The sequence below is a fragment of the Aptenodytes patagonicus genome, chromosome 2 (genome assembly GCF_965638725.1).
Source record: "Aptenodytes patagonicus chromosome 2, bAptPat1.pri.cur, whole genome shotgun sequence".
In the NCBI taxonomy this organism is placed as follows: Eukaryota; Metazoa; Chordata; class Aves; order Sphenisciformes; family Spheniscidae; genus Aptenodytes; species Aptenodytes patagonicus.
The window spans coordinates 138,830,718-138,952,613 of NC_134950.1; the positions used below are offsets into that span (position 1 = coordinate 138,830,718).

General features: G+C 39.9%; 3 protein-coding genes across 6 annotated transcripts; 1 reads left to right on the top strand and 2 right to left on the bottom strand.

The window, feature by feature from the left end:
• Positions 1 to 5,305: 5,305 nt before the first annotated feature.
• Positions 5,306 to 67,415, bottom strand: BZW2 (basic leucine zipper and W2 domains 2). The gene is made up of 12 exons (XM_076331390.1): positions 67,342 to 67,415; positions 43,616 to 43,680; positions 36,839 to 37,015; positions 35,556 to 35,659; positions 32,720 to 32,785; positions 25,621 to 25,756; positions 22,005 to 22,114; positions 19,150 to 19,320; positions 18,515 to 18,661; positions 14,073 to 14,211; positions 7,436 to 7,558; positions 5,306 to 5,762 (listed from the first exon to the last, which is right to left on the bottom strand). Exons 2-12 carry the CDS (start codon positions 43,671 to 43,673, stop codon positions 5,734 to 5,736), a joined length of 1,260 nt encoding a protein of 419 aa, XP_076187505.1. The 5' UTR covers positions 43,674 to 43,680; positions 67,342 to 67,415; the 3' UTR covers positions 5,306 to 5,733.
• A 374-nt stretch (positions 67,416 to 67,789) lies between these two features.
• On the top strand, positions 67,790 to 96,243 carry ANKMY2 (ankyrin repeat and MYND domain containing 2). 2 transcript variants are annotated; one of them, XM_076331392.1, is made up of 10 exons: positions 67,790 to 67,952; positions 72,144 to 72,208; positions 80,495 to 80,633; positions 82,511 to 82,609; positions 85,326 to 85,486; positions 86,611 to 86,825; positions 87,975 to 88,110; positions 89,953 to 90,081; positions 90,514 to 90,655; positions 92,883 to 96,243. In XM_076331392.1, the coding sequence occupies exons 1-10, from the start codon at positions 67,886 to 67,888 to the stop codon at positions 93,104 to 93,106; spliced, it is 1,377 nt and encodes a 458-aa protein (XP_076187507.1). In that variant the 5' UTR covers positions 67,790 to 67,885; the 3' UTR covers positions 93,107 to 96,243. The 2 variants fall into 2 exon arrangements, with proteins under 2 accessions (XP_076187507.1, XP_076187506.1); XM_076331391.1 differs by lacking the exon at positions 72,144 to 72,208 and having other exon boundaries at positions 67,883 to 67,952.
• A 1,923-nt stretch (positions 96,244 to 98,166) lies between these two features.
• LRRC72 (leucine rich repeat containing 72) lies at positions 98,167 to 118,226 on the bottom strand. Of its 3 annotated transcripts, none has more exons than XM_076331394.1 (8): positions 118,139 to 118,226; positions 116,263 to 116,336; positions 112,786 to 112,855; positions 109,760 to 109,841; positions 103,717 to 103,806; positions 101,555 to 101,716; positions 100,281 to 100,308; positions 98,167 to 98,687 (listed from the first exon to the last, which is right to left on the bottom strand). In XM_076331394.1, exons 1-8 carry the CDS (start codon positions 118,166 to 118,168, stop codon positions 98,585 to 98,587), a joined length of 639 nt encoding a protein of 212 aa, XP_076187509.1. In that variant the 5' UTR covers positions 118,169 to 118,226; the 3' UTR covers positions 98,167 to 98,584. The 3 variants fall into 3 exon arrangements, with proteins under 3 accessions (XP_076187509.1, XP_076187508.1, XP_076187511.1); XM_076331393.1 differs by having other exon boundaries at positions 101,555 to 101,719; XM_076331396.1 differs by having other exon boundaries at positions 98,580 to 98,687; positions 101,541 to 101,719.
• Positions 118,227 to 121,896: the final 3,670 nt, after the last annotated feature.

The following is a 121,896-nucleotide window of genomic DNA, read 5'->3' on the forward strand; positions in this document are numbered from 1 at the left end:
GACAATTCAAGAGACAGAAGGATTTTGGCGTTTTCAGCAATAATTTTTCATAACTGCACAGGACTTAAGAAAAACCAAAACCTAGCTTTTGTGAAAATGATGAAAATCATGGGAGCTAGCTAATACGAACCCAGGGAGAGTGGGAGAAGCTGAACTCTACTATTGCCAAGGAGTGTGTTTGGCTTAAAGATGCTATAGCGAGCGCTGGTGTGGGTAGTACTGCGAGCTTGGAGAGGTTATGTTGTAGCACTGTTTAGCATAGTGTATGCTTTTCATGTTTTACCACTTCCCTGTATTTGTACTTAAGCTTGCTAACCCCTTTTGGCCTGCTATCAGGAGTTGGAAAACGATGACGCAAGTTGCTCACTTGTTTATGTGCCCAGCTCTCCATTACATGCCAAACAACAGGCACAAAGAAAAGTCCTACCCAGGAGCGTGGCTAGGTAGGTCATAGGAGACCCCACTACCTCGTATCTCGTAATGAAGAATAGGAGCCCTTCTGGAAGGTGTTTCTCAAGTCCCAAAAAGCAGTGGTAAGAGTAGAAGCTTCTCCTGCACATATGTGCATCCATATGGCACAGTTTGCCCTGGGCCATGACTAGGCTTCCAAGGCGTTCCTATGTTACAAAGTTTTTAAGAAATAGCATGTCTTGAATTATGCTGGAGATAAGAATTGATCTTTTCAGAGATTTTTAATAGACTTCGAATCCCTTAATTTGAAAAGCTGCAGAGGTAAAATAATGCATAGCTTAGAGGTATTAAAAGGAATCTAAAATCAATTTTCATAGCTAGATGATCAATTGTGTGTGTTTTCTTAAAGTAGTTGCCCAGCCATTTCTTACAGCACAGGAAGGGAGAAGGCTGAATCGCTTGTTTGTCTGGTTGTCACCTCCGTTACTAGTACAGAGTAGGGTAAATTCCAAGCAGCAAGTGATTGCATTCAGGCTAAAAACATTACGTATGAACAATGCTTCAAAATCCCAGTGTTCTGAATTTTCTGAACACTTTTATTAAAAATAACCTTTCTGAGTAAAGCTACTAAACCGCTCAACAAAACTAAAATATATTCCAAAAGTTTTGAAGTTACAAACTAGTTTATTTGCTTAGAAAGAACTCTTATGGACTGAAACTGAGTTGTAGTCAAAATACTCTGTGTCTAATTATCTTCCCTTTAGTATTGCACACATATCTTTTACTAGTGCAGTGACTTTCTCACATAGGTACATTTTAAATAGTTTTCTTCAAAAATAATTTTACATTTTATAAAATTTTATTTATATATTTAAAGATATTTTAATATTTAAGTATAATACATGTCACATGAATTCTAAGTATATATAATATTTAGCAATATTATATATTATTTCCATTGGACATACTATAGTAAGCATTTTAGTATATTATTTATAATTAAAAATAATGTTCAAAAATAGTTTTCATTTTTAAATCTGTTTTGACAACAGCATCAATGGACAGGGCCCTAATTAGAAAGAAGTCATTACTAGAGCTCAGGGTTCTTTGTTGAATGAACATAGGCATCAGTTCACCAGTATCTCCTATGTTCTGAAATTTTTAAATATTAAAAGAGTAACTGGCCATTATCTTAATACATGTAACTAGTGGATGTGTGGTTAGTTTGTTAGAAAACTACTTAAACCTGTAAGACTGAACAAAAGAGCTAAATCCTTAATTTTCCAATTGGTTAATAAATTGCTGGAATTCTCAAGAACCACTTTTGTGTATAAATCTTAATTGTCCCCTCTCCCCCCCCCCCCCGCCGATGCGTCCCTCCCTCTCCCAAGCGTGGTAATAGACTGGACGCTGGGACCCTGCAGAGGGTCTCGCCTGGCAGCAGCTGGTTTCTCCAGGCAGTAAGCCCCAGCCCCCGGCTGTCGCAGGGACGATCCCGGGGACTTTTCCACCACACCTTTTGGCACAGGTCTGGCCACTGGGTTTGGGATGTGCTGGCCGAGCAGATAAGAGGGATGCTGGCGCAGAAGGTCATCACCACGTGTCCTGGGGGTAAATCTCTACCGGCCAAAACGTGGTAAGGGTGAAAGCAGGATTGCTGCTGAAAATGCTGAAGGGAATGTCTGTTTGGTGATGGTTTGTGATCTGTAGGATTACTAACCGCTGTGGGGTTGGAGCCCCCTTTGTATAGGGACCTACACAGTTAGACACACCTGCAATGCAGTTAGGCAGTAGAAGCAGCAAGAAACTATATCACCACCTTTCAGATTTCTAACCAGTGCTTTAACTGAGGAGCCCGTAAAACCTAACTCGCTGTTGCATCCTCAGGAAGATGTGGTCCCTCTCCTGGAGAGCACCAGCATGCCAGAAGAATGTTTTAAAGCAATATAAATGGGTCTCAGTTAAAACCTCCACATGATTTCAGAAGGGAGAGGCAAGGAGGGAGGAATCACCTTCAAATTCAATAATCCCCATTTTAAAGTGCATCCTATTGCAATTTATTGTTGAGTAAGAGAGGTACGTACAGTTCTGACATTTAGATTCCACTGATGTTTCAAAATTAAATGCAATATATTATGTGAAGCACATTTTCTATGAAGTATCTTTATTTTTATAAGATTTGAAGAATATATTTAGCATTGACTGTAACTTTCATTTCTCTAGCAGAGAAATACTAATTCAAGGGTTGTGTTAAAGAAATGCTTCGGGTTGGGGACATTTTTAACTGAAATGCAGACTCTTTGAAGGCTTCCAGGGAAGGGTACTTTGCCTGAAGAGTTGCATCAAAAGCTCTGCCCAGCTTCTAAACCACAAGTTTACTGCAAAGCCTAATCATTACATGTTTGTACTGAAATTCAGTCTGATGCAAACCAGGTCTATTTGTATTCGTGCCCCTACCTAGTTCAGTTTCTGGCATGTATTTAAAATGCCGGATGAAAATACACATGTGCATGAAAGTCCCCATCTGAACCGATCTCAAAGATTAAGTGGGGAAAATTCCTGAAAACTAGAATCAGAAGCTCTTACTGCCGCAGCAAAATAACAAATCATTTTGCTGGGGGAGGGCAAGCTGAGAGGGGCTCCCAGGAGCTAAACTTTAGACACGATACGAACACAGAAGACATTGGGTTTTGGGAGTTGTGTGACTGAAAATTGGACAACTACTGCCAGTCCCGAATGCAACTCCTCACCCCGCTTGAAATCACAAGTCTCTGCTTGGCCAGTGGCCCTGTCCTAAAAACAGCCATTTCTCTCCAGCACAACAACTATAAAGGGAGCCTGGGACAACTGTGTCAGCAAGCTTAGAATATCTCAAGTTGGAAGGGACCCATAAGGATCATCGAGTCCAACTTGTTGATCAGGTACCAACTAGGTACCTGAACTTCATCATGGTGGTCATCCCACCGAGCATGAGAGAGAACTTTGCTTATATCCGTTGTACGCTGAGGGCCCAGACGCAGCAGGCATCCACGACTTGCTGCCTTTTGCCAGAAAGTGCCTCCTGCCGACGATGATTTTTCTCTCCAGCAGATGGCCCAGCCAGCCCGCAGCCAGCCTTCTCTCACCATCCTGGCAGTCTCACCGCAGGTACATTTCATGGTGTCCTCTGCACGTTATGCTAGATCGGCACCTTTGAAATCAGTCTGAGTTTTAGATTATACAGAAAAGTAGTTTTATTTACACCCAACTGAATATTCATTAGTACCTTAGGAAACTGCAATTTTGAATTTGAAATGTTTCCAGCAATAGCGGCTCCATAGCAATGACGATTCAATACTACCACTTCACAGCTGCAGTTTGTGAACAGAGGGTCCCAGGTCAGTAGTGCCTGGCAAATTTATTTTCTGTAGTAACAAAGACTGAAATGGAAAGCATGCAGCTAATGCATCAATTCTGCTTTGTAAGTATGACTGTCTTACTGTCTCCTCTAAGTTACTAGAAATACCCACGTGACGTATTTCCCCTTCCAACGATCAATACCTGTTACAAAAATAAATGCTGTTCTAGATGGAAAGCTGCCATTCAACAGCACTTGATTTCCACTTGCTGTTTCCAGTAAAGCTAGATACATATTGAGACAAGACATTTACAACCATATGATCTGTGGTTTGCATGAAGTGTTGACTTTTCCACAGAAAAATCTGTACTATCTGTTAGCTTATTGGTTTCTAATGACAAAATACACCACTTCATTAATTATGCTCTTTCATGCTTTTCCTCCGTAAGAATACAAGCCTGTCTTTTCTAAACCTTACTAATCCAATCGCTCATATGTCACGTGGATTTAACTCTATGTTTGAAGGGAAGGATGCAGATTGTTTTAAGTAACATATTCTTAAAGAGAAGATGAACTGGAGTGGTGCGAGGTATCAGCAGGCTGACTCGCTGCCCTAATCATTCCGGGCCACCAGCATGGTTAGAGGCATGGACGGCAAAGGGGGGAGTGGGGCAGGAGAAGACTACTTCCAAAGTAACTGGACCTGTGAGAAATAAAATGGCAGCAACTGTTACCTGATCAACTGCCGTGTGAAAAAAAAGCGCAAGTCGGGAGATGGTGCTGCACTGGACCTTTGCTGTTGAGTTCACATCCACGAGGCACAACACAGGATTCCAGGAACCCTGATCCCGAGTGCTGGCTGAGTATTCCCACAACGTCAGACCTCTAGCTCCGGGCTTGGGTTTTGAGACTTGCATGCATGTACAAACCTGCACGTTGGCTCTATTTATGCAACATCCTAACCAGGTCCCAGGCACTGGAATTGTAAATGGCATCACATCAAGGCACAAGGGGAATATTAAGGAAAGTAGGATGGGTCTTGAGAAGTTTATACATTCATTCATGTATTTCAGTCAAATATCTAATTGTAACACCACGCTGATGTAAATAAATTTCAGATTTCACATGTAATGACTTCCACTCATGCATATTTTTAAGCTAATGCTTCTAAAATGAGACGGTTTTTCTTGCAAAATTTAGCCATCACCAATAACCGAGTGTAGTCTGAACTGAGAACAGCATATTATGCTACTCATCATTTGCATCGATTTTGTACATGCAAAATTGGGACTCTGCAGATTTGTTCCTGTACATTTTCTTTGCATTAATAAATTGAATGAATCAACATTTGCTATGGAATCCAGTTAATCTGTCCAAAGTTTTATGGAAATATGGGAATAAAGATTAGACAGTGATCCCAATTAGCTACAGATGCTGATTTTGTGATTAAGAAGTATGAAAAGAGTCTCTTGACATTCTTGTGTAATTTTCATTTGAAGAATCATAAGAACTTTGGCAAACCAAATTTAGAAAACATACACACTAGCACCACGAAACTAAGATATAAAAGCCATTTATTCAAAAAAATGTGGTGGTGTCAAATCACATACACAAGCCAATATTGAGCTACAAACACAGACCAAACAGTTCTATAAACAGAAATTGGAGTGTTCATATACGATAGTACCTGAAAAAGACCGTTAATAAAAAGGAGTCCATAAGTATTTCATTTCACTTTCTCTATATGGCTCCTTGCTGAATGTCTTTGTCTAAGTTAGTGTACAATGAGCCAGAGGTAGAGTCCCAAGTAAAGCATCTAATGCCTCAGGGCTCCATTAAAAACCTTTATTCTTCTAAACAAAAGGAAAGCCTAGCCTATAGTTTTCTGTATGACACTGAAGTAAAGCCTCTTTGCTTGAACAGTACGGCATTCCCAAGCGCATTTGGCATTAACCTAGATTGAGACTGTGCTTTGTTGAACCGTCTCAGTTCTCCTCCCCTTCAGACTCCGACTCTAGAAGAGAAGTAGAACACTTCATGTAGGTTGCACAAGGACAGTGATGTGAATAATTCTATAAAAATAACAAGATATCCTTCCAAAATTCAAATGAAAATTTTCACCACGCCTAGTACTTTCTAGGAAAGGTTGGCAGATTAAACAGAGTAAGCCAGAAAGAAACACACAGCTTAGAAGACTAAGATCTACTCTGCTACCCTCCACTGTGGAGCTCTTCATTTACAGATCTGTCACTAGAATTTTAACCAGATCACTATGAATTATGCTGGTCCTCATCTGCAGAGCCATGCCATGCGTATCTGAGCTGAGTTTAATAAAGGATCAGCATTGTTTGCTCGCTCTTCTAACCTCTATGAGTAGGCTGTAGTGCTATCATCCAGGAAGCACCCTTTAAACTATTTACTCTGCAAATATCAATCATCATCATACAGCCTATCCAGAAAGGCATATGAGGTGTAACCCTACAGCAGGTATGAAATCTGTACAAACAAATTTTTTTATGATTTGTATAGCATAAAAGTAATTTAGAAGTAGAAGGAGGAGAAGTAGAAGTAAGAAAAGTAGAAGTAATTTAGAAGTAGGAATGTACACGGTGTTTTTGTCACCTAAAGCTATTTTGCATCATACTATATTTCTGTCTGTGTTCACCTGACAGGAAAGGGCTTGCTGCCAACAAATATTACACATTAGATCAGATTTCTGAGAGCAAACACATTCTACATGTTCTTACAGTAACATTTTGTCTCCATTTGTACTGGACTTTGTAATTAAGGACATCTGGCAGAGGGGACATGCAGGAAAGGATAAAAATAAAGAGCAACAGAAAGGCATACAAGCAGAAGATTAAAAGGGGAAAAAAATGCTTAATTAGACCAAGATTGCTAGTCCAAAGTCTCAAGTGTGAAAGGAGCTACCATTTTTATACTGCTACCCGCACATGTGAATTGCTGCAGTCTTATCTGCTCCCTGGCATTACTACATATTCCCTCCAAGTTTCTAAAACCAATGGCAATAAATGGATGCAAAAGAACACTAATAATTATATCCCTATCTATTACACATGGATTGCTCTTCCCAATTGAGGTAGAATTGCTCTTCCATGCAAAAAAGATAGCTTATTTATTCAGTACAAATCGAAGTATTTTCCTATACAGAACACGAGAAAAACAAAGTTAGGGACTAAAGAAACTAGTTCCCCTCCCCAATAACTGTTTTAAAGCAGTAAATACAGACCACGTGTCTTAGCCTGACCATTCACCTAAAAGCAATTTCAACTGCAGTGGCACAGGCAGGCTTATGCTATGTTCATGTCGCCAGCGCAGATGATAATAGCAGAAAAGGCACTGATACAGAAAACTGTTAGGTTGCGCATGCTAACACCGAGGTACTTCATGCTGTCATCAGTGCAGCGTTCCTCCCTGCAGAAGCTTAAAGAATTTATCTACAGACAAGTGGTACCTGATGACTTAAGGACTTCACAAGGACACCACAAACATTAAAAAGCAGCAAGTGGTGTTAGGCTCGGGCAGGACTGGAAACAATTTGGAGCAGTCACGCCTGCTATTTTCTATTCTAAGTCTGTATACCTCTCGTGCCTGGTACAACTAAAATCTGGAAAAATAAATTTGATTTGCCAAGAGACTACCATATTTCTTTAAATGAATCCATACCTTCTTCAGCGTTTTGCAGCCACTCCACAAATTTCTTCATCTGGTCAAGAAAAACACTTTTGCCTTTAGCAACATGCGCTTCTTTATACCACTTGAGGATAGCTTCTTCACTCAGAACATCAGCTGAAATACAGATCGGTGTTTGTAAAAAATCAGTGTATTTTTTGGAGGTTAGAAGATTTTGAACATGAAGGAAGACAGATTTTTTTTTTTAAAGCAGCATAGAAGAAGTTAATACAATCACAGTGGAACAAGCTTTGCATGAACTATATTAGGCTGCAACTACAGAGTATCTGATACATATAAGGCATTCCAGATGCAATAAAACGTGTAACATATCAGGCTTAAAATAAAGTACCAAATATTGTGCTTCTGTAAAGCACAGTTCTTTATTCATCTGTTTTAAATACACCATGTAAGATGGTTGGATTAAAAAAAAAAAAAAAAAAAAAAAAAAATCAGTCTGCACATCTTAGAAGTTCCCACAATAAGAAATACCATGCTTTTTCTTGCTGTTGGATCACAGAACTGTGCATGGTTCTAGAAATCTGAAGTGACAGACACCTCCCGATTGAACAGTTAAAAGACAGCCAGTAGGGATTTTTTGCAATCGTTTTTCCCTAAAGGTTTTATATTGGTTTCAGCTAATAAGTTTTAAGGCCACTATTCAGACCACCCATTTTAAGGGACCGGCTCAGATGGACAACACAGCTGACATTTTTCTGTCAAGCATCAAGAACAAAATAGCTGTCAGTGAGGGAATGTGAGGCTGAGTGAGATTCAGAATAAAGAAATCCTAATAAACAGCACGGACACTTATTGTTTCCAACAGATGCAAATTTAGGTCTAGCAACAGACCTCTAGCCCCAGGAACAAAGCTCCTGCGATCGAGCCAAGCCAACTATCCAAGTAATTGATGGCTGTGGAGGCAAAATCTGGGATCCACAATGGCATTTTGGCAGTTACGTAATGCAAGAGGCAAGAACAAAAAAATCCAACTGTATTTGTTCTATAAAAAGACTAAAGACAGCTTTCTACATCTCATTAAAATTTCCATTCTTTTTGTCTTCGAACAAACTACCCTCACTTGCTCTGCAAAATCCACACATTCGTGTTGAGTTCTTTACTGTTTCCTTAAGCTCCTTGGTGCCGCCCCACCCATTGGGTATTTGCCTGCCAAAGTGCCAACCCTGAGCATCACCTTCTGCTTCAGCCTAAAGGTTATAGCAGATGTAGCAGGGAAGGGAGGAAGGCAAACTGAAATAAATGACACCAAAACCCCAAAGCATCTGATCAAATGAGACAGAGGGGACACATTTCACATATGCTGCTGAACAATAAACAGATGGAAGCAACCAGGGATATGTTTGAACTTAATCAAAACTACCCCAAGACATCCAACAGTAACTGAATATGAAGTCTCCCTGAAAATTAGGAATTTAGTGAGTGTGTGTGACTGGATGTTACTTTGTCTCTCAGATGCTTTTCCAAAATAAAACCTCTTCTGCACTTTGCTGCAACTGACAGTAAGCTGAAAACACAGGGAAAACTGGACTGCGCTGGCTTTGGGCTTTTTTCAGTACATATAAAGTTGCGTTTAGTGAACCCTACAAGTGGCACGTAAAGCTGTATCTTCCTGAAATCACAACCCACCACAATGAACTTTTTCTCCAATGTAACAGAAACAACTGGAGCTAAGAAAGAGGTTTCAAACATGTTGCATTAAATACTTGCCAGTAGTCGTTAGCAGCAGCTCAAAGGCATTACAGCATTTAACAAATCAGGATTTTCATTTAGCAGACCTGAAAATATTTCACATGGACTCTCGTGAAACTGCAGTTTAATCCTTGCATGTAAAAAGCTTACGTTCACCACAGAGTCCTGAAGTTCACACAACTACAGCTGCAGAATTACTCAGGGTGTGACACCTATTATGATCCTTAGGGACAGGCAAAGAAAATCAGGAGAGATTTCAGGAAAAAAGAGTAGAGCAACCTCCTCCCCAGCTCAAGCTAGCTCTTGGGTGTGGTGGACATTTAAAACCACAAAGTTGCTGTATAGAAGAAGCTGCAGAAGCCCGTTGCTGCATTACAGTCCATGTTACGACACTGCACAAGGAAGCGCTTCCAGGTAGGCACATCTCTCAGTCCAACAGTAATAGGATTTAGGTTTTGTTTTTTGATTTGCAGGCTGTAAGCTCAATGGGTTTGCTGCCAGAGAGGGAGGGGGAACTTCCCTCTCCCTCCCCAAAACACCAAACCTGGTAATAGCAGCATGCAATCTCACTATGTGCCTCGAAGATTAAAACATTTTTAAGTCAGGTGGATGAAAAATTTGCCTGTATATAACTCCATAGCAATAAGCCTCCTACACTAACAGAGAAGAACAAAACGCATTCAACTACAAAAAGGACAACCGCAACTCTCCTTTTATTTCTGAGCAGTATTATTTGTAATACAGTCATGCCTCCAGTGCTCATAAGAGATGATATTCTCCTGTCAGCACAGAGATGCTCAATTAAACAATCATGCAGGACAGGGTGTAGTTAATCATACCTGTAGGTTGCTTTGAAGCAATGGGAACACTGGGGGGGACAGGAGGAGGAAGGCAATGATTCATTTTGTATATATATAGTTATTCCTCATTAAAGTTGATTATGGATACATTTTAACAGCTGAAGCTGAACACTGTGGTTTGTGGGTGTGTACACATCATTTTCACTGCAGTCCCAGGTGATGTCAGCCCAAGAGCTGGTTTTCCTGCAGGTGCAGCCAACTGCCACTCAAACCACCCACGGCCAGAGCCTCCAGGGACATCCCTCATCAAAGGGAGAAGCTGCAGAGCAGAGAGACTGAAGAGCCCGGTGTCTTTACTGCAGGGCTAACTGGAAAGTTACTTGAAGTTCAGGTCTCAACTTTGTACTAAATCATCCACTTCGAATGAATTTCTGCTTTCAACTCAAACTGCGTAGCCATCGGCAGTAGAGGGAAAAGCACACCCTGTCAGCTGCCACCACAGTCAATCAATCTGCAAAATTCAACTCCACTGCAGCTAACTCAGTTGGGAGGACAAAGCCTTAAGGCAAGGGCTCTTTCAGTGCAAGGAATGCCACCCACAGTACAGTTATGGTCTTTACGGTATTTTTTTTTTTGGCTGGGAAAATTTTGCATTCAGTACCAAAAGAAAGTACTTGAATAATGGAGATATTTAAAGATAATTGTGTTCCATCAAAAAACAAAACCCGTGTATCGAGTGAGACTTGAAGATTCAGTTCTTGTAAGCACAGGATTCCTGCAGCGTTTGAAAAGACAGTCTGCATCGTTTGGTTACAACATCTCCGTCCTGCAGAGGAGTATCCCTGATGCCTAATTGTGCTGCCGCAAACCAGAGTACTGCTTCACATGTACTTGTGATTTATTTTTTTCGGTATGTTGTAAACGTTGTCTTGAATTCTAATACAAAAGTACACAGAGGCTTTGTGCCTGCTAAGGGTGTTTGCTGTTCAAAGGGTGAAATTCTGATCCTCATGAAAGGAATGGTTATTAATTTCAATAGCGTCATGATTTCACATTTCAAATTTCCAGGTTGGACACAAACTAAAAGAAAGGAGATTCTGCAAGTGAATATGATATATAGCATGAAATGCAGTAACAACAATGCCTATTTTACCCATAGTTAAGGGACACACTGCAACATGGAATGGACTAAAAAACAACATACATCTTAGTGCAAGCGTAACTAGCAAGAAGGCTGGCAAACTTATTAGGTGTCACTCAGGAGAATTCTGTAATTCTTATTCTGCAACTGGCTTTTAGATTATTGGTCAAAATGCAGCTGGCAGATTTACAATTGCACTGGCTTTAAGTGATAACCAGAGAAGCAACATCATAGCCAGGGATCAGTACAGAACTGGACAGCTTATTTTTCTCTATACTGTACCAGTAACACAGAGATAAATAATAATAATAATAATAATAATAATAATAATAATAATGTCAACAAGCTTTAACTGACTACAGAACTGCTCTTTCAGATTATACCTACAAGCTGGTAAGAAGCTGCTGCCACGTAAGGGAAAACAGGGCTTGGGCTTTCACTGGGGGCAAAGTGGATATTCCTCCTTGTTTAGAGACAGAATAAAAAAAAAAAAAAAAAAACAACACAGGCTTTCAAGACCTTCTAGGTGCTAATGAGCCCCACTGTTCCTGTTAATATGTTTAGGTATTTCCAGGTAATTCCTAGGAAAGTAATCCAAGGGCTATTTTATGATGGACATGTGGGAAGGATTTAAATACAAGATGTTGGACATGATGAGAATAGTCATACAACTAAATTTGTCAAAGCATGAGTGGCATTTGGTGCCTATCATCACTGATGACTATCTTCATGCCCAGGAAGTACTCCCTCGTAATGAGTAATAAGCAATAAACTGTCCACATTCATGCAGATAGATAGCTGCATTTCTGTCTGCCCATCCAGAGATACTTCAGATGCCTTTATTTGTCACTAGAAAGAGTTCATTAGGTACCCTGAAACCTCTCCAGATCCTGTGCAGGTTACACTTGAAGCACAACAGAAAAGGGAAACATGGGCATCTGCTGTTCGCTCACCGCCAACATAGCCAGTAATAGCTTTTGGGGGCTGTTTTCCTTGACTGTGAGGAAACAGAAGATATGCTGTCATCAGCAACTTATCTACAATAAAGTGTATGTCTCTAAAAAGACTTGATGGCTTGCTTCTAGTGGATAGGTATGAACTGGGGAGAAGGAGAGGGTGAGATCTACCAGTACTGAAACGAAGTAGAGGCAGGCAGCATGGCTCTGGACAAGCCAAAGCCATGAGCCGTTAAAGCTCGATAACATCATGTAAGAGAAACGGGAATTGGAGGACTAGCGCTCCCAGAATCTTCCCTGGTTAACGCAGTAGCATGTCCTCACCTAATGGACACTGTTTAACTCCAAATCTGCCTTAAATAGATGGAGCTGATGACTTCCTTACTGCGCCCAGCGCTCAGAAGGGCCCTGCGGCTAGTGGCTGCAAAGTCAGGCAAGCAGTTGCTAGTAGGCAGCAGTTAATCTGCCAAACAGAGCAGATCCAGCTTCAGCCTAAATGAGGCCAGGAAGGGCTGGCAGCTGTGCTGCCACTTGACTGCATCAGATGGCAGAGAGGCAGGTGCTCCGACACGCCTGCCCAAGATATTCCAGGCAGAAATACTGGCATGGCGAGTATTGCACATGCTGGACACGCTTAGCTCACGGCTTCCACCGACAGGCCACACAGTAGCTCCAAACACTCTTCTAGACATCATGCAAATCCTAAACAATATCATGGCACCTGTAGTGCTGAGGCTAAAGTCTTCTCACCCTTCCTAACAAGCCTGCCCAAGCACATCTCCAGAGTCAGAACAAGAGCATGCGGGGTGAGCGGAGTAGATGGGAACTGGTTCTTGGAGCATGTTAAGTTTAATGTACAATTTAGTGATTTATTTTCTTTTTCTTAAATACTTTGGAACGTCAGGGTTGCTCTTGCAGGCTAACGCAGTAAAGAATTTACAAAAATTTTGAACAGAATCCTACACAAGACCACGGTTTAACCATCACTTATAGTCTGAGTGCACAGCAACTACGACGCTCATTCACCACATCCAAAGTGAATTTTCTTTTCCAAAGAAAACTGAATAAAGTGCTTGCTGCAGGTTGCAGTTTCAAGTTTGTCCTCAGTCATTAACAGTGTTTACAAACTGTAGAATTTAAGGGCAGAGGGACAAGGTGTATTGCTTTTTCATCTGATCATTGAGGCCACGCTGTATTGACACAAGGATGGAAATAAATCCACATGATTCACTTACTTCTGCCTTCTGAAGCCATGAAATTATTTTAACAGTTTGAACTTGTTTGCCTTGCACATGTACCTGCACACAACAGGGTGAATAAAGATCAACACCGGGTTTCTACTCCTGCTGATTTTTCTCATTCAACTATTTATAGCAAGAATGTCAGAACAAACTGTTTGGCACCCACCCATCACATGCAGTTCAAGACCATCAGTCTCTATGACAACCCAATCAGAATAAACTTGCAAAGAAGTCAGCTTCACAATAAAAAATAAATTCTTCAAACTATGGCACCTGCAAGAAATTGGCAGGGAAAGGAAAAGGGAAAGAAGAATAAGGAAAGCTTCTTCTGGCACGGAGGGAGTAATAAAAAAAAAAAACACCAAAAAAAACCCACAACCCTGAAAAATCTTCCTGCCAAGAGGGTTTGCACTTTCAAGGTTTCTTAAAACCAAGCTCTAATCTACTTTTTAAATCTGCCAGGAATTTATAGAAATGTCTTCCTAGAACCGGTTTTATACAAGAACTAAACTGCACTTGAACAGACTGTGGACAGTGCTTGGATCCTGCTCATGCTTCTTGACTATGGGATAAACACAACAGAGAGAGAAGGGTGTGTTTTGGCTTTTCCTGCTGCCACGTGCTCCTTTGAACTATCAAAGCATGAGGTATTTCAGAGTTCAACTCCAACGCAACCTTCTCATATGCAATACCTGGAGAATGTCTGTTTCCTATTACATCGTAGGTGAGTAGTTGGCATAAAGAATCCACACAGAGCGTGCAACAGTGGATATAGACTTTTACCTTTATAAAAGAGTACCACTATCTTCTGAAAGGCTTTCATGAAGTGGATGTTGTCATAACAGTACTCCTGCACCTTCTGGAGAAGAATCAACTCTGACTGGCCTTGAGTGCTGAACACAGCAAGCAGGGGGGCATATTGCTGAAAGGAAGAGAGAGTAAAAACAAAATGCATGTCAGTATACTGAACATAAAAATAAACAATTTTTTTTAATGTATGCATCACGAACTTCATCCCTGAAAATCTGTTTTACTGAAACCTCAGATTTACTTGCCAATTGCATTTACTTAAACACATACAATGTATATACATAAATATCCATGAGCTTCTGTAACATGTGCTGCATGCTATGAGCTAAAATTCAGTACCACTTATGGATACTGAGTTTTGTAAAATCAATTTATAAAGTCCGCATCTTGGAGTACTGCTGTTCGTATGTTTCACAAGGTAGCATGCTGCTGATTCAGGAGTGATGTTTTATTGATGTCCGTAATGAAAGACATCCAAAGACGAAGCACATAAAAATACAAATCTGTAGTTTCACAGGGATTTCAGAAGTCCCAGGAAATTGAATTAAATTATTCCAGGTTAACTGTGATCAAATGTCATTATTTTTTCTCATTATCACCATCAGAGTATCATGACAACCTTTGCTTTGATAAACAGCAATGTTTTCAAAGCACAGCATTAACTGCTAACTTTATTCTGACAACACAATAGCATTTCATTGTCTTTTCCTGGAGTTTATTAATATAATAAAAGATAAAGCAAAAACTTTTTTGTTATGAATCTTTTTTCTCTGATTTCAGATCTTAAAATAAAAAAAATACATCAAAGGACCATATCCTGTTCACTCTTTCCTTAAAAACTACAGTGTTTATATCCATACCTCTCCAATTTCCTTTCCTCTTAGCTTGTAGTGAGTCTAGCTAAGACTGCAATCTTAAATCTAAGGTAATATTGATAGCATTTTTCAGAGCTTAAGGAAGATTAATTACCCTTAATCTTCAGAGCCCCTGGACAAATATACATCAAGGTTACTATTTAAATTGTTCTTGCACTGCTCAGCTCAGCCTTTCTTCATCGTTTTCAGTAGCACTGTCAGTTCAGCATTTTTCAGCTGGATTTGCAGTGGCCTGATATCGCAGAGTTCTGGTCTATGCGAGCAGGGCTGCTGCTGGATGCGGTCAGGTAACAAACCACCTATCACTAGCAGCACGGATGGACACGTTCGGAAGTACATACACTTCAGGACTTATTTACAAGGGGCTAAATCCTGAGGGTTTTACTCAACATGATCCACAGGAAAAAAAAAACAACTATTAAAACACATGAAAATTGACTAAAATATGAAAAGTTGGTCCAGAATGTCTTTTGCAAAATAATTATCAGCTATTAATTTAAAGACAGAGAAAGCAAGAAATCACACAGCAACTGTAACAAGAGCAGCTAGGCAGGCAGGCAGTATTACTACTCTTGAAAGAAACTTCCTTACAAAGTAACTATGAGAAATTACTAGATGTAGCTAACACCAGAGGTTGAGTTTTTCCACTTCTGGCAGGTATAGCCACATCTTTAGAAACAACGTTACTGTTTTGGTAAAAGCAGTGCAAAACTTGTGCAGGCTTTGGGTAACAAGACTCCCTCTTTTTACCCTTTTGCCCCTTGAAGCATCCAGCTGATATCTAGGCACGTTGCAGGGAGGCAGGGCAATATACATTGCAGTTCATTTATTTAACAGCATCCGCAGAATACACTCCCATCCCCAGATTTGTGAAGTGCTGCTGTCTATAAATGTTAAGTAATTTATAAAATAAATCCTATTTTTTCACTTTAGAAGTAAGATACCTTCATTTTGCCACGTCTGACTGACTCCCTTCACATTCCTCTCTCACTCCTCAACTGGTACAGACTTGCAATTGTAAGTTTCACAAGTGTCTAACTGACTAAGCAACCATAAAATTAGCTTCCTCTCACTGCCGGCTGAGCTCAGTGGCATTATTTTCCATTTGCCTCAGGTTAGGTAGCAGTGGATCAGCAGCTGCAGTGTCATGAAGCTCACACCACAGCCTCGCCTGCAGTGCGAATTCTCTGGAAGACTCTCCCCACCCACGGGGAATGTCTCTTCTCTGCACTGGAGGTGGCCTAGGGGCCAAGCCCCAGTGTCATAGTGAGGTTACTGGGATGATGAAGAGCTTATCCTATAAGATTCAGGGTTTAACAGCTTGCCCTGTCTCCTCCTGAGTTCAGCTCCTGCCGGTCCTGCCATGCGGATGGCACATGTAGCATTTACTGGTCCATGGCTGCCCACCACCTCCATTAGGAAGCCACCCATCCAGTAAAGCTTGTTAAGAACTGTAAACTAGGTCAATATTCTGTGCCTTGACACGTCTTTTCAGGGGTCCCTTGTATATGGCTTACTAAAAGAAATCCAATAAATTCAAGAGACTGGTACCCAGATGTGAAAGCTTTGGGAACTGTGCTTTGTGAAAGTTATCTGTCAGGTACAGCCATACAAGAATAAATCCCACCACCTGGCATGTCCCATGTCAAGTATGTATTTATACGCACCCTGACTCACGCCACCAGGGCAAAACTACTCCATGACTGTTTCAGGGCATGTCGACACACAGGAGGGCACAGGAACTAGGCTCTGTGTCACGCTAACAGCGTTAATCTGATTTCTGCAGTTGGCTCACACATTGCATCAGCTAAAAGCCCAAAGAGAGGAATCCAAGATCTGTCTCTACCTATCCATAGAGGAAGAATGTGAAACAAATGCTGTTCATTTTTGAACACTGAAAAGTAAAGAAGCAGCTAGGAAAGTCTAAATTTCTATTTCTATTGCTTCTGTTAAAATCTTTCCTGCAAGTGCAAATAGTAAATACCCCATACAAATTTGTCCTCTGTTTTTAGACAGTGGATGTGGCTAGAAAGATGCCTATCTTATATAGGCAAGATGCCTTACCTGATTTAGTGGGGTGGCATACATAGCTGATGGCTTGGGTCAGTGAGATGCACAGGACTAAGCATCCAGTCAACAATATTTGTACAAAGCCAGCTATGTTTCTCTTTTCCCAATGTTCAAATATTCCAAAAAGTGTTTGTTAATTTGCCCTGCAGTACTAGACAATAAATTTCAATGGATACTCTGTTACAACTCAAAGAGATATGATCAATTTTTACATCAAAAGAACAAGAAAAACTGTCTCTCCTCCTTCTGGAAACTATCTCGTCTTCCTACTGCTATTTGGGTCACTTGAGAAGACTTCAAGGCATTCAATTTTACCATCAAAGACTACACTAGATCCCAAGCGACTACATTTCTAGGATGACTGATTGGGAAACCAAATTCAGATGAAAGGACAGAAGCAGTAGGAGCTAAACCAGCGTGGGAACTCCCAAGTATGGAGAGGCATCCAATATGAAGAAGAAAGGAATTCAGATCAAGCTTAAGATCTATTTTACCATCAAGAATACAGTACAGATTACTTCTGTCCTAGGACAAATCTTCGCAGCCCTGGCTATGACTGAGTATTCTTTTGCTCATGGTTTACCAGCTTAAAAGGACTAATTCTGCTGAAAAGCCTCTCTGCCTCTGTTCTCAGTTCAAGTGTCTTGCACTGCACAATTCCTTCATACTTAGATGAGGAATACCAACCATAGCAATGACTCTGACACCTCTGCATTGTTTTTAGGTTTTGAGTTTTTCTTCCACTCCAAGGTCGTAAGAGTTTTTGTACCAACATGCAATTGTGATACTGCAATCTGTCATCACTTAGCAAATTACACCCCGTCTTTCTATGCATTCAGTTCTCTCATCCACCAGGACAGTACCTGAATCAGAGAGTAAACACACTATACAGTGCACGTGCTCTCAAGCCAGCTCCTGGCTTATTAGCTGACAAGTCGCTGAGTATGCAGCTCCCACAGTCAACATCGGCGACAACCTTTTCACAGATTCTGAGCTCAGCAGTCCTGCTTGGATCTAACCAGCTCTGTGCAAAGCCAGCACAGGTGCCACCTCACTATGGTCCCAAAACTTCTTTGCTTCTGGCAAAGACATTGCAAAGGCAGTTCCTGCAGGCCTACTAGTCACGTCTGAGCAGAGCTGAGTCTCAGCATTTGCTTAGCATTGTCTCCAAGGCAAGAAGCCTCTCAGGATCCAGCGCACTGAGAAAGCACAACGCAGAGGTGCTCGGGCTATGACCACCTCCGTTTGCCCTGGTTCTCTGCACTGTATGCCTCAGGGCATTCAATAATCTGAACTACCTCAATTTTGCATTCGACTAAAGAAGAAGGGACTATACACAATGCTTGGTGTGCTCAGTGTCAGCCCTCAAAACTCTAAATCTCCTGGATTTAAACAGGTAAAAACTTGACAGCTGTAGAATGTATGCTGTTAATTCACAGCAGCCCTTCCCCCCTTCACCCATGCACGCACCTTTAGATGTTTGAGGGCTTGCTCTGCAACCAGCTCTTCTTTCTTGTTCCATTCCACAGCATTCATGACACAGGTCCACAGGAGACCGATCACTGCTGGCTCTGGCAGCTCATTTCTTTTCATTTCCTCTTTTACATAAAGCACTACCTGGAGCAGGAAATAAACTGCTGTCTTAAGTAACATTTCCAATCAACCAGAAACGATGCTGACTTACCAAATACTTGCAGTCATTTACAAATAACACCACGGTATAGAAGTAATAAGAAACAAAATTACAACAAGAATAATAAAAAGGAAGCATTTAGCATGTTTTTATTTAGCAACATTACTATTACTTGACAAGTTTTGTCCCTCCCCTCCAACCTAACAGTTAATGCGATTAAATGAAATACATTCTCATCAAGTATAACTGAACAAAAAACCCCAAACCCCGTAGTCAGCTGCACTTGCAAATCCAGAGGATGTTTTGTTGCTTTAGTCTTAAGCACAGAGTGAACTGATGAATAAATTAAAATAATTTGAAAAAAGACAGATGAAATCTATGAGGTGCTCCTATCTGCTCCTCTGTACCTACTGTTGATTTACGTCTTTGACTATTATTATATAAACAGAAGTTGTAAAAAACCACTCTTTACCTCTTTAATTGGGCATTCCTGAGAGAGACGTTCTTGTAGCTCTTTTTGAAGTTCTTTACGAGTCCCCAGTGACTGCTGAACTCTAAGGAAATCTGAGAGCTCTTTTAGACCTGCTTCAGTAAAATACTTGGCAAAATGGTCCACATTCTGCCGGTTGGCTGGAAATAGTTCCTAAAAAGACAGGAATGCTCTCCGTTAAATAAATAACCAACTATGACCCTTGACAGAATGGAAGGAACATTTTTTAAGAATGAACAGTGGGAATCACCTGGTACTGCACTTAAAAAAAAGTCAGTGTTTGTATTAACACTGGAAAAGTCAACACTTCATTCATGATGTTGTGTTTTGTTATAGCGGAGGGAAAAATGATGGTCAGTTACGCAAAAAACCTAAGACCCTCTCCACACGAAGTGCATGTACTTATGAATAGCTGTGAGCTTAAGATGTCGCTCAAAACAGTCCTCAGAGAAACTATACCTTTTCCAGACTCTAAAGAGTCTTGTAGGGAAAGTACAAAGGAATAGACGGTAAAGCCGTTATATGCAAAGCACATTTACCATGCCCTCCCAGTGCGTCCACACATTTACCTCTTAAGAAAAATACACTTAGCAATACATATATGGCCCAGGCACCCTGGCCTGATGTCGCTACTCTGCTGAGCAATGATTACCACTAATGCATCATTTAACAAAAATCACAAAATCCACTTTGTACTGTTAACATTAACTCCTGTAGGCATTTCTAATTGAAAGAAACTGTCAATCTATGATTTATGAAAGTCCAGCTACTTAGAAAAGTTAAAATTATTCTTAAAAATTGCTACAGCAAATGACCCATCTTGGCAAGGATTCAATGGCATTTGCTTACCATCCAGTTCTTGGTGTCTAACAACCATTTGCGGGATGGATAGCACTTTTTTTTTTCCACAAAAAAGCTAGAGACCCTCAATCTGTTTACTTACTGAAAATGAGACTAAGAAGAAACTATCATGAAGGCATCTATTACAACCCCATGCAGCGCTACAGGCTTGGGGAAGAGTGGCTGGAAAGCTGCCTGGCGGAAAAGGACCTGGGGGTGCTGTTTGACAGCCGGCTGAACATGAGCCGGCAGTGTGCCCAGGTGGCCAAGAAGGCCAATGGCATCCTGGCCTGTATCAGAAATAGTGTGGCCAGCAGGAGTAGGGAAGTGATCGTGCCCCTGTACTCGGCCCTGGTGAGGCCGCACCTCGAATACTGTGTTCAGTTTTGGGCCCCTCACTACAAGAAGGACGTCGAGGTGCTGGAGCGTGTCCAGAGAAGGGCAACGAGGCTGGTGAGGGGTCTGGAGAACAAGTCTTATGAGGAGCGGCTGAGGGAACTGGGGTTGTTTAGCCTGGAGAAAAGGAGGCTCAGGGGAGACCTCATCGCTCTCTACAACTACCTGAAAGGAGGTTGTAGCGAGGTGGGTGTCGGTCTCTTCTCCCAAGTAACAAGCGATAGGACAAGAGGAAATGGCCTCAAGTTGCGGCAGGGGAGGTTTAGATTGGACATGAGGAAAAATTTCTTTACTGAAAGACTGGTTAAACATTGGACCAGGCTGCCCAGGGAAGCGGTTGAGTCACCACCCCTGGAGGTATTTAAAAGACAAGTAGATGTGGCACTTAGGGACATGGTTTAGTGGGTGGTGGTGTTGGGTCGACAGTTGGACTTGATGATCTTAGAGGTCTTTTCCAACTTCAGTGATTCTATGATTCTTTTCTATGATTCTATGCTAGGCAACATCATCTGATACTTTATAGTTCTTTAATATAGCAGCATAATGAGAGCCAATAGCCAAAAGCTTAAGTCAGTCAAGTTTGAAATCGAAGTAAGATGCAGTTTGCTTTTCTCCCCATCTCTAATAAAAAGTGTAATTAGCCCATTTCCCATCTTTATGGCAAACTATTTATGACTTGGACTCTTAAAATCAAATACAAATTGAAGATATGAAGGGGTGTGGGAGGTTGCTTCACTTCTGAAAGATTCTTGCCTAATCATAAATTATTGAGGTAGAAACAGGAAATACTGCTGAAATTCTTCAGGCAGTGCTACACAGGATGTAGTGCATTTGATTGGATTATCACAGCAGCAATCTTCTTGAGGATTAAAAAAACCCCTATCGATCTTCAGAAAGACACTGGGAGAGAAAGGCACATGACATTGCTGCATATTCATACATACTCTGAGGTATTCCTCAGGCCATTGCTGCAAATCCAGAACACAGGTTTTGATTCCAAAGGCTGAAAGCCTTCCTGCATTGCTCTTACTAGGTCTGCTGTCATCACTGCAGGACCATTTATGCTACCCAGATGGCTACTGCTGCAGAAAATGAGTTTACTCATTAAATAGTATAGCTTTCGCTATACTGGGAAATATACTGCGAAATATATAGCTTTCGCTATACTATTTAAACACTGTTGCTTTGGAAACTTGTATTCTAATCATAACCCTTTATACTTTATTTATTATTTACAAAAGTAAAACATATTTCAGAAAAATAAAAATCCTCACGCACAGTTGCTGGTGGTGTCTGTTTTGTTAGCAGCAGTTAGAAAAAAACCCGTTTAATTAATTCCCAAGCCCCATATATACAGTCTTTCAGACGGCATTTAACTACAGGAAAAATAGAGACAGAATGTAAAAACATGTGATATTTAATATTCCTGAACCTGTATCAATGCTACAGCCATAACAATATTGCTGCGATTCAAAATATTTAAAAAATGCTAAGAGAGTCTGAGGGGGAGTTAACATGCTTAAAGCAAACTACCATCTGCGTTTTATTTCCTTCTCTTTCCCAAGGAGAGATAAGGATTATTGAAAATATGTTGTACTTACTAGCAATCTCTTATCAAGGTTGGCTTTTCTTAAAGCAGAGGTAACAGAATTGGCATCTTTCTCTGCCATCCATGCTTTAAAAAGCTTTACAGCGAAAGAGGCTGCAATCCCTGTTTGAGAAAAAACACAAAACATGCTTCAGGAATTTTCAACATTAATTAGAGATGGCTCTAAGAATTACAAGGTTACAAAATGGTTACAAAAATGTGGAATGAAAATACATTTATGACAAGGGGACCAAACATGTAGAGCTGAAATGCTCATATTTTTCTTTAACGCAGTATTAATTTTCTGAATTATGCTAGATTGTTTGAAAATCTTTTCATTCTCTATCACCCAGCTCCATTCAATTGTTCAAAGATTTTCTTTCCAATTATTTTTCCTACCTCCCCAATTTACAGACCAAGTCCAATATAAAAGGAAAAATTATGCGTTAAATCAGTTAGGAAATGAAGGCACAAAATAATAAAGGATAGTCAGGAATAAGAACTGAAAAAACACATCTTCAAAGGGCTTTTTAGCAAGTCCTGGAATAGGGTTAAATAACTTTGCAACTTCAAGGTAACCGATTGTACCCTGTCCTCCTAGGAGGCATTTAGTAGCTGGTAGGACGAGGCACAAACACTATTTTAAGTAGAAAAATTCCTTCCTCGAGGCACAACTTAGTATTTTGTGCATTAAATCAAACAAACTCTACCTCCGCTAGCTGTAGCTTTCCCAGGGCAGCTGAGAAACCATTAGCTCCACACCTCCTATTTCCCTATTTCCTAGAGCAGCACCACCAGGGCTCTGCTCCAGCTTCTCGGCTGCAAGCAGCAAGTACAGGGAGCTGAAGGAAGCTGAAAGGTCTCAGAGATGGAGACCCAGCTCATCCTGGAGGAAGGTGCCCTGTAGGCCAGTTACGCTTCTCCATACTACACTCATATCAACATTTACAGTGCTATTGAGGGTGGTGATAATGATAACGGTATACTATGCTACAGCCAGTCATTATAATTTTCTGTTTCACTTCCAGTCCTGAAGCTCTGAGAGCTAGATGGGACCTACCGGTAGGAAGTAGCTTTGTCATTCTTAGCCACTTTCTAGATAGATATCCATTCTTTTTATTTCTAGGACACATTGACTAAATGAGTCATCAAACAAGAACAGAAGAGATTATTCCCAGAGCAGTGTAAACTTCATTAACATTCATTACAGATCTTGACTGTTATGATAGTTTTGGCAACCTTATATCAAGAGTTTAGTCGTAAGGCACGATCCTTAGAGAAGTACTATATGGAGCCATGGATGCACAATGCCATGCCAAAAGAGGCCTACAGATGCTACTTTGGGCTTGTTTTACATGTTGTACAGCAGGTTCCAAGTGAAACCAGCATGATGCGGCGATCATAAGTTCTGTGGGCTGACTAGTCAAGACTGCCAAAGCCTGGTCAACCAACAGGGGACCTAGGTGTAACATCCACCCGTAATTTCTGAACCTGCACACACAGTTCAGCATATCTGATGTACTTATGAGTTCAATACCAACATTGAATGGAACTCTCTGGTGTCTGTCACCAAGCACTGGCCCCAGTACCCATGTCCTAAACCCTTTTTCAAGTTTTAGCTTAAAATAAAACAAGTTTTATGCCAGTACAAACATTAAAGGGAGGTTGTTCTAGGGCTTCACTACCCACATATGTTTTCAAACCTACTTCTAATTTACAGTCCAAATTTATCATTGGCCAGTTCCTCTACTCTATTCGTGTGCTGCCACTGTCTTTTCCTTTAAATAGCTCTTATCTTTTTCTGTTTTTTTTCCCTATTTGCAGAAAACAACTTCAGCCATTCATTTTATTGATTCACCCCGTTAGCTGCTCTTTGCATTTGCGCTGTTTTTTCAGCATGGGTGACAATAAGGGTACACTTAACCCTGATGAGGTTTCACATCACTGCCTACCTAGACCTTTCTCTGTCTCTGCTAGAAATACGTCAGCCATCCCCAGAAGACATTTTTTCCCACCTATACCTCACAGTAAAAGTAATGACAACACTGAAAAAAGGGTAATCCTAAAATGAATTAGGTATTTATCCTCAAACTTGATAGATCTCCTATTAGCATAATCTATCCTCTCTCCCTTTCAGCCAATTCTTTGCCCATGTTACAATTGCCATGCTGATCAACAACTCCCTCAGGTAATTTTTTCCTCATGTATTTTAACCTCACTTGCCTGCAGCATTGTTTTTTGTAAATCTAAGAAAGTACCAAGTTTATTTTTGTATGATCTACCTAGTTTAAGCCTTGATCTTTTCCCTGTTTTTCATTTATTTTTGTATCTTTAATTATTCTTCCATGAAAGTTCTATTCCAGAACACCGATTGAACAATCTTTTCCTCAAATGCTGACACAGGTACATTTTTAGTATATATAAACCAAGAACCAAAAGTATATGTAAGCCCCTGACAAAAGTTTAGGGCTCCTAGAAACATAAGTTCATAATGCAAATGGAATTTGTTCTAGGATTTGTACATAACAATTGTATTCCTAAAATGTTGAATTTAAAATATAACAAATTACTTGAGTTTTAAAAATTTGAGTTTTCAGATGCCTCTTGTCTTCCCATAACTAGGAACAGATTTTGATTTAAAAACATTGCAGGCCATCACCCTAAGACATGGACTTTTGTTTGAATTTTCTCCTAGTTTAATTCCGATTCCGAAAGCTGTGGGTGATGACAGAGCAAAGCTGCAGCTGTGGCTTTTCTTTCTGCAGCATTTAGAAAACAAATGTAACGGTTAGCATGCTGCAAATGAGAAGAAAGTTAGAACACTTTTTTTTTTTTTTAAAATGAAAGTTAGAATACATTTTAGCTAATATATAGCTCTTTAACAAAACAAAAAAGATTTCATGAAAACTCTTCAACACTGACAGTGCATTTGCAATTATTCCAGGTAGTCAGTAACTGGAAGAGAAAGACATTGTTGAGCAAGCATTTGGAAAATCAGGACTCCAAAGTAGATGGCTATAAATAAATAACTAAATAAAAACCCTCAAAAAAAAAAAAAAGAAAAAAGTAGTCTCAAAAAGGCATTATACCCTAAGACTGAAAGAAGAGTTACTCATCATATGGTAAATACAAGTCCATGGGAAAGTGTGTCAAACACTGATCATTACTGGCATGAAGGCAAAATGAGGGTTTGAATATGTTTTTTTCTTCTGCAATATCCAGTTGGCCTGCATGTGCTCTCTGTCCCACTTCACACTCACATGCACAAGATATTGGCAACACTTGAAAAAATGCTAGTAGGCATATCTCAGGAATAGACATTATACTTCACACTTTTATAGTATCACAATAATAGATTTATTCTACAATTTTGCACACACATGTATAACTTCCAAAAAACATAAATCCTTTGGGGTTTGTTTTTGCTCCTTGTTGCTTTTTTCTTATGTTTGACTGCCCTCTTATTAGGTTTCATGAAGTACGTTGGCCATTGCTGTCTGTATATGCTTCTGCTTTAAAATACTGATTTCTGGTGTACAGTTACAGGCTTCCAACATATAAAATATGTTGCAATAAAATACATCTCCAATTAAAACTAATGTAAGAAAAAAGATCATAGAGAAAATTACCTTCTTTGACTATATTGTCAGTGAAGAGGCTTGTTAAAATTGTAGCAGGAAGAGTCCCGTTGGCTAACAGGATGCCAGAAAGCATTGCCAGCTTTGTCTGTTCTGTCTCAGTAAAGGCTTTAAGAAACAGCAGAAGCTGTGGGTCAGACAAGAAAAAAAAAAAAAAAAAAAGAAAAAAAAGACATATTTGAGCCATTGGCAATGATACAGGTAGAGATGAGTATTAGCAGACAGTTTAATTTCTTATGTCTCAAGAAGTCCCACTATAATTAATACCAGTGATGTCAAAATCTGTCCTGAAGCATGGCAGTGCCATTTCACTGATCGCTTACAATTTCACTTCCCGTAAGGACGCAAGCATGTGGAATACAGCCTTACTCATGGAGACGAGGCCGGTCTTCTCCAAATATACGTATATACGTGTAAAAATAAAAGTGCTTGTTAAAGGCTGGAGACCCACAGAAATTACAGGATCACAGACTTGCTGATTTCAACAGGCTGACAGGAGCCTGCCCGTTCACGTCTTCAGACTTCGGACTAAGCCCCACACAGTTGCAGTTCCTTTTCTAGCTTACAAAAACTATCACACATGCGAACAATAAAAGGATGAGAAAGTTTCCTGTTTTCCTTTTGGGGAAGGGAACACAGCACAATTACAACAGGTTTTCTATTGGCTAAAATAAGAAATATATTTCAAGTTCAGACATTCTTGATAAAGCTGACAAAGGACAGACAGGAACAAAAGCTGTTTTAAGACCTCGCCATTCCCACTAATTACAAGAGGAAACAACTAGCTTGAGAAAAAAATTACAAACCTCACTGTCTTACGCGCTAGAAGATCTGAACTACTTATTTACCTCTTAAAGTCTAAAATGGCAATTAAGTCTATTTTAAATATCTTAATTTCATATGTTAAAATGACTGACTTGAAAGCGTATTGATGAAGTACATTACACCTCTTTTCCTTTACATCAGGAAAAAAAGTTGTGCTAAATGAGATTTTTGCCAATAGCATTACCGTTAACAATAATGTTTTCTTAACATGTTGTTAGCAATCACAATATGGGTGATGGGAAAAAGGAGGCTAGACAGCAAAGGGCAGCTTCATTCATTGCAAAAAGCTGCTGACCCCATCGGAAGCTAGCTTACAAATTTACCATCACCACAAAAAAAGGAAAAAAGCAAAAAGGAAAAAAAAGACTGCAGACATCCATTTCTGGAGTTAAAAAGGAATTCTCTTTTTCTTCTTCAGCCACCAGCACTTTATTCAGCTACCTTCTGCTGTCACGACTCTCTTTTTCCTTCTCCAAATGAGCAACAGATGCAATCAAAGCAGAACAGCTCATTCTGATGGAAAATTCCCACCCAGTTTCCAATTTAAGGGTATTTCCTAACTACCAAAACCTACCCATATGAAGGGACAGAATATCAGTCACGTCCCTGCGCTTGTTTGTTACCATGGACAGGGAGAGCTCCTCTCCAAGACATCTAAGCAGCTTATCTGAATGCAGTGGTATTTTAAAAAGCCAGATAACTAATGAAGTAATTTATTAAAACTCATGCAGTGTTTTATGAACAGCTCTGCTCTGTATCAGTGAACAAAACCGAAAAAACCCTCATTCATACGGTAGTACTTACATAATAGCATCAGCTTTAAATTACAGCTTACCCAGGCCTGAATGATTCAACCACAGACAAATCATTTGGGTTTTTTAGTGGGCTTCAGCCAAATGATTGCAACATGCAGTTTTAGCTTAAAAGAAAAATTATGAAACTGTAAAATCTCAAGGTGTAATTTTATTTCAACAAACTGTGACTCACAATCAAAAAAAGTAAGGAAATTTGGGATGCAGATGAATGGAATTATTATTTCTAAATATATGGATGAGAAACAAGTGGTGTGCTGTATTTTCAAATGCAGCAATTAACTGGTATATATAATGGTGCAGGTAAAGGAACTCCAGGGCCACATTTAACGGGAAGACTGAAAACATTTTAACAGAATTTCAATATAAGTCTAGTGTAAAATGGAGGCCTGGGGATTTCAAGTTTTCTTTATGCAAGCTTTATCAACAATACTGTACCAAAATGAGATCTGCATAAGACAAAATCTGAATTAGACCTTTTGCTCTTTACTGTAAGTACTGAGACTGTTAACAAAGAGGAAACTGCTTTAGATTTTTGTGTAGGCTACTTAACTCTAACACCTTCTGCTCCCATATAAGCAACAGATGAGGATTTTGATTAGAATGTGGTCACACTGACTACTTTAACATGACAGACCAGGTTTTGACATATTTCTGAGCTGTAACCTGCATTGGGTTTTGTCAGTAATGAGTAAGTAGACCATGAACAGTTATACCCATTCATGTTAGATTTGAGTCACGAAAGCAACAACGGCAGTAAATCCAGCTGCAAAGCCAGAGTTATGCAGTCCAAGGTGGAGAAGGATTCTAAGAGAAGAACATCCAAACATTTATCAACTCTAGTTTTGAGAAATCTGTATTTCTTCAAATGTTTTGGAAGGTCTGAAATCATGTATCTATGAAGTTCACAGCCTCATCCTCTTCCTTTTCCTTTGAAACATGCTTCTTGCAAATCTCTTAGCATGAATCTAAACTATGGTGTTCTTGAACTGTACCCCACTGCAGTATGTTTTGAGCAGGAACCTCATCACCTACACGTCTCTCACAACTTAAAGTACTGTTGGTGCTACTAGCATAATTTTTGTTTTACTAATATTTTTGAAAAGCAGCTCAAATAAACATACGTGTCATTTTCTGCTGTTCCATACTATAGTTTCAAGCAGTTGTGAAACATAGCCTAATTTAGGGGGAGACTGGGTGATGGGAAGAATCAAAACCTTTAATAAACCCACTTAAAAACCATCAAAAAGAACAAAACGTTCGGTTCAAAGCTGTTGTTTCAGATTTTTATTGCTGATTACTTTAAGAGCTCTTCTTTTACCATCACGATTACAAACCTCAGCAGGGAAGTCACAAAATGTCCAAGTCACTTCAGAATAGTACCAAACCACCCACGGAAAGTTCTCCAAGCTGATGCTTCCCTGCTGTTAGCCAAGGACTGGCATTACTGCTTTTGTTACAGATACAGACTGATTCCAGGCATAAAATGCGCAGTTCTGGCTCACAATTTAGTATTTTTATCATAGCTATACGAACTCCCACCTATTTAAGTGGGAGTTCAGAATGCCTAATAAGCACAAGACCAGACCTAATGTGCTGTTCCATGCTATTTTTGTCTTTAAAGACAAAGTCTTTTAAGCACAAATTCTGGGCACAAAAGATATGCACAAGTAAAGACACGCACACAACATTAAAAAGCACACAAGAAAAACAAGTGCTTCTGCTCTCCTCTTGTGATCTGGAAACCTTAACAGTGAAAATTAAGGAATTTTATCCACACAGGGAGTGTGGTGTCTTTTTATATCTTCATTATCTGAAGTGGTCTGCTGCTTTAGCATCTGACAGTTTGTCACATCTGTAGACAGCACTGAATTGTCAGCAATGGAGAAGGCAGCTAACATAACAGATACCTGCTGACTAATTCTTGTCTTTCATTTAGCTGACTTAAAGCATCTCTGTTTAATCCCCATTTGATCTCAGAATATTAGTCTCCTCTTATTTCATAATTCCCAGCTCGATTTAGGGTTCTTTCATTAGGAAAATAGCAACACGAACAAAGGACCTCATAACATCTCCCAGTACTTCAGATGTCCTCACATGACTCAGTAATATTTACCACTGTTAAGACCAAAAATATACTTATCTGTACTTTATCCCAATTTTTATAATAAAAAACCTATATAGGATGCTACTTAAACATGCAAACACACTATATAGACAGCTAACATTGCATTCTTCATCCACTGACCTGAACAGAAATACATATATAAGACAAACACAAATTTGGAACGGAGAATTTTACTGAAATTATTGCAAAATTTGTCATAGGTCTACACCAGTACACTGGGCAGTGCTCCTATGAACTTAAGCTGCCTATATCAAAAAACACTTCAACATCTTTGTCTACTGTTGAAATTGCTTGCACAAAATAATTTAGATGTAAAAATTTAGATGTATGGTATACTTATGTCACTAGAGGAAAGAATAACTGGCAATTTTGGGGGGAGAGAGTTAAGAAATAAAACACTTGAGAGCTAGAAGCAGACAAAAAAAGGGAAAGGTGCTGGGAAATAATATTGTCCTAAAGACAAAGTTACGAACTAGAAGACATAAAGCAAATACTTGTACAAATACTGCCATTTAAGAGAATCTCTCTTGAAAGAAGTCCCACTGACACCATCTGCTTCTTTAGAGTGAAATTGCTGGTATTGCCTTGGTTGTTTTAGCATTACTTTTTCTGTGAGAAGAGCTAATTTTCCTCCAAATGCTCTAGCCGCCTAATGAATCTGCCAGAAAAATCACTTTCATTGCTGGGACAGTGACCCATGAAACAACATCAAGGAGTTGCGCTCTTGCTTTTCTAACCACCGACTAACTGTAGTCTTTGAACTACTAAATCTTGCAGAAACACCTTCTAGAAATACTAAGGTATCTATCTTCTGACCCCCTATGAACAGCTACTCTCATACAAGTTACTGCACACAGTGATTAAAGCATTAAATAGCTAAAAACCCAGCAGCCTTATCAGCGAGAAGACAGTCACTTGTTGGGTTCACGCAAACAGGGGGAGGGAGGAGGTAAGCAAAAGGCATCTACAAATAGTCCTCAAGGTTTTTAAGGCAATGACAGCGCAGGTGCAACACACAGGCCCAGACCTTCACAACCACCTACCCAGTTTCTAATTCTCAGATAAACTGCATTCACTGAGGAAGAGAGCGCACCCGGCACCCACGCCGAAAGGCCAAATCCCCAGGAGCCACACCAAGATTCGCACCAGAGCACAGAGCTAAGGGTGGCAATGGAAGGGCAGATGGAAAAGTTACCCCCCAGCCTAGGGCCACTATGCAAACCTCATCTCATGATCTGTTATACATGATGTAATCTGACACTGAAAACTATACAAAAAGCATGTACATAAAATTGAGATTTGCAGCCTGCAAGGTGAGCAAGCCCACTCTGACCCCGTGCTGCCACGGCTAGGATGCTTCCAATGGCTTTAAATGAGTGTCATGACTCCAGTCACACTGTACCGCAAATTATTGCTTTCTCTCAAGCTAGCGTACGGCTAATCTTCAGATCAGAGCCACTTGTTCCTCAACTGGAGAGTCAAATTATTGTACATTAAACATAGTCTCATCTTGTTACTAAGTGCGCAAAGTCAATTCTTAGAAACTTAAAGGATTCAAACCCAAGCAAGTTAAAGAAGAGAGAGGAGGAGGCTTGAATTGACGTGGCATTTGCTTAATATGCTGAACACTCTCTAAAACTTGAATGCTATGAGTCAGCGCTTCTCATGTCAATGATTATAGTAATTAACAGCAAGAACATTAGATTTGTGTGGGGATAGAGGTAAATTTAGGTCTTTAGAATGATGTATTGAGCAATCAGCATCAGTTAATAGGCAGGCTGGCCACAAGCGCAAAAATAATTTCCTATATGAGCAAGAATGTATAAATCAGAGCCAAATTTATTCAGTCACAAGAGGTGGTGGTGAGGCATCATGCTCCAGACTTACCCTCACTCGACCCTTGCAACAACCTTTCTAACGTTTAAAAAATATGGAAACACACTTTTACTTTTAACAAACATGGTATTTTAGTCACAGGACAGGTTTTGCCATTATCAGCAAATTTGCCTGTTGAGTTACAGCACAGCACAGCATTTATTACTTATTCAGGCCATTAGAAAAATATATTCACATCTGTTACTTGGAACTCAAAATAGACAAAATAAATCCGTATTTTGCTTTTCAAAAATTTCTAGCCAGGTTTCTCCTGTCTCCTTAGAATTCAGTATCACAAAACAAAACAGTATCCACAAATATCCACTACAGTCTAACAGGCAAATCCTGAGCACTCTGCCAGTGGTGATGACTTTCTCTCGCACTTATCTATGGCCTTGAATACAAAAACTTATGGTTAGGACTCATTCCGCAATGCAGGAGTCATTTAATACTGTGCTGGTTTTGGCTGGGATAGAGTTAATTTTCTTTATAGCAGCTAGTATGGGGCTGTGTTTTGGATTTGTGCTGAAAACAGTGTTGATAACACAAGGATGTTTTAGTCACTGCTGAGCAGTGCTTACACAGGGTCAAGGCCTTTTCTGCTTCTCACCCCACCCCACCAGTGAGTAGGCTGGGGGTGCACAAGAAGCTGGGAGGGGACACAGCTGGGACAGCTGACCCCAACTGACCAAAGGGATATTCCACGCCATGTGACGTCATGCTCAGCACATAAAGCTGGAGGAAGAAGAAGGAAGGGGGGAACATTCGGAGTGATGGCGTTTGTCTTCCCAAGTAACTGTTACGCGTGATGGAGCCCTGCTTTCCTGAAGATGGCTGCACACCTGCCTGCTGATGGGAAGCAGTGAATGAATTCCTTGTTTTGCTTTGCTTGCGTGCAGCTTTTGCTTTACCTATTAAACTGCCTTTATCTTAACCCACGAGTTTTCTCACTTTTAGTCTTCCGATTCTCTCCCCCATCCCACCCGGGGGGAGTGAGCGAGTGGCTGTGTGGTGCTTAGTTGCTGGCTGGGATTAAACCACAACAAATACTCATACATCAAGTGACATTCTGCACAGCAGATTTGCATCTATTCTATGGGAAAAAACCACAGAGAGCTGTCCTATTAGCAGGATAGTAACACCACCTCTCATTAAGAACTATACTCCAAAGCATACTGAAGTTCTGCACAGAAGAGCCTGGGATAAGAAAGTGAGTTTGGTCAAAGCGACCAAGTGAAGCATTAATTCAGAATTACTCTACATCAAGTGCTGCCAGGAGTATTCCCATAGAGCTAAATTTGCAGACGAAAGTTGCCACCTGTAGATTCCACCCTCTTTTCCAGTAGAGCTAAATAAAATACATAACAGCACCGCATTTGTACATACACAATTATATTAGACATAGGGTAAAAAATATTAACGCTCAAGAGGAGACTGCCACCAACACTACCTTTTTGATTTCATCTTCAAATGCCTTCTCCAGGTATTTGTATCTCCTGATAAGTTTATTGAAGACCTAAAGATAAACACAGATTAACTTAAAAAAAATGTAACAATTGCAGCCATCCTTCTTTACAAAAAAGGCAAAGGGAAACAAGACTGCCACTACTGAATCAATAAAGGATATCTTTGACTAATCCATGATAAGACAATATTTTTTTATTATTTCCACAGCAGGAAAGAAAGAGTAGGAAGCACTGCTGACTTCTTACACCCTAATATTCCACTGCACAGCTTTCCTTTAGACATTGTTTCCAGGAAATAATCAGCCAGCAGAATGGTATTTCTGCAGACAACTGTTGCGTTGTCTGTCTCATGGCAGACCATGAAATATCCTTCTCTATTAGTTTGTTCACAAGTGGAAAAATACAATTTTTGCAATTCTTGCCTCATAGAGCAATGTTTGAATCAGAATTTACTACAGTTTAAGGGTTGTCTTTTTTGTATTTCTCAAAATTTTATTCCTACTCTACTTTTCACCCTATCCATAGATCAAAAGCAGGGGAAAGGAGGAGGAGAAGGAGGTTAACTCTGCACCCTTCCCCTGGTAATGCAGCTCTCTGGGGAAGCTGTCAGGTGTAAACCAATGGAGTGAGACAGTCAGGTAGCACTGCTGGGCATCTTCAGTAGATGCAGGATCTTTGTCAAATCCACTAACACGAATGCTTACAACAAAACACACTACTGCCAGGGAAAAGAGGAAGAACATTTGACAAAGCTTTTACAACAAGTATGTTTTTGGAAACACTTGTTCTCCGGTTTTCACCATTTGTTTCCCATCATGCGACCACAGATTATGAAAGCAGAAGCAGCACAGGCGCAGGGTGCATTCAGATGGAAGAAGGGAGAGATAAGAAATTAAATAAACAAATCACTGCTTTCACTACTGTACAAAGAGCACAAAACATATGACTCACTGTCACAGGTAAAAAGGTTTATATGGGGAACAAATGACATTATTGTCAGGCTGGATGGTGGTGGTGGGGGGAAATTAAGTTTAGAAAGTTTCAATTCACTTTTCAGAGAACGTAAAATACATCCAAACATCCTAAATGGTAGTATTTTGGCTCAGAACAAGTGAAAATCAAGTTGTGGCCATGCTGAAAGCCAGAGAGACAGAAAATTCTAATAAAATAAGGCATAAAATAAGGTGTAAGACAAAAATGTAATCTAGCATCTTGTTCATATTTCCAAACAAAATTTTATATATTTTTAAGTAAGTCCCTGTAAATGACAGAAGTACACTTCATAAGCAAATAATCTGCTAAAATATCAACGCTAGCTTTAGTCTTTTTTTCTTGAAGACTTTTCACTCTTTGAATTGTTTGCATGACTAAAACCACAAAAAATAGCCACACTACTGGTTCATTTGGGAGTCAGAGTAAGATATTACCTAGAAGATAAGGAAGCTCCACACACTATTTTAGCCTAGCTCCACTTTTTCATAATACAATAAGAGCTCTATTTCCCATTATGCATGAAAAAAACTGGCAAGGTCTATAAAAGGATATGTCTTCTCAGGATTTAACTCCAAACTGTTGACTTATTTTTGTGGCTTTTGGTTTGAAATACAGAGAATACATTGAAAAATCCACTGCTTGAAATACCGAAGCCTTCCTTTCCGTTTTCCAACATGCAACCTTTTATATTAAAGTTAAATTTCTCCTTGGAGAAATGGTACTGCCATTATTATCAAACCATTAAAATATTAAAATTCAAGAAGACAGAATCAATGCTTTTACCAATAACAGAGGTTTTCCTGAAGTAGAATAGCCTGTTTTTAAGAGACGATAAAGCTCATACACAAGATATCTTGACTCCCTTTCCAGAAATAAGTATATTTCACTTCTTCAGATTATCAAAGATGTGGTTTTAAAGGAGCTTTCTGCTATTTAGCAAACATTTGTTACCAATGCAGATTCTGATCCCAGCACCCTTTAAATCAACCATGCACCTTTTCAGCAACTTACCACCCTCAACACCTTAGCAGGGACAGTGGCTTTTATGCTTTCAATTACTGTCTCCAGCATCCCAATAATAACTAGTTATTTAAAAAGATAAATATGTTACTCAATTAACAATAGACTTTTGACATATGGGAGTTTCAATGGTACTGCATTTTTATGCAATCCTACTTGTATCCAAAATTGCATGGTGGCTTTGAACTTTCAATAGAATTCTTACTGTATTTTGTCATATAATTGTTATCTTCCATTAAGGAGTTACACAACATTAGCTTCTCTTCAATAATGTTTTAAGCTTCACTGCTTATTTGTGTTAATTTCACATAGGCCTATTTGCGCAAGCCTTATTCCTGCAGAAAGAAATTATATATCCCATATGTAGGAGAAATGAAAGCTCTTGGAATATATGCCCAATTCCTAACTAGTTATACAACTAATGGTTGGAGGCGTGAGCTTTATATTTTTTGTCATTCACATACTTCATGTGTTTCTAAAAATATGTTCATACAAATCTTTCAGGCTGCATACAGAAAAGGTCAACAAAAATAATAAGGATGGTGTCTAAAAATATACTGAACCAACAGCAGACTGAAATAAGTAGGACTGCCTTCTGTAAAAGAAAGCATTGCCAGCTGTGATCAGATTATCTTAGTCATCCTATTTTCTTACCTAAAATTCATAGGTTAGGGCAGATTACTGGTTAACTGGATTTTCAATTGCCCTGTAACTAGCCTATTGCAGCCTAGACAGTCTGCAGATGTTCCACTGTAATCCCTTTTGATACATAAATGGAAAACAGTAATCAACCACGCCTTTACTGACCTGAGCATAATTTCGGATGGCATCATGATCTTCATCTGCAAAAAATACACAGTGGTTGGTCATCTTGGTCTTGTCATTGTCATCTATGCGTGTGCCTCCAGGAGCTAAGAAAGTGGGGGAAAAAAAAAAAAAAAAAAAGGCAAGAAACAATTTCTCACTTTAGAGAATGTTCTATAATTACAAGATTTAATGGGTCTCGTAAGTCTTGTGTTAGTATCACTGAGGCAAAAAGGCAAGGGTAAGAGCTAGCAGGGGACTGGGGGGAAGAGAGAGAGACAGAACTTTGCAAGGCTGTGGTGGCACCTGACAGAAGGGACAGCAGGCCGATATGCTGCACCTTAGATCACACAGGCCTCACAAGACTGAGAGATTCAGGTCACACTAAGGAATCTTAGCTGTTTTTGAGGACTGAGTGTGATCCAATAAGTATGGGTTGGAGCACAACCCTTGCACATAACTACTACTTTAAACACCACAATAATATAAATCCTTTCCAAAGAGAAAAGTATTAGCACTCTGTTAATAATTTGAGGACTTGGAACATCTCCCTAACCCCTCTAATACTTACCAGGCCAATGTAAACATTCAAAACACTGCTGCAAAAGTTTTCTCCTAGCTTATTTTGTTGAGAGCTTTTTACCTAGATATTTCCACTGGCTTTTGTTTCCTGTGTTACCTGAAGTCTTACAGAAACGTCTTTTCTTCTTACATACCAAAGAGCAGGAAGCAGGAATCAAACCAACATGACCAGTAAAAAGAGCCAACTTATTCAAAATACAGAGGAAGGCGAAAGGCGTTTTCACCCATGCTGCCAGTCATACCTGGGAGAAATGCCCCATGAACATCCACTAAGCACTCCTCATTATCCTTCGCTTCTCCTCTTAGTTAGCCTTTGTTGCAACGTCTACAAAGCAAGCTTTACAACAGCTAATAACCTGGAGTGCTGTATTACACCTTTTCAGGCTAATAAATTCCTCTGTTTCCCCTAGTTAGCGTCTCTCATCTTCTTTGCTGTTGCATTTATATGCCGTTTCAGCTCAGACTGAAGGCTTCTCAGAGCAGTATCCATTTTGTGTGGTATTTGCAGAATGCCTCACACAATCAAGCCCCTAGGTATTACTGCACTACAAACAATAAACAATTCTATGATACGAGATACAAGAAGTATCTAGATAAGTGACATCATAATACAGTTTATAGTTTCCACTTCGTTAGGCAAGACAGCATCTTAAAAGAAGCAAGGCTGATCCTCAAAACTCTGCATCAGGTACACTGCAGTTTACCTAGCATGCTGCCAGCTACCAAAATATCAAAGAGTGTGTCAGCATAGCGGCGATAATCAAGCCGTGAGCCAGTTGCATCCAGAAACTTGGCTATAGCCTCCAGATCACTCCCAGCTTCATTGAGGCCTTGGACAATCGTATCCCTGAAGACTGTGGGTTCAAATTTCTCCTTTTCATCTGGAACAGAGATAAAGGAGAAGGAGAGAAAGTCAGTTTGAAACTTTCTGTTTAAAATCCCCTATCAGCCAGCAATTGAAACGACCATGGCACCTAAACATATTCTTCCCGTTCTGGTTAATGCACCAAAAGTTTGTTTGGTTGGCTTTTATTGCCTCTGGAAATTTTGCAGTGTTTACCCTTGCTTCCCTCTGCCCCTCATCCCCTCAAAATACCAAGACACATACAAACATATAGGAATAAATAAATAAAAGGGAGGAAAAGCAACTATTGAAATTGTTTTCAAATTTCATACTCTTGCTTCTCTTGTTGAAGGTATTATCAAATGTGCTTATCATTATGCATTGCTAAATCTAGTAACAGAATAAAGGGTATGTCAGTTATGTGTAAATAATCTCACTGTAGGAACACTCCATTTTTCATTTCTTGATATTTTTCTTTAAATAACTATGGTTGCATATCTAAAATGTTTTCAAAAAGACAAGTCTTCAGGAAAAGAGGAGATCAAGGTATTCATAAAAATACTTTTAGCGTAAATATTTAGGATCCTGCCACACGGCGTAACCAAGAGTTTATCTTTCATATTCACAGACCTAAGCAGTGCTAGGAACACAGAAATGCAGCGCTCACATCACATTTTCTACAGTTGTCCCTGGTTGAACTCAGTTAAGGTACAGTCTGACCCCCAGACAATATCCCTATGTCAAGGCCATTAGCCACAACAGATGTAACTGCAACCTCCAGATAAAGCTAGGTAGATTTACCCATACCTCCTGCTGCTTTTTCTTGCAGGTTGTTAACAGTTTACCACAGACACTTGAAGCTTTTTAGCAAAGCAAGTCCTGACTTTCTCAAGGGCACATACGAAATGTTTGTTACCGTCAAAATAACTCTGAACTTCAGAAACACAACTGCGAGCTGTTCTGTGACACTCAAAAAACAAAACTAGCTTGTTATCACCTGCTGACACAAATGTTGTTACAAGTTCTTTAAAAAACCTGCACATATTATATCCAGAAGATAAATCCAGGGATTTTAGTTACTAAGACGAACGAGGATTGGTAAAACTCCTGTCTAAACATGTGCAGTCTGAAATGTGCCAGCTGCAACCCTTGCAGGCTTTTTGGGAGAAGAGGTTCTGGACATTACACATCCTCTGGCTGCAGGTTTCCTTTCTCTGTGACTCATAGTGCAGCTTTTTATCCCAAATATTAACCAAAAGACCTTGGTTTCCAGTAGCCTTTCTTCCCCTAATCTCTTTCCTCCAGCCACATTAGCCTTACGGCAATTAAATAAGTATTTTACACACAATGCCTACTTTTATCAGCTTTATTATTTCTAATACATAAACATTTCTCTCTCTTCTTGTTCCCCTGCCTGTACCTGGGGTGTGCTCATTCTACCATCTTCAGTGCATCACTTGCACATTCTCCCCCTCTTTCAATGCATTCCCTTCCCCCATAACAATTGTACCTGGAAAACATAAGCAGTCCCTCCCACTCAGTGTCCCAGGCCATCGGGAAGCTCAGGCGTCTAGTCAACCTGTCCTTCCAAGGTGCCTGGCAGCAGCACACAGCCAACAGCAGCTCCAGGGCTGTCTGTCAAGTGCTCAGCTGCACTGGAAAAATGAGGCATCACCTTATTTTCCAGAAATCCCCTGCTACGCCTAGCTTTTAGTGGCTTGTTGACTCTATTACCTATCTCCAAGTGGGGTGCTGCCCCATCCCCCGAAGCTGACCTCCGCAGACCAAAGCTGAGGATTACTCAACTCCATGGATACCCATATACATACGACACTATGATTGTGTGCATCGCTCATGCAACCACCTGTTCCCAACCCCAGCTCGTCCTGAAGCGATGCACACAATCATAGTGTCAACCTAGCTTCTCCCCTACCACGGTCTCATCATCCAATAAACTAATCAATATGCCCCTTCCCTGAACAGCAAGCAACTTCTTCCCAGGCTTTTACTTCACCCCAGACCTTGGAGATATTCAGGCTCTCAGTTGTGTTACCTCAACTTTCAGCTGTGATGAAGACCTGGAGTCTGCCATTGGAGTAACCATCTCTCATATCTTCAGGGCATGCCCATGGTGGACAAACCAGAGAGGGTCAAGTGGGGAAACTGAAGAACCGTGGAGAAATGCCTACAGAGAAGCATACTACTGGAATCCCATCTAAGCTATCAGACCAGTTACCAAATACTCAGTTGCAACTCTCTTCTAACTTGAAGTACTAAAACAACCTAACACAAGCAACAAACCAACCAACCCACAAACAAACAAGCCTTTTACTGAAGTGTAAGTACTTCAGTATGTGTACTTCAGGCAGTTTTATTTGCACACAAGAAACCCAGATCCACCCATAAACAAATATCTGAGCATCATTATTTTCTTTCGGGTTACCAAATAAGTATGTATTATTTGCAGGGAAAAAAAAATGTTTGATGACCAGTAAAATGAGAGAGTTCTGTCTTAAGAGATGAGTTTAAAAAAAAAAAATTCTATTTTACTTTCTCAACTGTACTTTGTCTAAAAATTTAAGATGTTCATGTCTAAACTGAAAGGTGTTATATGCTTGGTATCATGGGTACACAGTGCTCAGTACAAACACAAACACCATGATTAATATTTCTTAGCTGTTTTAAAGAGATTCTTCTCGGGCCCCAGAAGTCCTCCTCTCATCTGGAGTACCCTACTATTTTCTTGTCTATCACAATCTAAAAATTTACACAGGAAGAGGAGGTAAACTCATTGCGTGAAAAATGATTTCTAATTTTATTGAAACATTTTCCTACCAAGCTAATGTACTGAAGAGGAATATGCTGATGTAGGACAACAGGGTGAGTAAGAAGCCATCATCAAGAAGTGGTAACAGTATGTTGAGCTGTCAAGTACATAATTACTAAACAAGCACAGTTTCAATCACGGGCTAGCGGAGGCAGGTGTAGCTTGCAGATGTGATGCATACAATATCCAATGCAGCGCTGCTATACACAGCTTTTCATTTTCATCATGTTCCCGGATCCTTATTTCCTTTCTTTTGCTTCTAAGGAAATCACAAAGTACACTTATACCTCCCTCCTTAAGAATTAGTATTAACTATTAAACAGAAGGCCCGCAACTATATTTCTGTAGAAAAATGAGATGCCATTTTGGTCCCCCTTCTGACTTCATGTTAACGTAAAGGTGTTAATATTGACTTTTTACTAGACGATTTTCATTCTGAAAGTAATATGCGTTGTTTAGCTTAGCTTCTTTTTATGCTGCCATTTACCTTTTTGTACCAGTTTTTTTAGCAGATATTAACTTTATGTTATCTATACCATGGGAACAAACTTGGGTCTCAGATTTGTCAGCTTACTTTAAACAATACGCACTGTTTGTTCCTGTTAATGCTGCAGGAAGCTTTTTGTCCCATAGGTATTTGTCAACTGTCTGGATACATACATTTTCCTTATTTCCTACTGGCATTTTTGCTACTCCCATTTCCTCCTCTTTCATTTCAGAAGACACAAAGACATCAATTTGCATGCATGCAAGTACAGTGCAGTCAATACAATCCACATCCCACGTATATGCACCATAAGCACAAATCCCGGCCAGATGCCAACTACTGCTGACCCTCACCAAAAAAGCAGTATTCAACAGGTACAGAGATTATACTAAGAACTAACCAAACTATTTTCTTTGCCCAGATTGCTAAAACCTTGATAGGGAACTGTGAGAGGCCTCCTTCTGTCAAAAGGTTCCTCCCTTTACAACATCATTTTTCTTTCTTCAAATCTTTTTAAAGTGATTTTAATGCCTGCCACTATATATGCTGGAAGCAAGGTTTACACCTTTTATTAGGTCAACTAATAGAACTGGAAGGAGTGGAATTTATAAGCTCCTCCTTCATAGTCCTCTCAAAAATGTTTTAGACACTAAGCACACTTTCAAACTTTAAAGAAAAAAAAAATATCGTCTTCTTCCTTTTTTGCTCTCTGAAAGCTCAAAAATTGTTTGCATTCAGAGATCAGTGGCAGTGATAGAGTTCATATGGACAATTATTTTTATTAGATGCCTGACTGCCATGTTACACCTCACTGTCTCCTCAGACGGCAGTGCTCCTGGGCGCTTCAGAAGAGGAAAGAGTATTGTGAGACACAAATCAACCAGTAAAAACTGGCAGTTCTCTCAACCAGCTCACTCCCCCCAGCATTTGTGCGTTTCAGACCCCACTGCCTGCCTGTTACACACAACAGACTAGTCTCCGACGACTGAAATGCCATGTTCAACCACAGCCACTGCACTCTCTCCTACCTGGGTGAAGTTTCACGACTCCCTGATATACTGAAAGTCAGGAGAAAAAAACCTAATCATATCTTCTTATGTCCGAGACGTAACAGTCTGCGACACTGCTATGGTACAAAAAGAAAAAGTATATACAAACAGAAGGGAATAAACATGGTAGGAAGCCATTTCTCTTCCTCGAGCCCTCTGCCTCCAGAAAGAAAACAGGTATCTACAATTTTCTAAGCAGGGTCCTCAAATATTAAGGCAACCAGGATCCCACCATATTTGAAGAAGAGATTTTATGCTTTAAGCACATAAAGAAGTGTTTGCATATTAAGATTTCTATATTAAAGCCATTTAATATCCCCAATCCCATTTAAGCAATCTCTCAAAAAACCAAAAAAAACCACCCCCCCCAATCTTCCAGACTGCCTCCCAAGTCTTCTCCTTCTTCCATGTAGTCAATGAGTATCTATTGCCACTTCCAATCACTGTAACAGAAATTCAAGAGATAGGCACAGAAATACAAATAAAAGCTCTTTATTTATTCTAATTATTACTTGTATTAAATAGGAGTCAGAAACCAAATCTGCATTAGGACCCATTATGCCAAATACATTGCAAACCAGGGACTGAAAATAAAGCCTTTAGGAGAGAGAGAACGTTTTCTAAGACAATTTTAGCAAATAACATGTGTACCATAATTGACTGACCTAGACTGAATAATACATTGGATCAATCCAGCAGTATGCATATCTGATTGCTTTTACTGGTTGATCTGACAGGTATTTCTCTGGGGACTGTTAATTCCATTCCTCTAGCTACATCTATGCTGTTGCTAGTTAATGCAGTGTACAGCTACTGCACCATGCTGATAGAAAGTTAATCCCACTAATTACTGGAGCATCGTGACATTTATTTGCAAACAATATAAGTTTCATTTTTTAATTAGTTATACCTAAAAACATTGCATGTGCATCATAGAAAGGACATTTTCCATTTAAGAGACCACACAGGTCAAACTAACTGAGAAAGTGATGTGTACAAGGGAGGAAAGACGAGAGAAAGCTGGCACTGCTTTTTAACACGACTGAAAACAAACTATTTTGCAATTCTCATCCAAGCTTCGTGATCATCCTAGATCTTAAGACACTCACCCAGCTCTTCAGACTCGTGATAGAATTTGTAATTTTCTGAGAAAGGTTACAAACTCTTTTTATTTCTCTCATCCACACTGAGAAAATGCTCTTATCTACATTTTCTGTCACAAGACGTTAAGACCAGGTGTTAGCTTTTGATCAGAAACAGGAAAGTCAAGATGGAAAAAGTCTGTTACATGACAGACAGGAACCCCACCTGTGTGTGCTATAACAAACTGCTATTGCAACAGCAAAAAATCTAAGCCTTCTTTTCACAAACCAGGCATTTTTTTTGTGAAAAAAATAAATCATTTATTACATATATTTTTGCTCTCTGCCTCAAAGTGTTGGGCATTCATCTCAGACCCTAAACCATGACAAATGAACTCTGAGTATAGTATGAGCAAGCATGTTAGGATGACACTCGCTGTACAGAATACCCGGATGATCAGTATAATTAGCACCACTTAGCTTTCCTTAAAAATTGGTGCAATATTGTACATAAGGAAAGAGAGTGTTGGTCATGTTTACAGAAAATCAGTATCACAATGAGTAAAATGGTAATTGTTTTATTTTAACAATAAAACCAAACTACACTAACACAGCAAAAATAAGTATTTGTGAAAAAGGAGGTTTGACCTCTTGTTACAGAAAGCAGGGCCAACAAAATGATCTGACCATCTCATAGAGAAGGAAGGTGAGAGAATTCCTCTTCAGGTGTGAAAGGTTCATTTATAGAGATGGCATTGATTTGAGTCAAAGAAAAAACAAAAATCAAAACAAAAAAAGCCAGATTTTCTTTACGCAACCTTTAAACAAAAGCTTGTATTTTGCCTTCTTAGTTGAAAGGCACATTTAAAGAAACACCTGAAACAAACATCTAATAAATCTTCTTCCTCGTATGTAAATACACTGTAAACTCAGTTAGAATCTAATTTTTTAACTGAGGCTTCTACAAGAATTAATCGCTAATAAACCCAAATTTTACAGGAAGTCCTAAGATATATAGAGAAAATAATAAAATTTGTAGAGTTTAGTTAAAAATAACATCTGCACTCTTAACATGGCTGAAGAGAAGGGGAGAAAAACCTTAATTGTATTGAACTTTCACTTATTCCACCTGCCCTGTTTCTAGTCCTTTTAACAAAGAGGAAAATAAAGTTAAAAATATAATGTAACCTACCCCTCTTCCTAGTTTTGAACCGCTGGCCTGTTAGCACCGGCTTCTGATTCTTATTCATAAAATTTCTGGAGGAAAAAAAAAAGAGAAAAAAGATATTTTTACTATGGCATTTACAGACAACAGCTTAACCTAAAGGCAAAATAAACATTCAGTGTAGTAAAATCCTAACATGTGAAAGGTAAAAGAAAGTTCTTGACGTATACTCAAAGAATAATTCACAGTATCTTAAAGACGAAGAGCACCATGATCCAAGAATAACTTTGATGAGGTGTGCTTCTCTCAAAACCTGGCTCTTAGCATCCCTATAAAAAAAGTGAAGGTTCAAACCCAAGCAGGAAGGTGATGGAGCCTCTGCCCTTACTGCCGGGGCAGGGGTACAGCAGCGCTGCCCACACAGCAGATGGGGATGCTCGGGGACACAGAAGCCGCTAGGACACAGGACTGGGAACGATCCCGGTGGGGCTCCGTGCCGCACAGGTCTTGCCCTCCGGCATGTTCACTGGGCAATCGGACTCCCAGGGCTACACACCGTCCTTCTGAAGAAATGACTGCGGTCTAACCACAAAGACAATGTTTTAACAATCAAATCCCTCTCAAGTGTTTCTTCCAAGCGTCACTATATCTTAGGAACTTTTAGTTCCTAAAAACCTGTATGTGTTGTAAAAATAATAAAAGATAACCAGCTCCCCCCCCATCAATTTTGTGTATAAATACCTAGTTTAGGACCTATATGGCACATCATATAGTAACAAAAACAGAAGAAAAATATTGGGCTTATATTACTTCAGACCTTAATGGCGAATCTCAACATGCAACAGTAAAAAATTTGGGAAGTGATCATATATTAATGCCATTTTATCTAAAGAAAACAAAACTATTTTTCAGCTATTTCAAAACTATTTTCACACGAGACGCAGCTTGCACAATGAGCAGCTAAACCAACAGCTGAATACAAACAGCAGTGAATACAAGGAAGCTTTGCAGCACGTGGCAATCATCATGGGTCATCCCCCTGTCCTGCCAACAAGTGCCAGCGCTGGGACTTACGGGCCACCTATTTCATATCCTCCAGGTCATTAGGTCATTGTTACGTATGATTTGCTTGTCCAGAATTAAGCCTTACCATGCAAGAAGCTTTGTCCTTTGGGAATGTTCTTCTAATAAGTTTAGTTTTACAAAAATTTCTATTATTTGTACTTTTTCATTGCGGACTGCAGGTCTAGTTTAGAAGTACATACATTTGCCAACACTTCTTCCTACCATGAGCAAAGAGAAACTCAAGCTCTGTAGCTAGAAAGATGCCATCAATCACATGTTACTATCCAGGTAATGCTCTCTCTACCCCTGAAAGTTCATTTAACAACTCTATTAACAATGCTCCAGCTATACAGTATGTTCCCATTCACCAGACTACCTCTTCTAGTTGCTGCATCACTAGCTGGCCACTTCTGCAGCATTTCAAATGTTTAACTTGGCAAACCACTGCTTTCCAGTCTAGGTCTACCATTTATCTGCAGTGAAAAACTGCCCACATGTACTGGAAATAGCCAGTAAAGTTCAGAGTCAAGACTGGTTTTGCTTCCTGCAAGTCATAAAAACTACAGAGACGCAACAAGCAGTTAAACTGAGAGGTTCACATTCATCACTGAGATTTAAAGCTATGGTTTTAACAGACCAAGGAGCATTTCAAAACAACTGCAACACTAAATAGCCTTCTGGAAAAACGATTTGCTCATCTGCAAAGGGAGTTAAAAATGGCAAAGCATGATACCACGGGATCTTTTAAAGTGCTGTAGGATCCAAGCCTCCCTTCACAACAGAGCTCAAAAGTCTCTTTCCCCACTTAGCTGTCTCAGTGGCAGAGGAACAGGAGGTGCTTTACAAGTTAATTAGGCAGATAATCTAGCAGTCAACAGGGATAAGCAACAGCCCAGCCTCTAGCCAGTGACTGGCTAGATTTGACATATTTATCTGCTTTGTCTTTGTGCCCTTCAGTTATTTGTAAGAGACTGATCTATCACATATAATATTCACCCAGGTATCTTTGATTGTTTTTATGCTTGGCCCCGATACCTTACGCCTTGTTCTGAGTCTAAAAGCGTTCATTTCAACAGATTGCAGGAGGAGCCCATGAGGTTTGGAAATAAAGTGTCGAGCAAGCCGTGCAGCAGGTATAAATTAATCCTCTTGTCACAGCTCTTTCAGAGCACAAACATGCCATCAAACTGGGATCGACACTGCCCACTTCCTTAATTAATTCCCTGGGGGCAATGAAACGAATCACACCTGACCTTCAACCCAGACATACTGGTACGGTTTCCCAGTTGCTATAAAAGATATAAATGCACATGCTAAATTTCTAGCACTAGACTTCTCCTTTCCTTTGATGCAGTGTCTTTTTAAACTGCGAGAAGAGTTGCATGCACCTGACGCTTGACTATTGGATTTTAAAACTGTTCCCTGTGAATATAAAATATGCCCTTTAAGGCAGTTGGGAACAAGATTAAAAAAACAGTTAAAGACTCCCCACTTGTGGCAACAGAAGAGACTCTTGGATAGTTAATTACTAGGAACACAGGATCTGCCTTTTGCTATATTTAGCTTTAAATGCACTGCGCTCTAATCTGCTCGAGTGAGGGTCAGGCTTCCTAAGGCGCTCCCTCAAGCCCTGGCCCAGGGAGAACACAGGCACTTTCATCAAGAAACTGCAGCACAAGCCTGAGCAAAACCAACCCAGTGATCTATACGACAGCCCAGGATTTATCTATACTACAAATGACACCAGGTACTGCAAATGAGATTTTAAAGTGCTGTTGCCACCACAACAGGTGCCTGGATGATAGTTTAAAATTTACAAAAGTGAATGCAATGCAAAAACTTTTTTTTTTTTTTTTTTAATCAAGAACACACCAACACCACCACAGAAGTGATGGCTGAAGGCTGTAAATTCAGGGTGGCAGCATACAAACTTGCACAGTACATTTGATTGCATCGCAGTGCAGCCTGCCTCCCAGGTGTCATGTAGCTATAAAGCCTTGAAATCATAAAAGACCTTGAACTATTACATATATTCTCCATTTTGAAAGGTACAGGATCTGAGCAGTTCAAAGCCAAAGGCAAATTTTGAAATGCCATCTAGAGAAGTCATAACCGTTTTCAGAGGAGTAAAGATCTTAAGGATGGGTATGGGTAGGAAGGAAATAGCCTCAAAAAGAAAACCCAAACCACCAGTCAAACTTATATCTTGCAGCCCAACATCCTCCAGGATTCGTACAAATTGCCAGCAGGAAAAAGAGCAAGAGATGTGGAAATGATAGGTCTTTAGCACAGTCCTTTCACAGACTCCACTCTTCTACAGAAGATGGGAGACGCTCAGCAACAGATGCTTTACTCTTGATTCTCCTTTTAGGATCCAGAAAACCTCTTGTAGAATACTCAAGTGTTCAAACTCCATGCCCAAACACTTTTTATTTTATAAGCAGGCAAGTCAGAAGCTGGGCTGACTCAAGCGGGAGATGTCAGACAGCAGTACTGAACCAGGCACCACACTCCAGAACGAGCTCATTTTCCATAAAAACCTCAAAATGTCTAAGCCTGCTGATAACTAACTTGCAGCTACAAAATTCTTCAGATAAATAAAAAAATGCATGACTTAAAACAGTTTCCCAAATTCCACTCCCACTCTTGTTAACAGGCTTCTACAAAACAGATTTATACTTAAAAAACATGTAAGTTGTTGAGTTGGTACATTCTCCTGAAACTGCTTGAAGCCCACAAGTTCAGCCTTCTCTACAGTTGCTTCTCATTTACATGCTAAAGACCCTAAACAGTTAAAATAAAACTGAGGGACATCTACAGTTGTAGACATCTAGACATGTATATATATAGCAGTTTCTATAATCAACCAATCCTTCTCACACAACTAATAAAAACTAACAGAATTAATAAAACCAGAATTAATAAAATTAATTTATAAAACCAGCAACAAATGAAGTAAAAGTTACTTCAGAGCTTCAGCAAGCTTGAACTTGCTTAACAAGTTAGAAAAATGCAGTCTTTTATCTGTACCATAGGGAAATTCTTATGATGATTAACTCCTAAATTATTGAAAGCCTTGATAAGGCTGAAGTTTCTACCAAGCTAAAATACTGGAAACATTTGTTCTTGGAAACATATTGCTCAAACTGAAAAAAAACCCCAAAAAACCCAAAAAAAACTGAAAACCTTTATCCAAACCAATACTATTTTTCTAAGCATCATTTTACACCTCTTTTAACTGAAATCTCAGAATCATCTGAGATTTTTCAAATGTTAACATGCTCACGATAAATTCAAGAACAGTTGCTTCACAGCAGCGAAACTTCACTGCCCTAGTTAGGGAGAGAGGGAAATCAATGCCAGACAACATCAAAAAAAGAAAAACCGTTTAATAAAACTCCCTACCAAGATAAAATGACTCTATGTACACAGGGCATTGTAACAACAGTGAGGGAGCCCACGGGGGCAGGCGGCGACCCTTTGGGCAGCCCACCGGCAGGCTCCAACAGCACTGCTCCACGGGATGCTGCTGCTGCTGCAGGGACTCACGCCGATGGCGTTTGATTGACAGGGTGCTGGAGAGAGCTGCCAGAGCACCACCAACACAGCACCACCAGCTTTCACGGGAACAGATGCTTGGCAGGAATTATTTCCATCCCCTTCCCTTGCTCAGACATCATGTAAGACAGGAGCACTCATCACAAAGTCAAATAAAATAAAAGCATAGATGGGGAGAATTTCTATGAAGGAAAAACCCCAACCCATATATCAAGGTCAATCTTTTTTCCCCCAAGAAGTGGAATATCCAGGACATTAAGAGGCTTTATTGGGTCTTTTTCATCCAGCGATGTTACTACGCGTTTTCATCCTCTCACTGTTACAGTTCCAGGCTTAGAATGAAAACCTAAAGAGGGTTTTCCTCTTCTTTCAGCAACAAGCCAAGGAGTTACATTAAAAGCAAATTACCAACTCGAGCAGCATGGAGGAAGAGCTGCCCTTGCACTTCTGCTGGAGAGGAAACATGTCAGCACACAGCCAGCAGCTGTCTCCGCTCCCCAGGAAGGCAGCAGGCAGCTAGATTACGAGCTAACAAAATTGGTAGGTGGAAAACTCATAAATCATTACCAGTACAGAGGAACAGAGTGATGTAAGGGGACAACAGGACAGAGTGGATGCAATGCAGCCGCCGGTTCTCACCAAATCCTCATCAGGCTTCCCACTTTCCACCCGGATACCGAGTCCCTGCGGGGACTCTCGCAGCTCCTCCTTTTCCACAGGCACTTCCCAACACCTGTGTGCAGCGAGAGGCGAGCGACCGCAATGCATATCGGTCACACAGCCTGCACGGCTGCTGCAGTGTTCACTGCCACAACAGCTGTGAGGCATTTTCTGCTTTAACACAGTTTTAGCACCCTCGTAAGGCTACGAAATCCACCTCGGCTGCCGACATCTCCCAGGTTCGGTCAGCGTGAAGGAAAAGCTCTTTATTTACACATCCAAGGCAGTACGATGGCTAGCCCACAACGTGAAGAGCGGCAGCAACACTCCCTACCTCCTGCTAAAGCTCATTTTGATACTGTTGAAAAATAAGGCAATAAAAAGCTCTATTTGCTGCTCCCCAGGGTCCCAAGTGCAGAGGACGGGGCCAGAGCAGCGCTAAGAAGCCACCTCTCCTCTCTCCTTCATTGCACATCTGGGGAGCCGGTAAGACCACACCCCTACACACTTAGTGAGACACGCCGGGTTTTCTTTACACAGGTTGACTCGTGCTATTTCATCACCATTTTCTGACTCTTGCCCTCTGTTCCTAAAACATATTTTTTTTAAGAAGTGACTAATAACCTGGAGGTCTGTAACTTCAACCATGGTACAAATCAGCAGGAAGGGCAGCACTGGCAGCCGGAAGGTTTATCTTGCTATTTTGCCTACAGAGGCCACCAACAGAATTACAGTGTTTAGGAAACCTTCATCCCAAAGGTCCCGCTCAGTACAAATAGTAAAGCCAGAGCCAGGCTCTCACCACGTTAAGATCCCCTCACTGATTTTATTGCACAAATGACCTCAATGGCAACATGTAGGGACTAAGCAGTCACATAACAATGTGCAGGGTAAATACAATCAACCTCATGTTTTAATATTTACATGAAAAAAAGGATACTGCTAATCCACATGTTTATTGCTGAAAAATACATCTTCTGTTATGGATTAATTTTGCTTATGACATTACAGTACATGAAGCAACTCGATACCGACCTTCGATTTCATACTTGGAAGCATGCCTTAGTCACCAGTGGCTATCAGGTGTAGTATCTTAAGATAGTGTTGTAGCAGGTTTTCAACACGCACTGAATGCCCTGTCTTTCCCAAAAGAGCTTTCCAGAAGCTCTAAAGGCACTAAATCTTTTTCGGCTATTTTTATTTTTTAAAAGTCACAGGACAGTGTTTTTCCACAGTAGAGAGTAAGTGTCCACTCCAATAAAAGTACTTGTCCTTTATCAATATGTCTAGTGGGAGAGAGAAAACAAAGAGATGAAACAAGTGGAATTGGTTTCATTCTGCAGCAAGTACAAACAAATACCAAAAGAGAATGAAACTTACCACACACTGAATAAAAAATAAAAAATTGTGCTCATGCAAGATTCTCCAGCCAAGAATTGTGCACGCAACCTGAGAGTAGTTATTCAGCTGAGAAATAAGCCAGCCCAGACAAAAATGAGAAGACAAACTCACCAAAATTTGCACTATAAATCTCATCACCTAACTGCTAAACTGGGATGCACAGGAAGATGTTTCTTGAAAAATAGTCAAAAAAACCCACGCCACCAATTAACATACAATCACACACTGCATTACTCATTAGAGATCCAGCTCATGGCACGTATTTCAGGAGACCGGGTATTTCTTAGGTCACTAACCAAGAATTCCTCCAGAAGCAGCTCAGCTGAATAACAAGGTAAAAACAAGACAGAAACCTCCCACGACCAAAGCACTCCAGATGCACTTCACAAGGTCAAGAGAACTGTAAATTGAACCACTGAGACAACGGACTTCTGTGTCTCGTATTCAGCAACCATATGAAATATGCATGAGTCATGGCACAGTCAGTGAAAAAAAAAAAAGAGACAAAAAAATTCTTAATCATTGACAGGTGAAAATACAAGTCAAGAAAATGAAATCATACACTTGGGTTGACATACGCAGAAAGTTATCTTTTGGTAACAAGGTTTCTTTCAGCAACTAAGAGGAGGAATTAGATATAATTCTTCAAGGACAAGGTATCAGCAGGAGCTTTTCTCAGACTGTTGAGAGCTCTCTTAGGCTGCTGTGCTCCTAACTGGAGTACCCTGAAATAATGGAGATGGTGTATTGCTACAGATCAGTTCATACCCAATTAACATTCATTTTAAGGTGATGGCTAGTCATCCAACTCCAAGCTTGCATGACTTATCAGCAGGAACACCTCTTAGAAAAAGAAGAGGATAAAAAGGATTGGCAGAGATCAAGGTCAGGTGAACTTAAAAAACAAGCAGAAGATGATACTCTTCCAAAGCTAATAAGGTTTTTTTCCTTATGCAAGACACCACTTTCAATGGACGGTGTAGATGTTAGAACAGGATTCTTGAATTCAGAGGCACATTGGATGTGCTGTTCATCCTGAAAAATATAACCATTTCATCAGTTGCTGTAAGAGATGATGTTGCTAAAGGAAAAACGGCGTAGCTGAAATTCTGCAAAAATTATTATAAAGGAATGGCGGCAATTTAGCTCAATCCTTCATTAATGTTTGGCAGAGAGAGTTGTACTAGCCACTGTTCACAGCACACTTGGAAGAAATCATTAATGGACCCTGAAGCAGGTCTCCAATAAACCAATAAATGCAAGTATTTGGAAGAAAACATGTTAAAAAAAATTACCAGAGAGGCTTAATTCCTAGCAACAAAGTTCGTCAGACACAAGACAACACAAGAACAGCTCAGTAATGGAGGCTAGTGCAGGAAGAGCAGCTTTCTCATGTAGTGTACCACTCCTCTGCTGAAGTCCACCCTGCTTCTCTTTTTTTAATGTATCAGCCCACTGAAAGTTATATTTTTAGTGTTGACCCTACTCATACAATTCAAATATCACCACAACAAAATCAGATGTGCTGCTTCCATTTTTCTTGCTACCTAAAGCTCTGAGCAGCAGCAAAAGCACAGGAGATCACCAGTGTCTCCAGGATACAGCGCTGCAGCAATTGAAAACCCATAAATTGTCTTCAAAATTACAAGGGCTAAGCTTAAAAATAAAAAAAATAAATACAAAGTGGGCATTCTCCAGAAAGCAATGCCTCCCAGTTGCTAAGTTTATTATTTCATGAACTAAATACAGTAATCGGAGGAAGGATGTATTAATAGCCAGCACCTCTTACACACTTGCAAGCGGTGAAGGCCTTGGCTTTAATAAACCAACAACTGCTGTAAGCAGTAAAGCAAGTTTTAACTTAGAACTCACTGATTATTTCTTCAAAGCATGTGCAAGGAAAAGGAGTTCCCCAAGTTAACACGTGGCTTTTTACCTGCAGGACAGGGAATCGGCTTCCAGATACTTGAATTCTGATATTTCTGGCTAAAAAGAGATGGCACAAAAAGCCAGCAGTGGAAACGCACAACACTTTGCACCATGTCAGCTATTCCAAACATACCAGCTAACACTGATTATGCTGTTAGCAGCATTCACTTGGACGGAAAAGAAGTCCATAACTGACTTGTATCACTCTGCATCCCAAAAGCAGTCCCATGTTCCCTGCAGCTGCTTCCTCTTCCTCAGAGCAGGTTGAACATTTTGACAGAACACACTAGTTTTGGTTGTTTTCTAGGCAGCGATGGATACAAATCCTCTCAGACCAAGCTGAGATAATTCTACGGCAATAGATACTGATTCATATCCACAAGTTGGCTGTTGAAAAAAAAAAACAAAACAAAACCAAAACCCACACCCACCCAACAGCGTATGGCATGGGGTGCCTACACAATCAACTATTATCCTCGGTGAGACAGAAAAATAGCTATTACAGACTGAACATGCAGAGAGGGGGCACACACTTGCTCTCCTACCCACTGCTTGGCAGCTGACATACCAGCGATCTCAACCCGACATCAGAAAGTAATTTCTTCACCTCTGTGAGGAAGCCTGAAAGCTTTTAAATGAATTCATGGAAGAAGATTCTATCAAGGGCTATTAAACACGGAGAAGATACAACCTTCTAAGCTGAAAATTGCTGTAAATATGACAAGAGCATGAAAGGAAGAGAAATGTAGCACTTCCATCTATCTATATTTTTACACCACCACATCCTTTCCCTCCTTCCCTCCTCTTTTTTTTACATCTACCCAACTGTACAGGCCACTTTCAGAGACCAGACTCTAGACTAAAGGCCAATTTCCCCCAGTAAGTCAAGCTTTGGTCTGAGGTCAGGTTAACTTATAGGCATCATGTATCCCACGTAGCTCCTTCTCACTCTGTATTTCAGGAAAGGCTGTCTCTTAAATCCGTGAACGCACAAGACAAGCATTACTCATCCATGACAGCATACTCCACTTCGGAGTACTATGACAACAGCACTGAGAGCTGGGTGGCAATTCAGTAAGACCAGGTGAAGAGGAGAAATAAACATAAATCCCAAGAGGACTGACCTAGGTCAGCATATTGTATTACTAATTTTGTAGGAGGACTTTAGGTTGCTTCTTTTGAGATGAGGGAAAACATTCAAACTAGTTGTCTGCAGTGATGAAAACAAAAAGCTTTGAGCCAGTCTGTACAGAAGATTGTGATTCAACCCACGTATTTCTTCCCAGTGATTGGGGATGACCAGTGTTGTGACAGAGAGCATACTGTAGAGACTGGTAATAGGAATCACATTGGTATTGTGATTGAACTGTGTATTGCAATTGCTTTATTTTGTTACATGTAACTTATGTTTGTATTGTGTTTTCAGTATATTTTGTACCATTCTGCTAAACCAGAAATCCCATGTAACATCAACTATCTTCAGATAAGTAAACTAGATACTAAAGATCACACCCTCCACGTGTGGAATATCTAAAAGAAGTTGGTCAGAGAGTATTGGACTCCGATGCTATTCACACATCAGAACAAACTGAGTGATCAGTCTTGGTTTGGTAACCACAAAGCTCAAATGTTAAGCAAACATGTATGGCAAAGTTCCCTCTATTTTGATATACCATGCACGGACATAGTGCTCAAAACACCACATATTCTCTCAATTTCAACAGTTCAGCTTCCCTTTTCTTAATCTTCTTCCATGCTGTATCTGGACATAAATTATATTAAATGCAACACCTACCTGAAAATATAAATGCATAAACCCAAGAATATGTCTTTGTTGGTAATCCAGATTCAGGAGACTTTGAAGTCCACCAAACTATCCCAAAGAATTCACAGTCTATCTATAAACATGGCATTGCAAGCAATGGCTATTATGAATGCTATGAATGCATCTCGATTGTTTTGCTCCTCAAAAAGATATATTTATAAGCAATTTTGATCGTAATTGCAATCAGATAGAAAATTCAGTTCTCAAAAATACATTTATATACACAGGTGGCCAGAATCTCGGAATTAAGAAACATTGCCATGAAAGGAAGTCAAATAAAGCAGCAATATAAATCACCCAAGCTAGAAAAAACAGAGTAATTAGCCTGTTGCTTCACTTATTTGTATCTATTTTCCAGTATTAGCGTCATGTGCTAACAGCATAATCACATTACAAAAAGCTAGTAGAAGTTATTGAGTGAGAGACATCTGCTCCACCCAGATGTAGACCAGAGCAGGTATATAATATTTTACCCCACTCCATCACAGAGGCAGCAAATCCCACCTGCAGGCAGTACCGTTTACACTGCAGCAGCTCCTGAAGCGCTTCGTGCTCACGCACTGGAAATGGAACAGCCGTCAGTCAGCTCAGTGCAAAACCTGACAATATAATTGATGCTATTAGTTGTGAGGACTACTACCTATTTCACTGTCGATCATTTTAGGAGGCAATCAGCTAAGCCAAAACCCATACCCACTATTCCTGGCCGAACAGCCAACTGTCAGAACCCAAAAATGAGGTGCATTTGACCTAACTTTAAACACGAATGACAGACACCTAAGTCTGACCCTGCGATCCTTGCTTCTTTTCACAATCAATGGAGAAAAGTAAACATTTCCAGAAAATAGCTTATCTAAAATATTCTGCTTGCCCATCTTAGGGTGACATCTTAAGGGAGTCTCTTGTGAACAGCTTCACAGCTTCAGCTTTAGGCACTTTTTAGATATTTGAAGTAGATCAAACTTCCATCAGTTTCTACAATGCTACAACAGAAATTCACAACTGCAGATTGGCAATCTGTGTGAAAATCTATAGCTCAGTGACACCTAAAAACATCTCAGGCAGAGTTAAGTGTTTAATTATGCAGCCAAAATTAACAATAGAACAATTACTAATGGTATATTATTCAGTTCTATAGACCTGCTTGTTTATCTTTCTGAAATGATTCACAGTTTCCATCGTTGGCTGAGAAGCTTCAAAATCCAGCATACCACAAATATGCTGAGAGAACAGGCTCAGCATCAGACCACAACCACCCACCCGCACCCAACCCAGTTTCTGAAACCAAGCGTTACTGCAGGAGTTATGGATTTCTAACCGGAACAGGTTTAATATCTTTTTTAATGGGCATAAAACATCACTACGCCAGCCAGCCTGGCTTCCTTCAGCAGAAAAAACCCATACATCCGCTTTGCAGTTGTTTGGGTTGTATCAATGTCAGCTCGGCACAACGATATTTGACATTATTAATAGGGAAATCTATTTTCTTGTTTACAGCATCATTGTTCATGCACTGGAAAGACCAATATCAGCAACCTACTTTTGCAGATAACCTAATAAAGGTTCCACTGGATGTCTGTAGGTGCATGCATACATATGTACATGTAAGAAAGTAAGAATGCCAATAAAAGCTACGTTAGATTTCTACAACTCACTTCCTACGAGGATGCAAGATATGAAGAATTTAAAAGGTTTATTAACGAGACAGCTAAAGGATTTTTTTTTTTTCTGGACTGAGAAAACACAATGAAAGGCTTGGCTGGTTTCTCTGAGGACTTCAGAAAGACATGCCAGTTAACCTAAGGCTCTTGAATGTGGATCTAGAAGAGGATTCTACAGAATACATTAACTTTCAGTGAAAAAGGGGCATATACCTTTCACTGCTCCACCCCCTGTTCTTTTGAAAGAAACAGAAGCTTTTCAAAAGCCAAAAAACTGCTAACAGCTACTGCATCTATCGTACAATGAGGAAAACAAACAAAAAAAAATATTTCTAAAATTAAGAAGTGAACTGATGCTAAATCCCAGAATGTAGATCTGTTCAGTCATGGATACAGTCAAACTCTCAAAGTCAATGAACTGACTGTTAAAGCCCATGCAGACCAACGCATTTGCATCCCACCTCGAATGTTGCTCCGCCTAGTTTGATATGCTCTGTAGAGTTGAAAAGCTAGAAAACCTGGCATATGTTCTTTGCTAATGGAAGATAAAATGCAAAGGTAGCAGAAGTGCCAACCTAAATTTATTTTTTAACAATCTAAAATAAAAGAAAGCAGATATTCAACATGACTCTCAATCAGGGGCTTTGCAATAGGTTGTAATTTTCCTCTAGTCTTGACAATGCTGCAAAAACAGAGTTGATATTTCAGATTAATAATATGTTGATATGAACCTTTATTAACCAACTGCTGAGAACACTAATTAAGGTAGCTAGTCAGTAATCTAATAACCTAGTTACTAACAGGGACTAAGTAATTTATACTGGGATTACAAAAAAACCCAAACTAACAAGGATGTTAAAAAGAATAAATGGGGAACATCATGGTCTACACCAGGAAGACCGTGCCCTTTTCCCCCACCACCAACATCTTGCTCTCCCTCAGCTTCAAAAGATTTTTTTGTGTTGTCTCCTCATACCATAACACCGCTTTGGCACCACTGATACCTACCAGGTCAGACTGAAAAGGTCAACAACTGTTTAAACTGCCAAGACAAGACAAAGGGAAATAGGGAAAGAATCAGGCCTTCCTGTACCCAGGAAACAAAAGCAGATCAGGGAGGGCACTAAGCTACTAAACTAATCCTAGCATCAAACAGGCTACCCATTAAATGCTTTGGCTTGACACATTTGGCTTCAGGGACCTGTGGACCACGGCTTACAGATGGACGTTCAAGAATCCCACAACTTCATCACAGGAGAGGCCTGATAGTCCGATGCCTTGATGATTTAGCAGCGTAGCTCACTAAACCACCAGTCCGCTATCATAACAAAGGATCTTGGAGGCACAACAGCAATGCAAATAAATTGATATACTGATGGCAGGGCACACTGGGAAGAAGACGCTTTTCAGCATACACCAATAAACATTTTAACAGGAATAAAACAATTGAAAATACAAAGCCCTTCCCTTGACTCCTTTGGAAAAGTATATTATGAGTATGTGTTCCTTTCTCTAATTCAAGGAAAAGTCTTATAATAAAGTTACGCAAAACAAGATAGCGAAACTCAAAACCTGGCAAAAGACCTCATCCAGGTATTTGAGCACAGGCAAAGCAGGTATTTCCCTGTGCTCAGAAGGGACCGGAGACTGATGATGGTTTTCAAGGGCAGAGCCAAGGATTCAGGCGGCCCTGTGGACATGCTGACTGGGGCCTCTTTTTGCCACAAAATGCAGGAAGAAACCGTCTCAGACAGAATATGGAATTCAACAGCACAACACCAGGCTTCCAAAGCACTGGCTGATGCTTTGGGGATCTTCAGGTCTTGGTCACAGGAAACCATGCATTAAGATAATATAGTCAAAGCAGACCCAAACTAGAAGGGAGACAACCAGCACAGGCTTCAGGAGCAATCTCAGAGAGGTGCAGAGACACGGGACAAAACCAGCAACAAGACTCTTTAACCAAACTCATCATATCAATATTGGCTCGTACAGAGAAGGTTGCAGATTGAGAAGAAACTCGCCATCCCCTCTTCTTTTTAAAGGGTTGACTTCTCGTTGAGTATTTAAACCAAATAACATACTTTGTTTTTCTAATTTCCTATTGCTTGAGGCATGAAATGGTAGTGAAAATAAATGACTAGCCCTGTATCTGCTAATGCTCAGTAACACATTCCTAAGATTTCACCTCCTGTGACTTATCAGAAGAAAAATGACTAACATATAACTTGAATGCACTGAATGAGTATTTCCTCTTAAAAAACATTTCTAGAGAAGTAGGGGATCCTAAAACGAAAGGATCACTTAAGTTTGCAAAGTACAAACTGTTGAACTGCTTAGACTTTTTTTTCTGCATGAAAAAAAAAACACATTTAAGGAAAACACATGAAATAGCGGTTATTACAATGAAGTACAACCCCAAAGCCATATTTAATTGTTCTGCTTGCAGTAGTTGAAGGAGTTGTAGAAGGGTATAACTCATTGGGATTCAAGACATCACAGGAGGTGCTTCCTTCCTGTGTCCCTGACCGAGCTCTCTGTCCCAGACTGCATCTAGCATTTTCCTTGCCTGACCTGTCTGTCCTCAATTCTAATTCTCACCAGAGGTAATCCATCCTTCTTACAGGCTGACTAAAAGCAATAATCTTTGTCCGCTACTATGAGTCTGCAATAACTGCAAGCAATCTCTGTACAAAACTTCTCCATCTGACCTAAGAATAACTCAGATTTTGCAGAGCAAATCGTTATACAGGACTCCAAAACATGCCTATTTATGAAGTTCTCAATGAATTTTAAAATTCCTAAAGAAAACTCTATGCGAATACTACTGCAAAACCACATTTCTAATTTCGAAAGCTCTTAGATGCATAGCAACAAACTGCTCTTTTAGACAAAGTCCCTATTATGGTAGGAATTACTACTTCCTGGAAATATTTTCCTGACTTCTGGGAATTTAAAAACCAAAATATATAACTCGACAAAAGATTATTTGTTTTACAGGGCACATGTGAGGAATTTTTTTTACTATATTAAAACATACTTAGTGATAAAAGTGTATCTAAAGATGGAGTGGGATCAAGTCTGAACAACAGGAAAATAAGCTCTTACCATGTGTATCAGCCATTACCCAGCTTTCAGCTTCCGTAGTGACTCATGACCAGCTTACCTCTTAACTACTTTCCCTTTGCCTAGGAAGTATGCACCAAGCATGTCCTAGTCTTGCAATCTGATCTACGTGAGCTGCCACTTGCACCTATCCAACCCCTTCGTAAAACCGTGACCCAAGTTGGAAGGTTTACCAGCAATGTGTTACAAATATATGATTTCCCTTTATTGTGCTTGCCCTATACAACCACACCTTACGGAAGACCAAAGCTGTTAAACCCTGAAGCTCAAGCGTTTCGTTCTGCTCTCAGCTTTACAGCACGTAAGGACCTTGAGGAGCACTACACTGCCATAAATATGGCCACCACACCACTGTACCCTCCCCTTTGGTCACTGGACTCTCTCTTTATTTTGCTTTTTATTTTGGAATAGCTTTTATTTTGACTTTTGCAGTCTCTTACAAGATCTACAGCTAGATTTAAGAAGCATGGTACAGCAAGTTGAAAAGGGTTTTCAGGCATGGCAGAATATTATTGCACTCCACAGACTTCTCTCTCTAGGGAGAAGCAATAGATTTTTTCCATTTGTCAATTTTCCTCTCACACACCAGCATTGCCTCTGAGTGATCCCTGAGTATCCTAGTTATCTTTGAACAGATAATTACTATTTTAAATTAACAAGTACTGCTGCAGTTGAGGGGAGTACTCATATTTAATCAACAACGGATCACATGGAAAAAGAAATCAAATCCACAGTTTAATGGGCAACCGTGGCAGTTCACAGGTGGAATTTATTGCACGCAACATATCAGAATGGAATTACTTTACCTGTAGGCTCAGGCAGTGAGACAAGGCAATAGGCTGTCACCTATATCTATGTGCAACACAGACATAAGAATTCTTGAATTTGAACAGGAGGAATGAGAACAGAAAATAAGCTGAAGAGTAAAAAACTATGTCTCTTAAAGCAACCTGAACCTAATAGCACATATCCATTCAACGCATAATCTTATTCCTCTGTCCTAAGCAATCACCTTAAGCCTGCAAACAGGTACATAAATCTGTAGATGACTGTATTACATAAGCAGAGTTTAAATAAACTTATCTTACATTAAAAAATTACTCACGGATTAGATCCAATTAGATATGTTTAACCCAACTGCCTCCACCATTCTTCACCAGATAAAAGGTTTGATTGTCACTGACTAACTGCTGCTGACACATAACGCTCCCAGGGACTTTATTTTTCCCAGTATCGCACTCACAATTCCCAAAAGGTGGATTGGGATCTACATGTGCTGTAAAGTTTTTCAATGTCCTTCTACACGGAGACGTATTTCCTTTACAGCTTTATGTAATCTTAATTACTTTACATCTCTGAAGTTTTGAATTTATTTTAGCAACACCTGTCTGAAAAGCCACTGCAATCAACTCTTGCAGAAGCCATGCTAATGCATGATTGGGTTATTGCCACCACTTGCAAAGCTTAAGTGGGAAAGAACTTAGTCTTGCAAAGGTGCTCAGCTGGGCCTCTGATACATATTGCTCTGCAGTCACTAAACACAGTCCTTTATCAGCAAAAAGCTGCTTGTTCTATTACACTTACAAAAGCATTAAAGTACCTACCTACATGGAATTCATATGCATGAAACAATTTGTTTAAAGCTTGGATTTTTCTTAATCAAAAAGAATCATAATGACTTAAAGTCTCATATGAAAAACAAACAAGATCTATTGTCTGAGCGAGTTGTTCATATCAGGACCATCTAGAACAAATAATTGAGAGACTATGAAATCAACCTGCAAAGGAGCAATTTTTTTTTTTTCTAAATTACAGATCCAATGTTGAGTATATAAATGGAACAAGGGTTACACATACCTGGTTTTGTTATGAAAGTAATGCTGATTTTTTTTTTTTTAAAGAAGCTTTTAACCAGGTAGAACAAATGCACATTTATCTAAGGCACTCACATTGCCCTCATCATCACAATACCTGAGCACGTCAAAATTCCTGCTTTGCACCGTTAAACCCTCACTATCTGTGGGAAGATTATGTGGGTTGCCCTTGCATGATTAGCAGTTAAAGATCTATACAAAAATAAAAGCATATACTCAAAAATGTAATTTGCAGCCTATACAAATAAACTTGTGAGCAGTTTTCTCTAAAGAAACCTCTATAGAGGTGGTTGCTATGCTGGCTATATTCTGGGTGCAAAAACACCAAAGCTGCCTCTGCTCAGTCGGATCAGGTCTAGGAGCAAACCACCAACGTTCATGCCAAATCAGACTAATAAACCCTGTCAGGAGGACTATACCGTTACATGAACCTTCAAGTCCCAAACTGGTACTTTCGCACTGCTCTGTCCTGTATTTCCTGCTGGCCAACACTGCTCACCTCAACCCTGCTTACCCAGTAGTCTCTACCAGACAATCTTTTGGAGGTTGTTTTTGTGGCCTTCTGTCCCATATGCTTGAGAATCCTTCAAGTCTGAAGTAATGGTACTGGCCAAGTCTGGCCTGGCTGAACGGGGAGCTCTTGCTGGGACTCAGGAAAAAAAGGAGAGTTTACTGCTTGTGGAAGAAGGGGCAGGCGACTCAAGAAGAGTACAGGGATCTCGTTAGGTCATGCAGAGAAGAAATGAGAAAGGCAAAAGCCCAGCTAGAACGCAATCTGGCCGCTGTTGTTAAAGACAACAAAAAAAGTTTTTACAAATATATTAATGACAAGAAGAGAGCCAAGGAAAATCTCCATCCTTTATTGGATGCGGGGGGGAACATTGTCACTGAGGATGAGGAAAAGGCTGAGGTACTCAATGCCTTCTTTGCCCCAGTCTTTAACAGGCACACCAGTTATCCTCAGGGTACTCGGCCCCCCAAGCTGGAAGACAGGGACGGCGAGCAGGATGAACCCCCCGTAATCCAAGAGGAAGCAGCCAATGACCTGCTACGCCACCTGGACACTCACAAGTCTATGGGGCCGGATGGGATCCGCCCGAGAGTGCTGAGGGAGCTGGCGGAGGTGCTCGCCAAGCCACTCTCCATCATTTATCAGCAGTCCTGGTTAACGGGGGAGGTCCCGGACGACTGGAGGCTTGCCAATGTGACGCCCATCTACAAGAAGGGCCGGAAGGAGGATCCGGGGAACTACAGGCCTGTCAGCCTGACCTCGGTGCCGGGGAAGATTATGGAGCGGTTCATCTTGAGGGCGTTCACAAGGCATGAGCGGGACAACCAGGGGATCAGGCCCAGCCAGCACGGATTCATGAGAGGCAGGTCCTGCTTGACCAACCTGATCGCCTTCTATGACCAGGTGACCCGCCTAGTGGACGAGGGAAAGGCTGTGGATGTGGTCTACCTGGACTTCAGTAAGGCCTTTGACACTGTCTCCCACAGCATTCTCCTAGAGAAGCTGGCGGCTCACGGCTTAGACAGGTGTACTCTGCGCTGGGTCAAAAACTGGCTGGACGGCTGGGCCCAGAGAGTTGTGGTGAATGGAGTTCAATCCAGTTGGCGGCCAGTCACGAGTGGTGTTCCCCAGGGCTCAGTACTGGGGCCGGTCTTGTTTAATATCTTTATCGATGATCTGGATGAGGGGATTGAGTGCACCCTCAGTAAGTTTGCAGACGACACCAAGTTGGGCGGGAGTGTTGATCTGCTCGAGGGTAGGAAGGCTCTGCAGAGGGACCTGGACAGGCTGGATCGATGGGCCCAGGCCAATTGTATGAGGTTCAACAAGGTCAAGTGCCGGGTCCTGCACTTCGGCCACAACAACCCCATGCAGCGCTACAGGCTTGGGGAAGAGTGGCTGGAAAGCTGCCTGGCGGAAAAGGACCTGGGGGTGTTGGTTGACAGCTGGCTGAACATGAGCCGGCAGTGTGCCCAGGTGGTCAAGAAGGCCAATGGCATCCTGGCCTGTATCAGAAATAGTGTGGCCAGCAGGAGTAGGGAAGTGATCGTGCCCCTGTACTCGGCACTGGTGAGGCCGCACCTCGAATCCTGTGTTCAGTTTTGGGCCCCTCACTACAAGAAGGACGTTGAGGTGCTGGAGCGTGTCCAAAGAAGGGCAACGAGGCTGGTAAGGGGTCTGGAGAACAAGTCTTATGAGGAGCGGCTGAGGGAACTGGGGTTGTTTAGCCTGGAGAAAAGGAGGCTGAGGGGAGACCTCATCGCTCTCTACAACTACCTGAAAGGAGGTTGTAGCGAGGTGGGTGTCGGTCTCTTCTCCGAAGTAACAAGCGATAGGACAAGAGGAAATGGCCTCAAGTTGCGCCAGGGGAGGTTTAGATTGGATGTAAGGAAAAATTTCTTTACTGAAAGAGTGGTGAGACATTGGAACAGGCTGCCCAGGGAAGTGGTTGAGTCACCATCCCTGGAGGTATTTAAAAGACGAGTAGATGAGGCACTTAGGGACATGGTTTAGTGGGCATGGTGGTGTTGGGTTGACGGTTGGACTCGATGATCTTAGAGGTCTTTTCCAACCTCAATGATTCTATGATTCTATGATTCTAAGTCAGGGTTCAAGAGAATATGAAGCGAGCACAGGTCTCGCTTTGCCAGACTTTGGATACAGCTTAGAGTCAAGTGTTGGGATTTTCTCCTAAATTTCAAAGTGTAGAGAAAGCCTAACTTTGTGCAAGGTCCCACAGGGAATTGGCAGCAGATGGAGATCTCTATCCATGTCTCAGATGAGGACCCCAGCTATAGGAATACCTTGTCATTCAAAGATATACCTATTGTGTTCGAACACATATCGTGCTCACCAGTCCCTGGCTGCTTTCATTTATTCTTTCGCCGTCTTTTTATAATCTACCTTCTGGTACAAAACAAGACTTAGCAATGTTGACAGATCATATCATAGATCCAGTGGCTGTCCTGAGATCCAAAACCAGATGAAAACTAAAAAAAAGCCCCACTTAAAATAAAAATACTTAACGAAGTCAAAGAGTTATACAATGCCAACCAACTGGGGGAAAAAAGTAACCTATCCACAGATTAGTATCTGTGAGATCTGAAAGGAAAAAACAGAGGATATTTCCAGCAATAAAAAACCCTTGAACTTGCATGACCTTAAATTGATCTAAATGAATAATCCTATTAGATACTCCTCACTTTGGCCAGGATATAACTATCAAGATTGGAGAGAGCAGGACCAAAACCCATCAAAGTTCTGTCTGAAAGGCTCAGCTTCACATGAAGGAGATTTCCCATAGCCCAGGCCATGCAGAAGACAGAACCATTTTACAAAAATGCACTTGAGAACCATATGAAATGGCTTTTATATAGGAATGATTAAATAGACTTAAGACTTCAGCTCGGCAAAAAGACAGTGGCAGGGGACAATACAGGTCCGTCGAGCCTGCATGTCAAGGGTGAACAGGGAACAAGTCTCCATCATCTCCCAAAACAGGAACTGGGGGTTGGGGGTGGGGAATCAAATGAAAGGGTGAAGTAGCAGGTTCAAAAACAAATAAAAAGAGGTCCTTTTTCAAGCAGCTGTGGAAGTTATAATCACAGGATGCTGCAGATGCAGAGTTTACCTAAATTCAAAAAACCCACCGCAGGCGATCCAATACAAAGGGAAGTCCTTAGTTGTGAACCAGTGGGATGGGAGCTAGGAGAGTAAGTCACAGGAATATCAGTACTTGTTTGACCTGTTCTTTTATTTTTCCCTAGATAAAATGTGGTGGGTCAGACCAAGTTTCTGATCATGCTAAGCCCTGGCATAGAAAGAGGCTATAGGATCTTTGACCCATACTACCACTAGCAGAGCAGCAGAGTACATGGCCATAATTCAAGCAAGCCTCCAAGATACAAGCGAAGGTTAGTAATTTGACAGAAAACAGCTTGAAACCAGTGAAACCGGTTCACCATCTCCTTTTCCTCCCTTCCACGTCCAAAGACGAGAGTTTCATGGTGCACTCTCCAAGGCATAAAGCAGTCCCTTCTCCCCTAGCTTGACCCAAGAAAAGGCATTTATTGTACTGTATACTGTATTACTAATACTCAATGAAAGAAATCGTTGTTATTTTCTTGCATGGATCTTGCTCTCGACAGTTGCAGTAAACGTCAGGTGTTTAGGATCACCTACACATGGATTACAATAGCCATCATAAATTACCAGGAGCGGAACTGCACACACTAGAACCAGCAAACCGGAGGGGAAGAAGAGTCACCACTTGCACCTGCTTCACAAATCAAAAGTATCAGATGTATATCCTGATGAGGAAGTAAGGAATGTTTTATATATAATACTTATAATTTGAAATCTAAACAATATTGAGTCGCAGTGAGGTTAACATGTCCTTTTCTCTCTGTAATACCCACAACTTAAATTATTAATTACCACCCAGTAATACCAACAACTTAAATATGTGTAACAACCGGACACAGGAGATAAAAGAAAAGACATTAAGAGGCAAGACACAAAAGTACAGGAACCTACATTTTCAGATTCCAGTTCCATGCCCTGACACAGACTCCCTACACCACCTTGGAAAAATCACTTGCTGCCTCCATGCTTCAAATTCTATAGATAAAATGGAGGCAATGCTACTTCATTACCTCATCATGATGTCGCAATGATAAACCGAAGATCATGAAATGTCCGCAAACTACCAGACTGAAGGTCATACAGAAGCCTTCCGTACGTAAGAGCAAGAAACATTTTTAACTAGTGTTAAAGTATTCTATTACCCTTACAGATGGAGCACTCCTGCAGCCTTAAGTCACCAAACGAGCTCCAGTGAGGCTGCCAAGGAAAAATTGTGTTTGCCTATTTACTTTGTGAACTAGGGTGCAGTGACAGTACTGACATTCTCACATTAAAAAAAAGGAATGCAATATGCATACTTCTGTACGTTGAACGCGTGACAGGTTTTTTCTGGCACGTGAAAGGAAGCTTGTAGGCTCTTGTTATTTAATAGTGCCACAGAGATTATCAGTGTACTATACTATCACAAAATTTGTTCACAGCGGGTAAAATTCACACCCTGCAGTGAACCAACAAAAGAGCACTTAAACCCTAATTTCAGCCTTCACGGTTGAGCCAGTGACAGACTTCTGTTACCACTACACGGGGACATCTTTCTGGACCAGAACATAAAAAGCACTTTTGTCTTGAGGACATTTCCTTCTAAGCATTTTTGGTTTCACACAAAAAAAGTCAAGGGAATCTGTTATAATCTGAAGTCCAAAGCAATCTCTCTTATTTACACTTGTTGATTCAAGTAAAACTAGATGGCGGTACATCCCTGTACTTCCGTGATTTTTAAAATCAAGAAAACATACAGAATTTGACTGCTTTGTTAAAATAAAATCGTATCACATTTTGGTTTTGTACCCAAGTAGTTTTGAAGATACACTAGATTCAGAGAGCGTGCTCTTCTATGAACCAGGAAGCAAACAACGGGACTTCACCATTTCTGGAAGTCAGTCAAGTAATCAATAAATGTGAAAACAGAGAACAAGATTAGTATTTAAGAGAGAGAGAGAGATTCCCATAAATAAGTAGCCATGAGATGACCTGCAAGTACTAAGGAAAGAAAAAAAATAGCTTGCTGATAAGGCTATGCTTTCAAAAAGTAGTTACAGGGAAAAATAGGTTCCTTAAAAGAAAGGATATAAAAATTATACATTGAAGAGTAGGACAAAGGAGGGTAAAAAGTACCACCGAATACTAGGGTTCTGCTTTTCTCTCTCGTACAAACACACGCAGAAATCAAGGATGTTAAACCCGTCTCTGTCCCTTACTGGGGATCTGCAGGATCATCCCTGTACCTACTAAGCTTCAGCTGGAGGAGTGGAAAGTTGGATCCGTAACAAAGATCATTTTTCCAACGACGGTTTAATTTTAGAAAGGCGCTAACAAAAGGCACCGCTCTAAACACCCCAAACGCGTTATTTCCCTTCCCGATTCATCAAAGTCTGCTTCCTTTTAGAGACGCGATGCCGTGACACCACCAGGGCTTTATTCGGCCGCTTTAGCCGAATAAACACCTTTTCCTGCCTAGAAAAAAACACCCCACAAACCGATGCCATAAAAAGGCAAGAAAGCAGCCCCCGCGGAAGGACGGGCCGCTGGGTACCAGGGCCGGCCAGCCGCGGGTGCCAGCCCGCACCGCCGCTCTCCCGCCAGCAGACCCAGCGCCGCCCGTTCCGGGAGCCTCGGGGCTTCCAGCGGGCTCCTCCGCGCCCGCAGCAGGCGCCCGGGCGCTTCGCCCCTCGCAGCGGCCGGGGAGGCGAGGGCAGCCGCGGCGCGCAAACCCGCGCCCGGCGGCATTTCCCCGCGCGGGTTTCCTCCGCGGGCACCCGGTCAATCCCGCCGCGGCGCACGCCCGGACCCGCGATGGCCGCCGCGCACAGGTCCCGCGCCTCGCCCGCCCGCCCGGCGCTGCCCCACCGCAGCCCTCGGACGCCGCCCGCCGCCCGCCCGGGCAGCGCCGCCACGGGGCTGAGGCGCCGCTCCCGCCCGGCGGCGGCCGCGCTCTCCGCGGGGCGTCCCGGCCGTGAGGGGCGTCCCGGCCGTGAGGGGCGCCCGCCCGCCCGCCGCACCTGTCGGGTGTTTGCGCGGTCCGGGGAGGGGAGGGCAGGCGCGGCGGCAGCGGCGGCGGCAGACAATGGAGGAGTGAAGGACAGACACATTGACACACGGGCGCCTCTGCGGCCACCCCCTCCGCCCGGCCGCACCACTCCCGGCACCTCCCCGGGGGGAGAACGGAGGAGGAGCCGCAGGGAAGCCAGAAAGGTGGGCAAAAGAAAAGCAGAACCCGTTTCTCAGCTTCAAAACGAGGGCAAGAGAGGAACAATCTCCTTCTCTCCGGCAGCGCCGAGCTGGGAAGCCGGCGGAGGGGGATTGCCGGCGCCCAACTCCCCCCACGCCTCGGCGGAAATGGTTTACCCCGCGGCCGGCCCCTGGCGAGGCGGAGCTGTGGGAGGAAGTCGCCATGAGGAGCGGGGCGGGGGTGGGCGCTGCCGGGAGGGGACGGCTGGGGGGTGCCGCCGGGCCCGGGCTGTCGCCGCGACCGGGCTGAGCTCGCCTCGCCAGGCGGCACCGTCCCGAGTCCGCCTTACCGTCTGCGGGAGGCAGGGGGGCGCGATGGCTCCCCCCAGGAGAGGTGACCTGAGCCCGGAGGAGAAGGACTTGCTGGGAGTTATCGCCGCAGGTGAGCCCGGCCGGGCCCTCGCCCCTCCGCGGCGGTGGGCGGCAGTGCTGCCCCGGCGGGCCTGGCCACGGCGCCTTCACCTCCTCGTCGCGGGCTGGTGAGGCTGCCGCCGGCGCCCCTCTCGGCGGAGGCTGCGCAGCGCTGTGCCCTGCGCCCTTCCCCCTGCCCTGCCGCCGTGGGCCGGGCCGTGTCGCAGCTCCGGCGGGCCTCGTAGAGCCCGGGCGGCACCCCGCCGCACCGGCCCCGCCGGCTGTATCCGAGGAGGGTTTGGTTTCACACCCGCCGCCGGCGGCGTTAGCGGCGGCGGGCGGAGGGCAGGCCGCGGCCCCTCGGCGGGGGTGCTGGAGCCGTTACTGGCCTCGCGCGGGCCGCGGGCTCCCCTCGGCCGCGGGCACGGCAGGGCTCCTCGGATCGCCGTTCTCGGGGGCCCGTGATACGGGCCTGCCTGCCTTCCTTCCAGCCCCCGCCTTTGGGCCCCGTCCCCCTTCTCCCAAACGGGGAAAATGGCTGTTCCCCTGGAAGTCAGAGCGGACTTCTCTCTCACACTTGCCGTACGAGGGGCAGGCCTGTGTCATCCAGGGAATGCAAAGGTCTAACTCTGCCAAGGAAAGCTTACATCTTTCTTATGTGTGTTCATATTAGTAGTGTACATTGACATCAAATGACTTACATTAATGTGCTCTGCAAAAAAATGTTTTCTTGGGCATAATCCAGTTCTTTAGCCTGTTACGGGTTTCCCTATGTGCTGTTGCCAGACCAGGATGTCCCTGCAGGCAGGATGTTCTTAAGTTAACAGAACTTGAGCTTGTCCAGGGTATTTTGCACCTCTTATCCCTTAGACTGTTTTATTTTGCATTTCATGTAAGCGTTGCAGTTTCACCATATTATGTGGCACATATGCTTATTGCTGGGGGACTTTCCGTCACGCTTGCTGTAACAGTTAGGTTTCATGGTCCAGCAACATGAACTTCACAGCCCTGTCTAAACAGTTATACTCCAAATGGTATTTTGAAAATTGTGAGCATCCAGAGGGTAGTGGTCAACAGCTCAATGTCCAGATGGAGATTGGTGACGAGTGGCATCCCGCAGGGGTCCACATTGGGACCGGTACTGTTTAATATCTTCATCAGTGACATAGACAGTGGGATCAAGTGCACCCTCACCAAGTTTGCAGATGACACCAAGCTGAGTGGTGTGGTCGACACACCAGAGGGATGGGATGCCATCCAGAGGGACCTGGACAAGCTTGAGAAGTGGGCCTGTGTGAACCTCCTGAGGTTTAACAAGGCCAAGTGCAAGGTCCTGCACCTGGGTCGGGGCAACCCCCGGTATCAATACAGGCTGGGGGATGAAGGGATTGAGAGCAGGCCTGCCGAGCAGGACTTGGGGGTACTGGTGGATGAAAAGCTGGACATGAGCCAGCTCACAGCCCAGAAGGCAAATCATATCCTGGGCTGCATCAAAAGAATCATGGCCAGCAGGTCAAGGGAGGTGATTCTGCCCCTCTGCTCTGGTGAGATCCCATCTGGAGTACTGCGTCCAGCTCTGGAGCCCTCAGCATAAGAAAGACACGGACCTGCTGGAGCGGGTCCAGAGGAGGGCCACGAAAATGATCAGGGGGATGGAACACCTCTCCTATGAAGAAAGGCTGAGAGAGTTGGGGTTGTTCAGCCTGGATAAGAGAAGGCTCCAGGGAGACCTTCTTGCAGCCTATCAGTACTTAAAGGGGGCTTATAAAAAAGATGGTGGCAAACTCTTTAGCAGGGCCTGTTGCGACAGGACAAGGGGGAATGGTTTTAAACTAAAGGGGGGTAGACATAAACTAGATATAAGGAAGACATTTTTTACACTGAGGGTGGTGAAACACTGGCACAGGTTGCCCAGAGAGGTGGTGGATGCCCCATCCCTGGAAGCATTCAAGGCCAGGTTGGACGGGGCTCTGAGCAACCTGATCTAGTTGAAGATGTCCCTGCCCATGGCAGGGGGGTTGGACTAGATGACCTTTAAAGGTCCCTTCCAAGCCAAACCATTCTATGATTCTGTGATTTGTTACTTGAAGGTAAACTAAAAACACCTGATGTGCTCCATGCATTTCTATATGTAGTTTTGAGGCAATTTGAACCCATAAGAAATTTTATTTATAGTTTTGGGGCTTCACTCTCAATGACATTAAAATGTTCCTCTGTGTCAGAGACACAAGCATAGGGCAGTCAGCAATGCATTTATTGTGGATCGGAATCAGTTTGATTGACTCAGATTGACACTTAATCAGAGTTTCAGGCCTTCGTCTTGCAGACACTTCTATCTAACTTACCTGATACTTATGCTTAGGGTCATGGGATGGTTCAGGGTGGAAGGGACCTCAGGAGGTCTCTAGGCCAACCTCCTGCTCAAAACAGGTCAGCTGTGAGGTCAAACAAGATTGCTCAGGGCTTTATCATATCAGGCCTTGAAAACCTCCAAGGATGGAGACTGCACAGTGTCTCTGGGCAGCCTGTTCTCCTGCCTTACTGGCCTCATAGTGAAAATGTTTTTCCTTATATCCAGTCTGAAGCTTCTTTTACTTTTAACTTCTGCCTTTTGTCTCTCGGCCTCCTACCACGCACCACTATGAACAGCCTGGCTCCAACTTTAAGCTCTAGCCAATTCTAGAAGTCTGACTTCCGTCAGTTTAATATCTTCTTTGGAAATCCTTCAATGTTTTGTCATACAGAACCTGAACTTGTAAATGCAATTTTGCTTTGCTGTACTTGTATCAAAATTTACTTTGAAGATCACCCCTTGAAGACTTGCTCTTTCTGATGCTTGTTCTTTTGCTGGAATGTTCTTCTGAAAACTACTCCAGGTCCTAAAAAGCTTCTCACATGTTTAAAAAAATATATATATATTTGGGGGCAGTAGGCTAGTTGACAGTGCCCTGACTGTCATTCAGTGTATTTTACTGGGTCTTTATCAAGTGAGGTGACTCAGGTGACTGGCTTTTTTCCCTAAAATAATTAATTTAAAGAAAAACAGGTAAAGAAACTTGTTTAGCATGGTTAAACCACACCAAAAGCTTATGAAAAGAAATTATTTCTAGTATTTGTAATGAGCCAAAACTGAAGTTGCAAGAGCTGCTTTGCTGAAAATTTGCTGGAAGAGCACCCACCTCCTTGTGATATAGTGAAGATAAACGTGAAGCCTGTCATCAAAATCAGGGATGTAATGCTTATTTTTATTAAGCACATCACTGCTGAAAGAGCTTTGCTTATGATTGAATCAGTGATCAGAAGTTTCTGTTAATTTGCAATAAATTTCATTCCCCAAACTTAGACTCTTTGAATGTTCTTTTATTTCTATTTGTTTGAATGTCTGTTGAAGTTGCATTGACATTACTGAATAGGCCTTCGAAGGGCTTTAAATCAGGTTCTTAGATCTGTGGCTTAACTGAAAGGATTCTTGTAGCAAATTGAAAAATACAAAGTTATGGCCTATTTTTCCTTGCGCAGTTGGTTTTTTTTTTTTTTCAGACCTCAGTCTACTTATGCATTTGACAATTTTTAGAAATGTCAGTGATCAAGCTACCTCCATCCTTGCCCTTTCCACCTCTATTTTCCATTACCAAAATCAAATTCCTTCCACTTTTGTGGACCTGGGAGGTGGAATGTTGCAAGTTTCAAATTTAAACAGGAAAGGAAACGTGAGTAAATTATAAAGCATGTTTCATTCAGACCATAAAAGTCTTTGAAATGGGATAATTCCCTTTTGTGAGAATTTAGCTCTTTTAGACATAAGATGGTCCAAAAGAGGTCAAAGTGCAGAATGTGTTAAAATGCTCAGTACCATTTTACTCATTCAGAATTGTTCTGATGCACTTTATGAAGAAACATATTAGCATCCTGTTCTTGTGTGTGGAGATCAGTTACTTCACGAAAAATAGATTTTTACTTCTAGTGCATGCTCGCAGACTGCTCTTTGATGTTGTGACTTCTTGGCTTTTAGCTTCTAGAACAGAACACTGTTCATTCCTAAGCCTCTTCACTAAGTGCAATTGACTTATTGGTGGTTAATCTACATCCCAGCTGGTTAATCTACAAAGATTTTGACTCTAATCAGGAGTGGAACTGATCTTTTTCCTCTCGATTCTCAATTTATTCCCTTTCTCACCCCCCACCCCTTCTCTCTCTTTGTGTCTTTTTTTTTTAATTAAAGGAAACACCGAGGAGGCTGGAAGGCTACTGGGCAGCAAGAATGTCCGTGTCAATTGCTTGGATGAGGTACAGCGAAACTGTACAAGCATTATGCTGGGTTTAGCAAGGAAAATACTAGGTCTGAAGGCCTTCTTGTTGTTAAGTAACATTGCTATACAGACTCCTGGAAATCAGAGTTATTCTGAAGATATTTCTAGCCTGCAGCTGAATGATGAACCTTTGAAGCGCTTTTACTTTTTTTTAAGAAAGTTTAAAGATTAATGTTACTTAAAGTACTACACTGTTTGTATTTTCTCTCAAGCTCCTGCATGAACTTTGGTGTCTGTAAGGTAAGATGAACACTGCAGCAAGACACGTGGGGGGTGCTCCCTGACTTCTTGTCACCTCCACCAAACTGTAGTCCCTCTGCTTAGATAGCAGCAGATAGTGTGGATAAATAATACCTGTCCCCATCTCACGCTTGCATCTCATCGCCCAAAGCCTTATCCTTGCAGAACAATAAACGTACTCAGTGAGCGGCTAGGTCAGAAGTGGAAAACACACAGTCTTTTGCAGAGACAGATGTGATAGACATGTAGAAGGTAAAATCCTTAAGTGCTACCTGAAATGGGAGGAAGTTCGTGGAGAAAGGACCCTTGTGTGATGTTTATATGTTTCCTCTTCTTTTTCTTTTTACAATGTTTTTCTAAAGCGTGCAACATTAATATGAAGAGTAACATGGAAGCAAAACTGTAATTGGCCAGCTTGCATGTTAGATCAATGTGTAATTTATCAATTTAAATGTCAATTTGTGTTTTTTTCCCAGCTTTATCATTTCGTAGGATCACTGGGAAATTCAGGCTAGAAGGGACCTCAGAAGGTCTCTCGTTCACCCTCCCACTCAAAGCAGCTTCAGCTCCGAGGTCACATGAGATTGCTCTGAGCTTTATCCTGTCTGGCCTTGTAAACCTCCAAGGATGGAGACTGCACAATACTTCTGGGCAACTTATTCCACTGCCTTACTGTGCTTATGGTGAAAATGTTTTTTCCCTTATGTCTGAACCGCTATTTCAACTTCTCTCATTGTCTCTTGCCCTCCTGCCACCATAGCTGAAGAGTTTGGCTCTGTCTTCTCAGTGATCTTCCTGTAGGCACTGACAGGCTGCTGTTGGGTCCCACCAAAGCCATCTCTTCTCCAGGCTGAACAAGCCCAGTTCCTGCAGCCTCTCTTCACTGCACAAGTGCTCAAGTTCCCACCATGTCTTGGTGGTACTCCACTGAACTCACTGCAGTTTATCCATGTCTTTGTTCTACTGGAAGGCCCAAAATTGGACAGGGTATTGTAGATGTGGTCTCATGAATGCTGAATAGAGGAAAATTATCACTTCATCTACTGGTTATCTTCCTGGAATGTTGTTAGCCTTTTTTGTGCTGCCAACAGATCCATTTTCTGATTGTTCTTAAATACAGTTAAATATTTAAACCTTAATTTCTAATGTATGAATTTCAACAAGCTTCGGACAAACTACTCAAACTAAGCTTTACAGTAAACTTTAGGAACACAAGGTTCAATGTAAGTGTGTTTGCAAGTGTGCTTTATTGTATGGACTTTAAAAGCTTTTCTTCTAGTGTAATTGCTGAACTAGTGCTGAACGACTGCACCCTTGATGCAGTATTAGTGCAACATGCAGGATTACTGTTGAGAGGATATGGTTTATTAATAGAAAACATAACTCAGTTATGCCTCAGGCTATCGTTAAAGAAGAACAGTATTAACAATACTTGCCTAATGCTCACATCTGACTAAATACACCCAAGGCACATAAGGCTTAAAAAGTTCATGCAATGGACTTCTTGCAGTCTCCTTTTTACCCCCAAGAGTGTGTAATGATGCATATTGAACAGGAAAGGGTTCAGATTTGTTTAGGATTCTTAAACCATCAGTCATCTCATGTCAACTTTTAGAGTTTTTCTATTATAAACCATTTTCTCTCTAATGTGTTATTCTAATATCTATACATAAATAGAGTGTGTGAAACCCCTGTTAAACATTAGCTTCATCTGTTATTCAGCGTTGACACAACTGGAGGCTGCATCAGGTCTTATTTTCTTCTGCTGCTGCCTTAGCTGTTTATGCTGAAATTCACATTATTATTTATATTACTACTTATTTTATTAATGTTAAGAGGAAACAGCCCTGAAAATTGAATGCTTAGATATTGAAATGGGAGCACAATTCAGTTGGGAACTAAGAACTCATTTCCTTCCTTAAAGTCCTTTTTACATGAGAGAATCCACAGAATGAGCACAGGTTTAATGTAATTCTCTCTTCTATTTGTGGTACAGCAAACATGCAGTCACAATTTAATAATTTCCACAGGCTGGAGAATCCACAGCATCCAGAACATATTGCACTTCCTGATTTTAAAAAATAAACACATAAGATGTCCCTTTAATTTTTGGTTTGACCATATATTCTAACTGCTTAGATCTGCTTTTTTCTAGATTAAAAACTACTGACAATCAGCAATCTTTCCTCTATGTACCTTCAGACAAGGACCAAGTCACATTTTAATATCCTCCAAATGCATTCACTTTTTAAGTATCTTGCCTAAAGTTATGTTTCTTCAGTAACTGAGCTATAATCATGGCTCTTTTCCGAATCCTTTCCAGTTGTTTCAGCTTCTTCCTTCAAAAATGTAGGTATGAGCTGGACACAGTGTTTCAGCATTGCTTCTGCTGTTGTTACATGTATTTAAAAAATAAAAAAATCGCTCCTCTTAAGTCTATTTGCTTTTCCTGCCCATGTGCCAAGACTGACTCACCTTTCACCTCCTCCTATCTGCAGTGCTCTACCCAGAGCAGTAGGTCACTTGAAAGCAGAGTATTTATTCAAATTGGTTTCACAGATGCCCATCTTCCAGAAGTTTGTAGGTATCCAGCAGATACGGTCCTGGTTTTATCCAGCATCTTTTCTGACTGAATCAGGTTTTTTTGTTGTTGTTTCTTTGTGTATTTAGGTAGTCAAAGAAAGGAAAGGTATTTAAGCTTAATCACTGTCTTTATGAAAACAAAGAAATACATAACTCTTCCACAAAACTTGTCTTTAACAGTTTGACTCTGGCAAATTTAAAACTTCTGGGGCATTTAAGCTCAGGTGTGCCAAAATATTAGGACAAATAGATGGGCAATGGAAATGGATGCAAAATAAGCACAAATACATTTCATTTAAATGCACACTGCTTAGTTATTTTTTGTCCTATTTTAGTTGGAGTGGTTGCTAATTTGGAAACGTAGTATGGAAGAAAATGTTCAGGAATTTTCTTTTCCCTGGGAGTACAGAGCTTGTAAATAGTGTTGTGACTTCACGTTGGCAGTTTGCTGACTTCAACTCCACCCATTTGCAGGGTGTGGCTAAGATCTTTCCTTATTATTTCATCTTATTACGGAAAGGCAGTCTAGAGGAAGTGCATAGGATTTCTAGCCGTGGAATTTTCCTCCAGTCATGTTGGTAGTTAAGGTTGCAAAGGAGCAGTGTAGTACTACAATCCCATATTTTCTGCAGATCAAGCAGAGAGACTTGACCTGAAAAGGCTTCACGGTTTTTCTGTATTTAAAATAATATTAAGGTCGTTCATAATCTTCTTATATACAGAACTATCATAACTATCATTTGGCATTAGCAGCATTACTTTTTTCCTCTAGTTTGGTAATTCAGCTGTTCACTTCTGTAATAAAATACATCTTTTGGAAACAGTCCGCTTCCATATGCTAATTACAGAACTGAATACTTTCTGGGAATTACAGCAGCAGCCTGCTTATTAGTGTATGAGATGTGTAGCTTTACTTGTACTGATTATGTTCAATGGAGGGTTCTTCAGTTAATCTGTCTTGCTATTCCAGTATGAACTTCCTATGCTAGCAGAAAATGCCCAGATCCTTGGCCTTTATTGAGGAGAAAGAGTTCTGTCTTTTGATGTTTTTTACATAGTGTTTCAAAATACACAAACCAGAGAAAATTCAACAGCTATGAAGAATTATCTGGTTTCAGTTGAGGTCGCTGACTGATGCAGACTTCAACTTTTCATCGCTGCAGATGAATAGAAAGATCATCAGAGAAATCTAATGTGTTACATATGTGAAACCAACAGCTCAGCAGGATGACTATAAAGGAGGAGAACTATAGCTATGATCGACATCTAAACTCACTGAACAGTAGTTCATATTCTAATTAGTTCATACTTGGCTATAGCTAAAATTACTTGTGCATGTATCTGTTGACTACCTTCCAAATCCAGCTTACAGTAAGTTTAAGATAGGTAAGGGCAACCTTACTCAAAAGCTTTAAGGGTGAAATTTCTAAAGGCTTTCATCCAGTGAATATTCAAGTCGTGTTTCTAGACTAGCAGCATTCAGTACCATTTCTGTTAGAAGTCAGAGACATTTTTGCAATCCAGTTCGAAATACCTTCCTGAACTAGTCTTAATGAGTTGGTCTGATTTCAGTAGTGCTCCTCCTTTTTATTTAGGAGAGTTGATTTTGAAGACATTCCTCAACTAGTATTTCTGTGTTCCCTGTGACACCTGCTCTTGTTGCATCCTATTTTTCCTTTTTAGTAACTTCCCAAATATTGTCTCAAATAAAAGTCAAACCTCCAGTCTATGTGTTTAGTTTGTAATTTTCTGAATGAATACAACTGGTATAGTTGCCTGAATCTAAAGAATAAAATAAGGCACTTTTTCCACGTTAATGTGGGGCTGGGTTCCTCATTGCAAAATGAGCTGGGAAAGGGAGAGGTGGATGCTTTAACAGTGTCAGCACACAAGTGTCTACGACAGTTGTTCAGCTAGGGTTTTTACAGTCTTTTGGTTTTGTTTTTTCTTTTCTTTTCTGGTTCTATTTACCCAAATCACCTCTGACTTAAACTCCAGTTAGGTAGCTAGTGTTCACACATGCAGTGTCATAGTGTACCCCAATACCTGCTGAGGGAGCCGCTCCAGTGTGATCCAGCCCATGTGTGCCATCTTGGCCATGTTTCCACAGTTGAGTAGAAGGGTGAAGTGAGCATGAGAAGTGTAAAACACTGGGAATGTTAGGACCACTTGGATTCCTCTTTTCTCATGAGTAACGTGAGTCTATGTGGCTACTTCAGTAGCAAATCATCAAGTGTTATCCACAAAACAATGGCTTTTAAAAATATACATGTATCATGTCTGTGTTCTTACACAGTCAGCATGAGTGTTTAAATGCTTGCAACGTAGTCAGTTTTTCTGCCAAATGTGCACAGGTCACTGGGATGCAAGATGGTCTGTGTATTTTTTTTGTTTGTCCCAACTCTTGCTCCCTGGCCATCCCCTGCTCCCCAATTCTTCTGGTCAACGAAGGTTGAGAAACAGTGTTGTTGAAAACTTCCTCCGTAGTTCCTAGAAGGCAGAAGGTTGCTTTTCCAGTTTATTATCTTTATAAATTTGTTTTTATTCATCCTGTGGAAGCACACCACTCCCAGGTGCTGAAGAGAGAGAGACTGACCTCCTTTCTTCTTCCCCCACTTCTGGCGGTGGAGTCCAAGCCCTCCCTCGTTCTGGTACTCATCTGCCCCTCCTGCCTCCCTACACATCCTTTTCTTCCCTTGTCAGCTGATTCAGCCCACTGACCCTGCAGTAGTATTTTTTTCTTCTTCAGTTGGCTCCCCCACCATGGCAGCATTAGGTCAGCTTAGCTTTTGGAATCCCATCCCTCAGTCTGCTTCTGGTGTATTTTCAACATCAGGAACTGGGAAGGGTGGTGTGTAATGGCTGGGCTGGCTGGGCCATGAGGCATAGACCCGTTGTGCCGGGGAGTCCTTGTTGGTTGATGAGCTGAAGAACCTAGTCAAGGGAGGTGCCAAGCAATTTCTAGAGGCACTGCAAGCTCTATTCCCCATGTACAGTCAGACATACAGGGAATACTTAACAGCCCTGCAGAAGGCAGGAGATGTTAATTTTGCTCCCTGTAAACCATGTAATGTCCCTGCAAAGTAAACAGAACTGGAAAAGATTCATTTTTGTCCTAGGGAATGAGGTTAAAAGACTGGATTTTTCGTCAGAAGAATGTTACATAGTAGCTGCTAGAAAATGAATTCTTCATCCTATGTTCCATACTGGAACAGTAAATAATTTGTTTCATCTGTATGCTTAATAAACTGTCTGCTAGCTTAGTCTTTTAAGTCTGTTGTATTGACAATCCAAATGTCATCTGTCAGAAAACAAACTGTTGCTGGAGCTGTCTTTGATATTCAGCCCGAGAAGAGTATTTACAGTCATTTCAGTTTCTGCATAGGAACATAATACAGGATACCAAGCTTTTCCAGCTAAGCTTGTGTCTAGCCTGTCCCTTTTTTGTTTGCTGTGAATGTGAAAGGCTGATATTAGTGTGACTTTAAAGCCAATTTTCTAACAACTGTCCACATGTTTTCTGCTTAATATGGTTTTTTTTATCCACCCCACAGCCTGACACTTTCAAAATTTAATCAAAGGCTTTTAAAAAAAGTTTCCCAGGAGAGGGGGATGACAAAAAAACCCAACTCAACCCTTTCCTTTGTCCTAGAATCCTCAGACAGATTTTTTTAATTGAAACAACTGGCATTCAAGATATAATCAAACTTAAAGTCATTGTTTTCTTAAAAGTTCCTTCTCCAGTCAAAAACCTTATGGTGTTCATTCATATCCCCTTACAGCAGTACTTTTCTGCACTGCTAAAGGAGGCGAATCTATACTAGGACTCCAGACTGGGATTGGCCCATAAAAATTGCTGTCAATATAACATAATATAACATAATATAGCATAATATAACATTTTATATATTAGGATAGAAAGCCTTTACTTACCTTTATAGGACCACAAATGAAACCTAGCAAAAACAATCACAAATTTGTTTCATGTTTGTGAAGTGATCTCTTCAGGTCTTTTGTTTCTTTAATGGCAGTTTATATTGCAGTTTACCAAAATATTTCAGGTTACTAAAATATAGTGCATCAAGTAATAATTTTTTATTGTTTTCAGTGGAATATTTTTATTGTATTCAGGGGAATAATGAAAATATAATAACTTAAAAATTATTATAACTTTAACTTTCCCAGTTTCCCTCACTTTTAGGAATTTTTTGAAAATTATACTGATAAATTTAACTCAATTGGGTTTTATTCTATCATAAATTGAAACAAGAAATATATTAAGGCTCAAACTGACAATTACATTATTTCAGAGTATCACATTACCATGCGTTTACAGAGCTGCAGTAATGGTGTACATGAGTGTATTCAAGCACACGGCCTTAACCTGCAAAAAAAAGGAAGAAAATGCAATTTTGATTTCCTTCACAGACAGACTAAGGAACACACCCTTGTATTCAGTGTTGGAGAATGTTCTTGGGCAAGTACTATGTCTTGGCTGATAACATGATTCCTGACCTGATGTTAAGTGAAAATAAACAGCGTATTGGAAAAGGCATATAAAATTCTAAAAATGGAATGTCATGAAATTTTCTCAAACAGAACTGTGCTTCTCCCTTCCCTTTTTAGAGGGAGAGAGCCTGCACTAACAATTCACCCTAGTTCTGAAAATTTCCCCTAGGGTTTGCCCAGGTTTGCATTTATAATTACACCAGTGCAACTCTAATAAAAACTCAGTGCCTCCCTTGCTGAAGCTAATCCTTTTTGTTCTGGTGCAGTTTATCAAAAGGCAAGGTTTGAGACTGTGTGGTTGCTAAAGTCTAGCTAGAGCTGTGTATCCTTACACAGGCATTCAGAGCTCTGGCTGATGTAAGATCACAGACACAATACCAAAAGGGTGGATAAGTGGGAGAGAGGAGGATAGCACAATTACCAGTAATCGTGACTAAAAGTGAGCAAGATGGGTTTCAGAAACTGCAAATCTTTGTAATGGCGAAAACAGCAAGAGCCTATTCCTAATTTTCTTGTTGCTTATCATATAATGCAGGGGAGAAAAGAAATAACTTAGGAACCTAACAAATTTTCTCAAACAAGCTTTTCCCGCTAGCAGAAGCATTAGTTGTCTTTAACACTAATGTCTTGTACAAAAGGCCAATGACAAATCGGCAGTAAATGGTTTTCATTTATTCAACACTGGTCTGTTTTCAAATACATAGCACAGCATAATCAGAAAAGTGACATGGAAGTGGAAAATCTACTGCAAGTTGGTAACCATATTTTTTCAGGAAGATTTTGTGAACTTTGTTGTTGTTGCTAACTTAAATATTATGTGAGGCTTTGGTAGTTATACTGAGTATGTATGTACAAGTAAAAGTTATTAGTGGTATGAAGATCAAGAGATATAACTAATTCTTTGTTGTACGCTACTTCTTTCTTTTGTTAGCATGGCATGACCCCTCTAATGCATGCAGCGTACAAAGGGAAAATAGACATGTGCAGGCTGCTCTTGCGACATGGGGCTGATGTTAACTGCAATGAACATGAGCATGGATATACTGCCTTGATGTTTGCTGGACTTTCAGGTAACTTCTTACTAAACTTAGCTCACTGATTTTTATGACATCGATAGGTACGATTTGCTATAAATTAATTATTTAAAGAAAATGTCAACACCTTTCTATTACTCAGGTTTACTGTTACTTACGTGAGCCATGTGAATATGTCAAGACCAGTAGAATCATCAGGACAGTGGAACAGGATAGCTACTGTTCAGGCTCGAGATCCTTTTTCATATAAAAATTGACTTTGTTGAGTATTTTGAAGCATATAGTCTATCTGTACTTCGTCGTGTTTGTCAGATCTCAAAATTCAGTCTCCTGAGACTGTTTCCGTGTGCAGTGGGATACGTTCTGTTTAATTATACTGTGTTACACTGAAAAAGATACTGCACCAAACTGCCTTTTTTTAGGACTACAAATCAGTAGCTTTTATTAATATTTGAGGCTTGTCAAATCAATCCAGTATTTTTCAAATTTTGCCTTTCTCCTACATTATTTTTGCCATTATCTTGTGGACTTTTAAAAATGTATTTAGTAAGTTTTAAAAACATGTTTTCTCACATTAATTTTCCCTCTCACCTTACTTTTTTTTCGTGAGAGTGCTTATAGCTGTATATATCTTCCCTGTTTCAAGTGGTGGTTTGCAGCCTTCCTCTTGCTATTCTTTTTCCCCGATGAAAGGAATAATTATTTCCTTGAGTGAGAAGACGACATTACATAAAAAGCATTGTTCCTTCTGGGAAAAAGACTAGATTTGGGAATATTAGGTTATTTTAAGTATCTTCTACTAGGCCACTTACGTCTTCCCAAAAAGGAGATTCTAGGGAAGTAAGATTTCTTAGCAGGTAGAGTTTAAACTCTGCCTTCTTTCATCGTAAGTATGAAAAAAGAAAGGCATATGTGTGTATATGAACCTTAACTGGATCATTGGATTGCTTTTCTGCTAAAACTTTGGTAAAAAGATTTGGGAAATTTCAGCATTCTGTGGCACTGAGTAATGTCAGAGCTGCAGCAGATAGATGGGAACAAACTCTTAGAGGTTGTTAAATTACTGCAGCTTCATGGAAAATGCTGGATTTTTACCGTTTTCTCACAGCTGACCTTTTAAGCTGTCATCCTGGGCTTGAATGCTTCTGAATGTTGACTTTAAGGTCAGTTACCTGTGAGTGCAAAAGGTACATGAGCACTACTGACACGATGCCTTTGTTTTTAAATCAGAAACATTCATTTCCATCCACCACTCCCTTCTTTTATATTTGCTTTTCTGTACTTAGCATATGCACAAAAACTGATAAAGAAAGAATACCTTTGAAAGCAGAACCAGCATGAGTGGTGACAAGTGTCCTTATTAGTCTCTGAAGGGCACCAATTAAGTCATCTAATCTTCCCATCAAATTTTAGCTTCATTTTACTTGGGTTTTAGCCCAGTCTGAACACCCAGTTCCCACTGCGCGAAAGGAACAATCTGTTCCCTTCTCTATGCTCCTGCTACATAATAGTACTGGATTTGTTTTTCTTCTTAGAATAGCAAATGTTGTAGTTGAACTGTCAAACTAGATCAGTAGAATTTGCTTCTATACTGCTATCTAGAGGGACCAAGCTCTAGTGTAGTTATATGCATATGACTCCCATAAGCTCCACACTGTGCATTACAGACAGCAGAGCTGTACCCTGCCTGAATTTAGTTTTTACTTTGATTTGACCCTCTGGAACCATAAATAAGGAGGCAGCACTGTGCCTTTCTTTTAATCCATTCTTAAAATAATGACATTAAGAACATTCATTTCCCTCAGTGTTATTCCTGGTCCATAAGAAATTCACTCCTTGTTTTTCTACAACATAAAGAATTACAAGTTCTGGTTTGTTCTCTCTCATTCCCCATATCTTCCCCCCAACTTCAGGAAACAAAGAAATCACCTGGATGATGTTAGATGCTGGAGCAGAGACTGATGTTGTCAACTCTGTGGGAAGGACAGCAGCTCAGATGGCTGCTTTTGTGGGTAAGGTGAAAGTCTATTATCATTTCTTAAACTCCTAAAGAAGTAAAATGTTAGATTCTGCTGCTTTTTATTGGAAAAACATTATTTAATACCTGTTCTGAACGGACACAGTTGTTCAGCTTTTTTTCCACATCTCATCCTATAACAGAGTCAATTTGTGTTCTATTCCCGTGCTTTGTTTCATAAAAGCACAAATGATCTTATCTGTAAGAATAGATGCTGCTGTTCTCCAGGTGTGCAAGGTTTTGCAATATCATCTCTTTGCAAATAGTAAGAGTGTCGTGGTTTAACCTCAGCCGGCAACTAAGCACCACGCAGCCGCTCGCTCACTCCCCCCCGGTGGGATGGGGGAGAGAATCGGAAGGGCAAAAGTGAGAAAACTCATGGGTTGAGATAAAGACAGCTTAATAGGTAAAGCAAAAGCTGTGCACGCAAGCAAAGCAAAACAAGGAATTCATTCACTACTTCCCATCGGCAGGCAGGTGTTCAGCCATCTCCAGGACAGCAGGGCTCCATCACGCGTAACTGTTACTTGGGAAGACAAACGCCATCGCTCCGAACGTCCCCCCCTTCCTTCTTCTTCCCCCAGCTTTATATACTGAGCATGACGTCATATGGTATGGAATATCGCTTTGGTCATTTGGGGTCAGCTGTCCTGGCTGTGCCCCCTCCCAGCTTCTTGTGCACCTCCAGCCTTCTCAGTCAGTAGAGCATGGGAAGCTGAAAAGTCCTTGACTAGTGTAAGCACTACCTAGCAACAACTAAAACATCAGTGTGTTATCAACATTGTTCTCACCCTAAATCCAAAACACAGCACTGTACCAGCTACTAGGAAGGAAATTAACTCTATCCCTGCCGAAACCAGGACAAAGAGGAAGCTGGTAACATCTGAGGTGTCTGAAGTGCCGGTACGTGCTTCTGCAGTACAGAGTGCATAATTGGAGCTTCCTTTGTGGGAGGGAACGGACGTAGCGCTAGGAGTCAGGAACTCTCATCTGAGCTTTGCCTTGAGCATGCTGTGTGCTGGCGGTGAGTCACCTCCTGCCCTTCTCCCTCTGCATGTGGAAGAGGGAGAAGTCTTGGAACCTGTTCTGACGTAGTCAGTACTTATTGACCTGAACTTAACTAGAACAAGATAAAAGATTTGTCATTCCAGTGTGCTGTGTGATCCTGGGCAAAACATGGAACCAGGCTTTTTTCTGTCATGTTTCTTTTTCTTGTCTTTTTTTTCTAAACCCTTTCTACTTCTTTACCCATCTTGACAGTGCTGGGAGATTCCTGCATTAATATCCCCAAATATACCACTTTTTCTCTATTTCTAGCAAGGATGGGTGATAAAATATTACCAGGAAAAGTGGAGTCATTTTAATGACTCAGCTATTGCTGTCCAGATGACCTTCCCAACAACCAAAGTGAGGACCTGTATTTTCACTTCAACACAACCGTCTCGTATTGTTTAAGTGTCCGAGAACGCTCTTGCAAGTCCGTTAGGTGTTCTGGATTCAAGAGCCTACCTTGCCATTTAGATTTACTTCCTTGAATAGTGAGTTAGTGCAGTTTCAATTCAATCATACCTCATTCTGGTCTTTTAAAGAGGAAAAGATTGACATTGCTCACTTGAGGTTCAAGCAAAGCCTTAACTATTCAGTTAATATGTCAGAGAAGTCCACTCCTATTAATTATACTTTTGATTTGGAGAGTCTTTTCCAATGTGATGCTGAATTGAGTTATTAGCGAGTGGGGAATGTTATCTCCAACATAATTTTGGAGAATTCTTGTTTAAAATCTCATCACGTCACCAAGGTAGAATAAATATTTTCAGGCATACTGAGATATGCTACTCTGTAAAAGTCTGACCGTTGGAATCCATTCCTGTTCTTTTTTATTCTCTGTCCAATCACCATTAATTCATCTGTCTGTGTGTGGGAAGTAGGGATACTTCTTCCTCTGTCATTTGTCTTACACTGTGCTCTATTAGCTTAGAAGAGTCTCTTTCAAAACAGTGGAGGGTTTTAAATGCTGGAATTTGGTTGGCTGTGTCTTCTACTGATTAATAGGATTAGTGCCAAGATAAATCAGTCAATTTAAAGAATGTGATCCTGAACTAGAGAAGCTAAATTTTACTTTCCCTTTAGCCAAGTAATCCATCATTTTGTCAGATGTAGAAAACAAGAAGGGGGTGTAACTTCTCTCATCTTGTTGCTTTCATCACAGTCCTTTTTTTGGTAAATTTTAAGCATGTTCTGTTCTTGTAATTTCTCCTGCTTTAGGTTAATAAAGTACTATCTGTTTCAGGTCTGAAAACTTACAAGTCCCAGTGCAAATGTCATTAATTTTTGAAAGTACAAAGTGGAGAGAACTTTTCTTGACAAATTTTAACACCAGTGTGACACTACTAGTATAGTATAACTTTGGGGAGAAATACCTGTTCTCTTAGTTTTGGCTTACCAGGGAAGGAGGATGCGGGAAGGGGATGGAGTTCTCAACATGAAGTTTCAAGAACTCATTCCCTGCTGGGAGTCAGTAAGTTACACTTACTGAACATAAAAGTTACACTTACTGAATGTAAAAGTATGGCAAGAGTTGCCTGTTACCGGTGCAAAGCTCCTGTGTGGGTAATTCTCACCTGTATTGCTTATATTAGATTTGGTTTTAGATCTCTTTTTTTGTTATTATTTCATTTCATTGGTGATTTTTTTTTCTTGTGTGTCTCTAGGTCAACATGACTGTGTGACCGTCATCAACAACTTCTTTCCACGTGAAAGGCTGGACTACTATACTAAACCACAAGGCTTAGATAAAGAACCAAAGCTGCCAGTAAAATTAGCTGGGCCTCTACATAAAATTATTACTACTACTAACATGCATCCTGTTAAGGTGGAGTAATATGTAAATTGTATGCGTTTGTTGGCATGGGAACTGTTTCTTTATGTCAGAAAGCATTCAACTCTTCAGAGTCCGATTGCGATCAAAAGCATTATCCATTAATTTAGACACTTCTGAAAATGAGAAAGAATGGGGCTCAACGTTTAGACATGACTAAAAAATGAAGCTATTTCAGTGTTTATATACACCAGAATCTTGAGCTAAACCTTTAAGTGCAGAGATTCTTATTTTTTGCATCAATAACCATAAATAGCTTTCTTTTTTTCCTAGCCCCACTTGAAGTGGAAACATAAAACAATTTCCTATCTTAACAAAATCTCATTGTTCTCTCAATACTTGTCTCAGCATGCATCTTCCTACCTTCATCACTGGTTCACCATAGCAACATCTACTGCTGCTGCTGTTTCTGAAAGTATGGGCAAGAGATGTTTATTTTTACTTCTCAGTATATTTGCTGAAAATAGTGTCTTTTCTGGTTTGCTCTTCCAGTGTAGTTCAGAGAAATTAATACACCTAAATTCAAAGACAAGTTCCTGGGGCTTGCCGTTCAAAGTCAGGAATTTGCCAACAGTGGCCAGCCAGGTATCTGTGGTACATACAAACAGTAATGCACCAGTGGCAGCAAATTTAGTGAGTAGAATATACAGTTTCCTCTTAAAATGGTCAGTTCAGTGCTTTACTAGTCTACCTGAAGTACTCCAAGATGTGAGGTTGATGTGTTCTGTGAAACTGCTTAAATCATACAAGTCCAGTTTATTTTAGGTGTTCAAAAGGAAAGAGATTTTAGGACAGTGTATGGTAGTTTCTGTAACTGTTTCTTTTGAACTGGTTTTGATTCTTCAGGTTCTTATTCTGGAAAAATCCTTATTATTTTTAATACCGGTCTTAATTTTGAATGTTCCTTTTATGGGAACTGTGAATTACAGTATACTAAATAGTAATACTAAATAATGACTGAAAAAAGAAGGGGAAGACCACATAAGGCGGAAGTAGAGGAATATTAGAAACTCCATTGAAATTTAGCTACAATGAGCTATATAACCTTTAATGCTAATGTACAAATTTAAAAATACTAGTTCCTAATTGGATTACATTTTCGTCAATCTTTCTCATAGATTGTGTTGCTGGTAAAAGAGAACCCTCTATTGGCCGAAGTAGAAGCACTGCAGAGATGTTATAGGGTTCTGGATCTAATTTGTGAGAAATGTATGAAGCAGAAAGATATGAATGAAGTACTTGCTATGAAAATGCACTACATCAGTTGCATCTTCCAGAAATGTATTACATTCTTAAAAGAGCGAGAGGATAAACTAGATGGATTTATCAAAAGGTACGTATTTCTACAGAAAGGTCTGAAGGCATATGTATGAACCAGCTTTACAGATATCAGAAAAAGACAACTGTAATAATAGATTGGATTGTCTTGGATAAAGGCTATGCCAAGTTTTGAATTTTGAAATAATCCCAGTTGCGGTCACTTCAGGGTGGCACTGACGCCCTTTTTTCTGTCTGAAGTGGCATTGTCCTTTTCTGGGGTACAAAGGAAACATTCCTAGAGTTTCAGCTCCCTGCTGGAACTGGTTAGAGCTTGGCAATCAGACATACACTATGAAACAGCAGAGAGCAACATGTGGTGGAGAAAAAGGGGAGTGACAGGCTTGAAAAAATAATTTCTCAATGTCCAATATGGATCATCTGGGAACATTTCTCTTGCCATTTTGCTCTCCAGCAGTCATACAGGGTGAGATTTTTTTTCAAAAACACTTAAGCAACCCAGAACTGCAAATCCCACTGGCTCTGGATGAGACTTGGACTCTTAAATCACTTAGACCTTCAGAACCTGCTCAGAGTTACAAAACCAGCTGCCTGATCTTAAGTATCAAAGTAAATGGCCTGGTTTTTAGAAGGATCACATTCCCCATAGACCTCCATGGATTTCTACATGCTGCTGAAAATAAATTATGAAGTCAGCTTTCACATACTGAAATCAAATAGTTCATCAGTGATCCATATAAAAAAGTAGGAACCAACCAGATAAATATAGAAGCATCAGTACTATAACACGTTATTAAACATAAGTAAAGCAGAATTTGTATTTTAAAGTATTGTATGTTCTTCAGTGCTCTTTTTACAATGCTCATTTTTAAACACAACAAAGCATTTTGCTACTTCAGTCTGATGTAGATACTAGTCTACCTGTAGATGATTATTTTTCTCTGGGTGGCTGAATGAGTAAGTAGTGGTTTCAGAGCATACATTTAGTTATTTTCTATTTCATAATGATTGTGCATTTGAATAAAAATAATTTAATTTGCATTTTAAACACTTGCATTTGAAGTTGTTGAATTATTTTAAATTATAATTCTTCTCTATAATTTGAAAAAGGACAGTCAGGAGGACAGCGTACAGCATGCTGTGTATTTGTTCTTGAACATTTACTATGTGATTTCTTATTTTACTTTGGTTTTAAAAAATTCAGTCTCTTGAAAGGGAGAGATAAAGATGGTTTCCCTGTATATCAAGAGAAGCTAATTCGAGAAAGTATCCGAAAGTTTCCTTACTGTGAAGCTACGTTGCTCCAGCAGCTCGTGAGAAGTATTGCTCCTGTTGAAATAGTAAGTTTTTCCTGTCAAGAAAATACTTTCTAAGCAACTTGCATAGTAAATTCAGTTTAAACTAAGCCAGCCATCTTTCTGTTTCTCAGCTTCTGCAATGTATTATATTAAGCAAAGGTTTTTGAATGTCCCTGAACTCTCGGCAGACTGGAATTTTATTTTACATATTGCAGGAAAATGCTCTAAAATACATCAACTAGTAGGTTTTTTTCCTGTGCCCATAATGAATGCTTAAATACCTCAGCTTTTAAAGAAGACTGGAACAGTTTGTTTCTGTGTCAGCGCTTTCTTTTCCTACTCTGGGATGTCTATTCAGTTTTTCTTTGCCAATTTGCTTTTACAAATTGTAGATTCAGACACAGATGAAACCCATTTTGTGCTCTTTTTTCACAATGTCTAAATTCAATTTAAGATCAAATAATTTCCTAGATTTAATGCATTTCTAGTGTACACAAAAAGTTGGTAATATATGGTGGTAGAAAAAGGGAAAACATTCTGTGAAGCTCCTTTTATCACAGGGAGAGGCAAGATGATGCAATATAGAGTAAAATGTGTATCTAAAGTAGGAAATCAAAATTAGAAGAAAAAATCTAACTTCAGTTGTCCTCATACATCTTTGCTAACACACTCTTTATTATAGTACTATTAATTAGTTCATAATAAATCGTACACAAGAGTTGTTACTCTTTTTTAAGAACGTTCTCTCTGGTCTCTGAGAGCTAGATGTTATGTGCACTAACACTGGGGAAGTGGAACAATTCTGTGACACGTTTGGATTATGCTGAGTGAATTAAAAATAGCCTCCATCTTAAGTGGCTCCAGTCTACTAAAGTGTCCTGAGGCTTAATGCAATCCCTACTGTTTGTCTAAGCCAGAAAAATAAACACAGTGTGAAAACATAAGCCATCATGATGCATTAAGACTTGCTTTAGAGTAAACATTTTCCTTCCTGTCCCTTTTTTCTTAGAAGAGCTTGCAGTCTTTTCTGCCTTCTCCCTTTAAAGAAATACAGTTTGTTGCATTGGATTTCTGTCCATTATGCAGAACTGGGAAGGAGGAGATGCTATAAATTTTTAATTGTCTGGGAGGCCGTGACCTTTGGCATGCACAATTACTTGGATTCAGTCTGGGCATCTCAGCATTGCCGTAGTAGTTATGATTGTGCATATTCCATGGTAGACTAACAGTTTAAGGATTTACTCAGAGCTGGAGCAACTTGGCATGTTTTTCCTCTAGTGTTTATATCATTGCCCAAAAGAATAGTTGTAATTTATGGTTACCAGTAAAATATACTAAATCTTACTGCTTGTATTGCATGGGAAAGATACTGCAAATAATATCTAAATAATAATATGCAAATAATTGTTTTGAAGATTCCAAGTTCTGACCATTTGGTCTGTAGTATCTGAGTACACTGAGCACAACAGTATTTCAGTGACAAGCAAAATATCTTTCTGTGTGCCAGCACAGAGACTAAGCTGCAAAAACCTGCTGCATGTGATCTACAAGTGGATGACAGTGTGTAAAGAACACTGAGTTCATGAATAGTATTATTAATAATTTACAGAGTAAAAAATGATAATTTTTATCCTCTCTTCTACAGAAGCTAAAGACTAAGTTATATATAACAATTTATCTAACTGTACAAATGTTAGGTTGTGCATGTTAGTTAGTTGAAGTTCTATGATTTAGTTTTATGTTCTTGCTGCTATGGCATCTTCAGTGAGACTGCAGCTGGCCGCCTGGAAGCTTGCATTGCTTGTTTTATTTCTCTCTTGCGTGTCCCTCTTTATGATAGTGTTGTTTTTTAATCTCATTACCACCTCCTGTCTTACCTTTCAGGGTTCCGATCCTACAGCTTTTTCTGTACTTACACAAGCTATTACTGGCCAAGTGGGTTTTGTGGATGCTGAATTCTGTACAACTTGTGGGGGAAAGGGAGCAGGCAAAAGATGTTCAGTATGTAAAATGGTAAGAATCCATAAATAGTTATAATGAATCACAAAAAATAGTGCCACTGAGGTGCTGAGGATTTTGAATGCTTGACCATTTACTGTGTAGACTTACGAGGAATGGCGTGTATGCCTACACTGAAAACGTGCAAGCCATCTACTTCTGGGAGAAATGCCTGAAATTCACAAGTAGGAGTACTTGGATTTCCAAGTGTGTATGTTTAAGAATTAAGAAAGAGTAAAATTTCTGTATGTTTAGAGTTAACAAAACAAACTATTCTTTGTAGAGTTTTATATAGGTTAGAATCACTCCATATGACCTTACAAATTGCTTAAAAATACCATTAAGTAATATACATAGAGAGATTTAACTTGGTACACTAAGAAATACAAGAATATCGTGTATCTTTTTAGTATGTAAAGATGAATTGATAGCTCTGGTAATTTTCAGGTGATGTACTGCGACCAGAACTGCCAGAAAATACACTGGTTTACCCACAAAAAAGTCTGCAAGACCCTGAAGGAAATTCATGAGAAACAAGAACTAGAGGCTGCCAAAGAAAAAAGGAAACAAGAAAAAAAGCAAAAGAAAGGTTAGGATCTATAGTTTGCTTGCTGAAACTAATGCTGCATTAACTGCACCACAAGGAACAATAGTAACAGGTCTTAAAATCTGTAACAGCTGAGGTTGAAAGAAAAATCTTTTTTGTAACATAACAGCATACCTGCGTTTGTTGGAATTCTAGTCTTTCAATTTACAAATGCCATGTACTTTCTAAAATCTGGTTTTTAATGCTAGAGTTACACAGGTTTCTACAACTAAAGCATTCTGAATTACACTGCACTGTTTCAAAATCCAAATCTTTAATCAAAATCACGCAGAAATGTCATGCTACTCTACCTTTCGTTGGAGGTGTTAGGACAAGTTGGATAAAAGAAAGCAGCCCACTCCCTCCGGATGCAAAGGTTAATGTAGATGTTAATTCTCCTGTAATACTTTCTTCTTCATAACCACAGTATCAAGTTGTGTTGTGTACTTTGAATGTGAAGAAAGCATTACTCTTTAAACTGTTAATGGTGGTTTTTCCCTTCAATAAGCAAATAATTAATACAGTGTTTTTTCTGTCACTATGTATCACACACCCCCACCCTTAACTTACTCTGATACAATGTTTCTCTAAGTGAAATAATAGGAAAATCACTTTTTCTCTTTTACAACGTTAGATTCCCCTTCCCCTGTTTTAAGGATTGTAGAAATGCACTGGACAAATCACACTTTTCTTATAATGGTAGTATTCTTCACTTCAGCTGGACTGTAAAAACTATAGCAGGATATAAATTAGTAATAAATTAGTAATTATTGAAGTTTCCAACAGCTTCCTGTGATGATCCCGTTACAAGAGTTGCTGTTGCATGGGATCAAGATGACTATGGAAGTTGGAGGCAAGGGTACTAGAAATCCCTGAATATATTGCATACCAATACAGCAAAACATAATGAGCTGTGAGCAGTGTGATGCCTCACACTGGTGACAAATACACACGCTTGCAGGTTCATATTAACTGAACAAGTCCGTGGCCAGGTGCTGTCCTCTTCGGAGGCAGACAGGATCTTGGTGGATGGCTCTTCTCCCTCCCTTCCTAAAAAGGGAAGCTAACATGTTTTGACATATTACTGCTGTACTATCTACATGTTAATCTTCACTAACTTCTTCAGCTACATGGCCAACACCTATAGACCTTATCAGATTATGCATTGTTAGCAAGACAGTGAATTCATCCTAGCTTCAAGTCACCTTGTGAATGGTGTTGTATCAAAGCTCTTCTTACCAACAGCAGTTTTACTTCAAAAAGCTAATGATATGCCCTACAAATCCTATACATCGGGGCGGGGGCGGGGGAGGTGGGGGGGAATCCCACAGCTGCAACTACAAGCAAAACCAAGAGTTTAAGAGTTTCCACTGTACAAGGGTGAGTGTTAAGGAAGTCTGTGCTTCAGCCTGTGCTTAAGGCAGTTACCTCCATAGCCAAATGAGACCTTGGCAGGGCTTTGGCAGTGTTGTGGCTAGCTGTGACAGCGTTTTCAGATGGCTATCATAACAGAGAATAAGAAACCAAGATGAACTCCTGAAGGTGCCAGGGCCCCCAACTAGGCTTTCCCCTCTTTCTTTTCAGAATTGCTAGCATACAACCCCTACTTAGCAGAATCAGGGCAAAAAGTTAACAATTTTTTTCTCTGAAAACATTGCTTGAAAAGTAAAGGTGCAATAGCTGATTCCGTTCCATGCAGTCAGGTTATAAATTTTAGGATGACTCTCTTCAACTAAAGTTCGTTGTGGTCAACTGTTCATTAGCAAATAATTTCTTCAGTCTGTTATGTGCAAAAATGTTTCCTACGTAATCACATACATGCCTTTTTTTTTTTTTAAAGAAAAACAAAACCCACCTGTACTCTGTGTTTAACCAGCCTGCAGCCATTCTTTGAAAAGCTAACTGTAAGAGTAGTGTCAATAAAGCATGTTTGAATTGAAAGTTAAAACAACTGTAGTGTCCTACTCTGCTCCTCTACATATTAAAAGCAAGTATGGCAAAATTGAAGATAAATTATTGAGAGCTTTGTGTAGGGTTAGTTTCAGAGTAGTCTTACACCAACTTAAGCAGAACTCTAGTGTCTTAGGTCTTTTTTGATGAAGCTTGGTTAAATTAATCACTTTTGTAATTGATGCAAACTTTCCTACTGTTTATTACTCTTCAACAATAAAAATGTTTGCTTGCAGATGAGTTCAGTGTTTACTGATGATGCGATTTCTCTTCTGTTTAGATGAAGTGCAACTAGTAGAGGGTAGTTCTACAAGTGAAGAACAGTCAGATCCTGGTCCAGATGCTACCAAAGAAGTGGATCCAAATCATGCTACTGACCAAACGGAAGAACCTGAATGTACCAAAGAGACAGAGGCACTAGCCCTGCATCCTGAAAGTCCACTGGAAAGTGAGAATGGTTTAGCTGACATTGCTCTCCAAAAAATTCAAGATTCTGAGGAGTAAGAAGAGGGTAGAAAGGGACTAAGTGTTCTGGCTACATCCCTGTACCTCAAGGGTCCTAAAGAATTTTTTATGCTGACCATGTCTGAGTTCTTACAGCATGGGTTATGCAAGACTCCCTTTGAAAGACAGCATGTCTCTGTTCATGTTGAGATGAAATCTTGGCTAATTTGTCTATAAATACTTCAGGTTCTGTTGTAGATTGTCAAAATAGGTATTTATTATCTGATAAAAACTAGTGGCATAGATCCATCTGTACGTATACCAACAGTAAGCATAGTAAAAATCTGTGAGTATCTGTGGTTAATCAGCCACTTGGTGAAAAATAAAAAGCATTTGATTTGGATTATTCATATTTTCAGAACGTAAAATCTATTTTAATTCTAATTTAAATAATTTTTTCTGCAAGTACACAGAACTGTAGTTAAAAGCATTGGGAAGCCAACTGTTAAATTGCTTTTTTACACCACTTTATGAAGCTTTATCTGAAGGAATTCAGTAGCAGTTAAGTTTCTGAAGATACTCATCTGAACTCTCAACTTTTCATGACATTACTGTAAATATTTTTGACTAGTGAGTGCACACCAATAGTGTCTATTTTGTGGCAATTTTATTAAATGATACTGCTGTTTCAGATGTCTCAAGCTGACTGTGAAATGTGTGTTTCAACAGAATTATTTCACTGTTGGTTTAGTCAAAAATATTCCAAGTTTGTCAAAGTCTAATGAAGGGAAGAACCAGAATGATTTAAAGTATTTTGACTGACAAGAATAATGGTTTTTAAATCTCAGCTTTCAGGTAAAGATGCCTCAGAGCACACTGGGATGTTGCTTATGAATTATTTCATAAACATAAAAGATGCTTAATATTGCTCCCGCTGAATCTGGTCACAGTGAATTAAATGGGAGAATTCATGTGTGCATTGATACAACTGGGATTTCACCTAGGCTTTCAACTAAATACCATATGTAGAAAATAGTTTCCCTTAACTATGCTGTTTTCACTCAGATTTACTACTGTGTCTCATGAAATCAGTGGGAATGCCACAACTGAAAATATTGCTTGCTGCATAAGGATGGCAAAATTTGAGATTATCTAATTGTTGGATGAATAATTGGTGTTTTGAACGTGGCAATATCCCTCAACTTAGAGGAGTAAGGACCATCCTCAGAGGAAACGGAGGAAAAATGCTATTAATTTTTTACTATTTAATATATTGAAAGTTTTTGTTTAATATTCTGAAAACTGTAAGAGTGAGGACACATAAATGCACCTGTGCAGGGAATGTACCTCTGTTTTAATTTCAAGGATTAGTAAATTGTGAAGAATAAAGGGAAGTTTTTTAGAAGAAGGGAGCTGCGTGACAATTCTGTTTACTGCATCTGTAATGCCTGTTGGGACATACGGTGATGTTCCCATTTGACACGCATGGGCCTCCTGTAGCTCAGGTGTACAAGTTTAATTTCATGACAATTGGCAAGCAAGAGATGCGTGCCTGGAACTTAGATACGGAGTCACGATGTAGTCACCGTCCACTCTTGGATCTGGGAATGCAGAAGCGCTGCTGGTTCCCTATTCTACACGTAGCATTTGGGGCGCACTGAGATGTGTTGCTCTTTAAGATTTCTCTGAAAATGCGAGCCCTTTAGGACAAATGATTCAGGATTTTAGAAGTGTGGTAAAATCCACAGCACAAATCCTGCTTTCATTCTGCCAGCCAATGCTTTTTCTTGACAAAGAAGAAAAGCCCAAGCGATGATAGGAGAAAGTATGAACATTGGAAATAGGTGTGAAGTGTGGGATCTTTGACGCAGATTATGCAGTTGCGTTTGTTCTCATTCTAACTTGAAAAGGCTTCAAAGTCATTATGAGCAGAGGCTGCCACACTTCCCTCTCTTTGCAGCGAGCCTCAGAGGAGAGCAATTGCAATCCAAGTTAGGGTCCCGGTGCACGCTGGCGCTCCAGAGCTACCTCTGCCTTCCTCAGCTTGAGCTGGCGACAGCTCTTCTGGTGGAAGATCATGGTTGATAGGTCCTGCATAAACCTGGGGTAACGACTAGCTCATGCATAATCACGAATTGGAGGAAACATCTCGTGACGTTACTTATAAGGAACTTAAAGTAGGATGAAAATCCATACGCAATTTACTGATTCCTTAAGCAAGGTTTTAAGTGACAAGACAGCTGCGGAGCGCAAAGCCAACAGACACACTCTTGCACCTTCAAGGGGGTGTGATTCAAAAGACTTTTCTCCCCTCCACTAGGAAAAATGGAATTTTCACTTCAGCTGTTTTGCTGCATATAAGAGCAGAGCAGCTGTGAATCTGTCTAGCTTGCTTCATCACAGTTCTTGCTCCCTAGTTTACTTTTATGCCAAGTGTTTTTTAATATCAACTCTGTTTTCACCCTGGGAAATTTGATTGAATTAGGAATATATAAAAGCTTCTGAAACTATCTGAGCATATCTTCTAGTGAACTAAATGTTGCATGTTCAAATCACTTTAGATTTTTGATGCAGGTAGATTTTCTAGGTTTTTTGTCATCTAACTAAAGGGAATTCTCAGCAAAATTTGAAATTACCTTTGTAATTTGAGTATTTCTTTGTATATAAATAGCTAACATTCCTTTTTCACTAATGGCTCTAAAACAGACTCAAATCTTTTGACAAAGCTTAAATGGATGAGTATATGGAAAGCACTGCCTTTTAAGCAAGGTGGCCATGTTGGCAGTCGGTGATTCTACTGACTTGTGGCTTGTTGGACAGCATCCAACATTTACACACTACAAATGTGAACAGGTAGCAAACATTACAATGAAGAGCTTCTGGATGCCACAGTAGGGGTTTTTTTGTTTAATCTGTGTATTCCTGGGACACTTGCGTGCAACAGTGGGAGGGCCAAAAAATCTAAGAGGTTTTGATGGCCTTTTCACCATCAAAGATTATATATGTATAAATTAACTCATTGTCTTCTCTGAGCCCATCTATATGCTCAAAAAGATTGCAAGAAGTCATGCTAAAATTCTTTAACAGCTACTCCTGTAAAATGTATATTTTCTTTTAAAAATCTATATTGTTTGGGGAAAATGTTAGATTAGTTGTTAAAAAAGATTCTGTAATAAAATTCTTTATGTTGAAATATTGCATTGCAGCATTCTTTGAGCAGAAAATTGAAAAAAATTCATTTCACTTTAATTTTTCTTTAATCAAAAGAAGACAGGGGCAGAAAAATATTCCAGGCCAGAAATACTGTGCCTCTAATTTGATCCAAAAATTTGAAATCAATGAAATTTACTCTGAAATGACATTGCTTACTACCTTAGTCTAGCTCCAAGTTCCAGGTGGGATACAGTCTGCTTTCAGAGAAAAATCTCTTAAATTCAGCCTTTTCCGTGTCTGACGTAAAATCTACAGATTCTGGGATTGTGAAATTGCTGCTATGAAATGATTACATCATAGACTACGTCCATGAGCAGAGTCAGCTGTCAGAGTTCAAAAGACTCAAGACAAACCAGGGACTACACTTATTAAATCCTAATGGACAGTTACTTAGGGAGGACCTCTTTAAGAAAACATGTTAGCCGAAGCTTAGTTTGGTCTAACTTCCCTGTAGACTGATTCCATATGAGAAATTAAACATTCTTGAAACCTAATCGAAACCAAGGTGTTGATCTACCTTTTAAAACCACAAAGATGCGGCTAATTTAAGGGCATTTACAAAATGCATGGAACTTTAAGCAAGAAAAAATAGGGAAGCTGAAATCAAAAAGGAAGGAATCTAACACCAAAAAGGCAAAAGGAATTACGAGATTTAACAAAGATAAAGTTCTGTATCTGGGATGGAGTAATCCCACGCAGCAGTACAGGCTGGGATCTGCTGAAAAGGACCTGGGGGTCCTGGTTGGCAGCAAGCTCACCTGGAGTCAGCAGTATGCCCTGGCAGCGCCAAAGGTAAATGGTGCCATGCACCGGTGAAGACAAAAGTATAGTACAGCCGGCAGATCAAAAGTGGAATTATTCCACTTGACTTGGCAGCTGCTAGGCCACACCTGGAATAGTGTCCCATTTTCGTCAACTCAGTTCAAGAGAGACATTAAAAAACAAGAGAGGTCCAGCGAGGGTGCCATCATGACAATGAGAGGGTTGGAGGAATTCGGTTTGTTCAGCCCAGAGAAAAGAAGATTTGGGGAGATCTAATCACAGTCTTACAATACCTAGAGGTAGTTATAGAGAAGATGGGGGATGCACAGTGACAGGACAATAGCCAACAGGCCCAAGTTGTTGCAAGTGAAATTCCATCTGAATATAAGAAAAACACTCTGGAATGCAATTAAACACTGAAAGAGACAGTGGACACTGGATAACCTAATCAATAACTTGACAGGGCACTGGATAACCTAATCTCAGACCCTGCTTTCAACAGGAAGGTTGGACTAGGTAAGCTCCAGAGATCCCTGCCAACCTAGCCTGTCCTGTGACTCTGTGCTAACCTAGGAGAGCAAGAAGGAACTCAGAAGACAAGTCACAGGCTGAAGAAGGGCCTACATATGTCAGGTAGCGTTGGCTTTAAGCCTGTGGCAGAATGGAGGGAGAAAGATGTGAGGAAACGTATTATTTTCCATCTATATGCAGATCTCCCACTAGCTTCCTTAGTGCTAACTGGCTTTAGAAGCCAAAAGTGTCAGGTGTAGTGCTACAGCATTGTATGACCCACGCGGTTATGAAAGAGAGTGTGTTAAAACCAGTCAGCAGTCTTGGCGCAGTGCATCGTGTACGGCAAGTCCCGTCTCTCCAAAAGGACCAGTAAGCAGAAGCCTGCATCCTGGGAGAGTATTAGCAGCCACAGACAACAGCTAGATATCAGCATGCTTAAGAGCTCATGGTTGCACTGTATTGAGACCATATGAGTATCCTCATAAAACTAAGAGTTTTCAGCGCATTTGTGCAGCACACAAATTAGCAAATTGAAACTTTAATCCCTCTCAGAAATGAGAAAAGCTTAATGGTTGCTTTCTCATATCTTTATTTTGATGGAGGAAGACAAATTACTGCTAGTGAACACGGTAAGTCTAATTCTCCAGTAGAAACTATAAGGAATGAAATTCTTTATCCTTAGTTTCTTAAAAATTAACTGCAGTTTAGCTTTAATAATTTCTGATAACAAAAGTATGGTAAGAATTGCATTTCAAGCAACTTTCATTGAAACATTGCCACTATTTATCATTTGTTTTCTTAATTTCTTCACTCTCCATATTACATATCTGATGATAAAAGAAACGTTACACTAATACTTTTTTTGCTGGAAGTTCATTTAATTAGATGCATGTTTTAGTGTACTTGTTCTATAGAGATATTAACTTACTTAAGAGGCTTATCTCCACACTAGAGAGAGGAATAATTTTTTCTTAAGGAAGAAAGCGCTCATCTAAATTGGACTGTCAGCTTCTCACGGGGTTCTTCTACTTTGTTTTCAAGCCGTCTTTCTCAACAGGTGGCTACTTTGTTCCAGTCAACAGAGGAAAATTCCATTAGAGATCTTGTCATTGCCCGTAGTAAAACGGCATCTTCGGAGTTCTCAAATGGTATTCTGCAAAAAGAACAAAGCAAATGCGCATTATCTGGATGATTCCAAACTACTTTGGAGCTGATTTACCACACGCACTCTGTGTAGAAAGTGAAGTTAGAAGTCATGATGACACTAACAGTGAGGATTTGAAAATTTTAAATTTTCAGAAGGTTTCCTTCTTTTACCAAATTTAAGAAAGCAAAACAAAATGAGAAAAGGTCAGAATCACAGGATTCTAAGGAAAAAAAATCATGCTATAAATTTTTTAAAATACATTTATAGTAGACTTAAAAATCTTATTTTGTTTTCACTGCTTTTTTTTTCCACAAAAATTATAATTGTTGTATACTTTTAATGCTCTGATTCAATAGAAATCATAAAACTAATTTTATGATTTCATAGTGATATAATACTCATTCATGCAAATGCACATTTATTTCACCGTGGATTTTTTAACCAGCCACCATGCAAATATCCTTTCTCCAAGCTCTGAATGCAGAACACTGTGAGCTTGTGTTTTTCATGTATCCTGCCACAGCTGCAGTCTGGGAGAGAAAAATGGCAGACGCACAACGTCAATGCAGAACCGACAAGGATGTCATGTTAGACCAAAACCTTTTAACTCCGATACAATATTAAAATCTGATCCTATAAGAACTTATTTCATAAAGATGTACCTGTAGCAACACACACCTGATATAAACTATGTGACTATTTCCACTGAGATAACACACTTCGTCGCATGCTCAGGTACCTTGCAAAGCCCAAGCATCTACATAAATAAGATGGAGAGGAAGCTCTGCATCCATTGTATCAGTGAGGACAGCTAAGTCCACTGAAAGCAGTGTGAATTCATTTTTAAACATAAATTAGCTTGATTGTAAAGAGCTGTACTCAAAGTGAGTAGCTATATAAAATCAAATTGTTAAAGGATATCATCATATGTAGGCTTTTATTATTTCCTCTAATAAATCTTTGAAATATTTTCATAGGTAAAGCTAGAAAGTATAAACAAGCCTGAAATCTGAAGTTTGTAAATTTACTTTTATAAAGATAGCATCTAAAAATGTCATCACATCAAAATGCAACCTTTATACTACCTCAGTCCAGACACAGAGATAACAGAGGTAAGTTTTACATTTATTTCTGTGATTTTTAAACCAAACAGAATAAAAGTAACATGAAGTACAGACTAAAAAAGTTTCATTCTACAAGTCAGTAATATTTTCCAGAGAGTATGTGTTTTTGAACAGCCAGTGAGGAGAAAGTTGTCTGGGCCATAATATAGAACAGCTATTCTGATGCTCTAATACTTAAAGCATGCTTTTTCTAGTGATCAGTAGTTGATCTTATAAATAAATAGCATTTTTATATACCCATTTCCAAATGTGGAATACCTTTCAATATTAAATTTCAGACAGCAGCAGGTAGGTTGTCTCATCAGAATAGTATAGAGTTGCAACTATGTTAAACACAAAAGACCAGAAAATTTTTCAAAAGCTCATTTTTACTGGACGTTTTCTCTGGTTAGGGTATTTTTTAGGCACGAGAAGAGAAAATTAAGTAAATACTTCAGAGATGCAAAAGAAAAAAAAAGTCCAAAAAGTTACTTACTTATTTGTGTGCTTTCCAAATTCATAACCTATAACAAGAAGTACAAATTAAGATATTAATGGCTATACAGCATTTTGATTAGCTGAGGATTACCATCCTGATCCTAAATAACTTGTTCAAATGAACTGCAAACTAGCAGATGATTTGAAATGTTCAAGATCATCTTTTATTAAATTACTGTGGAAACAAGTATCTGTTGGGATTTTTTTTAAGTTTATGTAGTTCTTGTATTTTATTTCCTGTAGACATATATTTCCATGCATTTTTTTTTCTTTCACAGAAAAATGATGCCACTGTCTATGTATGTGAATGACTGCATGGTAGAAGTAAAGACAATTGTATGCCTACTTTGATAATTATCAGTAAAACAATTACATTATTAAGTATGATTAAATGATCTCTTTTTTCCCAACCTTTTCCAAATTGCTGTTAAACACACTTTCAGGTTTACTATTGTGATATATACATTTAAAAAAAAATTCAGTTATTTTATTACTGTTCCAAATTTCATCTACACTACTGTTTAAAATGCTACCATTTCAGTCATATATGCACAATATTGTTTTTCTTATCTTTAAAACGTCAGAAAAGCAGATCAGATTGTGTGGGATTTCAAGGTTTGTTCTGGATTGTCATATGGTACAAGTCACAAGGTTCCAGGTGGTATTCACCTGCTTTCTTGTGCCAGGATCATGCTGTCTTCCAGATCTGAATGTTGTAAGAACTCTAAAAATTACTTTAGATGCTATTATAAGACATCATTAAAATATTCTCAGCTTGGAAAGCATAAAAAGGAATCTGCTTGCAAAACTAGGCAAGGTATCTAAAATTTAAAACATTATTTAGAAGAAAATACTTTCTTCAGGAGATTATTTCATAAAAGCACTAGAGGGCATCAAAACTCTATGATGCTGATCACTGTCTGAGACAGCTTAAAAGTGTATTGAGATGTTTTTAATTAAATAAAACTAAAACTAAACACTCACAAGACACATATTGAAAAAAAATGAAATTTTGTTTGTTCAGCTATCTTTAAAGACAATTTTGTAACCAGAGGGAGTTACTAGAACTTATTTACCACAATACTCTTAGTAGATTCATTTGTTGCCTGTTGCTGCTATTACTACTTACTGCATGAAGCCATTTGGTTGAGTTCCTGATGCGTTTATACTTTATTACTAAAACCAGTAACTTTTTATCAGATGAGTGAAAAGAACTTTTTCTAATCCAAATCACTTAAAAATGTATGCTTTTCCTTACATTATTATAAATACCTGAGGGCATCATCAGTCTTCTGGCTGGTTGAGTGCATCTGCTAGATCCCACTGCAGTCCCCAGGGGTGTATTTACTCTCTTTCCAAAAGCTATTGACTGCACAACACAAGACCTTTCACGGTTATAAAGATGAAGCGCTGACTCCCTCTCTCCTTGTGTAACTGCTGTTAAAAGGGATATAAAATTTTTATTTTTCCTAGCAACTTAGAAGGCTGGTAATATCTATCTGCATGCAGAAGGTGATTCACTTTTTTTGTGCTGAGTTTTGTAACAGCAGCGGTGTAAATCTGCGTAATTTCACAACGATTCAAAATGGGAACATGGAGTGATACTTCCTAAGGCTTTAGGGTGAAGTGCTATCCAATAAGCTTTTTCTTTTGGGTGCAGTAGGATCAGAAGTTCTAAACCAAGAAACTAGAAAGCAAGGCTTTTCATACTGCTTAAATGAGATCCACTGCAGAAGTCAGTAAAGATTTGGAAGTTTCTCTGTGAATAGCAAAAACAAGTCCTAGTTCAAGGCCAGTTCAATTCCCATCGCTCAATTAGAGAGAAAACCGTATGAGTGCAATCAAAAGAAAAGCCTCAAATTTTCCTGTTTTGCACTTTAATTCAAAAATAACTTTAAGTTTTAAACAAAGAGTTTGAGGTTGTTAAGTCAAATAGGGGATGTTAACTTCAATGACATGAACTGCATACTAATCTAGTACTTCAGCTACGGAACAGAAGTGAGCTAAAGGTTTAGAACAGAAGCATTTTGAATTCAGGGAAGTTTTTAAGTCATGGTGTCTGGAGGACCAATTAGGAAGGAACTGCAGTAGTCATGCCTGGAGGTAACAGAAGTGTGAGCACATGTCTTATGTAAAGGAGACAGCCAGGACTATGCTGTGGTAATGTTCCACAGATGGTGAAGAAGCTTTGTAATGTTAGAGAAATAGTTCACCAAATAGGAAGTCCGGGGTACAGCTTGACACAAATTAATGCCTCAAGTCTTAATCCAGGACTGATTACAGTATAACTGTATTTAGGAGATTAAGTCCAGGAATTTTTATGGAAGTGTTTCTAGAGCTGTAAATGCAACACGTATTTTCCAGCACATTAAGCTTCAGTCATCACTCCCTAGTCAAAAATGATCATTAGTAAAACAGTCTGACAGACCCACCAAGCACAGGTGTAACACAAGACCAAATATTCAAGAGACTGGAGGTACCAGTGAGAAATGAATGTGTAAGCAAATGGACATGTGGTCAGATCCAGCAGCTCCTCATCGACCCCTGACACATGCTGTGGCCCATCCACCAGCTTTCCTTCATGACAGAGCTACGCAGTCTGCCAGCACCTGCAGATGTCCCATGGCTGCCTTGCTCAAGTCCTGCATCCGGGTTCTTCTAGAGGCTGGGAGCAGGTTTTCAAGATTACATTGTTTCTCCTCACTACTTTCTTACAAGGTAGAGCTGGGGTAGGAATCAACACCTTTCCCAGTGCTCTCCAGTAATTTTCAGTCCTCCTGCCAATCACATAGCTCTCCAAACACCAGAGACAAAAATCACCAAGGTTGATTTTCTGGATCCGCTGTGGCATGTTTATGGATTGACTGATTTATCATCTGGCTATTCTTACAACAATTCTTTTTTCTGTAGAATTTACAGTAGACAAGTTGTGAAAGATCTCTTGATGATTTATGAAGATTTATATCTGAAAAGTTGGTCAGCATGTACCTCATCAAGAAATGTGCATATACATATTTAAACTGTACAGAAACATGTAGATAGCTGATGTTATTATCCATATCTAAGTAAACACGCTCACCCATGTGAATATACCAGTTTGAATGCACAAATGTAGGCACATGTTTCTAAGCACAGGCTTTTATCTGTCTTACCCAAAAATATGTAGACCAAGATACAAGATGAACATACACATACACAATTTAAATAGAAAAAGAGAGAAACCAAAAGCATTTGGCAAAGTAAACTGTTTATGCCATGCAAAATCTATTTGCTTGACAAATCTTGCAAGAAATGGGTATCTGTTAATTAGATCTTTTGCTACATCAACAAGTGCAGGTAAAAGAACAGGCAAGATTAATTCACCTATTTTTCCAAACTGATTAAAATCAAAAGCAACTGTCAATGCTTTGTGAGAAGAGGAAAGCAATCCTTACACTTCCTGTCAAGGAGCTGTACTGAAGGAAGGAAGTATATCACATAAAGCCGGTAGTCTGGGTCTTGTGCCAGAGGGTTATGGAACAGGTCTGCAAAACGTATATAGAAAAAACAAACACCACCACAAAAAAACAAACCCAGCAAAACAACTAACTTAGCAAGGCAGGAAAACTAAAGATCACTAGTAGCCAAAGATTTTGTACAAAATATTATCAAATTCAAATTGTTCTTATGCAAGGTAAACAAAGCACAGTCTCTTTACACATGCAAAATTACTCAACTAAACACAGACTGCAAGAATTGGCTTATTGCAGAGTATGCAAAATACCACAGGCAAGAACTGAGTAAAGGTGCCATCATGCACTCCAAAACTTTGAAGTTTTTTTTCTATTTTTTTATGATATACAGACAAAACCACTAAGTGTTTGCCTTTGATTTTCTTACGTATTGTTAGGTGATGCCTATTTTAAATAATAGTAGTCTTTTAGGTGTGACAGCTTAAAGGTAAGACACAAAATTTGTAGGGGGAGAGAGTTATTAAAACCAGATGAGCTTTAGGACACCTAAGGCTTTATCATAGCTGATACAAAGGTTTTATCCCATAGACACAACATAAAATGTAAATACCCAGTCTTCTGATGTTTTGACAGATGATGAGTTTGAAAACTCAAGAAACTTAGAGTAAAATGTTTAAAAGGGCCTAAGCTCCTGCGAACCTGGATCCCACTAACTTTCATTGAGACTTGAGGTACTAAGCTCCAAAAGCCCATTAGCAACTCGACTAAAATACTTATGTTCAGGTTCACATTACCTGAATAATCAAACCTTTGCAACACAGCGACAGGCATCAATGCTGTGTTACTGCTTTGCCAGATGTGGAACATTTGCCTAGCTGACATGCCAGATCAGTTTGTTTCATGAGAGTGGTATCTGAAGTTGATTAAAATAGAAGCTGGCTCATTCCCAAATCAGCTAACAAGCAAACAAACAAACAAGTGTTGTTGGCTGTTTTTTTTCCTGAATGAAAAACATAATAATGCTATTTTTCTCATCATACAAATTCTGTTCTTCTGGGACAGTAAAGTAAAAATAATCAGGAGGCTGCTACCTTGAGATCAGAGCAGGGAAAACAAATCTTAAATTAATAATTTTGACAACTTCCACCAAGTTCTACACTGGCCTGTTTTTCTCTATGAGGAGAGGCTGTGGCTAATATTCACTCTAGGGCAAAAAAATCCTCTGTTAATGTCATTTTAGCAGTTAGGGAGGGCAAGATGGTATTACAGAAGCAAATAAGAGATACTAGAAGAAGAAAAAAGTCTGGAAATATTCCACACAGATTTGTAAACTACAAGATGTCATTTCTTGTTCTTCAGGATAAGTATGACTGCCAAAGAGGGCTCAGTGTTTGATGCGATTTTGCAGTTATTTTGAGGGCGCAGTAAGGCTGGAATGGACATTTGGTATCTCCTACACAGAAAATGCTTGTTCATGTATTCAGAGGAGAACTTAAAATATTTTAATTCTTTAACAACTTTTAAAAAAACACTGTACTTAGAAGTAGTAAGAGACCCACACGGTGGCAACAAAAGGAAGTTCAATTTTTACCAAACAAAGTAGTATATAGCTATTTTTTCTAGAAAGTGTTAACAGAAAGAATGTTAGGTATATATCTGATAAGTCTGTTCTTGAGTCAAGAAAATATGTGATAGCATTCCAGAGAGAAAAGTATTTCAGAAAGATCTCCAAAAGCAGGTACGTTTGGTGTCTCAAGCAGTAGTGGAATGGAATGAAGATTCAAGAGAGATTTTTCCAAGGCACAAACTGGGGTTGATAGTAAGTACTTCTGAATCTGGATGCTACTTGGAGCACATCCCTCCTCATCAACAGTGATTTGTAGGTTTGTTTTAGGGCATATGAATTTTTCTGCTGCTCATTCTTACAATAAATCCAACCATTGTATGGATCAAGATGGTCTTATTTTACAAAACATCTGGGATCAATTCTTGGCTCTGCTATCTACTTTCTTGTCAAGGTCATGCAACTTTACTTCTACAAATCAGGAATAATGTTTTCTTCCTCCACAGTTTTGTCTGTTTTCTCTATTTGGAGTGTAGGAAAACAGTGTGCCTATCCCACACAGGGCAGAAAGGAACTACTGCTGTAAAAACATAGTGAAGAACAAAAGGAGTTTTCTGAGGTCTAGCAGCAAGATGTTATCAGCTGTGGATAATAAATCAGTTGAGGCAATTTACAGGGTACATAACAAAAATCCTGGATTCCAAAAGGGATATGTGAGCACGAGGTGAGCCCATGAAGAAACCCTGCATATCTCCCAAAAGGCTGCAGTTGTGAGCAACCCATTCAGTAAATCTTCAGAAGCTGAGTGTCTTCTCTAAAGGCCTGATGAGGAATGGTGTTATGCTACAAATCCAGTGCTGGGCAGTGGCTAAAAATCACAAGAGAGCCTTAAGGAAGAGAAATGCAACATTTTGGCAGCTGGATGCTACTTCTGAAGTAGCATTGTTCACTTCTGAAGTGAACAATAATAGTGTATTAGACTGCCCCATTTTAATAGTTCTAATGTCCCCAAGAGGTACAAAATAATAAAATGTTATTATGTATCCAGAAGTTCTGTTGAAAGCTAGCAAATGACTTTTTTTAATCGGATTGTCCAGCGATAAAAAAGATCTACCTCACAACAATGAGAACTCTCCTATTCCCAAAACAGTTTTTATTTTATAAAGGTGAATTATGGGCACAGGCCTTTTCAAAGCTACACAGTGCTAATTCTGCACCCACTTCACATTTCTTAATATTGCAAGCGGGCAAACAAATGATATAGTAATATGATATGATACATAGGATATGACTTTTAAAATTTATTTTGTTCATTTACTGCTGTCATTTACTTCAAATATGACAGTGCATTTTATTAAACCAATAGAGACCTGTTAATTTGAGAACTCATTATTATGAAACCACTTTGAAACAAACACATTGGCAATTTTTTCATGACTGTAAAGGTCAAAAAGGAATGACTGTAAAGTTAAGGTTATTAAGTTTCTTCCACTGATTAGCATTTACTCTCACGTCTTCGAACTAAAACCCGATTTTTTTATCAGGGTAGATTGGTATATTCTATATATTGTTTGACAGTTCTCTTAAACACTTGCTTTTCTATGGTGGTGGCCAGTCCACTATGCACCCAATTTTCACTATGTCTTTGTGACTGCCATTCATAATAACTCGGCAGCACTTTAACTATCTGCTGTTTGTCTTTATTTCCCACAGACGGTTGCAACAAGTACAACAAACTCCCTGTGCTTGTTGAAGCTCCTTATTAATTAGTAGGGCTATAACATTAAATTCAAGTGACTGCACCATTCATACATACGATGTCTGTCCAGACTTTGCCTAATCACTTCAAACAATTGCATTCTTAAATGGACTATTTTTTTGATCTTGCATATAATGAAAAAAATCACAAAAATTTGGCAGGCATGTTGTCTTCCTAAACATTTGATTTGGTTTTTAATTTTGGCCCAGTGTCAAGTTCAAAGTGTACTTTTCAAGCCATATTTTCCTTTCCCGCAATCAGACATTCAATTTTTTGAATGCATAAGGAGGTATGGCTTGATGACATTCACCTCCATTAATTGTGTCACTAAGACGCGAAACTTGTTTCCTGTTTTCTCAAACTACTGAGCATTTGGCATGACCTATGACAACATTCTTTTAGGTACCATGGAAAAAAGACTGCTTACATTTTCACTTTCAACAGGTTAACAGCATATAATCCTACTCTCCCTGGAGGCTACTTCTTACATTGTAACTTAGTGGGGCCAGTGCTGTCTTGTGTAACTTAATTTGAAATTTCAGAGTCTATGCTACTTTCATTTCCAGCCAGTGTATCAAAAAGTATGCTACTTAACAGATATTGTTATACTTAATAGCTAAAGTGTATTTATTCTTAAGACTCTAGAAATCCATAGAGCCTGCCAAAAAGATGCAGAAAGTAAGTTCTATAAGCAACAGAATTAATGAGGTACGAATTTGGGTTCTATAACCTATCACTCACACTCTCAACAGCAGTAACACCCATTTCTCAACTCCCTTCACTTCTACGATAATCTCACTGTACTCCCATGTTTCCTTACAAAAAGGTAGCAGTAAACTGCTTTGACTGCCTCCAAGCTACTCATCCAGGAGACAGGCTAGCCAGCAGCCAAAAAGAGTTAACTTCTGAACTTATTTGGCAGGTTTTTCTTAGTTGAGGTACTCTCTGTGGAATTTTCATGTCTTAGAGATCTCTTTCTTCTGTCAAATTTGGTTGAAATTGATAATTAGCTTCAAAAGCTATTGGCAAATGATGAGGAAACAGACAAGAAACATCCTGATAAGAAACACTAAAAAACTACAGCTCACTGTTCTGCAAAATAAAAATAAGGTATTACTTAGGGTCTGCAAGCTTATCATTCCTTTCAATTCCTTCACTGTTTTATCAAGTTTTTTTAATTGGTTGTTGTGAAGCAACAGAATCTGTAACGCACATAAGTGTTTCAGAGCACCTGAAATAAAATGAAAAATAATTAATTATTCTCACCATACCTGACTGCCTTTATTAGATAATTATTTTGTTATGCTGCACACTGAATTTGATGTTCTAGTTATCCATCTATGCCTACCTTTTGGTAACACCTTGCATGAGATTAGTAAAAAAATATTATCAGAGATTTCAATATCCCTTTCATCTTTCTAGTCACATCCTTTGAACATATGCCTAACTTTTTTCATTCCAGTTCCTCCCATTTGTCCCCATCACCCTTGCCTCAACAAATCAACATCAGCTGCATCCTCTCTTCTTCCTCCCTTCCTTCCTCCTACATCCCAGTAATCTGGATTAATGATTAATTCCTCTTCACTTCCTTTTACCCTTACCTAGTATTACCTTTGCCTCACAAACAACAGTATATCCCTAATACTACCTTTGCCTCACAAGCAATAAATAGTGAATTCCTTAGAAAATAGTTCAATTTCAAATAATTATTAATGTATTAAAAAATTATTATAAAATATTGTTGTGGCTGACCCAGACTATGTGTTCACATCCTCACGCCACATCAGGCTTAGACATCTCATTTTCCAAATTCTATACAGTATTTCTCATCCACATTTCTCTACCAATGACACTTGCCCTTCTGCTTACCCATATTTTGGTATCTTCTGTATTGTCTCTTGTGTCCATGTGTTTCTTTCTTTCAAACATTAATTTTTCTGAAAATCTCACAGAAACTAATCAACATCATTTCTCATCCCAACATTTTATAGGGAAAGAGAGAAGTAAAATATTAACATTTAAAATGTCTAAAATATACACAAATTTATTATGCTTTGGCCTCTTCATTCATGAATTCACTAGTCTGGTACAGCCACTTTAATCCACAAGAGCAAGCACAATGAAATAGAAGTGTAAGACATGCAATTTTACAATAAAACAGTTTTGCAGTAACTTTGTAAAATACTTCTGATTATAAATGTAACTATATCATGAAGAAACTGCAGAACCTTAGTGACTACCTTACAAGTGGGACAACTTATTAATTTGTTACCCTTTTATTTTCATATTAAGTCTGTCAGCACTACTATTAGTTTTTCATCACGTAAACATAAATAGCTCTCAAAAGGTACTTCTATCAGCTTACGGGGTACCTGGTCAGCAACAGGACTACAAATCATCATGTAAAAAGAGCTCTGCATGTTCATTTTCAATATGAAATACGCTCATGTAAGATCAAAAATATTTTACAATTGCCTGACATTAAAGTGAATGACAGGATAAACATATCACCTTATTGCCACTCAAGTATGCTGGAACAATCAAATCTCTAAGAAAATAATTACCATGTATTGTTATGCATACATAGAAGCCTTCAACCATTAAGTTACCTGCTGTCATTCACTTTTATAAATTTGAATGCCAATACACAGAAAAGAAAGTATAGGCCTCTGCTCAACAACCTAAAAAGGGAAGATTGGTACCTGATATATCTGTCAGCTCATTATTGTTGAGATAGAGTTCAGTCAAGCAATAGTTTTTGATCAAGAAAGTTAAATCCTGGATCTGAAATTAGAGTTAGGAAAACTGTTACATGTCAGTCTAAATTTAACTTTGGAGAAGTATAAATATGGCCTCTTGAAAACTGTTTAAATATAGGTAGTTTCTTATATTTCTGTTTAAGACTCTTGGTTTACATATTCTCGACAGCTGAACCTTCTTTAGAAATACTAATTACACATCAAATACACGTCGCACAGCCTTACCTAATTTTTTGAACTACAAATATAATATTTCAATATTAAAATTTAACAGATTTCATTGAATTACTGGTCTTCACATTTTCTTTTACTTCTATTCACATTTGAAATATTTTTTACTGTGAGAACATCCTCATAGGATGTAATAATTCTATGTTGATTTAAGAATACTCCTGAAATATATCCTTGGAATAAGCCCACCATCTAGTTTTAAAATTATTTCTTCATCAGCAGGTCCAAAGAGCACATATCTGTTCTAAATTTCCAAAAATGACATTTAATCAGATTTACAGAATCAATTACAATTACAGAAGAAAAATGTATGTATGGGTATATTCCCAACAAAGAGTTATCTTCGGTCCCTATGAAAAAATCTCATCCCCTTGCTTGGAGGAGCTCAGTTCTAATATTGTCTTGACTTCAATGCAAGGTAAAGTACATGCAATGGGATACCAAGCTGACCACTGTAACAGTTGAGAACTGGGAGTACTAATGGTGCCTAAGTATTTATCCTACAGTTTAAATGCAAGAACAACAAACAGAATTTTATTCCTGACACTACTTTGACTTCTGTGATGCAAAGTCATTTGTTAGTGGGGGAATGATTTCAGTCCTTGAATTGTGCCACTGATTTTAAAACAAATGTGCTTTGCTCTGTGTATTAACAGTATCTGAAAGTTGGAAGGAGGAGAATAAGACACAGGTTTTTCCATTCCTAAAGTTCTCTAAAATCCTCTGAGAAAAGATACTTTAAAGTTGAAAATAATACCATTCTCTGAGTCTTGCTTCACCTCAGAAAAGCCTGGTTCAGTGAAAACAGCAATATTGTACAAATAAAAAAATCCTACTCTTCACAATGATTATTGTATCTTGTATAGTGTAAAGCCCACACATACCTATTGTATATAGTGGTGTTTCTCTATCTTTGACAAGTTCGGTTGTTTTAGGATCATCTGAAATTTACTTTTTTGTGATAAAATTATTGTGATGCATTTTTAAGGAAAGAAAAAAAGATCTCAGATCTTCTGAGTTCAGAAAAATACACTCCCCTTATTAAAGCATTTACCTGAGACTTCTCCTAAGAAAAGCCACTGAGTGGCTTCTCCACACAAGTTATATAGAAAATGACATTTCCACACAACTTGTATAGAACAACAGAAGAATGCTTTTTGTTACCGCTTAGGTAGGAAAGTGAGATCTGTGCAAAAATCAGATTTATTTATCTTTTATGGTCAGCCAGATCTGTTCCACTTGGTCATCAGGCCATTTCCTCTTATTCTTTAGTGTCCTTTAGAAATGCAAGGGAAAGCCTTATTATACCTGCGATTTTAGTTCAACCTTTAATGCATCCATACTTTTGCTTTTTTTGAAAATAGCTGGATAACCACAGGTCTTTCAATGAAGTCAACATAAGATGCTCTATAATTGATGTTAGCCTGGGGCAGCAGATATACATACACTCCTAAGTGACATGGAATGTAAATTTATTTTTTCTGCTGCTCACAGAGCTACTTATTTACCTGAGCAAGCAATTCTGGTGTTTTAAGAACCTGAGCCCACTGTGAAAGTCATGTAAACTACCGTACAGTAAGAAATTTAAAAGCAGGTTAGAAATCTGTGGGGTTTATCACTTTTCTTGCTTTTTAATTATCTGGCTAATGGTGAAGGTTTGGATTCAATTCAACCATTTAATAATGGTTGGCTATGTATGTGGGGATTTCTAAATCAGATAATTCTACTGTCAAGTAGATGACTTTGTGTAAGATACAATGTGCTTAGACTTGGCTGGAAACCATAGTGTCCAGAGATTTTGACAGAGCATTGTCTTAAAACCCCTACAGGATATAATAAATACTATAATCTAGATTTGCACAGATGGAGAAAGTAAAGCACGTGGTTTGTGTAACTGATTTAGGACCATACAGCACACTGGATACAAGAGAAATTAATGCAGCTCAATGGCATACTCTAATCACTCGCCTGGAAATCTCTCTTAAATCGAACAAGTTTAGGTGACACAACGGCCTGTACAATGGCAGAAGGTACCCCATCAGCCCTACTGATGCTGATGCTACTGAGTAGCATTGCAGTGCTACTTCCTGTGCACAGGGAGAAGCACATTTGAAAGAGTTATATGTCACTCTTGTGTGCATGAGGGCAAAAAGGAGTCTCACCTCAACCACCAGCCTGCCAGGAAATAAACTATGCATGTCTGCAAGGGCATAAAAAAAGAGCTACGCATTTCCTGCAGTCCACTCCTTTCCTGAAAAACTAGGAAGCCCAGAAGTTGTGATAAGAATACCTTACAGCCATATCACCCCTCAGTCTGTTCCAAGAGCTGCCCGCTCTGGTGGGCGGGGTACACTCGCTATGAGCTACACTGGAAACTGCTATCCCAGACCTCGGGTATCAAAATGCTATCAGGCAATTTTGCCAATAACTTAGTTCTAAATATACTCAATCTTCCTTTTTATTGCTAAGGTATTAGCACAAAACGTCAGCTTCTAAAATACACAAAATTTATAACTGTCATGTGAATCTAAAGGAAAATATATCAGCTTATACTCTGTAATGTGAAACAAAATACTGTTTCTTCAAAACTGTCATATTTATATCAGTTAAATTTGCTGGAAATTAAAAATAATTCATTAGCTTGACAATTATATAATACTTTATGTTAGAAAAATTACAAAATAATAATCAGGGAGTATAGATGCATTGTTCTGCTCTTTAAAGGAATACCTTATTACCTTATTGTTGTTAATCCACAAATACCTTAACCTATGAAACTGTGATAGACTTGGGATACTTCTTAGTCCTCTGGTGGAAGAAAAAAAGAGTGACAAATTTCTTAACATTAATGGTGCTTAATCACTTTATAAACAGTTGAATTTTTTATAAATAATATTATACAAGCACTAAAAAGCCACACTTCTGTAGAAATCATAGCAGAGAAAGATGCAAAGAACAAGATGGCAGAGACAGTGTAAGCATTCTACACACCTGAAAGCATAACAAAGCAGCAGGTGGTAAAGAAATGGGAACAAAGTGATAAATTAATTTTTTTTTTTCCATAACAGCATTTATTTTCCCAGGGAGTATGAGTCAGTTTGTAGAAACTGCTCAGAACACAGGAGGAGAAGTTTGGCATCCTGGGGACACAAACCTAAAAGGAAAATTGCTTTGAAGGTGCAGTGTGGATTGTCCAGCCACAGTGCCAGAGAAGCCAAGAGAAGACAGACGCCAAGCACGTCAATGTACACTTCTATTTTTCATATTAGTGCATATTGTGAAATCTTTAGCCCTTTTTTCACCCCTCTTCTCTCCTGTCCTCGTATAAACTTAGTATTTACTCATATTTATTAACAGTCTTGTTTTAAATAAAACTGCACATCCACTGAGGCTGGAACTATCTCCTATGTGCTGGTAGGGGTTTTTGTTTAATTGTGTATCTAGCACTTTGAGCTTGCTAGTGTATTATAAATAACAAATTACCTACTAACCAGAGAATATTAGTTTCACTAATTGCTCCTCCTTATTTTTCATTGCTTTAATCCATGTTCTTGATTTCCTCTAGAATAATTACAGATGACCTTTAGATGACAAATTTTAATTGACTTAATAAAACTTTCCTCATGGACTTTAACATGTTGCAAGACTAGGGCCAGTGTTTCAGAAAGAACTAAGAGGATTGCTAAAAATTAACCTCACATCATCAGCCTAAAATGATCTGCCTGTTTTCCAACTGTGAAGCCTATTCTCTAGTTTCCCATGTTGTGGGTTTTTTTTTCCAACGAACCCTCCAGATACAGACAAGGGGGGAGTGCACACCTTTCCTGATCTTACATTTGAAAAAAAAAAAATCTGTCAAGAGCAAACCTTACAAAGTTGAGGCGCTGTACTTTTATTCTTCTCTATGTCTGAAAATCAGATTATCCCATGCTGCTATTTTGTTAAATTATTTGGCTTCCTCAAATAATCCACAAAAACAAACCCTGCAAATACGTATTTATGTGTCTATTGTCACAAGTAATCAGAAAATACATTACTGCAAGTAGTAAAGACAAGCAGATGAGTATTGACAGGACATACGGAGCTCTTAACAGAGCTACTATCTAATTCTTCTGTGTAGTTCTACGTGTACACCCCTGAACTATTTTTCAGGTAGCAAAGCCAAAATTTCCTCATATTCTTTGTCACTGCCGTTCTATACCTAGTTTACAGGTCGACATTTTAATTGGCTTTACTCCCTCTCTAGTAACAGCCTCATCTTGACTATCTCCAAGCCTTGATCTGGTTGGGGTTTTTTTTGGTATTAAGGCATTTAATTTGCCCCAGGTAGAGCTTAATTCCTCTAACATTTTAAAAGAGCCTGTCCCCTTCTGTGTGCCTTCCAGACTTTGCATGTTTCTTACAAACTGATCCTTTTTGGCCTGCAGCACTCTTTTCCTACCTACCTCTAAGTTAATCAGTTTTCCTAGGATGACAGCTTTCAGTGTCCAAAAGTACATTTTTTCATGTCCTTTTAATAGTAGTGGTTTAAAAATAAAAACTCATTCCCTCTTATTTGATTGACTTTAATTATTATTTTTTCATTTTCTTATTTCAGCCAGCAGAAAATTATGTCAAACCAACAGTTAAGGAGGCATGATCTGATACTGAGATTGGCTGATGTTCAAGGTTTATATAAATCAGTATAGAATAAAAGGAATTCACTCCTCTCCAATCATCAAAGAAGCCAGCTTGCATCATCTTTCTCAAAATCGTTTCATGAGAAGACAGATCACTTCTATATCTGCCATCTGAACATTTCTTTTTATTCCATACCAAAAAATATTTCAAAGCCAGCGGAGGGCACACATTTAAGTATTTAAAATCAGAAAATGTGCCTATTAAGACTGTCTACACAGTCTTAATTCTTTTACACATACGCATTGTAACAATTTTCTTGGACTGTCTAGAAAATATATATATGCATCTTGTAATTTTCTCATTATTTAAACTTCTCCCTTAGATTTTATGTATGTTTGCTTCTTTCTAAAATACACATTCTAATAATTTTGACAGTAATTATATGTTTTACATTTTCTTTTCACAAAGCATCAAAAACTTGCTTGATGTAAATCAGAAGATGTGCTAAGGAATTTAAAGATACTAGTGGGCACATTTAGCTTTTCAAGACCACCCGATTTCTACTGAAAACAGGCTAGACAACACTGAAATCCCTTATCACCTTTTTTTTTGCATTCATAGGACCTAGAGACCTTGAAAACCTTGTCCCTGAATTATTAAACTACATTAGTTCTTTATATATGATATCAATCGTACAAACACTAGATGCAGTTGTGAGGCTGCAGACAGGTACGCAACACTTGGAATTATGCCCTGGCCAGAAATTCAACGTATGCTTTCCAAAAACTTTGAAGTATGTCCTGTCACGTATCCACCTTTCTATGATAGCCTCTCAGCATGTTCATCCTACAACATACACCTCTATCAACCTTTATCACCCACAGGTTCATGGAAGCTTTGCCTTCCTTCACTTAGCATGGTTTCTTCTCCTCATCTGCCCTACATCTTAAGGTGTTTCACAAAGCTCTCGGAGGAAATCAGTTCTCTGATCAATACTGCCAGCCCCAAGCAAGTGTTCCTGTACTTCTACTCACTTCATGTTGCCCTGCCCTCCCTTCAATTCTTAATAGTAGAGATGCAGGTAATTTCAAAGGTGCTACCAATGAGTTTTACTGTTGCAATAACAGATTTCTTCAGGGAGGTCAGAAATTTGGCAGTTCTTAGACTGGGCAGGTCCTGTGTTTTTTCATTTGCCTTCTTGATACTCTTTCCACCCACCCTTACAAGCCAGTTAGAACAGGCAGAGATCAGCCCATTAAGCCTCACTCCTCTACTCCCTGTGGTAGAAGTTCATGCCCAAGTCTGTGAACTTACAGACCCTCAAGCAATTCTGGGTTGCTGGAGAAGGATTGTATATCTAGGGCTGAGGCAGTTAACTACTTCACTGTGAGTATAGCTCTGCTATGTGTGTCAGTGTATCTTCACCATTTCTTCCTACACAACATGTATGGACTAGGTAGAAATATGATTTACTGGTATTTCACATATATATGATGTTCAGAGAGTATCTGATACAGAAAGCACTATGAAAGGTTACCATTTACTGTGTTCTCTACTTCTAGTAAAAGCCAAACAGAGAAACATATTTTACTTACTGTCCAGCCAGATACAATACTGAGACATCCACATTCCTCTTAACGCCACAGATCTTCAGCTGGTGTTCTACTGCCTGACAGTATACAGTACATTTGTCAGCGTAATACACTGCATAATTATAGATTCATTACATTATAACATATGCATAGTCAGTATCTAAATTAATATGCACACCAAAATTAATACATACATCACAGCACCTTGCAAACTATAACGCAGTCCAAGAGAGATAAAGAGATATTACATTAGCAGCCTCTATTTTAAATTGACAAAAACACTCCAACAATTATGTTACACTTATGCTAATTTTCTTTTCATGTAATTTTTCATTACTTGAAAAAACAATGTCTGTTGACTGGAGAATGGGCTTCTCACTCAGGTCAGCCAACACAGTACAGGTGGTCAACAAGAAAACTGCTTACCTTGCAATACGGTTGGAACTTTATTTTACGCAACTTTACCTTATGCACATGACGTTTTAAAATTATGCATCCAGAAAACTCCGCTCGTACATTTAATTTTGAAAAATGTAGACACAATTTTGATTTTCAGAGTATATTACTGATGTGCTGTAATTTGCAAAAGCAATGAAACCTAGTAACATAAGGATTATGGATCTCAGTTATTAGTGGTTGATAAAAAGTAAAATGTCTATCAGAAAAAAATGGTTTTACTACATGAGTTATTGTGCCCAACATCATTAAGATCAATATTGTTTAAAATCATTAAGATCAATATTGTTTAAAACACAAACTTAGTGTAACTTTGCAAATACAAAATGGTTTGGAAGCACTGCCTGGCATGTCTAGAGCGGCCTATATTAGCTGCACAATGACTCCAGCGTGCTCTGGACGTATTGAATATACATAAAATAACTGTGGGTGCACTTGCAAATGTGCTACATCTGTGGCACTTTCTGAAGAGAGGAAGCAAGGAGCTCGCGGGACTCGCAGTGCGCACCAGCCGCTTACTCCACACAGCTGATGTTGGGTCAGTGGCCGTTTGCCCAGGAACTCGGTACGGCCAGGAGCCTGACCACAGCTGTCAGGTAGGGGAAAAATCCGGGACAAACGGATGTGTTTTTCTTTCTACGCAGACAAAATCTGCAGATGGAACAAGAGGTGCTATTTGGAGAAAAGCAGCTGTGCGACAACCCCAGGCGTGTTGATGTGTGTTCCGGGGGACTGCAGAAAGCGCGCAGCTGCCAGACATACCGATGGGGAACGCACACTTAGAGCAGGAACAGAAATCCCCGACACTGCGTTCGACAGTCACACTCAAGCAGACTGTGCCCCAAGATTTGTATTTCCCAAACTCCATTATTTGAGATCTCACCCCCTCTCCGCCCCGGGAGCCCCCTTCCCAGTCAGCCCCGGCTCTCCACCACACAACCCCGAGGCCCCGGCAGGGCCCCCAGCCGCTCCCGCGGAGCTCAGGTGCGCGGCTTCTCCCGGCCAATTCCTTCCCAGGAAGGGCAGGCTGTCGCGCAGGGGTTGGGGCCGGCTGCCTCGGAGGAGCCGAGCCGCCCGCTGTCGCCCCAGGGCGGACGCGGAGTGGCGGGGCCGGCCCGCGCTGCCAGGGCGAGCGGGGGAGGTTAGCTCCTTCCGCCGCCGCGGCAAGACCTGAGCACGCCTTCATTTGGTGTGCGGTAGCGAGCTTCCCCCTCTCCCCCGCGCCCCCGGCCCGGCAGAGCGAGGGGGCGAGGCCGGCGCCGCCCGCCTGTGGGGCCGGGCCGGGGGCGCTGCGGGGGCGGGCGGGCTGCGAGGGGCCGCGCCGGGGGCGGCCGCCGTTCAGAGCGGCGGGAGGCGGGGAAGCGATGCGGGCGCTGGCGGCGCGCCGGGGCCGGGTGAGGGGAGAGGCTGCCGCTCCGCTCACCTGCCCACCGGCGCTGGCGGCCGCCGCCATTTTAGAGTCCCGTTCCTAGGCGGCCGAGGGGAAGGAGCGCGAGCGGCGGGGCGGGGGTGGCAGAGCCTTGCCGGGCGTGGCGGTCCCAGCGCTCCCTTTAACACCGAAATGGGAGCCTGAACCTCTGCTGGGCAGCCCGCAGCTGGGCGTTAATCCGGACAGGGCTTCGTGTCGGGGAAAGGAGGTGGATAGCGAGCGAGGGGCGCCTCCCCAGAAAGCGTGGGCAGCCGGGGCTCGGGGAGGGGCCCGGGTGTCCCTGCGGGAGACCCCGGGGCGGCGACGGCTGAGGGAAGTGGGAGAGAGCTGCTTTACCTCTGGGAAGTCTGGGTCGTGTTCGCTCGCAATCCTGAAAACGTGTGCTGCCTTTTTTTATTATTTTTAGCTACATTCCTGTGTGGGTTTGGGTTTTTTGTGGTTTGTTTTTTTTTTTTTAAAGCACAAATCCTATGTGCATGTATGTCACCTATCAGGAGAACACTTGTGACTTTAATTTACACCATATGCATTACTGATTTGCAACTTGCAGATCACCTTGGTGCCTGAGAAAATGCCTTCCATCCCCACTCTTGGAACGCGCCCGCTGCTGCGACAGTGCATTTGGTTGTAAAGTAACACAAAATGTTTATGACATCCACATGTGCAAGCAACTGTTGCCATGGTGTTATTTTTATAACCATTTTACTGCATAGCACAAGCTGAAAAATAGAAAAAGCCATTTCCAGTGTGTGTGTGTGTGCATGATTATGTGCATGTAGGACAATAGAAAATGTTTGATCAAGCTACAACAAAAATATGTCTGAAAACTTGGAGCTTTATTTAGAATTGAATTTACACAGAGTGCTCAAGTTAGCAGAAATAGTCATTGTAAATTATGTGCAACTGATATACAAAGAGCAAGAGTTGTGTGTGCAAATACATGAATAAGCTGTCCCTCATGGAATTAATTATATGCATGCCTTTGCTTGTTCAGACCACTGAAACTAGATGTAGTGTGTATGATGGAGGAATGGAACTACAGTACAAGTATTATATTGCAAATATCTAATTCTCATGGAAAAATTGTGTGGGTGGCTTCCATTACAGCTAGGTAGCTTTAAACAAATAGAAACCTCAAATAAGAAAGACTAGACATCTTAAAAGTATAAAACTGACAACAGAAATGTCTTTAATCACTTATTTTAGCTTCTAAAAATATCTCTAGGGTATTAAAAAACATAAAAAGAGCAAATGTACTGGAGAAGAAACTGGTACACAGATCCGTATTTTTTTCATTTTACATTCAAGTTCTGTGTTTTCAATTGACAAGGTAAAGCCACTTTAGAATTGTGAAAGGTGAGATGGTTATTAAAGAAGAAGTCAACTTTAATAATACAATTGTCTTACCAAGTAGTCCAATTAATATGGTATGACAAGCAAATTCAGTAATCTAAAGTATGGAGAGAGAGGGAACCTCTAGAAGATTATTTTGTTGCATTCCAACACAGAGGTGTGACATACATGGGTTGAGGTTTGTTTTGATATGTTTTGTTTTTTTTGAGGTGCTCGTCTCTATTAATCACTGGTAGCTACAGACTTAGGCTGGATGCCTAAATAGAGACTGTTTAAAATTCAATAAAGTTAATCTCTTTTTCTTTCTGCATCTGCAAGAATTGACGCTTAAAATCTCCACTAAGTTTAAAGGAACTTGGCAGAAAATGAGTATTTTTGTATTCAGACTGAACTATCACGATATTTTACACTGACTAGGTGGTGTCCTTTTCCAAAATACGTAACCTATCACCTATTTAATCCTATTCCTGGATTGCTGTGCATAAATGGATAAATGATCACTTGTCCTTTGGGATATTCAGAATAATGACTTACTTGCTATACATGTTTTTCCAAAAAGTTCTCATATTTCTGTGCTAAAAATACTAAATTTGTTTATATATGGATATGCAGTTGCAACAAGACAATGTGATCTTATAGTATATAACAGAACATGAAAATAGGGGAAAGCACAGATCTTCTGTTTTTACTGACAAAGGTGGTAGGACAGAACAGGAGATTATTCATTTTGTAAACCACCAGGACTGCAGGTGCCCAGTGGAGTTCATCTGACCCACAGAGTAACACCGTTTATTCCCTGAAGTACTTCAGAGGCCTCCTAGTACATTTGAGTATGTCCATGCTTCAACCCCACACCATGGGTAGAGGGGATTGTCACTGTATCACTTTAGAGACCACATTATAGAAATACAGGTTTGCTTTGGATAATAAAGTTCAGATTAAACCTGGTTTAAAATGTAACCTCTTGCTGAGCCCCTTTATACGGACTTAGATGCTCTCTAGTCCAGCCTCCCACGTTCTCCATCCTCTCTGGGGAAAATACGGTGGGAAGAGTTTTATCACAGTCTAACAAGTGACACTTGGACAATAATTAGGTGATGGGCTAAATAATTCTACCATTTTTTATCTTGTTTTTTGACTTCCCAATGATTTCGATAGGGCTTTACTGAAAAATTGATAGCACAATGGCTCTTTGTAACTTAACCTATTGTTCAATAGCTGTGAATGATGCAACATGCTAAAACCGATGTCTAATACGTGATATTTTTAATCACCAAAGTTTATAATCTTCAAAATACAGTTGTTCTTTGTCTATAATATTAGAACTATGTTCTTTATTTTTCACGGTTTATATTCGATTTCTGTTTTTCAAGTCCAGTATAATTTCTAAAAATTACAGTGTTGAAGGTCTCCATTTCTCTATATATTGTACTAGTAAGATTTTTGTTTCATGCAATGTCCCAAATATTTTAAGTAAAATCTATTTTCATTTTCATACAGAGAATTTAAACTACTTGCATATTAGTCTCACCTTTGTAGTCTTATTGGCCCCTGATTTAATGTTGAGTGTGTTTCAGTGCATCTCCCTGAAAGGCCTGTATTTTTACAGCACATTTATTTCATGTAAAAAGAAAAATATTTAACAATGAAAAATAAAATAGCACGATTGCACTCACCACTTTTTTTAAGAAATGGATACAATATACACCATTACAGTATGGTGCTTGCACAGTTCTTTACTATCTTCTATAATTAAATACTTATCATCAAAGGTATTGGGCTGTATGGCTTTTTCACAAAAGGTATTTTTAAAAACTGCATCTTCATTTTATTGAATCAATGAATTTATGCTAGAAGGGATCTCTGGTGGTCATCTAATCCAACCCCCCAAAGAAAGCAGATCCTACTACAGAATTATTTTCCATCTCACGTGTTTGTACAGTTCTGCATACCTACAGAACATCCATCAAAAAAATATGAAACTTATCTGGGACAAATTTAAAATTGCCTGTGTTATACTAATGCTACAAAGAAACTAGTAAAATTAACTTGCTTTTGAGATTGTAAATAAATCTCACTTGGAAAGGTGTGAAGTAAATGCGAAATAGATAAATGCATATTTCCTTTTTTCTTCTTGTTACCGGAAATATTTTATCAGTGTTTATCAGGTGAAACCCAGAAGCCCAAGGAAAGGTCAGTAGGATATCCCACCTGCATTCCAGCTATTGCTCCAGAAGAGTGCAGGTCTCCCGTAGGTCCAGTAGCTGCAAGCCCTGTGCAGATGTTTCGAATACTCCATGCTGTCTAAAGCATTCAGGCACTTGAATGACTTCTCTCGCTCATACTGTTAATCCTGCTGATGGCCCTGATGACATCACAGTGACCATAACAAGTTCAGG

Excerpts from the sequence above, each read along its gene's own strand:
- BZW2 (XM_076331390.1), bottom strand. The coding sequence starts at position 43,673 with ATGAATAAGAATCAGAAGCCGGTGCTAACAGGCCAGCGGTTCAAAACT. Across the intron at positions 35,660-36,838 it reads GGTAGCTGGCAGCATGCTAG|CTCCTGGAGGCACACGCATA; the intron begins GTAAACTGCAGT and ends CCACTTTCTTAG. Across the intron at positions 7,559-14,072 it reads AGTGGTACTCTTTTATAAAG|CTGATGTTCTGAGTGAAGAA; the intron begins GTAAAAGTCTAT and ends TCTGTATTTCAG.
- ANKMY2 (XM_076331392.1), top strand. The coding sequence starts at position 67,886 with ATGGCTCCCCCCAGGAGAGGTGACCTGAGCCCGGAGGAGAAGGACTTG. Across the intron at positions 85,487-86,610 it reads CTAACATGCATCCTGTTAAG|ATTGTGTTGCTGGTAAAAGA; the intron begins GTGGAGTAATAT and ends TCTTTCTCATAG. Across the intron at positions 90,082-90,513 it reads GATGTTCAGTATGTAAAATG|GTGATGTACTGCGACCAGAA; the intron begins GTAAGAATCCAT and ends GGTAATTTTCAG.
- LRRC72 (XM_076331393.1), bottom strand. The coding sequence starts at position 118,168 with ATGGCGGCGGCCGCCAGCGCCGGTGGGCAG. Across the intron at positions 112,856-116,262 it reads GTATTGTATCTGGCTGGACA|AGGACTAAGAAGTATCCCAA; the intron begins GTAAGTAAAATA and ends TTCTTCCACCAG. Across the intron at positions 98,688-100,280 it reads TTTGGAAAGCACACAAATAA|AATACCATTTGAGAACTCCG; the intron begins GTAAGTAACTTT and ends TTCTTTTTGCAG.